Genomic DNA, 144,179 nt, shown 5'->3' on the forward strand with positions numbered 1-144,179 from the left:
CATATAATGCAGGCACACCAAAACTCTTTGTCGATTATCATAGAATGCCGCCATCGACACAGATGAAATGCCGTCAATGTTTTGGTTTTCATCCAAACAATCGCCTTTTTTAACGCATCCCGCGGGATGACTAGCGCTAATCGTTTTGATTTTCGTTTTGAATTGGAAGGAGACGCTAGCCCACACCCCCCACCCCCACGCGCCAACGGGTTTCAAGAACAATGAGGCATTCGGCAGATGCTTGACGCAGCTCCAGCGTAAACAGCGTCGATGCCATCGGTTAGCGCTGCCAAGCTAGCTCAGTTATTCAGACGTTCCTTTTCATTTCCTTAGCTGGTGCATATGCTAGCTTTTTATCACTGGCCATTTATTTGTCATGTCCCTGAGAAATGAATATGTGCTAAAGGTGAGTTATTTAACAATCAATTAAAGAAGGATACTGCTCATTATTGACAGATAACGCGTGATGAAACACAAAGGCTAGTATTTGGACATTTACTTGGTAATATATTTAGATTAGTGTAGTTAAAGAGTTAAAGCATTAAATCTAGATTCTTCCTGTAAAGGAATACGTAAGTTAAAGCAGAGTTAATTTTAATGTCAATGTAGGTTTAAGATCTGGAGTTAGAGCTTTTTTTTTTTTTAATGTGAAGGCCATATTTGCCAAAACTATGGGGTAAATCAGTTAATTTGAGAGCAAACCAGGTTTAAAATCTGTCTAAAACTAACTTTAATTGTATGTGCCGCAATTCAGGAACTGAAGTGGAGTTAATTTCCGAGTTAAAGCTGCTTCAAAACTTTAACTAGAGTTAGCACGCCTGAAATATCTGCCAAGATTTCAGAATTAGAGGTAATTTTAAGGTTTAAGGTTTGAGCTCTGAAGTTAGAGCTATGAGTTAAAGAAGGCTTCGGATTGAAATTAAATCTGCTTTAAATTTTAACTCGACTTTAGATCAATTTGAAAGTTTTTGCTATAACAAACTTAAAGCAGGTTAAAATTCTGGCGCTTAAGGCTGCTTTCTAACTTCAGCAACAGAGTTAATTTTGCTCTAATTAAACTTGCGACAATTGTGAAGTTACAAGAGAGTTAATTTTAGAGGTAAATCATTACTTTAAATGCAATTTGCCAAAATCCAGAGTTAACACAGTATTATTTTAATGTTAAATCAAATGTAATCCCTGGGGTTAAGAGTTGCTTCAAGAACTCAAGAGTTAACAGCAATTTGAATGTATTGACAAATAGTTTAAAGGGTTAAGATGCTTTAAAACTAACGGAGTTAATCGTTTTATATGACATTATTTGCCAAAACTTCAGTTAAAAAGAATCAATTTCTGGGTTAAGCAAGTTCAAGAACTGGAGTAAAAGTTACTTTGAAAATATATTTTAAAAGTTAACATCAATCTGAATGAATTTGCCATTATTTAAGAGTAAAATCAGTTATTATCAGAGATAATTAATTTTGGATCTGGAATTAAAGCTTGTTTTGAAATACATGCAAACATGTCTGGCCCCCAAAGCAGCTTTAAAAATGCTCAGGATTTACATGAGTTTATATGCATTTTGGTTTTAACGCAGCGGTTGAAGCAGAGTAAATTCTAGAGTAAACTGATTTATGATATTGATTTAAAGCTTTTTTTAAATCAATTCAAATATTTCCAGACATTAAAGCTGCTTTAGATATGTAACTTAAGAGTTCACATCAATGTGAATGTATTAACCATAGCTCTAGAGGTAAAGCAGAGTTCTTTTCCAAGTAAAGTGGTTTAAGATACTGATTTAACATCCATCTCAAATATTTCACTGCGTGAAAAGCTGCTTCATAAAGTTTTACTTGAGAGTAGACAGCAATATGAAAGTATTTGTCATAACCCTGGAGTTGAAGCTGAGTTAATTTCAGAGTCAATCTGTTTAATATTTGGACTCAAAGCTGTTTTTAAAATCCATAACAAAATATCTAGGTGTTAGAAGCTGCTTTAAAATTCTAACTAAGGAATCAACATGAATTTAATTTCGGTCATAAACTTAAAATTCAAGCTGACTTGATTCTCGAGTTACTTAAACTAAAACAAGTTTTAAAACGCATCCCAAAATACCCGGACAGAAATCGAACATGAGTCAGAAACAAGAAGCGATTCATCCCACTGGCTAGCCGCCAAACCTTCCATTAGATCTTAGCATTAGCACAACAAGGACGCTCTCTCAACGGCACAGGCGTCGCTTTTTATCCGTTAGCTAGTTCTAAATGGGCTAATTGTGTAATCGTCTCGGCGGACATGTTTTTTTTTTTCCAAGAAGGGGGATTTATTTTCTGGAGGGAGATAACGTCCCGCGTTCTCTCGTCGGGATTAGCTAGCGAAACGTAACAATGTCGTTATCTGATGGACGACAAGAGGTGTTAAGAAGGTTAATCGCCTGTTGAAGAAGCTTCTGAAACAGGTCGGAAAAAAAAAACTTTTCTCAAAGTTTGTTCAAGAAGTGTCTTTTATTTTATTTAAAAAAAACATGTTTTTTTTTTGTTTTTTTTACATGACATAATTTCCTTTTTTAGCCCTAAAGTCTCTTTTCCCCCCTATTCACAGTACCCCTTCTAACGAGATGTTTTTTCTTCAGTCCTGGGTCTTAGTGACAAAAATTGACCCCGTCCTCCCTGCAACCCCCACTCCCCCCCCAAAAAAAACACAGTATGACTGGGGAGATAAATAGATAAATACACAAGCAACAAGTCAAGAAATAAATAGAAGGATAAATAAGATTCCAATCAAAACATCTTTGGCCTAAAAGGGGCGTTGTAGATGGTATTCGGGGGGGCGGAGTTAAATAAGTTATCGGCGAAATAGGTCTCAGACTTGTGTCGCCGAATCGTCCGTTGAGGCACTTTGAAGGATGTTCACGGCGACTAAGTCCCAATTTAACTACCTTTTGGGTGGCGGTGGCTTTTGCTTGTTTTTTGCAAAAAAAAAAAAATTAAGAAAAATGAAGTGAAACCAATAGAGCAAACATTATAGGACGTCGGGTGTCAGACAGGAGAAGAAAACGTCAAGTTGATTGAATTCCGGCGTCTTTTATCGCATGTCAGATAAAACATTTCATGTTTGTCTCCTCAGACCGCTCAAGTAAACTAGGGTTTGTCAACCCAACTTTTTATTGAAAGAAATTGGAGGCACAAAAGAAGGATGCATGTTGCTCAACTGTAATTTACTGAAACATATTTCATCTCTGAAGTTTTTCGGACGCCAGGTTCAGTCTCGTCAGACCGCGTGCTCAAGTAAGCCAGGGTTTGTCGACCTTTTGTTTTTAATTGAAAGAAAAAATCTTAGGGCAAAAAAGAGAAAAAGAAAAATCTCAATTAAAAAAAAGAATGATGCCTGTCACTTGTCTGCCATTGACTTTATCTTTGAACTGTTCCTGTTGGTCTCGTCAGACCACAAGGGTCAGGCAAACCAGGGTTTGTCAATCAAATATTTATTGATAACAAAATTGGAGGCACAAAAAAAAGCTCAACAAAATTTCCATTGAAAAGCATTTGGAGGCACAAAATAAAAGGACGCCTGTTGCTTGTCTGCTATTTACTGAAATATATATTTATCTCTGAAGTCCTTTTGATGCTGGTTCTGGTCTTGTCAGACCACAAGCTCAAGTAAGCCACGATTTGTCCATATATTGTTTAATTGAAAATAATACTAGGGCACAAAAGAAATAAAATCAAATTAAAAACATATTGATATCACTTGTCTCCTATAAGTTTGATCTTTAAACGGTTCCGGTTTGTCGTGTCAGACCTCAGACTCAAGTAAACCGGGGTTTGTTTTACTGAAAAAAATTGAAGGCACGAGAAAAAAACCGATAAATCTAAAGATGACTGTCACTTGTCTTCACTTGACTAAAATACATTTTTTGTTTGACTTCAACGGCACTTCCCGTCTCATCAGACCGCAAGCTGCCAAGGTTTGTCTAAAATGTTTTTTTTTTAATTGAAAAAAAAAAGGCTCTTAGGGCGAAACAAAAAAAAAATAATAATGATGCCTGTCACTTGTTTGCCCTTCACTGACATTAATTTTGTCTTTGACTGTTCCTGTGGGTCTCATCAGACCACAGGTGCTAGTAAACCAGGGTTTATCAACCCAAGTTTTTTTTAAATAATTTCGAAGAACAAAGAATAATAACCATAATAAATATTGTGTTGGGGACCCCAAACCATTAAGGACCAGAACTTGCAGGTAATGGATCAGTCCATGTTGACCCAAAAGGGTCTACATTAGGCACACTTGGGTCTTTTTTCAGCCAGTTTTCAGAGATGGGTTGTTTCTGAACATTGATGGGCTGATCCACTAAAATTCCCCCATAAGTTGTAACAGTGGCCCAAATGTGACGGGTACCCTAAACCATTTTAGGTAAAATACACCAAAGTAATGAATCAGGCCTTTTGGACTCAAATATGATTACACTTGGTAAATTTGGGTCTTTTGGGGGACCAGGTTATTAGAAACGGTTCCTTTCTGGATCTCTACCCCAGTTTTGCCCCTTTGAAATATAATAATTTATAACACGAGCCAACATGATTTGTTGTCCCCAAATGATGTTGGGTCTAACTAACCAGAGTAATGGATCAGTCCACATGGACCAAAATTTGGTTATTTTAGACCAAACAATTTTTGGTAAGCTTTGATCTTTCTGGATCTGGATCTGACAATTGACTGGTCGACTTGAGGACTTGAATTTTGGTCAGGGAGTCTCAAGATCACTAATTCCGTGTTAAGCATTGCCTCAAAATCAATTGGGGACACTAAGCCATTTTGGGTTGATAATAAATACCCAAGTAATGGATCAGTCCATGTTTGGCAAACTTGGGTCTTTTTTGGGCTTGGTTTTCAGAAGATGGTCCTGTCTAGACCTGAAATAACGGGCTGACCCATTAAAATTGCTGCATTAAAATATAATGGCCGCCAAAATTAATTTTGGTCCCCGAACCATTCTCTGTCAAACTGGGTACAGGATAAGCAAACTAAGGTTTTTGTTTCTCCTTGTTTTCAGAAGATGGGCTTTTCTGGTCCTGAATTCATGGACTGACCCATTAAAATACAATAGTGGCCAAAAGAGTTGGAGGCCCCAAATAATTTTGGGCCAACATAACTTGGGTAATGTATCCGTCAGTGATAAGCAAACTTGGGTCTTTTTTTGGGCCTCATTTTCTGGCAAGGTTCCTTTCTGGATCTAAAATCATTGGGCAGACTTCTTAAAATATAATAGAGCCCAAAGTGAGGACCCTAAAACATTTGGTCTGAGACCCAAGCCACGACATAAATCCAAATAACCTTTGGCGTTTTGGCTTCCTATCCGACACCCAAATGCCCAAAAATATCATTTTTTCCACCTAGCAGACGCATTCTCAGATCCCCTCAATTCCCGGCGCTAAGAGAGTCCAAGCGAGCCTCGGAGGGGTCCCTGAAAATCCCCGCCAGCGTCTTGAAACGGGGCCCCCATTCGTTGAGGTAGTCGTAGTCGTCCTCGTCCTCGGCGGCCGTCGATTGGATGGAGCTGAGCGAGTCGGCCAATGAGCCGCCTCCCTCGTAGGCAAAGGTGGCTAACGAATCATACGGCGGCGCTGAGCCGTCGGCGTCGTGTTCCTGCAGCCGGCGGCGGATGAAGGCCCTCAGGTCGGCCCCGTCCTCCGAGTCGGGGGCACGAGGGGGCCCCGGCTCGGGCTTGACGTCCCGCCGGAAGAGGTTGTCCTTGATGACCTTGGGGTTTCGGAGCGTCCCCATATCGAAGGCGTGCGTGTCCTCCTCGCCGCCTCCTTCGTCGTCGTAATGGATGACGTTGTCTCGAATGTCCTCCTTGGAGGACATCAAGGTCTCCTTCTTCTTCTGGCGCTTAAGGCCCACGTAGAGGACTACCAGGACTGGGGACCAAACACAAAATTGTTAACTGCAATACCAGACACACAAACAGTCCTTGGTAAGATGGATGTTTGTTGAATAGGAAGTTCTCCATTAAGTTCATTTTTCACATTTCAAGTATCATTTTGTAGATCTTAAAGGAGCACTGTGCTATATTCCACCACTGGATGTCGCTACATTGTGTCGTGCGACCAAGTGCTAAATTCACAAGAATACAAACTATGAAAACAACCTTTTGCCCAACCATCTACAAAAAAAGGAACAAAAGAAAAATAAAATGGAAAGGAAAAAAGAAAGAAAATGCAAAAGAAAGAAAAGAAAAAAGAAAAAAAAACCGAATTAGGAAAAAACAAGAAATAAAAAAAGAAATACAAAGAAAAAAAAGAAAAAAGAAAACAGAAACTATTACGGGAGATAACAAAAAACAAGAATAAAAGAAGAAAAACAAAAGTATACAAAAAAAGAAAAGCCAATAAAAGGAAAGATAAAAGCAAAGTATTAGGAAAGATGAAAAAAAAGTAAAAAGGAAAAGAGAGAAAAATATAAGAAAAGGAAAAAAGAAAAAAGAAGCAGGAAGGCAAAAGAAAAGAAAAAGGAGAAGAAAAGAAAATGAAAAAAAAAGTAAGTTTCCTGCTTCAATATATTTTGTTTCTGTTCACCTGGAACTAGATAGTATCCCAGCATTGTCTGGCCTGTCTTACTTCATTGTTTTGTTCAGTTAGTTTGTTATTTACCTTTCCTGTGTTTGCTTACTTTCATGCATTGTTAATTTAACTGTTAGTGTATCATCATTATGTTTCATGGATGAGTAGTTGAGCCTGTGTTAGCGTAATTTTTGAATTCTGATGATCCTAGTAGACATCCTTGTTCTCTTTCTGAACATGATTCCACAGATTAATCTTAATCTTGGATTTCTTTTATTCTCCATGTTATGTTAATTTAGATGTAGTCATATTGTCGAGTTAGAGCTAGTTAATGTTTTAACATACCCTGAATAGCCCCTCTGTCATATATATATTGTTCAGTTAGTTACTGTTCATTCATAGCCATCAATGTATTTTCATGTTATGTTCCGTTAATGCTTGTTATCGTGCCTGCATTATATGTCATTATTTTGTTGGCACACTTGTTGTTTTGTCCACTTATCCCAATGTGTCTTGTCTTGTCCCTTTTCATGTTCCGTCCTCTTAGAACAGGTTGACTTTGGAACATTATCTTGTTGGTGTATTTCAGTGCGAGTATACTCACTGTGTCCTCTTTCTTCGTGTTTGTTCAGTTACAACTAGTTATTGTTGCAACATATTTCACCTCGTCTTGCATTCTTGTTTTTTTTTCTTTAGGATGCGTTCTATGTATATTTGTGTTTCATGTTTTGTTCATTTAGATCTTGATAGTGTTTGAACATGATGTACCAGGGATAAGTTATCAGCCCTGTGCAAGCGTAGCTTCGACGTGTTTGAATAGTGAAGATCTTAGTATACTTCCTTATTCTGTTTCTTTACACTGCCCGACACATTTTCTGTCAATAAATCCCTTTGGAGGGTACCGGACTAGAGTTTAGTAGATTGGTAAAAAAAAAAAATATAAAAAAGAGAATGAGAGATTAAGAGAGAGCAACAAAGAGAGAGAAACATAGAAAGTGAGACAGACCGTGGAGAGCAAGAGAGAGAGAGAGAGAAATGTTCTCTTGGGCTGGAATCAATCCCATAGCAGGCCTGATCCTACCCCCAGGTCACATGTTTGACACCCCTGTTTTAGGCAATCGTGCCATTCTTTTTTACTTTTACGGCACGTTAGCCTCGCTCGAACTCCCACGTACGCTAACATAACCCGCTCAGCAGGAATGGGCCTTCTTCGCTCCAAAAACGGAAATCATATAAAAAGCCGATGCAGCAGAATTCTTTTAGAGCATGGCTCTTCAACCTTTTTAAAGCTGAGAGCTACGTTTTGCTACTGATTAGCGCAAAGGGCACCTGGTGGTATTTGCATTTCTAAAATAACAATTTATCTTGTACTACTGTATGTTGTTACTATGCTATTTTAGGCTAATTGTTGGAAGTACAAATAGAGAGGGAGAAAGAAGAAAGAGAGAAACAAAAAAGTAAGAAAGAAAGAAAGAGAAAGAAAGAAAGTGAGAAAGATAGAAAGAAAGAAAAGCTAGATAGAAAAATGAAAGAAAGTGAGAAAGATAGAAAGAAAGAAAAGCTAGATAGAAAAATGAAAGAAAGAGAAGCTAGATAGAAAAATGAAAGTAAGAAAGAAAAAAGAAAGAGAAGCTAGATAGAAAAATGAAAGTAAGAAAGAAGAAAGAAAAAGAGAAGCTAGATAGAAAAATAAAAGTAAGAAATAAGAAAGAAAGCAAGAGAAGCTAGATAGAAAATGAAAATAAGAAAGAAAGGAAGAAAGAAAGAAAGAAAGAAAGAAAGAAAGAAAGAAAGAAAGAAAGAAAGAAAGAAAGAAAGAAAGAAAGAAAGAAAGAAAGAAAGAAAGAAAGAAAGAAAGAGAAGCTAGATAGAAAAATGATAGTAAGTAAGAAAGAAAGAAAGAAATAAAAAAGAGTGAGAAAGAATGAGAGAAAGCGAGTAAGACAGAAGAGGGAAGGGAGAGAAAGAATAGGAAACACAGTAAAAATATAGAGACAAAAATACAGATAAGGAGAGACAAAGAAATAGAGGGAGAGAGACAGAATGACAAATGAAAAGGGAGAGAGAGAAAAAGAGAGAAAAATAAAAAAGAAAGAAAGAACAAAAGAGGAGTAACAAAGAAGAAAAAGCCCGAGAAAGAGAGAAGAAAAAGTCAGAGAAAAAGAAGAAAAGGAGAGAAGAAAAAGCACGAGAGAGAGATAGAGAGAAAAGAAAAAGCACAAGAAAAAGAAGAAAAAGAGCGAGTAAGAAAAAAATAAAAGCGAAAAGTTGAAAGTGGGGTTAAATTGACTTAGTTGACCACAAAAAAAAAAAAAAATATCAGAAAATCCCAATGACCCAGCACTGGTGAGCCATATTCAGAACAGGTCCCCAGGCACCTCGGCTGCACTCATGGGGCCCGCTGGTGCCCGCGGCTACCACATTGGAGACCCCTGCTTTGCAGGTTAGGCACACAAACAGTGAGGTTGTGCATGAGTCTTTCAACGCTTTCAACGCAATTAAGCGCTAGAACAAAATGTATTGCAAGGCAGACTGCAGAGCCCACAACATTAATAATGGAGCTGGAAGGAGGTCTTTCCCTCATCACTTGCCTGCTTCGAGTTGTTATTGTGAGGTGGCAGTGCCCCCTAACGGCCCTTACGCATAAAACATATGGGTCAAATCAAGTCAACTCATGTTTATTTTCATATTTTTTTTCAATAAAACTGTATTCATCTTAATATCTTTAAATGATGTATACATTTTTTTATCTACATTTCTATTCATTTTTGTAGCAGGCAAACATGCTAGATATATCCTTTTTTAATTTGTAGTTATTTTATTTCTTCATTTACCTCTTTATTCATTATCCATTTACCTGGGTTCTCAGATTCATTTTTTAAAATCACATTTATCATCCGTTCTAATTCAACTCCACTAATACTTATTTATGAATTTACACAAGCCAACCTCGCTATCTTTGTTTTAAACAATATTTGACTTTCAATTTTTATGTTTTCATTGTATTTATATTTTATTATTTTTGGAAGGAGAAAACCTAGCTTTTCATTTTTTATTTATTACAGTTATTTTACTTTTTTATTTAGTTATTATTATGTTCATATTGATATCTGTTTGACTTGGCTTTAATATTTTCAGGTTTTTTTTTAATCACATTTACGATTTATTTGACTTAATCTTAACATTTTTAGTTTTTGTTATTTTTGGGATATTTATCCATATTATAAATTGTTATTTATTTGATTCAGCCGCAATATTTTCTGTTTGTGTTCTTTATTTTTTATACTGTCTATTTTTATTTAATTTATGATAGCTCTGACTCAGCCTTATTATTTTCATTTTCTACTACTTAGTATTTTATTTAAGTTGTTCTAAATACTTGTATTCCTTGATTGACTAAGCCGTAGTATTTCCCTTTTTAGCTTTGTCATTTTTCAAGAAAATTTTGGTTTGACCACTTCGCTGTTCTTTTTCCAAATAACCCGGCATTCGTATATTTGCAGTATGATGGAGGACATGTTACCGACCTAGAAGGATGATGACGCAGAGGAGGATGGCGACCAGGGCGCCGGTGCTGAGGCCCACCGGCAGGAAGATGGCCTCCGCGCCGCAAGCTAGTGGGCCGCCGTCTGCGCCGCATCCGCAAACTCGAATGGTTAGCGTGCCGGTGCTGCTCTTAGACGGGTAGCCGTTATCCTCCATTACCACCGGCAGTCGGTAGAGCTCCTGAAGACGGCGACGGAAACCGCCGCGTTTGGTCACGATGCCCGCCGTGTTGTCTGAAGAGGACAACGCAACATTGATCTTATCTGCCATTGACCAACAGAAACATCAAAGATGACAACTAATAGAATTGGAAATTGTGTTTTTCTGGGTCACATTTCAGGAACAGGCTCTTTTATTATTTTAGCCAAAATTGAGGACACGTAATGTTGTCTGGGAATGACAAACATTTACGTTCACTGCCATTGATGACTAAAAACATCAAAGGCGCCAACTGTTCATTTCATGAATTAAGAAATGGTGTCCAGTTTGAGCCACATTTTCAGGAATGTGCTTTTTTTTTTTTGCTCAAATCGAGGACACACTATGTTGTCTGGGAACGAAAAACATTTACATACACTGCCATTGATGACTAAAAACATCAAAGGCGCCAACTGTATTTTTCATGAATTTAGAAATGGTGTCCATTTTGGGGCCACAGGAACATCCCCTTATTTTAGTCCAAATCTAGGACACGCCATGTTGTCTGGGAATTACAAACATTTGTTTACTGCCATTGATGACTAAAAACATCAAAGGCGCCAACTGTTTTTTTTTTTTCTTCATTAATTTAGACAATGCGTCCATTTTGGGGCCAGATTTTTGCGAACCAGCTCTAATCAAATCTAGGACAATCAACATCTTCTTGAAATGACAAAAATGTACATTCGCTGCCATTGATGACTAAAAACATCAAAGGCACCAAATGTTTTTTTCGTGAATTAAGAAATGGTGTCCATTTCGAGCCTTGTTCTCAGGAACATGGTCTTAATTTCATCCCAAATTGAGGGCACCCTGTGCTGTCTGGGAATGACAAAAATTCATGTTCACTGCCATTGATCACTAAAAACATCAAAGGCGCCAAATGTTTTTTTCGTGAATTAAGAAATGGTGTCCATTTCGAGCCTTGTTCTCAGGAACATGGTCTTAATTTCATCCCAAATTGAGGACACCCTGTGCTGTCTGGGAATGACAAAAATTCATGTTCACTGCCATTGATCACTAAAAACATCAAAGGCGCCAAATGTTTTTTTGGTGAATTAAGAAACGGTGTCCATTTTGAGCCACGTTCTCAGGAACATGCTCTTAATTTCATCCCAAATTGAGGACACCCTGTGCTGTCTGGGAATGACAAAAATTCATGTTCACTGCCATTGATCACTAAAAACATCAAAGGCGCCAAATGTTTTTTTCGTGAATTAAGAAATGGTGTCCATTTCGAGCCTTGTTCTCAGGAACATGGTCTTAATTTCATCCCAAATTGAGGACACCCTGTGCTGTCTGGGAATGACAAAAATTCATGTTCACTGCCATTGATCACTAAAAACATCAAAGGCGCCAAATGTTTTTTTGGTGAATTAAGAAACGGTGTCCATTTTGAGCCACGTTCTCAGGAACATGCTCTTAATTTCATCCCAAATTGAGGACACCCTGTGCTGTCTGGGAATGACAAAAAATAGTGTTCACTGCCATTGATGACTAAAAACATCAAAGGCAACAACTATTTCTTCATTAATTTATAAAAATGTCCAATTTAGGGCCACAATTTCAGGAACCTGCCTTTTATTTAGGCCAAACCAAAGACACGCCGTGTTGTCTGGGAACGTCAAACATTTACATTCACTGCTATTGATGACTAAAAACATCAAAGGCGACAACTGTTTTTTGTCATGAATTTTGAAAGTGTCCAATTTTAAGCCACATTTTCAAGAACATGCCCTTCTTTTATGTCCAAATCAAAGACACCCCCTGCTGTGTGAGAATGACAAACATTTACATTCACTGCCATTGATGTCTAGCGACGTCAAAGATATTTTTTCAGTTTTTTACACACATCTTTGTACTTTTATGGGATGAATTTTCACAGAGATTCTAATTTGTCCAACCCAACTAAAGGATACGTTGTGTTGACAAATAAAGACATAAAAAAAAACTATGAATCATGTATTTTGTGTGTTTTAAAACCCAGAAATGTAGTCAATACTTGGGCTACATTTTCACAATCTTATTTTCAGCCCATAGCAAGGACATGCTGTGGTGACAAATATTGATGAAGAAAGGACAACCACATACCCTTTTTTGTATGTTTTCTTTTAACCCAGAAATTGAGTCCACTCTTGGGTCAAATTGTCACAAACATTCTCTTTTTATAGCCCAAATCAAGGACTCTCCGTCTTATCTAGAAACTCAGGGGTCGGAAATATTTTTGCCTTCACAGCCAATGACGCCTATAAACGTCAAAGACATCTTGCAACTATTGATGGTCTTTTTTTATACCAGATTTTGTGTCCATTTTTTGGGGGGTCCAGATTTTGACCAACATTCTCTTTCTTAACCCAAATCGACTACTCGTCATCGTGTTTGGGGGGAAATATGTTTTACATTCACTAATATTGGTGATTTTAATTGTCAAAGAAGACTATCTACTCTCTTGTGTGTGTTTTTTTGTAACCCAGAATTGTGTGTCCATTGTTGGGCCATATTTTCATCTATGTTTTCTTTCATAGCCCAAATGAAGGCCTTACTTCCAAAATCTCTGATGGTGAAGTTCTTGTTCCTCATTTCGTCTTTGGTGGCTTTGAAGGAAAACTGTTGTCCTGCGTTGGGCAAGTCCTGATCTTGGGCGCTGAACAGGTGAATCACCTGGTTTTACAACAAGAGTAAATCATGTTTTGCTGATTAACACATGTGAAAGAAAATAGGTTTGTAAATTATGTTTAGGGATCCAAATTAAAACTGGATATCTAAGGTTTGGGGATTATAATAGGGCTGGAAATTCAACGGTTTATATGAGTAGTTTTTCAAAATAAGACTTTAAACAAATATGAGGGGTTCTGATTAACAGATTTCAAATTTAGTCTGTTTTTGAATTACGATTGGGAATATGGTTGAAGCTCCAATTTAGGACGGGAAATTTAAGGTATTAGTTTAAAATGGAGTGGGTTTTTTTTCAAAATGAGAGTTCAAACAAATAGGAGGGTTTTATTTATTATTATTTTTATTTTTCAAAATATGAGCCCGGTTTAAAAACAGGGCCAGTCTTCCCAGTGGTTTTGAAATTATGGTCAGGGCTCCAAATTAGGACTGGAGATATAAAGTAGGGGTTTAAAACAAGGATAGGCATTCATTAGTAATTTTTAATTTTTCAAAATAAAAGTGAGGTTTCAAAGCAATCTTCCAAATGTTTCTGAGTTTATTGGCTGAAATATACAGTATGTAAATCAACAGGGCTTTTAAATTTCGCTATTTGTATAAAACACGGAATAGGAATTTAAAATAAGGTTTGATGTGTTTTTTTTTTAAATTTCCAAAATAAAAGTGAGGGTGTTTAAGCACAGTTCCTTGAGTTTGTGAAATTATTGGCCAATTAATGATATATGTAACGTCAAAATGTTTTGAAATTTGGAAAGGAGTTTTAATCAAGGAATAAAAAACTAAAAATAAGTTTTCATCGGTAGTTTGTTCCAAGAATAATGGAGACGCGAAGAGAGTCACGAATCGTAATGCTTTGAACCTGTTCACTAAAAATGAACTGACTGTTTCCATATTAGATAAAATACTGTAAAGCAGGAACAAGCTTCAAATTGAGGTTTTAAATTTCAGTAAAAGCTTTTGTTTTTTAAACAAACCTTGCTTTATGCTGCTATGCGATTTGTTAATAGTTGCATTCAATGACCTATAAAACAAAAACCAATACTTATATACTAACACACACCTCTCCAACTTTGGCATTTTCACACACAAAACTCTCGTAGGGACTGGCCAGTTCTGGTGGAAATTCGTTGATGTCCAAAACGTGGACCGAAACGGCGACTCGACTGGTCAGAACTGGGCTATCTGGATCGGGAAACATGAAACGAACACATCATTAAATTCGGGAAAGGAGCGTGACGAGGTGGACATAAACGCAGCAAAGATGCCGGTGACATCTTGTGGTCAGCAGAGGAAGTGCAGTTGGGTTACAGTTCTATTAATGTCTTTTTTTTTCAAACATATTTTACAATTATTGGGTATTCTTTAATCTTGTGTCTCAGGAGAAGGTAAATTGATAAAATCTGAAAGATGGAACATGACAGGTTAAATGTTTATGGTTTCTGGTTAAATAAAGCTAATTGGATGGTTTTTTTTTGCCAATGTATTTTCGGTTATTTTCTAAATAAAAACTTGGTGCCATATTATTTAGCTTCAAGGTTTTGTGTATATGTATCAGAAATACGTGCTTTACTATTTAATCCAAACAAAATAAGAAACATGCGCTGTCTTTATAGGCAAAGTCGTGTACATATATCCGCTATTATTTTTATTACATATTTACACTGACATTTTTCCGGTTGTGAGCAAAACAACATGTCGAACACCCTGGACACGTAGATTAAATTATTCGGTGTATGCGAGTGAGTTAAACTAATACCATTAAATTGTCATTCTATTTTTTATTTTAAGTCCTAAAAATAAGCACAGACATTGTATGCGTATTTCTTTTAGGTACTTTAGGCGCATGAGTGTCGATATTTCAATCTAAATATTTTGTACGTAATTTCACGTACGCAATGACGTTTACGAGCAAAATGTGGAAGTAAATTATATTTTATATTTTATTATGTTATTGAATTTTATTGTTTATTTTAATACGTGTAAATAGTTTGGTTTATTTGTGTTTTTTTAGTTGAACAAAAACGAAATAAAATAATGGATTTTCTGTAATGCAAAACAAAAAAAATATAGAAAACTGATTCAAATTAGGATTGCACATTGTCACTAAAATACAATATACTACTGAATTAAGTTAAAAGAAGGAAAGTAGTAAAGCATTATCCTTAATTGAGAGGCTAGTTTATGCCAATAAGTGTGAACAACATTGCTTTACATTTGCATCTTAAATTGTATTTCAGCATTTGGAGTCAATGGGGGGACATTAGAAACTTGTGTAATACAAAACACCAATTAATAGAAAATAAATAAAACCTTCTAAATGATAGTAAATAAAATATACAATTTATTTTGTTTAAAGCTGGAAAGGAAATTAGCTAAAATATTCCAATATGAAAATCTAAGTTATGCCAATCAGTGTAAATATATATATTTTTCTTTTTGTGTGTTATTTTTACATTTTAACAAACAAAGACATGTTAAAAATGTGGATATCCTGCAATGAAAAATACAAATTGATAGGGATAAATAAAGTATTGTCATTGAGCAAGATCACTAAAATCAAATGTACAATTTCATTATTCAGACCAAAAAATGATAAGTCGGGGGAAAACAATTCTGAATCGAGGGTCTAAGTGATGATAACAACCCTTCATTTTTCACATTTCTATTTTATTTTAATAAGTAAAGAACTGGAAAAAATGGAACTGTTGTCATGCAAAATTAAAATTAATAGGAAATACATGTTTTAATATCATGTCGGCACTTTGATAAAATATACAATTTAAGGAGATTCAGAGAAAAAAATGAAATTAGTAAAAACTAGTCCTAAATCAAGAGCTTGGTTAATACCAATATGTGTAAATAATACTATTTTATTCTTGCACATTTTAATTGGATTTGAATGAGTAAAGAACTGTAAAATATGATGAACATCTGTCATTGCAAAACACAAAAAGGAAAGAAATCAAACATTCTAAATGCAGATTAATAAAATATACAATTTATTTATTAAAACAGGAAAGTACTTTAAGAGGGTGTAAATAATAATACTTTATTTGTTGGCATTTTTAAATTTTAATAATGAAATAACCAGAAAACAAGATGGAACTACTGAAATGCAAATCACACATTAATAGGAAATTAATCAACTGTTCTAACTTGAGAGTGGTTGCTGAAATGAAAAAAAAAAAAGTTAGACTAAAAGAAGAAACAAAATTATCGGTATTTTTTCTCAAAGCTGTATAAAATAGCCTGACTGGATGGATTATTTTATCTTTTATTTATCAGCGGGAATTGGATTTTCTCAGCTTCCTTAGGTGAAAGTCAGAAGATGTTGCAGAGTGGCCTCAAGCGGATTTCAGATGCAAGACCTCACTTTACTAACCCCAACCTTGAACTTAACCTTCAAGCCCAAAGCAATCTCACTGTGCCACCAGCAATCCCGGATTTGTGGCAGAGGTACCCAAAGCTTACTTTGGAGACCTTTAAATCTTATTTTTTACCTTAAAATCCTTTAAATAAATAAATAAATAAATAAGAGTGCAGTTCATCATCATCCTTACTTGAGGATTTAGGCTACACGGAGACGCACGTGCACAATAAGTCGTTAGTGTCGTCAAACAAGCATTTTACTTTAAATCAGGCAATTTTAAGACCTTTAAAGGGTTACTGCTTATTATTGGGCCACAAGGCGTTATTTTCTCGTGCAATCAAAAGCAAATGCTAAAAGGAACAAGAAATAATACAAACTTTGGGGACTCAAAGTGACCAAACTGCAAAGAATTTCTTCTCATTTTAAGCCAAGCCTTTTGCAAGCTTTGGTTTTCCCCTCCAGATACCCTTAGTAGCAAAATGGCATAGAATCATGTGAGCTCCATCTAGGTGAGCCTCATATTATCTGAAATACATATCAATTTCTTGACCTACAAGCATTGAAAATCCTTATGTTGAGGTTTTGAGTTTTTCCTTGCCCTCATGTAGGTTTTAGATCAGGGGATCGTGTAATAATAGTCTGCCGTTTCCAATAATATGTGGTCTGTGCAGCCCTCTCAGACTCCTTGCGATAAAGTTCTATACAAATAAACTTAACTTGACTTGACTTGATAGTGTATTTTCCCTGATTCTTAAATAATTATTTAAAAAAAAAGTTTTTTTACCACTAAGGTGTGCTAAATATAACACACAGTCTCTTTGAATATACCTGTTTTAATTCAATTTTTTTTTTTAAAAATGAACATTAAAGAGTGTGGTTTATATTCATCAAGTATTTTGGCCACAAGGTGGCGGGATTGTACTACACGTGCTTAGCATCCTCCAGAGCCTACAAACACGCACTTTTATTTAATTTTTATTTATTTTTTTAAACGAAACACTAATTATCTTATAAGCATTACAGTTGACGATTTTAAGACTATTGTGTTTTTTTTACACAACACTTTTTAACGTTGCAAGTTGAAATCTTGCTTTTATGACGGATCAGATATTTTAGTAGAGACAGATGCAATTAGTATGAGAACAATTGAAATATCCATCCATTATCTGCATCGCTTATCCTCAGTAGGGTCGCAGGGGTGCTTTCTTCAGGGGACACCCTGAACTGGTTGCCAGCCAGTTGCAGGGCACAGAGACAGACAACTCACTCGCTTGTTCACACCTAGGGACAATTTGGACCGGCCAATTAACCTGACATGCATGTTTTTGGAATGTGGGAGGAAACCGGAGTGCCTGGCGGAAACCCACACAAGCACGGGGAGAACATGCAAACTCCACACAGAAAGGTTTGATCTCATGACCTCAAAACTGTGCCGCACACGCACTAACCACTGTGCTGCCCTGAAAAATCTGAGCGAAAGCAAGGGGGGAAGAGAGAAAAAGGGAGAACGTAAGGGAGGAAGAGAGAAAAAGAATGAGAAAAGCAAAGAGAAATAATAGAGAAAAAATGGGAGGACAAAAGACAGGGGGAGAAAGAGAGAACAAGAAACAATGCGGTCGAGATATATTTATCTAAAAGCAATTAAACCATTGGAAAAAATAAATAAATAATTAAACAGAAAAAAGAGGATTTTGCTCAAGAGCAGGGAACGATTGGTCATCCCTGGAGAGGCGCAGATGGCGTTCTCATTTTGCTGCATGAGTGCGACTGCAAAATCCCGCGAGAGTTGAAAAAGGATTGACGCTTCTGCGACTGAGAATTTGCAGATGGTTCCGTTATGTCATAATTTAACAAAGTTTATTTTTTGTGATGATTTATTTGTTGTTTTGTTTTTATGGATTATTTGGTCTCCAAACAACGTGTATCAAGTAGAAACTGTTTCTGTAGATTTTCTTTTTTAGATGGTGATCAAGACATCTAAGATCTATTATTTTGGGCTAAACACAGAATTTGTTTAGTTATCACCAAAGGGACAATCTTTTTTGCAAATTTGTCACGATCGAGACATCTGATATCGATTACATTTGTCTCGACACTGTACACAACTCTACACAAGTAACAATTTGTTTGTGATCTCATTATAAACCACTTGTTACAATTAAAACATCCTAGAGGTCACGGTTGCCAATTGGCCCCACCCGTTTGGCGCCAGCTGCGGCTCGTTGACTGATTGGCTTCCCTCCTAAGATTAGTGCTCTCACTCACCCTTTGTCAGCCCGTCATCGAACCTCTGCACCCACGAGATGTGTGTTTTGACTCTGTCCTGTTTCCTACTTGTGTTTCCTGTCTGGTATCGTTCTTGTCTATTTTGTCCTGTTTAATATCAATCTCCAGTGTCTGGTATCGTTTCCGTCTATTTTTTTCCTGTTTGATATTGATCTCCAGTGTCTGGTATAGTTCCCGTCTATCTCGTCCTGCTTGTTATCAGACTCCAGTCTTCAGTGTCTGATATCAATCCTGTCTGTCCCATCCTGTCTGCTCTCGACCCCATCTTTCCGGTATCTAATCGTGTACTTGATATCGATCTCGTCGGCCTCTGGCTTCCTGTCGTTCCACGCCAGACTGCTGCCTTACGTCTTCCGCCCAGCGATCGCTGAATCACTGGTGTTTGAGTAAACGTGCATGACTGCCCCATTTCCCATAAAATAAAGCTTGTGTGAGAAACATTACGCAACTGGGTCCGCCTTCTGTTCCGGTTCTTGACATTAGAACGATAATATTAGCCTCCATTCTGTATACTGTATGCTAATGTATTACACAGGCCACAATTTAGTCGCGATCTTCTTACGATCAATAAATCTGAAATTGATTACTTTGGTTTTCACGCAGAATTTATTACTATATTACAGAAGTGACACCTTATTTGCGACCTTGTCACAATCAAGACATCATTGATGCGGTCTCGTGGATAGAATGCCTTTAAGGGGAAATATCGTAAGGCGGGGTAACCGTATCCCAGGGTTTTACTGTAATTAATTTGACCAGACATTGAGATTTTGTAGCTATTCATTTACTACACGCATAAAGAAACATTGACCCCAAGTGGACAAAAGGAGACCTTCACCCGACATGCATATAGCGTATCAATCAAAAATTGAAACGGAATTTTTTTTCCCCATTTATTTTGGGGGAGTATTGGCAACTACTCACTAAGTTTGGTAGCCACCACGGAAATGTTGTGCCAGGCTAGGCTCTCCCGGTCCAGGATTTCGTTGGTGGAGATGGTTCCTTCTGCCGGATCGATGTCGAAGAAACTGTCTGGGTCGCTCCTCCAGTCGATGGAGTACCTGGGAGCAAAAACCCCATTTGGTTTCAGAAATGCTTGAAATAACAGATTTAAGGGATACTGGTTTTTAGTTCCTTATGATTAGACAGCTGATTTTGACCGACCATGCACGTTCTTAGAAGTAGTTGAGCGGCTCCTGTGAAATAACTGAGTTGATTCGGAGGCCAGGGAAGAAAGTTCTTGGGAATAGTTGAGCAGTTTTTGAGTAGGATCACATTTCAATAGTTAAACTGATTTTAAGATGCTAGTTTTAGACCTCAAATATTGACCTAACAAGCAAGTTATTTTGGTCAGATTGAGCAGTTCTTTTGAAATAACTGATTTTAGTTTTTAGACTGGTTGTAGTGATTCAGGTGGTCGACCCGTTCCTGGATCACAAACATTGATCGAGAAAGCTATTACTTTGGACTAGTTGAGCAGTTTATGTAAAAAAAAAAAAAAAGATTATTTCACTCATTCAGAAGGGTTTCAGTGTATCTTTAAATAGGAAGTTAAAAAATGTTTCGATTGCATATAGGCACTATGATAAAACATCATGTGAAAGGAGATTCACAGAAGAAAGAAAAGCGGGTAAAAAAGTTCTAAATCAAGAGCCTGGATTATACCAACAAGTGTTAAGAGTACTACAATGCTTTATGGTTGCACATTTTAATTTAATTTTGATAAGTAAAAAAACTGGAACATATAAGGAACTTCTGTCATCTAAAAGTTAACCGAGCAAGTTACTTCTTTCTAAACGGCAAATGTTGATTGAGCAAACGAGTTATTGGACCAGTTGAGCAGTTCTTGTGAAATAACTGATTATTACTGATTCAAGTTTTTAAATAAGTGGTTTCTGTGAAGAATTTGATTAGCCTGATTTAGACAGTTTTAAGTAGACTTGTTCCTGAACCACAAACGTTGACCAAGAAAGCAATTAATTGGTCTGGACTTGTTGCACAGATGTAATGCAAGAACTGATTCTAGTGATTCAGAAGGTTTTGAGTTGCCTTGTATGTAGACCACAAACGTTGACCTTGCAAGGGAGGTCTATGGACTAGCTAATGCTCCGTAAAACTAGCCCACAATCTAAGACTGCACCTGGTCTACTGTCTCTAGTCTGCACTTACAAAGTCCATGAGGGCCTTAAAAGAAGACTCACCGACATTATTGTTATTTCCAACATGTCAGCCTTGCTAGAGATAAATATTTAACGCAGGAGACAAAGTGCAGTTTTACGAACAAGAGACCTTCAATTGTTTTTTTTTCTGAGCCTATCAAATTGCTTTTGTGTTGTCGGGTAAAATATTAAATTTGAAACATCTTCGGATAGCCGTCACTCTCCCCATTTGGTCCCGAATAGGTTCATACATTTGAAGAACAAAAAGTTTCTCATACATTTTTCAAGAGTGGGTCTATTGTTGTTGCACTCAGTCGGGTTGGGGTTGGGAAGGGGGGCACGAAGTGGCGAGGGCATCCTAAGTTTAGTTCCTCTTGACGAGCGTAAACGTCTCCCCTGGTAATTACCTGAGAGACACTAAAGTACAGCACTTGAGCCTCTATTAAGATCCTATCGCTCTATTGGACAGTCTTTTACTTGTTAGCCACCCCAACCCCCCAGCCATCTCTCTCAAAAGCCATAATCCACAACCGCCCTGAGTTATTTTCATGTCTAAAAAACGTGCACCTCTGCCACAACAATAAAATACTGTTATTTGAGAAAAACGGTTTTTTTTTATATATTGAACCTGGTTTTATGTTCCTTTTCTTCTTAAAAATGATTGTAACAGAAAGGGGCACAAGGTGAATGTTGAATCAATTTGGGTATGGATGACTTAGTTGATTTTCAGTGCTCAGGGACCTAAAATATTCCATTGATTGACATTGCCTTACCCAGGGTAAACAGAGAAACCCAGATCTCTTTGCCCCCAGCCACTTCATCCAGCTCAGGGTTCTGAGTTTCCAAGCTGACTGAGGTGAAATAATCTTTCTACATTAACCTGGTTTCTTGATAGTTTTACCTGCTTTTGGTCCTTTCCCACTTGAGGAGATTATAGCAGAAAGCGAGACAATTGGCAGTTATGTGTTGAATCGATTCGGGCATGAACCACTTTTTGGTTAACAGTGATATGGTAGAAACAACTATTCATCCATTAACATTGAATCATCCAGGGTTGGCAAGGAAACTTAAAGTCTTCCTTGTCCCTAACCACTTCATCCATCAATGTTCCGAGGCATTCCCTAAACACTTTATCCAGCTCTTACAAGAGTGTTCCGAAGCGTTTCCAAGCCAGCTGAGGAGAGATAGTCACTCCAGAATAACCTTAGTCAATGTTTTATATCTGGTTCTGTTTTTTCTTTCCCACCCGACAAGTGTCTAACGGAAAATGGGACGACCTGAGTGTTAAATTGATTTGGGCATCAATTACTTGGTTGAATGTCAGTGGTCTGTGAGAAACAAAATTCCGTCAATTCACATTGGCTCAACCAGGGTCTCAGACTTCCTTGTCCCTAACCACTTCACACAAAGATGTTCCCTATCCACTTCCTTTACTATGGATTGAAGCAAATTAATATATAGAATATTGCATTGACGATTTTGTGTTTTCAACAATGGCATCACTTAATTGTTCCTCTGCTGTTTTTTCCAAGTCAAGATTTTTCTTGTTTTTAGACAATTTCGGAGGCCTATAGGTAAAACAAAACTAATGCAAATATTTTAATTGTTTTATTGTTCATTTTTTTCTATTCGCAAACTGTATGTTTACTGTGTTTTGTGTTTGCTTTCATTATTTTCTCTATAATAACTCCTTAATTTCTTGATTGTGGGAATGCTGGCTCATTTTCTCGATCACTTGTTTATAACTAGTTGATTTCTCAAATGCTGACCATTTTTTTATTATAACTGCTTCTAAATAATTGATTTCCTTATTTAGTGAATGCTCACTCGTATTCTTTACTACATACTTTTTTTCCCTTTTGAATTTGTCGATTGTGTAAATGCTGACTGATTTTCTGTATTGTAACAATTGTAGTTATGAAAAGTCAATGTTTCGATGTCTTGATTGAGCAAATGCAGGCTTATTTAATGTACGATAACAGTGTCTGAAACTCATGAGAAAAAGTTACCGGACACCAGGGTAGACAACTCTGAAAAGTTGCCTGCCTAGCCATAAAGTTGCCTGCCCCATTTTTCACAACTTGAAACACAATGAGACGACTAATCGCAAAAAAAAACATTGTTGCAAAGTATTAAGGATTGATAATCAGAATATACAAGAGAGTAACATTTTAAAATCAAGTTTATTATAAATCTACTTATAACATTCATTGCATGAATATGACATGGCTGTTTTCCATCTGCCATCAGTATGTACCTGTATTTACTCATCTTCAATCATGCAATGTTTGCGTTGCGTTGTCTGCTACAAGCCACGTGAACTCCTCTTTCCACGATGCTTTTAATGTACGTTTACGTTTTGTAGCGTCATTAATTTAGTTAGCTTTTGGATATTTCTTCTGGGGCTGAGGTTTTGGCTTGATTCCTAACCACTTCTCCATTTTTCTTGTTGACTCTGTGCGTTTATTTTGGGAAACGATGTACAGATTATTATAACGCTCGCCGGAAGTCCGGAAGCACAAAGTTATTCGATGCAGGCTTACGATTGGCTGCAGAGTATGCAAATTGCCAAACGAACCGAAATTCCAAAATTTCCAAACCAAACTAAGATTTCGAAATCGGAATAAAGCAAACGTTTTAGTTGAAAAAGTTGTCTGCCACCCGGGCGGATACGTTTTGTAAGTTGTACGCCAGACGTAAAAGATGCACACCCCGGGTGTCCGGGCAGACGTTATTTCGGACACTGATAATAGTTCAATTTCTCGATTGTGTGAATGCTGATATATTTTCTTTATCATACCTGTTTACAGAAATTCAATTATTCGACCTGCTGCTTCTCAAAAGTCAATGTTTTGATTTTGAGGAAAAGCTGGCCCATTTTCTTTACCATAACTCTTTCAATTGAGTGAATTTTGACTCTACTTTAACTGTTTACAATGATTTGATATTTTTAGAGTTTCTGCTTCTCAGAAGTCAATGTTTGATTTCTTTATTTAGTAAATGCTGACTCGCTTTCTTACAACAGTTCAATTTCTCCATTTAGTGAATTTTGAATTATTTGCTTGACTTTAACTATTTCCAATGATTCGATGTCTTAGATTTGCCACTTCTCAAAAGACAATGGTTTTATTTCTTAAATGAGTGAATCCTGACACCTTTACTTAACTATAACTCTTTATAACTGTTCAATGTCATAACAGTGTGAATTCTGTCTCATTTTTTTATGATAACTGTTAACAGTGGTTTAAATTCTTAGACATGCCGCCTAAATTCATTCCAAATTACATTCAAATCTAAAAAGTCAATGTTTCGATGTCTTGAATGAGTTAATGCTGACTATCTTTTTTGTTTTCACCTGACCGGACTGCTCCCGGCATCCAAATCTTGAGCGGTGACGGCGCCTATGACAGTTCCGGCTGGCGTGTCCTCGTAGACGTCCATCAAGTAGGCGGCTTTATTGAAGACTGGCGGCTCGTCCACGTCCAGGACGTTAATTTTCACGGTAGCCGTGTCCTTAAATGCCCCGAAGGTCCGAAATCGGGGATCCAGGTGAGTGTTGGATGCGTCCACCTTGAAGGTGTAGGCTTTCTTGCTTTCATAGTCCAGCGGCTAAAGTCCACAAAAATGAAGCAGGGTCAGGTAAATATGGCCGCAGCGGGTAGTTATTTGTCATCCGAAGCGATTTACTAGACACTTTCATTTTTTGGGTTGAGATGGATGGAGCGGATCGGAGCTTTATAAACGATAAGCGTGACCTTGGAGGTCGTAAAACCAATAAAAGCGCCCCCTTCCATTTGTACACTAGATCAAAACGACATACATATACCGTAATCTAGGTGGTGGCAACACAAAATGTTGAAAGAGCCATATTGAACCAAAAAACTAAACAAAAAACATGTTTGTAGCCACACAAAACAAATAATGGGCTCCCTTTGACCTGTAATGGGAGTATCAGTACACACTGCACTCATTGGAGGCTCGTACTTAAATAAATTACATTGAAATCAAATGGCTTCCATTCACATAATAGAAGCTGCAGTACCTACCACGCCCATAAGGGGCACTGTGCTTAGATAAATTATATTGAAGTCACACAGGAGATCTCGCTGTAAGAAACAATTCTTATGAAAGTCAAATGGGTGTAATTAAATAAGCATAAGCTTCTTCTTATTCATTTTCGGGCATGTTACATTACCACAGTTTTTATTTTTTTGACTTGTTATTTTGTTTTATTTTGTTTTCTCATATCAGAAATAAAGTTTTCTTCATTAATTTATACAAAAGTCAAACTGAATATTTTGTTTGTTTGTTTGTTTGTACATGATTCAATTGTTTGTTTGTTTGTACATGATTCAAATTAAATCTTTTCTTCCGGCGCCGTCACGAATGGCAGCCACTCCAGCAGCTCCCGTGTTATTTTCGATTGTTCTCGATTGTTCTCAGCTCAGGGATGCTGCTGGAAATGTGAATTTCCCTTCGGGGATGAACAAAGTATCTATCTATCTATCTATCTATCTATCTATCTGGCTCCCATTGACTCCTAATGGAGCTGCAGAACCCATCACGGCAATGGTAATAGCGCCCCCTGCCAGTGGTACACTGGTGATACCTATATCTTACTTCATTCACAGAAATGTAGTTAATTCTAAAGATGATTTATTTTCTCCTTTTAATAAAGTAACAAAAGAAAAACGCTCCATTAGGGCATAATTTGTTTTTTTAAATCATACTTGATAAAAAATAGAATATATGTTTTAAAAAATACCAAGCTTAAGTCCTAAATCCCAAACTCATATTTCTTTAAATTATAAATGAGCTAAAAGAAGCTTAAGCTTAATTGCTAAATATAAATGGTATTATTTGTATTCAATACAATACACTGTAAAATAAACTCTAGGTATATTGCTAAAGCTAAACTGCAGCATTTTTCAAAATAGAAAACAAGTATAAAAAAAATGATAAGACTAAATTGCAAAAGCTAATACGCTATTGCAAAATATTTCAGAATATTAATTGAAGCTAAAAAAACTAACTTATGTTAATCGTTAAGGCTAGATTGAAATAGTTTTTGTTTTCAATACGATACAAAATAAAAAAGCTAAAGCTAGATTGCCAAAGCTCATAATAGACACACGCACACACAAACACGCACATGCACGCACTTACACGCACACACACACACACATACATACATATATATATATATATATATATATATATATATATATATATATATATCTATATCTATATATATCTATATCTATATATCTATATCTATATCTATATCTATATCTATATCTATATATATATATATATATATATATATATATATATATATATATATATATATATATATATACTGTATATATGGCAGCACCCCTGCCCATTGCCCGAAGATAGCTGGGATGGGCTCCAGCACCCTCGCGACCCTAATGAGGATAAGCGGTGCAGCTAATGAGATGAGATGAGATGATATATATATATATATATATATATATATATATATATATATATATATATATATATATATATATATATATATATACAATGAAGAAAATTAGTATTTGAACACCTGTGTATCATCTAAAATTCTGACCTTGAAAGACCTGTTAATCTGTTCATTAGAAGTCTACCGCATTCAATGTATCATCCTGAATCAGATGCACCTGTTTGAGGTTGTTAGCTGCATAAAGACATCTGAATTAAAACCTTTTTTTACCTTTTCAGCTTACTTTAAGAATTGTTTCCCTAAACTGAATGTTTGGTTTATTTCATTGACACATTTTCTTAATTCCCTCTCAAAATTATATCCCAAATTTAAAAAAAAATTAACTCAAAATGAGACACATTTTCTACTATTTTTTTCCATTTCGAAATGACCCCGTTAAAATATGTATGGTGATCAAAATTGTATCTTACGTGCAGAAAAATCAAATTATTTTAAGGAACAACTATTAATTATATGAAGGTATTCCTACAATGTTTTTGACTAAAATAAATAAATAATAAATCTTCAATATGAGAAAAATGTTAGCAAATTTTAAGAAATATCTTCACTTTAGTTTGGGAAATACAATCTTTAAATTGAGCAAAATTATACGACTAGTCTATTTTTTAAGACAAACAAAAATATTTCAATAAAAAAAGTCACGAAGATATTAATATGTGACATTGAATCCCTGATGCCCTCAATAAGCATGGCTGACTCCATATAGGTGTGTGAGTGTGTGTGTGAATGGGTAATTCTGAAGCACATTGTGAAGCGCTTTATTGATTTGAAAAGCGTTATATAAATGCAGACCATTTACCATTTACTAACAGCATCGGAAAAACTGTAAATAAATAAGCTGTTTGCGCACCGGTAACCGCCGGAATGGTTCGAACTAGCGTCACCTGGCACATGTAAGACGTCAAGCGGCGCAGGTGTGAAGTGGATTTCCTGAGCGTATTTCCTCGAACAGCATCTGCCGCTCGCGACATAGTCAGAGCAATCATGCTAGCTGATGCTCACTGATTGCTTTTAGATTGGCAGCCCGAGCTAAGTCCTTCTTTCTTTTTTTCGATTTCTTTTCACGGCCACTCTAGTCCTTTAATGGACACCTGCGACCAGCAGGAAGGAGCAGACCGGGAAAAAAACACGTAATTTTGGTTCTTGTTTTTAGCTTGTATCGTATCGGGAAAAAAAAATGCAATTATGCAATTTATAGTAAAAATAATTATATATATATATATATATATATATATGAGAGAGAGAGAGAGAGAGAGAGAGAGACAGAGAGAGAGACAAAGAGAGAGATAATGGTAGGGTTTTTTTCCCTCACATGAAAAGGTTACTCCTGATTTTTAGCAGGAGGGGGAGCCTACTGGTCTGACTCAGATACAGAACCTTCATCATCTGGTCACTGTTGTGGTTCGGTGTAAAGCGTCATTCCGCCCTTCAGAGATATATGTTTAATCAAAATTCAAAAAAATGCCTGTTTAATATCAGGTAAGTTGTTTTGCTCATTTTAAGGATTTATTTTTCTAATTTAAGTAGAAAATATGTATTTCACAAATTTCATTTTTTCTTATTTTAACTTCAAATAATTTCAATAAAATATCTCAAATAGAGAAAAAAAAAGACAAAAAACAAAGTATGAACAAAATAGTTGCACGACGGTTAGCGCGCAGCCCCGTGGTGCAGAGGTGCAAGGGTTCAAGTCCAGCTACCACAACCTCCCCGTGTGGAGTTAGCATGTCCTCCTGTGCATGCGTGGGTTTCCTTTGGCCACTCCGGTTTCCTCCCACATCTCATAAAGATGCCTGCCCACTGCCTGAAGATAGCTGGGATGGGCCTCAGCAGCCCCTACTGAGGGTAAGCGGTGCAGAAAATAGAAGGATGGATGAACAAAATACCAACATAAAATTTACAACATAGTTATCAAATGTCCCTCAAAATACGATGTTGCACTAATCATGCTTATTTGCGTTTAGATCTTTCTGGACAACTTTTTCCAACATTCAAATCTGGTACTATGAATAAAAAATCGTGTGATGATGCTAAAAATACCCAATGCATTTTCAATGTCATCCATTTCACTAGTGGTCTAGTATTTAAAAATGCATTGCTCTCACGGTCGAGACCCGGGTTCTATTCCCGTTGCATTCAAAATCTTGCGATTTCGGTCAACAAAATGTTCGACAAAATTATTTCACAACTGCAGTAATAAACTACCGTCAAACCTAAATATATACAATCACAATGGATCAAATGCTTTGACTAGCTCATTGTAAAAATGGGGCGGGGCTTCCTGTGTGATCGGAATCAGTGCACAGAGTGTTTACATCTGCATATCAGGTATTTTGGAAAGTCTCCAGAATTTCAAGTGATTCCAAGGGTGGGAAACGGTGTCACCGAAAAAAACGAAAAAACAAATTGAAAAAAAAAACAAAAAAACGCAAATTTGCCCGGCGGCCAATCAGGTGAAAGTAGGTCAAGCTCTTGGAAAATGTGAGGAGAAATTTCCCTGGTGACTTCTTTAGTGCAGCGCCTCTACTTTAATTCTGAGGCTCGACGTCGCCTCTTACTGGGTGATAACGCATCAAAAATGTGCTCAAAATACATGATTTTGCCTTTTTTAGGGAGTATGTATTTCTTATTTTGTCTGATTTACTTAAATGAGAAAACATATCTTTAACGACTAATACGAATTAATTTAAAACAGGGGTCTGGTAGAAGGGCTTGTAGTTTAATATGCATTTATAAAATGCTATTAATATGTTATTACTTTGTTATTACCAAGTTGTAATTTTTAGACAATTAACACAAGTTCTTTCAATGACTAATTATGCCAGTTTGAAATATCCTACAAAATTACTCTTACCCATCTTATACACTCAGGACGTGGACTACTCAGGTGGTCTTAGAGGGCCACCTAATGTTCGCATGTACCATATTGGAGACCCCTAATTTAGAATATATTTTATATATAATAGATTTGAAAATATATAAATTTTACAGAAAAAAAAAAAATCTTTCCCAATTGGAAGTTTTTTTAGCATTCAAGTGTCTAATTTCTCGTCTTAAAAAATGTAATAAGCCAAATTTTCTGCCAATAGAATAACAATTTGTAAAGCTGAATTATTTAGCTTAATTGTCGTATTTGCTTTATGCCTGATACTACAAAATACTCATCTCATCTCATCTCATTAGCTGCACCGCTTATCCTCAGTAGGGTCGCGGGGGTGCTGGAGCCCATCCCAGCAATCATCGGGCAGTGGGCAGGGGACACCCTGAACTGGTTGCCAGCCAATCGCAGGGCACACAGGGACAGACAACTCGCTCGCTCATTCATTCACACCTAGGGACAATTTGGACCGGCCAATCCACCTGAAATGCATGTCTTTGGAATGTGGGAGGAAACCGGAGTGCCCGGAGGAAACCCACGCAAGCACGGGGAGAACATACAAACTCCGCACAGTAAGTCCGGTAGCTGGATTTGAACCCACACAGGAGGTTCCCAAGACTTTAGAACTGTGCCGCACACGCGCTAACCACTACAAAATACTAATTTGGGTAATTTTAAATATAATTTTTCTTATTTCATTACAAAACAAGATAAAATATGTTAAAAATAAGTAAAAATATAATTTTTATGAGGTACAATTTCTGTTTTTTGCTAATTTAGTTCATGTAAAGTATTATTTTTGTCTTTGAGACAATTTCCCACAACACACAAATCAAATCATTTGATAAAGCGTTAGCGTGACTCCTGTTGCCGGGACTTGCGTCGCTAAAGCGAGTTTTCCTTCACTGACGCGCGTGAAAGCCGAATATTCTCCCGAATATTGAATTTTCCTCTCCCGCCTACGCTAGCTGCCAGAATAACGATCTTAACATGTGCCTTGCCCGTGGGGGCGAGTCAGCATGGCTGAGAATCACAAGCAGGCTGATTGCATTTGTTTGCTACGCGGCGCTAAAGGTGTTAGCCGGGAGATTAAAGAGCGCTAAAAAAACTGGCAAAAATATTCAATCTGTCAGCCGTGCCGTAGCGCCGCTAAATCAGCTTAGGAAGCCTTGTTATTTGTTTACAAAGACGCTTTGGAATCAGTAACAACGCGGTTGATGTGATTCCGGGAGTGGCTATAAGCTAGCTACCGACCTAATTGAATAACATGGGATTTTGTTTTGGGATTAAAACGTTTTTTTTTTTTTGCGTGTGTTTTACAGATTTTAGGTCTGTAGTTTTGTGTTTTTTGTGACAAAGCTACGTTCTTTATGGTGTTGTCAGTTTCTGTGTCATTATATGCAGGGTTGGGTAGGGGTACTTTAACTGGATTACTTTCAACTACTTTTGGATTACTTCAATACCAACTATGCTAATAAAAGACAAAATAAACTAAATATGAATAAAATTATGACTCACAACACGTGGTAAACTTTCTCTGCTGGCTTTGATCTCTTTGATCTCAGGCAAAACTAAGATAAAATGCGACAGAAACAAAATGAAAATAAATCCAAACAGCTTGCCAACATCATTTTTGCCGTTCCATGTATTCCGTACTCCCCAAGCCTGCACAAAATTTAGTAATTTTATTTATATGTAGTTTATTTTGTCTTTTATTAGCATATTTGGTATTGGAGTAATCCAAAAGTAATTGGAAGTAATCAAGTTAAAGTAACCCTCCCCAACCCAGATTGAAATTATAAGTAAACAAAGGAGTGTGTAAAGATAGGGCTACCCAAAGTTTTAGGTTATCTGTGAAGCCCTTTGAGACTCTTCGTGATTTAGGGCTATACAAATAAAAATGACTTGACTTGACTTGACTTGTTTTGACCCAGGCAGGAAGTGCAGTAGTGCTGCCCAAAATAAGGATGGTATTGATGAGAAAAAACAGCAACAAAAGATCAAGGGGGCACAACACAAAGTACATGTTCAAACAAAATCAAACCTGACAAAGTCCAAACTAGAAACAAAGACCAAAACCGGAACTGGAAAACACAAGGAACGAAGTAGCAAACAAGCGGGCACTTAAACCCTAACTAAATATCCAAACAAGAAACCTGATACAAAATAAAACAAACGTGTCAGTGGAGTGAAAATGACCAGAGAACGTGTATTATTCAAAGTATCCCTATAAAGGAACAAGGATAATTAGGTACAGGTGTGTGGTTATTTGACACACCTGTGCCCACTTCCAAACACGTTTGGCGCCCCCTGGTGAAAGGTGGCCCACCAGACCCTAATAATGAGTGCGCCAAAATCTAGCCGGGCAATCGAGGACACAAACCAAAGAGATTGATGGCGGCACAATAAAGTGAGAAAAAACCCTCCCTTTTTCGCCGGTGGCCGGGGGCTTCTCCCAGGGCTGTGTAATCTTTTCTCTCCCCGTGACGAGCTTATTGAACGCCGAGCCTGCTCGGGGCGCTTTCTACTCAAAAGAAATCTCTCGTGTGACTCCACTCGCTAAGGTTAGCTCAAAAACACTCTCCGTTCACTTGGTTTTTCTAACCGTGTCAAGGAGTGTAACACCTCTCAGGTCTGTTTAGAAAAGCACAAGTTCAAGACTTCCTGTTTATTTGTGAGGCTGAGAACTGTCGCATGTTGAAGAGTCACTGATCTAGTGACTATGACCTTGATTGTATGGATGAATATAAATTTTGGTCAAGCCTAAATTAGGTCTGTTTGTAAAGCCGACCTTTCAGCACAAGTTCAAGGCTTCCTGTTCTTGTGTGAGGCTGAGAACTGTCCTGGGTTGAAGAGGTCATGGGTCTGTTGAATAAAACTTTGATTGTATGAATAAGTGAATATTGGACGAACCTAAATCAGGTCTGATATAAAAAAGTCGATCTTTCAGCACAAGTTCAAGCCTTTCTGTTCATTTGTGAAGCTGAGAAACGTCCCAAGCTAGAGGGTCATGGACCCGTTGAATATAACGTTGAACTTTCACACAAGATCAAGGCTTCCAGTTAATGTTAGAGGTTAAGTACCTTTCACAGGTTAAAGGATATAAGACTTTGTGAATTTGACCAAGATTGTATGAATTAGTAAAGATAGGCCAAGCTAAAATCAGTTTTGTTCAGGAAGCAGGCCTTTCACCACAAGGTTGAAGCTTTCGGTTTATTTTGAGGCAGGTTCAAGTGTCACAGCCAAGTAAATTTGACCAAGATTATATGAATGAGTGTGTGAAAACGGTATGTTTCATCAGTACTCTGAGGTCTGAAAAAGCACAAGTTCGAGGCATCCAATAATTATATCCAATCCCAAACACCCAAACAAGTTAGGCACCTCGGCACCTAAGTTGGTCATGCATATCTTCCACTTGAGGGGATTGTCATACCTTGACAATATTTCATTGTGTAAGAAGTAAGAGTGCGAATTGTCAACTACTGTTGGTTACGGCTATTTGGTATATTATTTAGCGTGGCTAACAATCTAACAATTTGTGTGCTTTGTATTTCTTGATCATCCTAAGCTTTTGTTTTTGTTTTTCTGGGGGGGTTATGCTGTTCTTGCTCCTCCCCTTAGCATCACTGCAAACTTGGGACACAAAGTTAATAAATACAGTTTACAAATTTCTGTTCCCAATGTGGAAAGCCGCAAATATAAGACCTTGAATTTTTTATCCTATTTTATAGATATTTTTTCTCTAGTCTTTGAATATTTTTTCTTGTAAGGCCTTCATGGCTCCCTGTTTCGGTTATATCACTATACCTTAACACATTTCATAAATTTAGGTGTGAAAATGCCAATTTGTAGCCGGTTTTAAAGACTGTGTTGACGTCAATGCGTCATCTATTTTTTTCTTTTAGTGCAATGTTTTATATGAAAAAAAAAAAGTTTATCAGCCTCAGTTCTCATTTCCAAAGCAAAAAGCTCTCCCCTTCTCATCCAGGGAATGATTCCTCCCTCAATCCCACCACTTATGACGTTTATGACGGACCGAGCCGGTCCGTCGGCTTTACCGAAATAAAGTCGGTAATTAACAGCGGGAGGATGAAAAGGTTTCTCGCCTCAAGGCTGTCAATTGCTCTGACTGGAGCAGCTTAAACGCAGCTCATCCCGGATCAATAGCCGTGATCCCAGAGTCATTTTTTTTTCTTAGCCGGGTCCACCCAATACTCTCATCCGAGGAAATAACTTCGGCTTGGAGTCATTTTGTTGCTGTTTTTTTGATCCCAGTAACCCCATCCTCGGATAAAAATGCCGCCCTCAGCTACTTTTCTAGCAAGAGGTTGACTGCACGGTTCTGTTTTTGCCAACATTTGCATCGTCCAGGATAAAGTTTCAGAAAAATCCGGAAATCTGAGCACAGACGACTTATCCTTTTATACCAGGAGTCTCAAACTCATGGCCAGCAAGACAATAATTCGGGGCCCCCGTCATTCAGATGCCATTTCCCTAACCTGGGGGAGTGGCTGGAGAGCGTCCACCCTTGCCTAATCTGTCTCCACACCTACAGTTCATCATTCCAGCTCTTTTAAAAATGTGTTAATAATGAGTAAATTGATATATATATATATATATATATATATATATATATATATATATATATATATATATATATATATATATATATATATATATATATATATATATATATATATATATATATATATATATATATATATATATATATATATATATATATATATATATATATGTACATATGGAACTTTTGGATATTTTAGTTTAAAAGTTCCTTTTTTAAATGAAAGAAAAAGTGTCTCAAAACTATAAAAACAAAATAAGCTACAGTTTTTGCCAACGAAGTAAAATTTTGTAGTATTTATCGACAGCACTCAAGCTACTGTTCGGAGTTGAATAGTGTGCCATCCAAGTATTATGCCAAGCATGCCGCTTTCAAACAATGCAGGTTAAACCCCCTTAGGCTGTCAGCGGAGGATTTTCTTCTCCGCGTCTGCTGGGAAAAGGTAAATAAACATGGTGCAAACAGAAGATGAAGCGGTTTGGGGTCCGGGCGACCCGAGCTTCTTGTTTGCCTGCGTGTCCTTGGCCGAACGGCGTGTCGTCGCTCCCCGGGAATTGCCCGTCGGATTTACCTATTGTCTCACCTAATCTCCTGTTTAGCAGATGGGATGCGCCGAGCTGCTTCACACCATTTTTTTTTCTTGGTGGGGGAAACAGACGATCATCCTCTGAACCCATTACTCGGCCTGATCCTCTTATCTGAGCCAACCTTGCTGGCTCTCACATTTGCCTTCTGCCAAGCAAACTCTGTGTACAATGAGGAGAGCGCTAGCGAGAAGGATTGCTCTCTGGGAGATTTTGCAGCTCTTGCTCCCTAAAAAGACAATGGAGTGGGCGGGAGGCAACACGGCGAGGAGCTCATCGAGGCTTTATCTTCGGCTCACTCGAACCTTCCTTGTCTTCATCGATTTTCTCTTCTTTACAGGGTGGATGACTCACTCACTCACTAGCTAAGTAGCTCACTCTATCACTAGCTTGATAACTAGCTCACTAAATGCAAGCTTATTTGCTCACTTGCTACCTGACTGATTCAATAGTTCACTCCTAACTCACTCGCTTGCTGGCTCACCAATACACTTGCTCGTCCATTAGCTTGCTCACTCACAAGTTCACTCACACACTAGCTGACCCACTAGCTTGACCACTTTCTAACTCACTGACTACTCCCTACCTTGAACAGTATCACGTTCAGTCAGTGACTCACTCACTGAGTCATTCACCGGGTTGCTTGCTTGATCACCAACCCCAAATGAATCAACTAACTAACTCACAAGTTCACTAACTCAAAAGTTCACTAGATCATTTGCTCACTAAATCACTTGCTCACCTACTAGTTCACCCACTATCTCACTGACTAGTTCACCCACTAGCTCACTAGCTCACAAAATCACTTGCTCACTAACCTCTTAACTAGCTCGCTCACTAAATCACAAGCTACTTACTAGGTAGTCACTTACTAGCTAGCTCACTCTACAACTAACCCACCAGATTATTTTCTCACTAACCAGCACATCAAATAGCTCACAACATTACTCACTAGGACACTCATTTACCTGCTTACAAGCTTGCTCACTGACTCGCTGGCTCATTACTTAGCTTGCTTTCTTCCTCACCAATTCACTTGTTAACTAACTCACTCGTTAGATTGCTAGCTATCTCACCCACTCACTAGCTCAGTAGATCACTCACAAGCCCACTTACTCAAGAGCTCACTCACTAACTCGGAAGCTCACTTAATTACTTGCCAACAAGTTTACTAATTAATTAGCTCATGAACTAATAAGCTAGACCACTTGCTTCATCACTAGAACACTCACCCATTCACTCTACATTTTTTAAATTCGATTTATTCTGTCCCTTTAGGGAAGTTCATTTTCATCAACTGTACGTTGGGGTACAGTTAGAGCTGTCGCAGCAGAGCGTGCAACAAATGACCTATTTGCAGGACTTGGTATTCCAAGGTGGTCTCCCATCCAATAATTTACAAGGCCCCCACCCTGCTTAGCATCCCGAGACCGGCTGTTCTCAGTGTGGTATGGCAGTGAACTAGCCCGGCCACTCACTAATTATCTTGCTTAATAACTTACTCCTTCATCAACTCACTCGCTAGCTCTTACCTACACCATCTTAGTAGCTTTTTTTGTTTCAATTTCTAGCTATGTGCACAAGAATCGAGAATTCTGAGAGTGGAGACGGCGTAGCGGAGCCTGCGGGAATGACGGCAGCCGGCATTATTGGATTTAAGTGAATTTGGACATGATGGATGCCTTGCATTGCCAACAAGGACAGTTGGGAATAGCGTTCAATAGAAGATGCACGCTAATGCGTTTTATGGCCACTAGGGGGCTCCAAATTCCATTAACGAATAAAATGCCTGGAAGCGTAAACTCATTGAGTTTGTTGCTTTGAGTTGTTCCTGAAATGTTTTTAAAGGCATGAAAATGTTTTAACTTCGTAATGTTTTAAATTCACTAGCTCACTCGCTCACTAGCTCGTTCACTCACAAGCCTAATCACCAGCTTGCTCACTCGCTCGCTGAATCACTAGATTGCTTTTCAGTCACTAACTCACTCACTCACTAGCTCACTCAGTCGTTTGCTCGCTCACTCAGTAACTCACTTATTCACTCACTGAGGACCTTATTATCTCCTTTGATCACCAGCTGTCTCATTAGCTCCTTTACTCATTAGCCTACTCACAAACTTCCTCACTAGCAAAGTTGCTCACTTGCATGCTCACGAGCTCACGAGCTCACTTGCCAGATTGTTAGCGCACTCTCTCAATTGCAAGTTTACTCACTAGCTCATTCACTCACTAGCCCAATCACCAGCTTGCTTAATCTCTCACTGACTCACTAACTTGCTTTTTCAGTCACTAACTTACTAACTCACTAGCTCACTCAATAGTTTGCTCGCTCACTCAGTAACTCATTTATTCACTTACTAAGGAACTTATTCTCTTCTATGATCACCAGCTGTCTCAATAGCTCCTTTACCCACTAGCTTACTTGCAAACAAACTCCCTCACTAGCAAAGTTGCTCACTTGCATGCTCACTAGCTCACTCACCCACTTGCCAGATTGTTAACTCGCTCTCTCAATTGCAAGTTTACTCGCTAGCTCACTTACTCTTAAGTTCAGAATTTCAATTACTAGCTCACAAGCTCACTCACTTAGCAGCTCTGTCACTCACTCACTCACTCACTCACTCACTCACTCACTCACTCACTCACTCACTCACTCACTCACTCACTCACTTACTCACTCACTCACTCACTCACTAGCCTCAAAACTAGCTCACTTGTTCACGCTCTCATTAGCTTCAATTTCCTCCAATTGAATCACTCACTCACTCACTCACTCACTCACTCACTCACTCACTCACTCACTCACTCACTCACTCACTCACTCACTCACTCACTCACTCACCCTCTTGAGGACGATGACTCCGTCCTGGTGCTGGTTGGTGGCAATGTCGAACGTTGCGCCCCCGTCGCCGGGCACTATGGTGTAGTCCACTTCTGCGTTCTTGCCCAGGTCCAGATCGTGGGCCTTGATCCGGCCCACTGCAGAGCCCACCGCTGAAGACTCGGGGACCCTCAAGTGGAAAAAACCTAAGAGCGGACAAACAAAAACTTGTGATTTTGGAAGAATATCTCGGGAAACGTCTATGGGAGCTGATATAGATTTGTTTAGCCTCCATAGAACGGACGTCAGAACCAAAGGAAAAACTCATACCTGAGGCAGGTATATATATATATATATATATATATATATATATATATATATATATATATATATATATATATATATATATATATCATCTCATTAGCTACACCGCTTATCCTCAGTAGGGTCGTGGGGTTGCTGGAGCCCATCCCAGCAATCATCAGGCAGTGGGCAGGGGACACCCTGAACTGGTTGCCAGCCAATCGCAGGGCACACGGGGACAGACAACTCACTCGCACACCTAGGGACAATTTGGACCGGCCAATTCACCCAAAATGCATGTTTTTGGAATGTGGGAGGAAACCGGAGTGCCCAGAGGAAACCCACGCAAGCACCGGGAGAACATACAAACTCCGCACAGGAAGTCTGGAGCTGGATTTGAACCCACGCAGGAGGTTCCCAACTGTGCCGCAGATGCGCTACCCACTGCGCCGCCGTGCTGCCCTATATATATATATATATATATATATATATATATATATATATATATATATATATATATATATATATATATATATATATATATATATATATATTTAGTATATAGATACAGTACATACATTACACACCTGTATGTTAGTATGGGAAATAGGGGGAAAAAAGAGAAAAAGTGGAAAAAAAAATGAACACACCATCAGATATAACCGTTACATGGTAAAACCCGGTACCAAGGGTAAAGGGAAAAAAAAAAGACCTAATGCTATCCGTTATCAGCGCTTCGGACTGGCTCCCTGGCACTTTTCCAAAAATGTCACATTAAACGATTAAGACCAAAATGTCATCATAAGCAGTTTTTTTAGCCACAAAGTAGCTGTTTTCGTTAAGCGATTTTCGATATTTGTCAGTATAGATTCTGAATGGGGGCAGCATGGCGGAGCAGTGGTTAGCGCGTGTGCGGCACAGTTCTGAGGTCGTAGGAACCTCCTGCGTGGGTTCAAATCCAGCTTACTGTGTGGAGTTTGTATGTTCTCCCAGTGCTTGCGTGGGTTTCCTCCGGGCACTCCGGTTTCCTCCCACATTCCAAAGACATGCATTTCAGGTGAATTGGCCGCTCCAAATTGTCCCTAGGTGTGACTGAGCGAGTGAGTTGTCTGTCCCCGTGTGCCCAGTTCATGGTGTCCCCTGCCCACTGCCCGATGACTGCTGGGATGGACTCCAGCACCCCCGCGACCCTACTGAGGATAAGCGGTGCAGCAGATGAGATGAGATTCTGAATGACACCTAGGTATATCATTTCTGTTTTGTTGTTCAGGCCAGACGATGGCTGCTTTTAGTATCAAAAAGAGAGAGAGAGGAGAATGCTGCTGTGTTTTACCCATCTACTGACTTGTTTGACATTTGCACAGAAATCAAACTAAAACTGCATTAATGTCATTTTTTTTACTTTAATTTATCAAAAGGCTTTTGTTTTATTTTTATGAATGAATGCTACGTTTTATTGGACTCTTTTTATTGCCCAGGGGTACGTTATGCATGTTCCATTTTTTTTTTTTTTTCAAATACTCAAAATAAATTAATTCACCACAGAATGTAACTTAGTCATTCCGATAGTAGCCCAATATAGCTAATATGGATACTTACAGTATGGTTTTCATTCATTCTAAGGCTTATATAAAGCTTGAAATTTTTCACAGCTTTAGACATTTTTTGCGGGTGTAATGTGGCTCTTTCAACATTTTGGGTTGCGACCCCTAGCATAGGGTTGACTCGTGGAAAATTCAATTATATTAGTTAGGCTTTTTCAGCATGATCGTTTGAATAAAAATCAACTAAATAGCCAAACCTATATAAACCACAGAGTTGAAAATTGACAAAAATTCTGTCATTCACGTTTTTAAACAGCTTGATATAAGGAATTAGACCACCTAGCAAACCTTGATAGCATTTGAGTTTTCTCTGGTTTTCAAGAGTAGAAAAAAATAACACCGTATAGTCCAAAAGTGAAATAAAAGTTGAACAACTGAGTCGGATCAAAACGCGGAAACCCCACAGTTATTAGTTAGCGTTAGTTATCATTAGCAACGGAATAAAAATTCCAGGAAATATGTTAACTATTGGAGAACTGAGTAAAGTTATAATGCAAATCTCCAATGTGAACCAGTAAATGCCGGGCCTCAGTGAAAGCCGACCTCAAAACCATCATAGGGTCTTGCAACGATTTGAACGGTCTACAACAGAATTTTCAACACGCGTCGGCAACCTTTGCGCCGTGACAAATTATGCTAATATCAAGTTTAGCTTTCTGCAACTCGGCCCCATTTATATTCCGGGGCGTACGTGAAGAGTCGGCTTGTCTTTGCTCTGTCAAACTGGCACAACGGTGATTCTCTAGAAATTGAATTTATTTTCCCGAGCGCTGCTGATGGATTCCGGAGGATTTAGCGGCCTATAAAAGGTTGTAAACTCGAAAGATAGCGAGTCAGACCACCACAAACTCAAATCTAAATATGGAAGGAAGCTTCGAGAGAAAAACAATACTGGGTTTTATTTACCGGAGCTAGCCAAGCGGGAAAAAGTCGACCTTTAACGTGTCGGCGTGACAAACCGTGGAATTATGTGTGGCGCTACCGCAAAAAAAATGGAAGTGGTAAACACAGGACTGTCTGACTTTGTTTTATATTCAGTAAGTGCTCAGATGCTTTCAGGCTTTGCTAGGTGGCCAAACTAGGTAATTTATAGTACATACAGTCATTTAAATAACCCTACATAGAAGTTGAATTGTTACCGCTTCTTACAGACAATACGCTGCTACCTTATCTAGGTTTTTAACCAACTGGTTCATACAAAGATTCAGCTATTTAGTTATTGTTATTCGGATTCAGATTTACTTTATTGTCATTCGTGTACACGTGTATACAGAACGAAATGTCGATACATCTGACCCGCACAGTTTCTTTGAACGTCAACCAGGATAGATAAGATTAACCATGTCTTCGTCAGAATTTTAGCGCAGCAGTTCGTCATCTCGCGGTTCGATGCCACTTCCAGTTGTTAAATGGTCCAGTTTATTGTCCAGAGAGTGAACGTTGGAGAGGAAAATGGATGGGAGAGGCGTTTTGCAGGGTTTAGCCTTTAGCCTAGCTGTTAGCCCGGCCCGACAACCTCGCTTCCTCGTCCGGCGGTCACGCCGCTGTCTTGCCACTCTGCTTCGCTGCTTTGTAGGCCGCTGGGTCTTGTTGACATAGCAGTCCGTGGCTAATAAACACTCCCGAGTGGTCGTAGCACCGAGCGCTTGATGTCTGGATGATCGCATATCCAGCAAAAAAAACTGCGATCGTATCTTAATCTGCAGTTCGAGCCGACTTTGTGCGCCGTCAAAACTGAGTCGAAGACTGGGTCTTATGGCCGACGTGTAAAAAACTGTTGTGAGCCGATGTAGCCGCAGCCGAACAGGGGCGCAGCCATATTATTCCAACCCTAATGCTAATTAACGCTAACTAATAACATTGGTGTTTCCGTGTTAAAAACATACGTGTTCAGTGATTACTAAATTTTCCGGATTATACGCCAATATTGGTTAAACTCTGATTTTTTTAAAACCAATGACAGCTCAGATGCTTTCAAGGTCTGTCGGCAGTTCAATCCCTGACATAAAGTGATTTAAAAGCTAGCAAATATCATCAGTATTATAACCCTGCAATGTAGAAATCACAAACAGTGAACTGCTAATGTGCTGTATTTGATAACTAGATGACAGCGTGGCTCTACAAATGCAAAGAACTAAATACAGTTTCCCGTGATCTACCAGTACTACTTATTGGTTCCATCATTAGATCGCGATAGACGTAATGAGCTCCCCTGCCCTACATAGTTGTTCAACCAAATATTCTTACTATAAGCCACTATTTACAGTATTTTCTCTGTTTTAAACCACTATAAAAAATATGTTTTTATTCTCTGGATTTTTCTTTCACACCTTAAGGTAACTAACCTTAACTAAGAGCATCGGAGTTTCGTGTTATACTCTACCCTGCAGTTCAATTACCGTAAATTCCGGACAATAAGCCGCTACTTTTTCCCCAAATTTTCAACCCTGCGGCTTATTCAGAGATGCGGCCAATTTATGTAATTTTTCTAACGGGCCGCCAGCGGCGCTCGAGTATGAGAGGTAAGATTTAAACCGGTGAAATATACGTGCCGAGGAAGATCACAACTTGTGAGCGTTAACATATCCTCATCGTGCTATTTGCACAAAAATGGCCTTATAACGCAGCCACTATGTTAAAAGCAAACGGGCATATAACTAGGATGTATTGAAGTAAGGGAGCGTGGAACGACGTCATCATGATAAACTTTCTTTACAATATTGAAAAAAACAATTTAGATGCCTTTACCAACAAGTAAGAAGCGGATGGTTTGTCGTGATTCTTACGATTACGGCTTTTATTTCCTTAACACACTGATTAGCAGGTATGCGAGTGGCTTTTTAGTAGCGTGAGGCTACCTCCCAAAGGCACGGTTTAGGATGAAAGTTATATTATTATTATTAAAGCTTTGAAAACTCTCTCGATGTACCGTCTTATTTTGTAAATATGTGTAATATGTATTTGCAACTGTATATTTTTGTAATGTATTTATTTGTATTTATGTGAGACACTTATTCTGAAATTAAAAAAGAGGGGCGGCGCAAACGCCAACGCTGATGGGAAAGTGGGGACCGGTAAAAGTGAGTTTTTGTGGACACGGCGGACAATCATGGATATATATTTTTCCCACCCTTACCTTTGGAAATATACACTTTTTTTCCTTGGATTACTATCAACAGGCACCTAGAATCTGCAGGTCTGCAACAGATTTTAAGTACCTATATCATTTTGCGTTTATTTTGGCGGCTGTGATTTTTGGACTGTGTGCTTCAATGAAGGACATTTAGTCTCAATCGCGGGACTTGAAGTTCGGCTTTGATTAATCTCGTGTTTGTTTGATGTGGGTTCATGCGGCTTATATACAAGTACGGCTTGTGTATGGACAAAATCGGTTTTCCCCTTAAAATGTGATGGGTGCGGCTTATAATCAGGTGAGCTCTATAGTCCGGAATTTACGGTATTAATGTTTTCTGGACTATACACCGCTACTTATATTCTTTGTTTTTAACCAAGCAGCTTACACAAAATATGTGATAATTCTTTGAATTTCTACTGCACTGCTAATGCTAACCAACATTTATGAATTGCAATGAAACATGAACGTTTGTAATGGTTTTGTACGTGCGGTAAATGTCAAATGTTTTTATATAGACACCTGCGATTTTTAATATTGTTTGGTTAGTATATTCCCTTTTTATTTTTATTTGTTTTAAACGGATGAGGTTTGGATAGACCCTTTCTTAGCCTACGTCATGCTTGACATCCCAGTCGAAACTCGAAGCAAAATAATGCTCCGCTCTGGTCAACACACTGAAGAAACCAAGCTCTCATTTCTGCTAGTTCGGTGTGAAAATGTTGCCATTTTGTTGTGTTTGTGTTCCAGAATCTAAAAAAAAAATGTAAGTGATCGTTCAACTGGATCCCAGTGGACTCTCCTGACTAATGACAAAGAAGAATGGTGGACGCATTAAAGCGAAAAGATTGGACTGAGGCACTCATCAAAAATGTGCACACTTAATATCAGGTAAGATAAATTAAGCATTTATGATAGTTGTTATTGACCTCCATATTACTTATTAAATTGATAAAATATATTTGTATTTTCTTAGCTTCAGCTAACTGTTAGCGTGTAGCCTAAATGCCAACGGTAGCTTTGTAACCACTGCGTGGATCGAAAATAAAAGCAGGCAGACATTGCAAACAATTGTGGGCATGCAAGCCAAGTAATTTATTATATCCATTTTATTATTCATGTATTTATTGTTTTTTTAGACACGCATCTCTTGTTTAGGCTACACGCTGACAGTTAACTGAAGGTAAAAAAAAACATAATTTTCCAGTATAATAAGTAATATAGACTCGATATAAAATATCAAAAACGTATCTCACTTGAGATGAAGCATACGCTGCAAACCCAAGCCTCTTTGATGAGTGCCTAGGTCCAATCTTTCGGCCTTATTACACGACGGAAAGACTTTTTTTTTGATCAGGCGTGTCTGCTGGGATCCTGTAAAACTTCAATTTACGATCAATATTTTTTCTCCGATTCTGGCACACAAACACACTTGATGACTTTGTAAAACTAGGAAGTAAATGTTGGATTCTTCTGTGTTTTGACCAGCGCGCAGATTATTTTTCCTTCATGCTAAGCCACGCTCACCGCATATGTCACAACGTTTAGAAACGAATGAAAGGGGCTATAATCTGGACCTACTTTTGGCAAATCGTGGCGGGTTGTCGTTGACATCGCTGAGAGTAATGTTGACCAGAGTGGTCCCGGCCAGTCCTCCCAGTTGTCCTCCCATGTCTTTGGCCTGGATCAGGACCTGGTACTCCTCCTTAACCTCTCGGTCCATGTTGGGCAGGGCCGTCTTGATTACGCCTGGATGGAGCACATTAGCAAAATATGTTCATTTAGAAATACAGCCATGAACAAACATACTTCACTTCGTATGATGCAAAAAAATTGTATATTGTACAGTCCATTTCATTGAAATATTTGGCCAAGGCATGTTTGGCGAGAGTGGAATTGTGTGAGACTTTAGGATTTTGAATTTTAAAAAAACATAAAAAAACATCAACAATCCCTTAAATACCTTGAATGATTGACATTTAGTTTAATTACATTTTATTTAACCCTCCTGTCGTCTTAGGTCAAAAACAATAAATTCTGTTTTTATTTTAATTTCCATACAAGCAGGGTGAAACAGTACTAAGATAAGTAAAACACCAGGGTTGAATTAGTACTTATTTTTATTGGAACTAAGGCAACATCTTAAATTAATTTAATTATATTTATTTAATCAAAATATATTTTAGAACTCAAGTCATATCGATTTATTTAATTTGATGTATATAATTTAATTTGTAAAATTAAATGTATTCATTTTTGTTTTTATTTTCATAAATTAATCAATTATATTTTATGTTACTCCCCAAATGATTAAAATGTAGTGAAATTACATTTCATTTATATTTAGATAAAAATAATTCACATTTAATATTTCTAAATATATTTGTCATTCGGGCCACATGGTGACTGAGTGGTCAGCGTGTCCGCGGCACAGTTCTGAGCTCATGGGATCAAATCCAGCTACCAGCCTTCCTGTGCGGAGTTTGAATGTTCTCCCTGTGCTTCTGTGGGTTTCCTCCAGGCACTCTGGATTCCTCCCACATTCCAAAAACATGCATGTGTGCCCTGCGACTGGATGGCAACCGGTTCAGGTTCTGCTATGTATGTGTATATATATATATATATGTATATATATATATATATATATATATATATATATATATATATATATATATATATATATATATATATATTTTTTTTTTTATTTTTTTTAAATTTAATGCAATATTCAATAATTTTATTCAAATTTTAAATGTCAATTAGTTTCATTTGTTTGGTCCTCGTTTGGTGATGTATTCAATTTAAGTAAGTTGATTTATGTTATTGTCTTTAAAAAGGTGATTCTATCTATTCTACTAAAAAAGTCAGTTTGTGAGCTATCAGGCAGAAGTTATCCAGCAGTTAGCTAGCTAGTTGATAGCACATTTCTTTAAATAAAATGGACGAATTATTATACAAACATGAGCACAAACTAGCATCAAATCCGTATAATAAACCACTCCATTTATTGAGGTTTATTTACACAACAACGCAAACAATTTCAGGATGCTTCCGCGACATGCATGGAGCTTTTTAAGTCCTGCCGCCGGCACAAAGTGACACATTATGGAAATTTCTTTGATAGCTTGTATACAAACAGCGTTTATGCGCCTGTGAAGTGTGAAATTAAATAAAAGTCACGTTTTTTATTGGCTTATTTGAGCAAAATGTTTCTGTCATGATTTTTGCTGAGTCTTCGTTTTGCTGTTGAGCTCATTTGCATAGTCATTTCATAGAGGACATCAATCATATAATTAATGTCTACTGCCAGATTTTGATGGTTAGATTGCGTTTTTTGTGCAATAATCATGTTAAAAAATTATATTGTTGTTGTATGTTGTTGTCAGATGTGTTTATATCTAAAATGATACATGTTGGTTCGTTGGGTGGTTGGTTGGTTGGTTGGATTTAACCGCTCGGGTCGTAGGAGTACCATTTCTTGTGGTGTGTCTTGGGCAAGTACAGCCTGGTGGCACCCATCCTTCTCCAGGCTGTGGCCAGAACAATTGTAGTGTAACCGTGCCACCACTTGAGAGAGCTAGTTGTTACGCTACTCCATAGAAAATCTGCAGATTTAACCAACTATCACATTGAAATGCTATCAAAAAACACCTAAAAAATATTTGCATATGGCTGCTAACATTAATTATTAACTTTTTGGTCTTAAAAAAACTTTTAATTTAATTTTAGGTGTGGTTTTCGAAATATTATCATTTCAACAAAAAAACAAAATATGTCATAATAATACATACATATTGTCATACAATCATACACAATTAGCTCATTCAAGTTTGATTTTTATTTTGATAATTTAAAAACAACATGAGAGTTTCTATTTTTGGTCGTTAAACTTCTGCTTACAAATTGATTTAAATCAAAACTTAATTATAGAGAGGCAACATTTTTAAATAATTTAAAACGATAAATTTATTACACACAAACACACACACACACACACATATGTATATATATATATATATATATATATGTATATATATATATATCTCATCTCATCTCATCAGCCGTACCGCTTATCCTCAGTAGGGTCGCGGGGGGCTGGAGCCCATCCCAGCAATCATCGGGCAGTGGGCAGGGGACACCCTGAACTGGTTGCCAGCCAATCGCAGGGCACACAGGGACAGACAACTCATTCGCTCATTCACACCTAGGGACAATTTGGACCGGCCAATTCACCTGAAATGCATGTCTTTGGAATGTGGGAGGAAACCGGAGTGCCCGGAGGAAACCCAAGCAAGCACGGGGAGAACATACAAACTCCACACAGAAAGTCTGGAGCTGGATTTGAACCCACGACAGGTTCCCATGACATTAACTGTGCCGCACAAGCGCTAACCACTGCGCCGCCGTGCTGCCCATATATATATATATATATATATATATATATATATATATATATATATCGTTATCATACATTGTTTATTGAATACACAAAAACATCTGCCATTTGCAAAAACGTCAACAATTTAGAGGACTGTAATTTCGTATGTAGTTTTTTTGGGGGGGCATGAACTGTTACCCGTTTTGGGGTCCACCGAGAAGTATGGCTGCCCGTGCAGGATGCTGTAGACTACCCTGGCGCTGTTCCCGTACGTCGGGTCGTCCGCGTCTGTTGCCGTTACCTGTGTCACGTACGTACCTGCCAAAAAGCGACAATGTTGGAACTAGGGCTACAACATCTAATCGATAAAATAGATAAAACTTGATTATTAAAACCGTTGGCAACTCATTATATCATAGATGCGTTGTTATCACTTGATAAGTCAACCACTAAGCTTGCTAAATCAATGCAAATAAGACTGCAGACAATTCTGTTGTGACGCTGACACTTGTAGTGCAACTCTTAGCCTGCAGAGAGCCAAACCGTTTTTTTGCAAACAAAACATTCAAACTTGAGCATTTTTAAGAATTTCAAGCACTCGTACGACCCCTGGCGAGCACAGGAAAAACCCATTTGTGGAATCAAGGAAAAAAAAAAAAATATATATATATATATATATATATATATATATATTACAAAGGGAGAAACTAAATCAATATAAGTGACATTATACATAAGCGCAGGGAAACGTTTACGTGAGAACCAGAGATATAATTTCAAACCTGTGAAAAATGCCATTTCCTGGTCACCGGGATTTCATCCAAAGAGAGAAAAATAAACGCCCTGTGTTGCCAACGCCGTTAGCAAGGCATTCTTCCAAGCCGCTTAATTACACGTTGGATCCACCTTAGCTAACGGCATTAGCTATTTCGCGCAGATTTTCAATTATAAACACGCGACTTCCTAATCGTGTTATCGTCTTTAACAATGCCGAATTCCTCTGGCCGATTGTCAAGCACCAATACAACAACCGTGAAATGCCGCTCGTCTTTTGTGGAAAACCAATGCTATCAATATGCTAATTCTAATCACGTTAAAAAAAATTAATTGCTTGCGATTACTGAAAGAATGGAAAAAATGATAAACAATTGTAATGGTTGGATTTTATGAAGGGGAACAATATTTAAATAAAAACACAGTATTTGTTTTAAAAATAGATAAGCGTGATTCAAAAAAGACATAATTAAAAACATTGCGATAAGTGCACCTAATAAATCAGCAAGAAAGTGAAAATAGAAAACGTTTTGAATCAAACTAAACCAACTCCTCTGCTAATGCAAACTAACACTAATCAATTAGAACAAGACATGAAAGACATGGAAAATACATTTATACATAAGACATTTATAAATATTAGTTTTAACCGTTTTAAATCAGCAGACCATTTTGCACATTCAGAAAAATTATTTAATTAAAATAAAAACAGTCAAATATGTAAAATTATTTGCTGTCATTGATAACATTAACATTTTAAATTACAAAAACAATTTCAATTTTTAAAAAGAAAATAATCACAATAAAATACTTTGCTTATTTATAAAATATTCATCATTGTATTTATATGAATATATATTTAATTAATTGAGCAATATTATATGTTTTTAAGAAAAAAACATAAAGATCTAAAATATAAATTCATCTTTTAATATCAAATTTCTGAATGAAAAAATGAAACTAAAAAAAAGATTCTCGTTTAAAAAATGTATCTTCATTTATGTTTCATAATTTATAAAAAAAAAAATCTAAATGATCTGCTGTTTATAAATCTCTCTCTCTCTCTCTCTCTCTCTCTCTCTCTCTCTCTCTCTCTCTCTCTCTCTCTCTCTCTCTCTCTCTCTCTCTCTCTCTCTCTCTCTATATATATATATATATATATATATATGTATATGTATATCCCTATTTGTATAGACTTCCTGTGCGGAGTTGGTATGTTCTCCCCGTGCTTGCTTGGGTTTCCTCCGGGCACTCCAGTTTCCTCCCACGTTCCAAAAACATGCATTTCAGGTGAATTGACCGGTCCAAATTGTCCCTAGGTGTGAATGAGCGAGTGAGTTGTCTGTCCCTGTGTGCCCTGCGATTGGCTGGCAACCACTTCAGGGTGTCCCCTGCCCACTGCCTGGAGATGGCTGGGATGGGCTCCAGCCCCCCCGTGACCCTAATGAGGATAAGTGGTACGGCTAATGAGATGAGATGAGATATATATATATATATATATATATATATATATATATATATATATATATATATATATAGCCAATTGTATATTAATCCTTTTTTAAAACCAAGATCAATTGAAAACAAATATTTGGTCATTGAAAACAAGAAAGATGTTTTTTTTTAATTATTTAATGGTTGCCGGGTCTCGTTGGAGGCCTGTTGGGAACCTTTGAGAGAGAATATGATTCATATGTTTTCTATTAAAAAATTACATTCATACAACGTTTTTTGCCAATTATTATCATTCTTAAACTAGTGTCAAGAAACTGAAAAAAAAATCAAGGACACATGAACAGAACATAAAATCAGGAAAGAATACTCAACAGTGGGCTCAAGATATCGTAAATAAACGACATGCTGGAGCGTACGATAATGCGCTCATCAATTAGCGACTCATTATCCTTCATCACCGTCGTTCATAATCATCTTTTATATGCTTAAATCTCGTTTATAGCAAAAAAAAAATCCATTCGACGTGTTTGCCATGCTAATCGCTTTCACATAATTAGCCGTCTGCCAATTGGCTCATCATCAGGACCTGTGTTGCCGTGGCGACCGCGCGTCTAGCTAGCCGTCATGACTCTCGTAAAAGCTCACGTAAACAATCTCGGGTCGTCTCGCTCTCTCTGGATTTATTTATTTGATTTGTTCCTCGCTCTCAGGGAAATAGCGGCTTGTCGTTCTCGCGCACAAATGTCAAGAGGCGCTAGCAGCAAACTTACTACTCCCTAAGCCAACCCGCACTCACTTTTCGTCTTCAGCTAGGCATTATTTGATCAAGTGGAGAGCAACGCCCATGACAGTTAAGCATATCTGATTTTTATTTTCTTAAAATGTTTAATACTTCCTTGAAACCATGACTTGAAAGCCACAGACCTGGTCTGGATGCAAACCGCAACTAGGAACTCAATCCCAGACATGAAACCCTTATAGACAGTGAAAGATCAGTCTTTAAGTCCTTACTTGAAGCTTTGAATATCTATCAAAACCATGACTTGAAAGCCAGAAACCTGGTATTAATCTTAACAACAACAGGAAAACCTCAACCCAAACATGAAACCTGAAAACAAAGTCTAAAACCAGTCTTTTAAGTCCTAGCTTTAAGGCTTAAACTTCCCATGAAATGATTACTTGAAGGCCAGAAACCTGGTCCGAATCTTTACCAAAACAGGAAAAAAACACGTCCAAAACATTAAACCTGGACACAAAGTCTAAAACCAGTCCTCAAGTGCTACAGATCCTTACCCTCCCTTGAAACCATGACTTGAAAGCAAAAACATGGTCTGCATCCCAGTCGCGACTTGAAACTCAATCCCAGACACGAAACCATAATAAACATCGAAGCTTAAACTGTTCTTTGAAACTCTCACATAAATCAACCCTAACCAGGACATAAAACATTAAAAAACAGCCCAAACAAATGTTAAAGTAATACCAAGAATGACTAACTATCTAACTATAACTAACTATTTCTAACTATATATCAAAACCTCGACTTGAAATCTTAACCTCAACAGGAAAACCTCAACCAGGAAAACCTCAACCAATCCATGAAACCTGGACACAAAGTCTAAAATCATTCTTCAAATTCTACCTAGAAGGACTCGACACTCGATTAACGGAGAGCCAAAACCTGTTCTGAATCCTACCCAAAGCTCAAACCCAGACTCTAATAAAGAGTCCAAAACCAGTCTTCATATCCTACATTGAAGCCTTGACCCTCCCTTGTAACCATGTCTTTAAATCCATTAACCAGGTTTTATCCTAACGCCAACAGGAAATCTAAACCTAAGCACGAAACCTAGACACAAAGTCCAAAACAGATGTTTAAGTTCTAACTTGAACGCTCATCATTACCTTAAAACCATTACCTGTAGGCCAAAAACCTGGTCTGGATTCTTGCCCACCCAAAAAAAAAAAACCTAACATGGCAATAGAAATTACCCAAAAACCAGGTACAGGTCAGACAAAGAGCTTGAATAATCAAGTGCTGGTGTGGGGACGGATTAGGGACAGGCGGGCACCCTTAAGCCACTCCTCCCAGTTTGTCGCCCTCTAAGGGGTAAATGGCCAGATTCTAATAAAGACTCCAAGAACAGCCAATACACCGAGGGAAACACACTTGCTGGTGCGATATGGAAGTAATCAACACTCCTGGAGCAAACAACATCGGTTAGCAATGTCGTGCTAATTATGCACGTCAGTCATCTGCTAGCTTGGTTGCTTTGTCTTGTTTGTCAACACCATTTTGTGTGGAGCGTGAAGGTGTCTTGCAACCGAGGTGAACATGACTCACGGTCATCCTTTGTGCAAGCCCATACTTGAGATGCATTCGAGAACATCCGAGATCCTCCCGCTGCAGCCTTGACAAAAACAACTATTGGTATTAAGAGGAGGCTGGTAACCAAAATTTGGAACCGATATTCATTTGCTGTAAAAGCCTAAAATTGGCATAAGACATTTTTCATCTCATCTCATCTCATTAGCCGTACCGCTTATCCTCAGTAGGGTCGCGGGGGGGCTGGAGCCCATCCCAGCAATCATCGGGCAGTGGGCAGGGGACACCCTGAACTGGTTGCCAGCCAATCGCAGGGCACACAGGGACAGACAACTCAATCGCTCATTCACACCTAGGGACAATTTGGACCGGCCAATTCACCTGAAATGCATGTCTTTGGAATGTGGGAGGAAACCGGAGTGCCCGGAGGAAACCCACGCAAGCACGGGGAGAACATACAAACTCCGCACAGAAAGTCTGGAGCTGGATTTGAACCCACGACAGGTTCCCATGACATGAACTGTGCCGCACAAGCGCTAACCACTGCGCCGCCGTGCTGCCCATAAGACATTTTTAATAATGCAAAAACACAACAAATATTTATAATGAATTCAAATAACACTTTAATAGCTCTCAACACAAACTAACATGACTGATATTTCACTAAAACCAGGGGTCTGAAACATCTTGACCCAAGGAGCCATTAAAACAAAAAATACTGATTTTTTTTTTGGGGGGGGGAGTAAGCATCACCTTGAATTTTAAGATAAATTATAACAAAATCGCCAAACCCACTCTCAAGACAAAAGCTAATTCTTCAGCACATTTTATTTCACTGTGTGATGTTTGATGACTCGATAAAGTCTATGAAATAATAATAAAACCATATCAATATAAATATACCACTTGAAATGTGTCTCCCTCTCGCAGTTACTTTAGAGTGTTGATGCTCATTTTAACTGTCCTAAATAATAGTTTCAAAAAAAAGAAGCGAGTGAAGTTCTTTTGTAAAGATGTCCCCCAAAAAAATAAAAGAGGACACCAACGTATTTACCTTCAGTACAGATGACGCTGGGTAAGGAGAAGGAGCGTGCCCTCTGTAAAGCTCTGCCCATTACTACCGCTCACCCAATCAAATTGCTCTCAGTGCTTTGCTACAGCGTCTGGGTCGTTGAGATGTGTTGAGTGGCATTTTATCATAAAGTGCCTGAATAATAAACATAGATTGTTTAATGAGCTTCCTAAAAAAAAGGCATATTTAACGATTTACAGGCAAACAGGGTCTGTTGGTGAGACACATTAACTGTATACTGTAGTTAAAAGTTTGTCCTATATATACACTGGACAGAACCCATGTCATGAATGTCCTGTATTTGCCAATGTGACAATTGAATCTGCATTAAACAATACATTGAATATTTGTGTAAAATCTATTTTATCTCTGAGCCATATGTACTCATGAAAATAGCAATGTATGGCTCGCGAGGCATAGGTTCCCAATCCATGGCTTGAACCCAAAACTAACCATGCAGGAAATAAAATAAGGCTTAGTAGCAACTCATATAAAGATACAAAACCATTTAAACATATCCCTGACTTTTAAAAAAAATAAATAATCCAATACAACCAACATAACTTGAATCAAATTAAAACAGAAAGGGCAAAACAATGGGAATTCCAACAGTGCTCGCAAATTGAAAAGTGTGGGCAGACCTCTTTCAGAGCCAGATTGACGAACTGAAGTCATGGTAACCGCTAATCGCTCAGCCTTCCACTTTGACATGCTTTTCATGCTCTCCCTCATTCACAAACACTCATACTTGATTGACAAACTAATGGTATGATAAGAGCTAATATATAGGTCTCAACCTGAGCGTGCTTCTCTAAAACAAGTAAGCAACACTTTCTCTCAATAACACACATACTTTTCCACCACGGCATGGACTTTTAAACACATTATTGTTATCAGCAGCTTGATTCACACTGAGCTATGTCGGGGACTTTGCAGAACTGTGATGTTTGCAGTCTGCAGTGTATGGCGTGGGAAAAGCTTTTGCTTCAGTGGCTCCGCCCTGATTGCTCAACCAATCAGAAGGCATGGGGTGGGTAGCGATGAGGGAGGATGAGGTGAGGAGTAGAATCGACAGAGAGAGAGGACTCAGTTGCACAAGGAAGCCTAAATAATCAGCTCGTCAAATTAATAAAAATGCAGATACCGATATCTGTCAAATCCCCAAATATCAGTGCCAATATTCGGCCTGCCCAATAATCGTTGTCCTGTGCTCTGAATGGATTGGTTTTGTCTTGGTTTGTCATGCTCATCTGAGCTCCCAGATACCTTAACTGTTTCACTTCCAAGAAGTGTGTGCTTTTTACGCTCCCGTTCCTGCAGAGCTTCAAAAACCACTGGTCCCAAGACTTGCGTTGAACTAAACAAATATGAGCCATCGGAACAAAAATTGAGATGATACAGAAATAGGAAGAAGCCCTTCCAATCTACAAATACACTTTCACTGACTTGAATGCGATTCGGTAATAGTCACCCAGTTTGACAATGTTTTCTAAAGAAGCTACTAGATAAAATAAAAACCGAGGTCGGGTCATTTATGGTTTTTTTTCCATTTATTTTATTAGCATAATCCCAGTTTCAGCTAGCTTTCTTCCTTTTACTCATCAGCCTTATTTAACTCAATTACATTGTTTTATAGGCAGCACGGCGGCGCAGTGGTTAGCGCTTGTGCGGCACAGTTCATGTCATGGGAACCTGTCGTGGGTTCAAATCCAGCTCCAGACTTCCTGTGCGGAGTTTGTATGTTCTCCCCGTGCTTGCATGGGTTTCCTCCGGGCACTCCGGTTTCCTCCCATGTTCCAAAAACATACATTTCAGGTGAATTGGCCGGTCCAAATTGTCCATAGGTGTGAATGGGCGAATGAGTTGTCTGTCCCTGTGTGCCCTGCGATTGGCTGGCAACCAGTTCAGGGTGTCCCCTGCCCACTGCCCGGAGATGGCTGGGATGGGCTCCAGCCCCCCCGCGACCCTAATGAGGATAAGCGGTGTTGCTGATGAGATGAGATGAGATGAGACATTGTTTTATAGCCAAACTTCCCATTAGAGCATGATAACAAGGTTTTTCATCCTTTCTCCTGGTAAAATCAAACAAAAACTGGGACCTGTTTAATAGTAATGTTAAATTCATATCTTCAGATTAATTATAAACGCACTATTCATCTAAGTAATTACAGTACTTATTTGCAACATTTGGTATTGCCAACTGTTGTTCAAAACCCATTTAGACAAAAAAAAATCTGAAATTAAGGATGAAAGCCGGATTTTGCATTTAAACAAATGCCTAAACACTTCCCTTAAATTCATGACTTGAATGCTTAAACTACTCTGGATCCTAACACTATAGGAAACTCAGTCCCAGACATGTAACCCTAATAGACAGTCCAAAATCAGTCTTTTAGTCCTAACCTCAAGCCCTAACTCTTCCTTGAAACTCTAACAGAAATAAACCACCCCCTGGACTTGAAACCTAAATAAAGTCCTACCTTGAAGCCTTAGCTATCAATTTAAACTACGACTTTACTGGTCTGATTCCTAACCCTAACAGGAAAACCAAAACCCATACTTGGACACAAGGATTAAAATCAGTTTTGGAGTCCTCAACCCTCTCTCAAAATCATAACTTAAAAGCAAGAAACCTGGTCTGAATCTGAAGCCCAAAAGGAAACAAAACCCCAGACATTAAACCCTAATAAACAGTCCATAACTTAGCCTCAAGTCCTACCTTGAAGCCCTACTTATCCATCGAAACCATGACTTGAAAGCCAGAAAAATGGTCTGAATTATAAACTGAACAGTATATAAAAAACAGTCTTCAACTACTGCTTTAAAGCCTTATCTCCCCTATGAAACCATGACTTAAAAGGCCAGGTCTGAATCTTAACGCCAACATGAAAAACCAAACCCAGGCATGACATGCTAATACAGTCCAAAACCAGTCCTCACATCTTTCTTTGAAATGTTATTTCAAGCTTGAAATGAAAAATGAAACCGTTATATAGAGACAGTAACTATAACATAAAAACCTGAATTTATCACAACCCAAACTGTTGGTAGACCCAAACGCGTACCGTTTTACACCAAGCTTTATTTACGGAAGCGGAGCAGTCAGGCGCGGGAACACAAACACCAGCGATTCGGCGATTGCTGGTCAGGAGAAGTAGAACAGAGAAGTCAGGCGCGGTAAAACAAAAGCTAGCAAGTCAGCGATCTTTGGGCAGGACAAGCGGGGCGGAGAAGTCAGGCGCGGGAAAGCAAACGCTAGCAAGTCGGCAAGGAGTGAATTTAAATAGGAGGGGAACCAATCAGGAAACGAGCAGCAGCTGAAATACTGAAATCCAGTCTAAAGCCGTTATCACTTGGATGAAACCCTTCACCCATGAGTTGGCAACCCAGAATTTTGAAAGAGCCATAACGGACCAAAAAACAAAACACAAATATACCCGGAGCCATAAAAAAATTAAATGCCTCATTTAAACCTTTTTTTTTTTATATAAAATAAAAGGGGTTAGTGCATCAAAGTGAGTCATTAACAATTTAACAATAATTCTAAATATATTGCTTTGGAAAGCAATAAGAACTATTAGACTTCAGTATTGTGCCATCCACCTGGGGCGCCATTAGGCCGAAGAAGTTAGTTGTTCTTCATTACCTACATCTGACTCTAATCAGGAAACCAGTGTTTAAGGATAGTGCTGTCAGCAAAAGCTGTCAGATTGATGTTTGCCATTGATGTTCTTGATCTTCTTCCTGACTATACCTGTATTTCAATTCTGGACTTCCTAAACTTCTCCGTAAAGATGCTCTGAGAGTGTTTCATGTTTAATTTTTTGTTACTCAAAACCCCCAATATGGTGCCTGCAGGTGCCAGGGTGCCCCTTTAGGACAGCTGAGGGGGTCTGCAAACCTGCCCTATACTTGTTAAATTAGCATGTACAAGCTTGGAGTCGTATTCAATTTACAGTCTTATAATCACAGTGATTTTTAATGAAAAAATAAAGTGTCCAAAATTTGTTTTTGGAGATGAAGTAAAACAATATATTATAGTTTTTATATAGTTATCCAGCCTAAAATACTTGATGTTGATGCTGTCATTTCTGTATTTCACTGCTCGAAACAGTTATACTATTGCATACGAGTAATTAAGCATTTTAGGAGGAGATCAAGGTTCTGACAGACAAGCTGAAAGAGGGTGTCGCCATATGCAGGCAATACACAAAGAGGTAAGTATTAGTTTCAGGAGCGAGCAGCAGCAAGTCAACTGCAGGAGAGAGAGTGGGAAAGGTGAGATGGCACAACATTCATTTGGACAGGTAACTTAAAATTAGTTTTATCTGGTTATATCAGTATCAGAAATATTTTATTAACACTCCACTTATTGAAACATGAATATTTTGTTTGTTTGTTTGTACATGATTCAATTGTTTGTTTGTTTGTAAATGATTCAAATTGAATCTTTTCTTCCGGCGCCGTCACGAATGGCAGCCACTCCAGCAGCTCCCGTGTTATTTTCGATTGTTCTCGATTGTTCTCAGCTCAGGGATGCTGCTGGAAATGTGAATTTCCCTTCGGGGATGAACAAAGTATCTATCTATCTATCTATCTATCTATCTATCTATCTATCTATCTATCTAAACAAAGCTCACAAGTGCTGGGTAATTGTGATTTTCTATTAAAATGAATTTTTTAATGGTTGCCTGAGTCTATTTAACCCTAATTACAACCGTTAACCTGCTAATAGCATAGTACCAACATAATCATATTATTTGTTATTTTAGGAATGCATATCGCGCTAATTAGCCCAAAAAGTGACCCTCAGTTTGAAAAAGTTTGGGGACCCCTACTCTAGTCAGTCAGCTCGTCTGTCTGCGCTTGGGTCTGACTCACCAAAACATAACAAATAATATCTGTGTCATGTTTGTTATCCTTCAGTAAACCATGAAATAATAATATACCCATTATTCATTCCTTCCATTTCTTTCCCAATTTTTAAACATTTCTGAAAAAGCTCCAGTGAGTCACTTGAATGGCGCTAAAGAGTTACAAGTTGCTGACCCCCTGCCTTAACCTGTCCAACACCGTACTACGGACCAGAAACTCATTCTTGGAACGAAAACCCACTCATTTGAAACCCCAATTGGCTTACCGACGGGCGACATCTCAGGTACGGTGGCCCGGTAGGGGCCTTCCAAAAACTTGGGCTCGTTGTCGTTGATGTCCTGCACTTTGATGACGAACTGGGACTCTGGCTCCAGGGGCCGGTTGCTGTTGAGGTCCACGGCTTGGGCCCTCAACGTGTAGAACGGTTTTTCCTCCCGGTCTAAACTTTTCAAGGCGTGGATGTCTCCCGTGGTTTGGTCGATGGTGAAGATGGAGCCGGCACCTTCGCCCGAAAGTGTGTACTTGACGGCGCTGTCCCCTTGGTCCAGGTCCGTGTGGAGCTGAAATACAAAAAACAGAAAAACGATCTAATCGTCTGAAAAACCCATAGATGCATATAAAAACATCAATGACGGCGATATCACACTGTCCATGTGACTGAGGAGGAGAAAACCGCATATATATAATTCATCCCGACCGACGAGATTAAGAAAGATGTTCCACTGACACTTCTGGGTGTGAAGCTGATTTGTAACAAAGGCCTTGTACGGTACACCCCGAGGATACAGCGACCCTGCCTTTTGACATTTTAAAATTATTTTATTTATTATTATTTATTATACAAATATACCCGGTTATTTATTATTTATTTTATTTTATTTTATTTCATAAGAGGTTCTTTGGACCCTCTTTACAGTATTTTCCCCAGTGTTCGATATAAACAACAAATAGCATTAACAAAAGTTTATTTATTTTTATTTTCTACAATGGAGCCCAGGATATGGATATGGGTTTTCAGCCCCTCTTTACAGCATTTTCAGCAATGTACAACAGCAACAACAAACTATTTGGGGCGCCCAAAAACTTTATGTCCTGCCGTTCATGTCTTGGATATGGCAAAGACATCTTACAATGTTTCCACATTTTTTGGGTCCCTCTTCACCACTATACCAGGTCAACAAAAAATATTTTGCACACCTACAAACTTTATTTATTCTTTGTTGGGGGGGTTCAACAATGGACACCAGCATAAAGTGACTCCGTCTTATAACATTTTGACTTCATAGTGTAGAACAAGAGGTATTATTTAGCTCTGGCTTTTCATATTTTTCGGCACTTTACCACCTCAACAATATATTACTTTGCAGAACCAAAAACATATTTTTCATGTTCTCCAGTAGAGCCCAGAATACAGTGACTCCACATTATGACATTTTCACTTTAAAGTGGGGGAATAAGATGTTTATGTAATTTTTTTCCCAGTATACAGCTTTAACAAAACATTTTGCGCACCCAAAAAACGTATTGATTTTATGTTCAACAATAGCCCCCTAGGATACGGCGACCCCGCCTCACAGCATGTCCACTTTACAGTGTGAAAAAATAGTGTATTGTACCCTTCGCTTTTCAGCAATTTCTCCGCTATTCGATATGAACAAATGCTTTTGCGAGAATTTTTCACCCTGGCCCAGGTCATTGTGGAGCTGAACAAAATGAAAAAAAGTAAATAAAAAAAAAAACTAAAAAAAACGATTTGATTGGTCAAAAAACTCAAGGACGTGTGAGAAAAAAACCCCATTGATGACGGTGATGTCACACTGTCACCTTGACTAATGAGAAAAAACCTTCATAAATAATGCATGCTGACCACCAAGATTAAGACCTGGTTTGATTCAAGTGACACTTTTGGGGGTAAAGCGGATTTTTCTCACAGGCCAAATGACAAGAATAACTTAGCAGCTAGCAGACCTTTACTTGTACAGTAGAGCCCCAGGATACTGCAACCCCACTTTATGACATTTTTACTTTATGATGTAAAATTAAATACTTTTCTGCTCCTCTTTACAGCATTTTGCCCACTACAGCACGTCAATGGGAAATTATTTTGCATGACCAAATCTGTATTATCATTTTTCATAATGTTCAACAGTAGACCTCAGGATGCAACAACTCCGCCTTAGATGTTTTCACTTAACAGTGTGGAATACAATGGTTTTCAGCCCATCTTTTGCAACATTGTCCTAACCATACCACTACAACGACAAATTAGTTTGCATGCTTAAATCATTATTATCTTTTTTTAAACAGTGTTCTTCAGTCGACCCCGGGATATGGCGACACCGCCATACAACATTTTCATTATACAGTGTCAATTGTGTGCCCCTTTCTAGCATTTCCCCCCACTGTACCACCTCGATTACAAGTTGCTTTGCCTCTCTATATCATTTTATCCTTTTTTTTTTTAATTTTACACAGCAGACCCAGGCCTGCAGCAACCCCACTGTGAGGTGTTTTCACTCAACTTTGTGGAATAATATGGTTTCCAGCCCTTCTCTACGCATTATAGGACGTCAGGACGAAACATTGTGTGTGTGCCAAAACATCATTTATTTCAGTAGAACCCCAAGATATGACAACCATGCCTTACGACATTTTCACTCACGGTGTGGAATTTTTTTTTTTCAGTCCCTCTTTACAGTCTGTTCCCGATGGTAAAATGTACAATTTAATAAAATGTTCACTTCACGGCATGAAATAAGAGGTTTTTCGGCCCCCACTTTACAGCATTTTCCCCACTTGACCACATCAACAACTAATTATTTTACGCACCCAAAAACACATTTGTCATGTTCTACAAAGTAGAGCTGCAGAATGCAGTGACTCCAGCTTACGACATACGCACTTTACCATGTGGAATAAGATGTTGATTAACCTCTCTTTATGGCATTGTTTCCCTACTATACCGCTGTAACAAAATATTTTGCACAGCTTTATGTTTTGCAATAGACTGCCTGGGATATGGTGAGTCTGCCTTACAATGTCTCCCCTTTAGTGTGGAATAAGAGTTTTAGGCCCCCACCTTGCAGCAATTTCCCCATAATATTAAGTCCCCAAAAAAATTTCCACACCCCAAATCTTTAATTACCTAATTATTAAAATCGTATTATTAAACCTCCAGGATTCAGCAACTCCGCATTACATCTTCACTGCATTTCCCCCAAAATATTTCCAACTTTGCGTTGTTAGTGCATACAATGAGATACATATTGTCTGCTATTGGCCGATGTCGTATTAGATGCTGGTCTGCTATTGGTTGATATTAAAATGCTGATACAGTGGCTTGTGAAACTATTTGGCCCCCTTGAACTTTGTGACCTTTTGCCACATTTCAGACATTAAACATTAAGATATAAAACTGTAATTTCTTGTGAAGCATCAACAATAAGTGGTACAAATTCATAAAATGGAACACACTTTATTGGATAGTATACACTTTTTTTAACAAATAAAAAACGAAAAAAGTAGGTGTGCAAATTATTCAGCCCCATTGAGTTAATACTTTGTAGCGCCATTTTTTGCTGCGATGACAGCTGCAAGTCGCTTGGGATATATGTCAATCAGTTTTGCACATCAAGCAACTGATATTTTTGACCATTCCTCCTTGCAAAACAAATCGAGCTCAGTGAGGTTGGATGGAAAGCGTTTGTGAACAGCAGACTTCAGTTCTTTTCACAGATTCTCAATTGGATTGAGGTCTGGACTTTGATGATGAACTGGGACTCTGGCTGGTTCTTCGAGTCAGACCCAAGCGCATACAGACGAGCTGACTGACGAGAGAAGGGTTCCCAAAACTTTTTTTAAGCTGAGAAGCACTTTTTTTGCTAATTAGCGTGATATGCATTCCTTGTGAATCGCGTCAAATTTTTGGGTGCTACACTAGCGCATTCTCAGCTACATGTCAGACAGTATCGGTCTATCTACATTCAATTTGGCACTGCTGGGGGACAGCACACACGCCATTTTATGCTAAAAAAAATGTCGGCGCTAACTGCCGAGATAGCGAGACGAGAAATATCCCCCTCGTTCGATATCCATCAGCTATTTTAACCTCCTCTGATCCACAGGCTTTTTCACCACCGTAGTGGGTTCATGCTTGCGCTGGCTATATGGACAAACAAGGGCATTTCTGCGGTAGCTTTATCTCAATCAATTTATTTAGGTAGTTAATTGTATCCCAGCGTGAAATAAGACAAAACAATTGCAGGATTTGACAAGCTTACTAGCACATAAACGATATGATTGGTAAAGTCGAGCTAATATGCTAATTATTTATGCTCTTGATTGCAGGAAATAGGTTTATAATTTGTAATTCAAGCTATACACTATACACATGCCCATGAACATAATTTTAAACCAATTTTAACATTTATCTCTGATTATCATTTTCAAGTTGTTTTCTAATTGTTTAAGACGTCATTTCACTATTCCTTTAACTCTCTATCTCCTTTTTGCTTTCTTTTTCTTGTTTTTTTGTATCATTTCATTGTTCCTCATCTTTTCTATCTCATTCCCTTGCTTTCTCTCTTCCGTCTCATTTTTTCTTGTTTCTCTCTTCTCTCTCTCTCTCTCTCTCTCTCTCTCTCTTTCTCTATCTCTCTCTCTCTCTCTCTCTCTCTCTCGCCCTCCCTATTTTTCTCTTTCTTTCTCTTTATTTAAAATCTTCCATTGACAAGTAGAATACCAACTGATGATTTTCGTTCACTTGATTTTCACTTCATGTTTTTTGTTGACTTTTTCCAAGCATTGACAATAGCCTGTCTCAGTGGGCAATTAGCATGCCAGCTAAGATAGCCACCAAAGCAAGCCACCGAAGCGATGAAACCCACTAATTGTTAAATACATTTGAAACAAATTGCTTGCCTACGTCCAGTCACTAGCAAGTATTAGCAAGTAGAAGAAAACATGATCGGTGTGTCCATTCCCAAGCAGAGTTCACTATTATAAACTCGATGTGATTGTTAAATCATGTTTGATTGAAAATAGATTAAAATGATCAAGGTAATTTCAAGTACTTTAATAACGAATAAGATAATATTAGTAAAACTGAAGAAATAAACTAAGCAAAAGTAGCACGATTAAAGCTCCAGTACTTTTCCTAATAGGCTCTGGAAGAAAAACAACAAGCTAGCCAAGGGTCGGCAACCCAAAATGTTAAAGGGCCATTTTGGATCCCCCAAAATTGAACAAATTTTTCAGTAGCTGAAAATATAAGGCCTTACATAAATCTTATCTTGAATGCAACACATGTTGTATGTATCTATATTTGCCTACAATCAAACTGACCAAGTTGGATGCAGCACATCCTGTGAAGAATGACGAGACTAATCTGTTGTAGGATACCGCCTTAAGTTTTACTTGTTTACTATATTAATGAATTACAGAACGTTTAATTGCTTTGATATAATTGAAGAAATGCAATTAAGAAATCAAATTTTTGACAACAAAGATGCATAATGTGCCCTTTGTCTGGATACAAAAGAGTGCAATAAAATGCAGCATACATTTATAAAAATAATACAGAAACCATTTGAAAATGTAAATTAAATAGAATCACATTAACTTAGTTTAAGCATGATTTCTGTGCAGTTTGTTTTTTTCTTTTTACCTGTGGGGTCCATAGTGGATTACACACTCACTGGTTTGTTTTGGCATGTGGGGTGGGGGCTTGGGATGCACAGCAGCTCTCACACAGGGGGCACGGGAGAGAAGAAACCAAGCAAGGAGGTGAGGTGCCTCCTGGACGTGTTCCGGGCATGTTCCACCGGCAGGAGGCCCCGGGGGCGACCCAGGACACGTTGGAGAGACTATGTCTCTCGGCTGGCTTGGGAACGGCTCGGGGTCCCGTCGGATGAGCTGGAGGAGGTGGCTGGGGATAGGGACGTATGGGCTTCCCTTTTAAGGCTACTGCCCCCGCGAACCGACCTCAGATAAGCGGAAGACAATGGATGGATGGATGGAAAATATAAAGACAAAACATTAAGTGCGGAGGGTAAACGTAGCAAAACAGCTTGGCCAATTTGTTTTCCCCTTGTGACTGCACCTGACCAACAATCTGTTTCTCACTTGTCTTATTAAAAACGTTTGCGGTGCAAAGACGATCAAAGTCAAGAGCGAAAACAAAAGAAGACACATCTGTCGGGAGATTTTTTTGGGGGGGGTTGTTTTGGATTGAACAGGAGTGCAGATGTCAGATCAGACTGTGCAGTTTACTCCAAATGGGATTGAGTTATAGCTAGTCACTTAACTCAAATTGTTATTCCGATTCAGACTACAAAATAAGCTTACTTCATACATAATAACAGGTTTCGTAAACCTTTTTAATTGGCAAATTCAAGCAATTTTCAAGCATTTCAGGCCAATTTTTTGATTTCTCAAGTACTCTATAAAGAAAGAACTCCAACGCCTATCAAAATAGCGCTTATGTTGTTGTTGACTTAGATGACTAAAATAAAGTCGATATTTTGCTCCTAGCACATACTTTGTGCTATTTCAAGCTGTTCCTATCTATGATCGAGGATTTTTTTGGTGTCAATGGGTTGCTATAAACTGACATGAATTCTGCTATTCTGCTCAACAATGCACGCACAGCTTGGCTTGGACATGGAAAGAGCTCTATAGGTGTCAGATAATAATGTATTCCAATACTGAAAACAAAAGAAAGTACTGTATGTATAAAAAGTAGATGATTGAGCCAAATTTGGACTTGTTTTAATATTGATTGCAGTCCTCCAATCCTCCAATCTTAGAGACTGCTTTAGTTTATATTTTTTGCATGTTTTTCATAGGATCCATGTCTAAATTGGTTAAAACAGAATTTTAAATAATTATTTAATTTTGCTGTATTTGATTTATTTATTTTTGTAGATATGTGAATATTTTAATGTATATAGCATGTGTTTTTCAGGGATCCCCTGCAAAACATATGACATTACTTATTACCAAATATCAAAAATAATATAAATAATAATATTTTATTATTACTCATAATATATTATTGAGAAAAAAGAAAATATACGGAGGCAATTTCCAAATAGAGCTGTCCTATTGGGTTACGCTTCATATGACTACGCCATAATGACAAGCAACCAGAGCAGGCATGTCGGTTTCATTTTTAGGCACTTTTTTTAAAATGTTCTTTATTTATTGCGAGTCCTATAGAGTCAGAATGTCAAGAATAGCAAAAATGTCAAGCACTTTTAAGCATTTTCCTGACCTTGACACACACAATATTAAAATGTAGGTATTTCTAAGGATTTTAAGCACCCGTAAAAACCTTGATTAAAGCACTGCTTCTCAATAATCTTCTGTCACAGGCCTCATCCAATGAAGAAATAATATCGCCACTGCTCCCTAGTGTAGTAGAGGCGCAATTGCACTTGATTCTTTGGAATAGTTGAAAAAAAAGGACCCCGTCAGATGCCTCCGCACCCCCCTTGACAGGGGGGCAGCCCCACTATTTGAAAACCACTGAATTGAAGGAAGGATAAATCAATAAAGTCCATGTGAGGTTGCACATCATCCACATCATCGCATATTAACGGCGGAATCGGTGCGTTGGTCATCGAGTTAATCTGCCAATTAGCGCTAGCTAGCGTAACGGCGTCGACGTGCCATCTAGCGTAGCCGGCGCTTGGGCAGAGCGAGCGCACCGTCCGAAATCTCTCGTTTCGCTCCTATGGGTCGGACGTCGCTTCGGATGGCAAGGTTAATTTGATTGGCTCTAGCTTAATTATATTCCAATAACAATCGAAGAACTGAACAACGTGAAATATTCCAAGGACTAACGATTCTGTCTTTTACCCCTTTCTGAATTTGCGATACCTCAAAGTAGCAAAAAAAAACTTTGGACGATTTTGTGAGGAAATAACACAAAAACAAGGTGGGGTGCATAGTTTGAGGAGTTCTTAAAAAGTCTAGAATTAAATATTCTCTCCATTAAGTACTGCGATACCTCTATTTACGAATTTAATTTGTTCTAGTTGTAGCTTTGTATAATGAAACATTTGTAAATAGAGACGCCTTTTGAATGTTAATGCGCCAATCTGTTCCAAGCCCGCAAAAGTATAATATCTTTCTAATAAATCATAAAAAAACATCAGAATACAGAACAAATGCATATTAAATTAGATTACTGCACAATAAACCTAAAACGAGAGGCAAAAGAATGATGATAATAAAGGAAAAAATAAAAATATTAATTTACCTTTGACCTGGCCTCTTTGTTTATTGGTCCTCAGCAGTGTTTTTTGCCCTACGTTTCCTGAAAAACTGATCCAATAACGTCTGGTCTTGTTTAATTATTGTGGTGATCGTGGACATATCACGGTCATATTCTTATGTGAGATTGTTATTTGCACTAAAATGTGCGTTTGTATGATATTTTTGTCAGTTTCCAGTTTGCCTGAGTCTCCAAGAATTACATTAATGGGACAGTGTGTAATATTTGACCACTCAATGTCACTGTGTTGTGTAGTGCAAGCACATTCCCACACATGAAACAGATGTACTGGTTTTGATGCTTACCAGGAGTAAGTAAAGCCTGCCTCGGATACAACACCTTCATTATTTGTTCACAAATTGTTTTTTGGTGTCCAGCGTCATACTGCTCTTCAGAGGTCAGCCATGTTGAGATTTTGGGCACAGAAAATAATTTGATGTTGATGTGGTATAATTAGGCAAACGTCATAACAAGGTGCTGGAAAAACAGTTTATCCACACATAAAATGGAAATGTCTTAAGGCAGGGTATGCTGTATCCTAGGGTTCTACTGTATATCTAATAAGCATGATGACATTTTGGTCACGCAAAATAATTTGTTGTTGATGTTCTATATTGGGAAAAATTCCATTAAGAGGCGGAGAAAAACATCTTATCCTACATTGAAAATGGAAGATGTCATAAAACAGGGTCGCTAAATCCCGGGGGTGCACCAGAATATGTTATGTTATGATTGTATTGCTCCATCCAAATTACCGTTGCACTACAGTGGGCAAAAAATACAATACAAAGACTAATATACAGAAATATCTAAAGTGAATAAATGTGAATAAAGTATTCACATCTAAAATAAAAACTATACACACATACTGCACTTAAAACCAGGATATTGCATTTAAAACTGTTACAAGCCAACATGAAAAATGAGAATACCTTCCATTTGCACAATTAAATTAAGTAAACAGTACAATGTAAAAACATTTGACAGTACAAAAATAAAATAAAGTAAAAATACTAGTGCAATAAAATACTTTGGTGTCAATGGATTGCTATAAACTGACAGGCAAATGAGATACTTTTACTGCACAACTGTTTTAGAACCATAGAAATAGTCATGAAAGTATAAAACAAAAACTCACTGCACGGCCGGATATTGCACATAACCAGGGTATTGCACTTTAAAAACGGTGTACTGCACTTGAAAACAGGGATTTCTACTGCAGTAATATAAGAAAGTTCACTACAGCCCCTTTTTATCCTCCAAAAACGTGCAATTAGAACCATACACAGGGTTCGATGTCGAGATCATACTAATATTTTATTCCTGCAGTCCAAATTATTAAAATTAGATGATTCAGTAAAATATTTCACTGCACAACTGCTATTTAAGGTCAACAAAAACATAGTGCCAGAAAACATCCGTAAATTATTCATTCGGAAAGAGGGAAATTATAACTTAAGGGGATGTAGTGAATTTATAATCCCAAAGGTGAAAACCACCAGGAAAAGTATGTGTGTGTCTGTGTGTGGAGTCAAGCTTCGGAACGGATTGCAAGACGAGATCAAACGGTGTCCAACTATTCACTTGTTCAGGTTTAGATACAAAGGAACATTCCTGGCGGAACACAGAGATGAGGAGGGTGGGGTATGAGTGGTGCGGGAGATTGGGAATAGTGCGTCTAGTTAACTTTGTGTTATTGTTGCTATTCTTATATCAAAACTGTTATCATTAATATCATTACAATTGTTGTTATATCATTGGTATATTTGGTGGGGAAGATAAAGGGGAAGGTAATATAAGCATTTGCTTCTTACTACCCCTTTTCGAACATATTATGTAACGTTATTTTGTTGTTGGGTTATTGTTTTTGTTCTGTTTTTATTTTGATGTTCGAATAAAGTTTTCTTTCATCCATTCATTCATTCTTCAAGCAAATATGATACTTTTACTGTGCAACCGTCTTAGAACCAAAATACAATGTTTTTAGAAGCATGGAAATAGTCATGAAAGTATAAAATAAAAACTGCACAACCAGATATTGCACATAACCATGATATTGCACTTAAAAAACAATGTATTGCACTTGGAAACAGGGACATTTCACTTTAAAGCTGTGTTCCGTGACTGCAGTTTAGTGTGCTGGTAGCTTTGGGGAAGAAACTATCCCTCAGTCTGTTTGTTCAGGCCTTGTGGGATCTCAGTCATCCCAACGGTAGGAGTCCAGTACCAGTACCGGTCTCAATACTTGGGTACAGAAAACAAAACCACTGCAAACGCCAAGGCAGCGTCATTTTTTCTACGACCCGACAAACAAAGTTCCGACTTTCGCAAACCAAATCGAGGAAATCGATCACGTAACGATTCCCGTGCTCCCACTGACCACACAACAAGCGCGACCAAGCGGCAAATAACCGAAGCGATCCAGCGGACTTGACTGGCGGACCGGAGCGGTTGACTTTTATGGGACGGCCCGAAGGCTTCGTGAATCCTGATTTAATGCGAGACGAGCGAGGAGCCTGACGCCGCCATTGTTCCCACGCACGCACAGTTTATTTTTGCGTCGTCACAAAATAAAAACAAAATCTTGCCGTCACTGAACCGGCTGAGAGTGAAGATCCTATCGGCTCATTAAACCTGCATAAGAAGTGCATGGGCCTGGAACTGTTTTAATACAATAAGCCATTAAAGCAAAATATTTTTATTATTTTTTTAAGACAACATTTTAGGACAAAATTCAACAAAACTGCCAAATCTGCTCTACAGACAAAAGCTTTTTCTCCAGCTCATTTTGTTTCACTGCATGATAGTTAATGATTTGATCAAATGTATGAATTGATTAAATAAGTGCGCTGAGGTTCATTTTGACTGTCAGTCTTGTCCTAAATCAGTGGTCTCCAACCTGGGTCCCACGGGCACCAGGGTGTCGCCTATGAACAGCTAAGGTGCCCGCAGACCGGTTCTGAAAGTACCCACCAGTGCTGGGTCATTATAATTTTCTAGTAGAATGATTTATTTGTAGTTGACTGAGTTCATTAAACCCTACTTCCTGTTTTTCTTCTGTTCTTCCCTCCCCTTCCTCCTAAAATCTTTCCCCAAATTTACAATATTTTAAATCATGTAAAAACATTCAACACTCAATGTTCTATTACACAAGGCCCCCAGGATACAGCAAACTTGTTATTTGACATTTTTACTTTATAGTGTTTTCACCCCCTCTTCAGAGCATTTCCCCAACGGTAAGACCTCAACAAATGATTTTGAGGGACCATAAGATTTACAAGATTCAAACTTTGTATGTAATAATTAGTAGTGTATGCCTATCTGCTAATGGTCGACTTCATATCAAATCTAGTCTGTTATTTGTTTGCGTCACAGTATCAGGAAAATGCTTATATGCTATTGGCTCAACTACCTCCCACAATGTATTTTTGTTATTTCAGTTCAGACTCTCATGTGTTTCAAAAAGTGTCTTCAAGACGAGACTGTATTTTTCTGTACTTTGTTAATAAGCTATGGGTCCTAAGGCTTGCAGTAATGCTAAAAGGGGAAGCCAAAACGTGATAACTTTGGAAATTACGTTGTTGATAATCAAGGAATATGAATAAGGCACACATATAGCTACCTTCACAAAGTTCTATGGCTGTAACAATTGATGATCACAACTATTTTTAAAAATAAGGTGGCAATTTAACCAAGGACATCTTTTAAGGGCATGAGAATCATCTGCATCCACCCACTAACCCCACTATACCAGCTCTAGTAACATCACACTAAAGGTAAATAAAATATAATGTTTCCTTTATGAGTATATCTATCAATAATATTTTGTGATCTGATACACGTATATAACACATTTTAATCCGAGGTACAGGCGATTCAGAATGTGTTAGCTGATTCGCATAGCTCTCCATCATTCGCTATACAGCGTTGTCACTTTGTGATCCCCATCCCAGAACAGATTCACGTCCTATCCGGGGCTCTACTGTAAATTTGGAAACATATTTCAAACAGTGCTGCCAAATGTTTCGGGATGAGGCGAGCCATCGATGCTATATCTAAACTTAAATAAACAACTAAATAACTCGTTTTGCGTGTGTGTGTGTGTGTGTGTGTGTGTGTGTTTGTATGTGGCTTACAGGCTCCAAAACGGCTGAAATATTTTTCCTGAAAATGTACACAGTTGTACTTTAGGCTTCCGGGAGTGTTTTTAGCTAGGTTTGGTGTCAAGGCACCCCCATTAAATACAAACAAAAGTGATAGTCATCAGCTTTCCTGTACAAGCGGGTCTGGAGCTGAATGCGGCCATGTGGCTCTTTGGCACTCCCTAGAGGCTCCCTGGCGCTTTTTCCACAAACCACAGCCGCAAAAAAACCTAGCCCAAGTAGAATGCCCGGCAAGAACAAGCTTGGTAACGCCAGGCCATTATGCTTGTATGTTTAATCAACGTGTGTCCGATGCCACCGATGGTGCATCTGCACACCTATGTTTTCGATCCACAAGAACAAGTACCAGTGGTTTCCCTTCTCGTTTCCAGCGTATTAAAAATTACCGGCGTGCAGAACCAATATAGAAATGTCACCGGGCTTGTTGCCGCTTTGAGTACGATAAAACTGTTCAGTCGGACTATTTTCTTGCTCAAAAAATTGCTTTGCTCATGTTTGCACGTTCGGAGCCGAGCTGCTGATTTATCTCCGGTGTTGGAGAGCATCAGCAAAAAAAGATTTCTATGTGGAAACTGCACTTATTCCTCCCAGGATTACTGTACTTTTTACCGTCTTTAGATCAGAAGCGTGATAGCGCTCATATGCTATACAATGTTATCCTGATGCGAGTATTAGGGCTCCCAAATCCGGTTTAAAACAGGGATCTGGGCTTAAATTAATGTTTTTAATTGAGTTTCAAGACAAGGGTTGGGGCTAAATTAGGGTTTCAAACTGAATTCAGGCCTTCCAGTTGGGGTTTAAAACTAGGGTTCTGGCCTCACATTAGAGCCTCAAACTGGATTTCAAGACTAGAGTTCAGGCCATTTATTGGGGTTTCAAAGCGGATTTCAAGGCTAAGGTTTGGGCCTTAAATACGGGTTTCAAACAAAATTTCGAGACTAAGGTTTGGGCCTTGAATTAGTGTTTCAAACTGAATTCAGGGTTTCTAGTTAGGGTTAAAAACTGGGGTTTTCGTCCCAAATTAGGGTTTTTGAACGGAATTTTAAGGCTAGGATTTTGATCTTGAATTAGGGTTTCAAGCAGAATTTAAGCTTTCCAGATGGGGTTTAAAACTAGGGTTCTGGCCTGACATTAAAGTTTTGAACTGAATTTCAAGACTAGGGTTTTGGCCTTGAATTGGGGTTTCCAACTTAATTTCAAGACTAGCGTTTGGGCCTTGAATTCAAGTTTCAAACTGAATTTCAAGACTAAAGTTTGGGCCTAGAATAAGGGTTTGAAATTGAATTAAGGCTTTAGAGTTGCGGTTTGAAACGAGGTTTCTGACTTTAAATTAAGGTTTTGAACTGAATTTAAAGACTAGGGTTTGGGTCTTGAATTGGGGTTTCGAACTGAATTTCAAGACTAGGGTTCGGGCCTTAAATTTCAGTTTCATACTGAATTTAAAGACTAGGGTTTGGGCCCAACCAGTTCAGGGTGTCCCTGGCCCACTGCCCCAAGATAGCTGGGATGGGCTCCAGCACCCCCGCGACCCTACTGAGGATAAGCGGTGCAGATAATGGATGGATGGATGGATGGGTTTGGGCCTTGAATTAGGGTTTCAAATAAAATTTAGGCTTTCCAGTTGGAGTTTAAAACTAGGATTTGTGCCTGAAATTTAGGTTTTGAACTGAATTTCAAGACTAGGGTTTAGGCCTTGAATCGGGGTTTCAAACTTAATTTCAAAACTAAGGTTTAGGCCTTGAAAAAGGGTTTCAAGCTGAATTAAGGGTTTCCAGTTAGGTTTTAAAACTAGGATTCAAGCCTCAAATTAAACTTTTAACCTGAATTTCAAGACTATGGTTTGGGCTTTGAATTGGGGTTTAAAAATTCAAATTCAAGCTTTCCAATTACGGTTTAAAACTAGGGGTCTGGCCTCGAATAGGGCTTCACACTAGGGTTTGGGCCTTAAATAAGGTGTTTCAAACTGAATTTCAAGACTACGGTTTGGACAGTTTCGGGCCAGGTAAAAGGTCACATACTAACAATGCTGTATATGCAGGGTTGGGTAGGGTTATTTTAACTTGATTACTTTCACTTAATTTTGGATTACTCCAATACCAAATATGCTAATAAAAGACAAAAGAAACTAAATATGAATAAAATTATGACTCACAACACGTGGTAAGCTTTCTCTCCTGGCTTTGATCTCTTTGATCTCCGGCAAAACTAACATAAAATGCGACAGAAACAAAATGAAAATAAATCCAAACAGCTTGCCAACATCATTTTTGCCATTCCATGTATTCCGTTACTCCGCAAGCCTGCACAAAATTTAGTAATTGTATTCATATTTAGTTTATTTTGTCTTTTATTAGCATATTTGATATTGTAGTAATCCAAAAATAATTGAAAATAATCAAGTTAAAGTAACCCTACCCAACCCTGCGTATATGGTTAATAAACATGTGTGACCGATAAAGACGCCGCTGGTTTTCTGGCAACGAGAACAATTACCAGCAGGACCTAGTTGTTTTCCTTCCCGTTTTCAACGCATCATTAATTACCGGCGTGCGGAGTCAATATAAAAATGTCACTGGGCTTGTTGCCACTTTGAGTACGATAAAACTCGTCCACTCAGACGATTTTCCTGCTAAAATAATTGCTTTTCTCACGTTTGGATGTTCAAGGCTGCTCTGCTGATTTGTCTTTGGTGTTAGAGAGCATCTGCAAAAAAATAATTCACTTATTCCTCCCTGGATTATTGCGCTTTTTACCGCGTTTCAGTAGCATTAAATTTTTACTGTTACTCGTATAACCATAATAGTCTTGGTTTTTCTGTTATTGATACCTACTCTATTTATTGTCCAAACTCACAGTTCACTGAAAAAAGAAATCAAAGTGGCAGTGAAAGCCCCGAATTCCAACCACTACCACCTCTAGATGAGATATGAAAAGGCTTTACATTTTATTTCATATCCCCTTAATTTTACTCTTAGTACCAGGGACATATGTTAGAGAATGGATAAAACAGAAAGTTGTCCTGAAAGACGAGGGAAAAATCTCGTTGGCGTATCCGATTAAGAATTTAATTAATACCTTGTAAACGTTATATTTGGTATTGTGTTCACAGTTCATGCTGTTGAGAAATGTTTTTAATCATGGCCGCACGTATTAAACACTCACAATGCCTGGAATAAAATAGAATAACAGAAAATATGTTACTGACATTGTAACATGCGAAATCCACAACTAAATTAAAATTCATTTTTGGCAACGTGTAAACAAATGGTGTGGTGATGAGAGAATATGTAATGTTTTTTTGTATCTTGTTATCTGTGCAGTGGTCAGAAGTAGGCTCTCTCAATGCCGCAACACGGGATCATTTTTTGTTCCTTTGAACTGCGAAGCTTGAGTTAAGAAAAGTTGAACAAAGTTCGATACTGACTTTTTGGTTTCAAACCCACAACCTCAGCAAGCTGTGGACGCGCAAACCACTCAGCTGCTGTGACGCCCTCAGGAATCTATTTTAAGTGAAACAATGCAAAGTACACGGATCCAAAGTGACCTTAGCATGTTTATGGAAAGAGAAAAACAAGTGAAATGTTGTCAACAACCTCCCCTAAGAGCTGAAAGGACAAAGCCAATAGTATCGCTAGCTGATCCGTGACACCTTTGTTGACTCCCCAGCCGCCTCACTCACCTTCTCCTGACACTGAATTTTGCATTTTGCAGCTAGCTTTATTTGAATAAACTTATATCACCTGATGCAATGGGAGTAAATAATTAAAGATAGCTTGAGGCTAACTAGCTTACAGTAAGATAAGTAAAATCATTATGTTAGTGTATATTATTATATGGATAAGTATACTATACAAGTCTGGCATATAAAGTTAATCTGTTCTGATGTTGGAATTGCTCTTCAGGTTGTTTTTGCTTCTTTATTCCCAACATGACCAAATATTATGTAAAACTATGCACAAAATGACTTAAAAGAAGGAGGGAATAGAACAAAAAAGAAAAAAAATACCAAAATGAAAAAGTAGTGAAACGCTGGGAAAAAAAGAAACAAAAGGAAGAGAAAAAAAAAGGAAAAATTTAGAAAAAAACAGAATAAAAGAAAAGAAAGAAACGTAGGAAGAAAGTAAATGGAGAACATAAAGAAAAAAGTAACAGGTCGGAAAAAATAAACATAATGAGACTTTTTTTAAAGGAATTAAAAAAAAAGAAAAAGTTTGTGTTGCATTCAAATAATTTCCAATTGTATCAAGTGAATCTTGTTGCCAACATTGTACTTCCACTAAAAAATGTGACTAAGTACAGTTCTGTATCTTGCAACCGACTAAATAAGCCCCCCAAAATGTTAATATTATGCGACAAAATATCTCAGGAAAAAAAAAGAAATGGATACCTTGTGAAAGAATTGTAAGAACAAATGACGTTTGTAGGCCGTACAACCTTTGCAATAGTACATGAGTCAATTCATTCAAAAGAGAAATATAATTTTGCATTGCCGAAAACTCAGCAAAATGTAACTTGATGTCAAGTCTTGGACATGTTTGATAATTATTTATCTTGCCACACTTGGGATTATGGTTGCTCACTGTTGTTTCAAGCGTTGGTCACCGACTTTGTGTGAACGCTCAGACCCGTGGAAAATTAGAGGGAACATTGGTCACAATCATAGATTATGATGGCATTGGTTTTATTCCTTAATGAGGGTAACGAAGCATTTGCCTCCTTTATATCTGATTATAACCAAAACTTTGTTCCCACGGTTAGCATGTTTTTGCTTCTTACTTTAGCATCACTGCAAGCATTGAACCAAAAGGCAATAAAGACGATAATAAAATACAGGATTGTAATGCTGACTCGCAAATTCTTTACAAAGCACACAAAAGTGAAAGAGAAATGCATTGCGGGAGGTAGATCAGCAAATGGCATATTGCCATTTTCAAAAACATATAGCAGGCCAGTATCTCATTTGAAGTTGGGCAATAGCAGACAGGCATCTCAAATTTTGGGGGGGGAAATGACGTAAAGTGAGGGCTGAAGAAACATTATGTTTCCCACCATAAACTCAAAAAGTCTTAAGGTGGGGTCGCTGTATCCCAAGGGTCTACTGTAGAATATACATAAATAAATAAATAAGGTTTTTGTACGTGCAAAAAAAATGTTAAACTAGAACAGAGGGGAAAATACAATGGTGTGAGGGCCGTGAAAACACCTTATTCCATATCATAAAATGAAGAAGCTGTAAGAAGTAGTCACCATATCTTTGGTTGTCTACCGTACAACATGAAATTAAAATAGATACCGTATATTCCGGACTATAGAGCGTAGCTGATTAAAAGCCACACCCACCACATTTTAAGAGGAAAACCGATTTTGTACTTACACAAGCCGCACCTGTATATAAGCCGCATGCGCCCACATTGAAAAAATGTAACACAAACACAAAATTAACCCAAACCCGACATTAAGTCCCGCGATTGAAACTGAATTTTTTTTTTTGGGTTTGAAAAATGTTATTAACACTTAACAGCAATTAAACACATTCACAATTTCATTATACCATATTCTAACAATATGAGGTTTGAACAATTTTTATCAACACTTTTAACAGCAATTAAACACATTCACAATTTCACCATATCATATTCTAACAAGGTTTCTGGAGGTGAAATGCTAACCTAAACTGAATGTCCTTATTAAAGTACACAGTCCAAAAGTCACAGCCGGCAAAATGAACGGAAAATGATACCAGTACTTAAGGTTTGATGCAGACCTGCAGAGTCTGGGTCCCGTTGAAAGTAATCCAAGGAAAAAAGTGTATATTTACAAAGGTCAGGGTGGGGAAAAATATATATCCACTATTGTCCGCCGCGTCCTCAAACAGGTCTCACCTTTACCCCACTTCCAGTCACCCCGCGTTTGTTCCGCCCTTTCTTTCTCATTTGCCCGTGCAAAACATATCAGAATAAGTGTATAAAAAAATACATTACAAAAATATACAGTTGCAAAAACATATTATACATGGTTACACATATTTACAAAGAAATACGGTACACCGAGAGAGTTTTCAAAGCTTTAATAATAATAATATAACTTTCATCCCAACTGGTGCCTGTGACAGGGCAGTTAATGGTAGCAACACGCTAGCAACACGCTCGCAACACAGTAAACGGGTTTGTTAAAAAAACATACCGTCCTTGTAAAAATCACGGTAAACCGTCTTCATCTTCCTCCTTAGAACTGAAGCCATCAAAGTCGTCTTTCTCAGTGTCGGAAAGAAACTTTGTCATATGGATGTCGTCCCACGCTCCCGCAGCCTCATTCGCGCTGTCACTGTCGCTGGAACTCTCATACACTCCTGATTCTTTGCCCTCCTCTCCGTCACGCAGCAGACCGGCTTTTCGGAACCCGTTGGTGATGGTGGATATTTTGATGTGCCTTTCTTTTTGCATTTTGCATGATGAGGGGATGTTTACGCTAATTGAATTTATGCACAAGCCAAGAAGTTGCAGTCTTCCTCGGCGCATATATTCCACCGGTCTAAATCTTACCTTTTATACTCGAGCGCTGCTGGCGGCCGTTAGAAAAATTACATAAATTGGCCGCATCACTGAATAAGCCGCAGGGTTGAGAGTTTGGGAAAAAAGTAGCGGCTTATAGTCCGTAATTTACGGTAAACAAAGTTTTTGGGTGTGCAAAATGATTTGTGGTTAATGCGGCATAGTGGGTGAAATACTATAAAGTGGAGCTGTAGAAACTTATTATTCCACACCGTTAAGTGAAAATGTTGTACGGAGGGGAAGTTGTATCCCAAGCTTGTACTGTAAAAGCGATACAAATTTGAGAAAAACGTACTTACCTTTCCTACGTACTGAGGATCAGATCCCATGTACTCCTCCAGCACGAAGAACTGGTTCCACACCCAGCCCCTCTTCACCCGTTGGAACCTGGCCGGTCCGTTCCTGACGGTACCCAGCATGCTCCTGGGCCGCGCCCTCCCCGCGATCTTGCCCAAAGGTGAGAAGGGTGCCCCACCAGAGGGCGGCGGCCAGGCCGAACCTTCTCGAAGGTGGTACCAAAAGAACAGCACCAGGCAGTTCCTCGCTAGCATTGGCGCTCCGGGTGGGTTAGCTCCGAGAGCAGAGCCACGGTGTAAGCACTTTGATGAGGATGGATAAGGGAAGATGCTGGCCGAGGAACGATGTTGGCCGAGGGACAACGCTGGCCAAGGGACAACGCTGGCTGAGGGACGTCTTCAGTAGGTCATCACCTGTAACACAAGAATTGTCAGTGAAATCAATCAATCAACATTGTTTGCAACAAGATTAGACATGGCACTCCAGGGTAAAACATGTAATATAGAGACTTTTAATATAGTGACATTGAAGCAAAAAGGTAAAAAAAGGCCTAAAAGATATAATAGCAAAACAATATTATTCCCTTTGAGACTCTTTGTGATTAACGGCTATACAAGTAAACATGACTCGACTTGACTTGATGAGGTATATATATATATATATATATATATATATATATATATATATATATATATATATATATATATATATATATATATATACATATATATATATATGCATTTATTTATTTATTCACGCAATAGTATTTAAAGAGAAACAACCCTATAACTGTGGCAATTTATGTTTTCACAGTTTTGTGAGTTCGTTTGGGGTTTCAATGGTCCAGGGAAAGATGCTGTCTGTGAGCCTGTTGGATCTCCATTTGAGAGACCTGTAACACCTACTAAAGGGGAACAAGTCAAAGAGGTGGTGGTCTGTGTTAAAAAAAGTTTTTTTTAATGTTACTGGCTATGGTACAGTATTACAAGGATGCATTGTCATCTAGACTGGGCAGAGAGCAGCCAATAGTCTTTTGGCTCAGTCGATTACTCTCTTCAGGTTTCTCCTGTCTGCTGCTGTGCTCCCAGCATACTATGCCAGAATACTTTCCACTGTGGCTTTGTAGAAGGACACCGGCAACTTCACTTGCAGATTATTCCTCATGAGGACCCTCAGGAAGTGGAGTTGCTAAATTCACTGAAACAGACAAAGGACCTTTGCCGCCAGAACAAGAAACCTAGGAAAATGAGGGTCCTTTGCCGCCAGAACCAGGGACACAAGTGACCAACGGTCTTTTGCCCCTGGAACATGTCCCAGAGCCGGGGACAGAAGCGACTGAAAGACCTTTGCCACCTTAACCAGTCAATATAAAAAGCTGGAATTGCAGGTGGGGGGACTGATAAGGTGCAGATGGGCCCTATGAAGCCAATCCCCCCTTATTGGCGCCCTCTAGGGGTTTCAGATCCTGACAAAAACCTAATCAGGAAACTTGAAGTGTAATTCTGTTGACCAAACTTCCTGCCAGGCCTAAAATCACATGGGGCTTCGGAATTAGACACACACATGTTGACTGTTTTTTTCCACTTGATGGACCTCTGTAATCTGGAGATCTGCTCTTTATAGATTCAATCGTTCACTACATAGTATAATGACCAATTACGAACAAAGCCAGATCAGTGATTGGCCTTTTCCGATCCTTTGTAAAGCTGCTTGTATTTTTTTTTTGGTCCTGGAACTACATTCTAAAAGAGAAAACAAAGCATCCCAGCGTCTATTTAGAAATTAGAGCATATTTTGGTTTTGTTAAGTCCTGGTTTATTATTATTTATTATTATTATTATTATTATTATATTATTATTATTATTATTATTATTATTATTATTATTATTTCTAACCACCTAATCCGATTTCCAGTAAGATGATCATGTGATTTCATAAGCAGAACACTCGTTGATTTGATTATTGTTGATTAACTACCAGCAGATGAGGTTAAGCCGCCATCAAACATTCATCTTCACACCTTCTGCAAAAGTTCTGTTTGCAAGGTCTTGCTTGACTGGGGTCAGCCTCCATTCTCCTGCAGGTCACTACTCATTTAATGGTGCCTTAATGAAAAACGAGCGTTTCTGCAATTTCTGCAAAACGTCTGTTCCCCCAAAGGGTTCGATTCTTATTTGACATACTAAGTTTATTAGCATGTGTCGGGCTGGCATCAGCAGCAGTTCTGCAGTGTAGCTTTCAGTTCTCAGGGGACAACATAAAAAAATTAGAGACAATAATCAAGATAGAGTTGTTAATTTTAATTATATATGAGACAATTCTAACCTTTGCGGTGGAATTGATTGCTGGGGTTTTGGGGTTTTTAAGGGTTATTGATCTATCTTCGTTATTCATTATCCATTATCCGTAATCGGTCAGTTCATAATACGCTACAAAGCCAAGGAGCCGGGACTCTTACTCTCAGCCAAAAGGCCAAGCTAAGGTCCTAGCCCTAAAGCCTTGCCGCGATCATTGCGAATGCACCGTTCCCGGAGGTACTGCAATACCGGGCCGATGCGTGGAGTGGACAGAGCAAGCTCTTACTGAGCAAGCTCAAACCCATATTTGATCCTTAATTGCCGTTTATCTGGGATCGTTCGTGATAAAGTATTTTTCTTTACAGTCGTTCCAATTTATTGTCTTAACACGTAGAGTAAACTCCAGGATACGACGACCCTACCTAATGACATTATCAAATTACGGTGTGGACTAAATGTTATTTGGGACTCTCCTTATGGCATGTTTCCATGATACTACATCAGCAAAAAATTATTGTGCATGTACAAAAACGTCAAAGGTTGTCCTGGCTGCTATTAGTCGATGTCATATCAAATGCTGGTCTGCCATAGGCTTGCAACCCAGCATTAGAAAAATGCTTGTATGCTACTGGCTGAACTCCCTCTCACAATAAGTTCCTCTTATTCAATTGTATTTTTCGTCCAGTAGTTATTAGCTATAGTGCCAAAGCTTGCAGTGATGCTAAAGTTAGAAGCAAAAACATGATAACAATGGAAAAAAAGGTTGCAATGATCAATAAATAAGAAAATGGCCTTACTGAGAATTAAGGTCATAACCAATCAAAAAAAGGAGGCAATTAAAGCAAGGGAATCATCTAAGGGCTTGACACACAAATCGATGTTTTTAAATGTGTTTTAATTTGAAAAACTCACACAGTGTATTTGTCCTTCTTTAGAATTGATTGTGCTTTGTATTCATTGTACTTTACATATTTGGCATGGGTCCCAAAACGTGTGATGCTAAAAAGAGAAGCAAGAAGATGATAACCATGGAAACAAAGCTTGTGATTGTCAACAAATACAAATAAGTATCCTGAATGGCTACCTCTCAAAAATGCCCGTCTACTATTGGTCAACATCACAGTAAATTCTGGTCTGCTATTGGCTAAACTCCTTCCCACGATGCCTTTCTTTTATTTCAGTTCAGAATCTTGTGTGCTTCTTAAACACTTTCTGATACAATACAGTATTGTTTTGCTGTTAAGTTGGAAAGACCCTAATGGGATAAGGAGAACATGATAACAATGGAATTGGAGCTTGATGATCAGGAAATGTTAAAATGGCACACAAATCCTGACTAAGGAACATGGTTATAACCAATAAAGGATTGGGACTATTATAAAAATTAAAAAAGCAATTACAGCAAGGAATTTTTTTCAAAGTCTCCAGTCACAAGCTTTCTAAACCAATCAGGCTTCACATTGCAGGACTAGGAACTACAACACGGACCTCGAAATTTGTGATCCGAAACAAATGCTTCGACATTTCCTGATGAGATGACTCTCCATGCTATTTAGGTTCCTCGCTAGCCGGCGGGCAACACGCACGAGAGCGGCGCTAACTCCGCTAACACCTCAGAACGTGCAAAGAGTTTTGCTAACGTGGCTACTTTTCATTAGCTCCTTGTTCTTCCTCCCACTCTTTGCCCCGGAGGCCTCGCGGATATTAAAGTATCCGACGCTGCCGAAGCGTTTTTAGAAACAAACTTTTGGACATAATTTTGAAAGACGGAAATTTATGAACGTGCTTACCAAGAGCAAAACGTTTTCCTGAGCTGAGTCATCCGGATGGAGTCATAAAATCAGTGGAGCAGATTAGCAAATGAAGGCTAAATGCTTTTTACATCATTAGCTAAGGTCACATTATTGCATGAGTATATCAGGGACATAAAAGGAATGTTTTCAGGATTTGCATGTCTTTTCAGCATAGAAGACCCTCGGGATATGTCATTAATCCCTTCTGAGGTGGGGATTGCAAAGCAACATTTCCGTATGGTGGAGAAAGAATTCTATTATAATTAGCATAGGTCGGATTGGTACAATATAATATTAGAGACAACATGGTTCCCGCAGATCCTGTCTTAAAAGGCTTTGAATTCATTATTCTAAGAATAAGGCCTTAATTGTCACTAAAATATTTTCAATCATATTTTTAAAAGTCTTAAATGTGAAGACAGAAGGAAGATTTGTATTTGTTGGTGCGGATAATGGATGGATGGATAAACAAAATAGATTTAGTATAGTTTATCAATTGTCTTTTATCATAATTTCCCGATTTACTTTCCTGACAACATCGCGAAACCACAATATCGAAACTATCAAAACAGTGATGTGGATTAAGTCGCGTCTTTCAGACCAGACGCATGTCTTAGGTATACCCACAATGCACATAGCAAGCAGCTTTGTACATGCTTGTTTACTTTGATTAGAGGTAAGATCAGGCCTAAAAAAATTTAGCCCGAATCGACCCGAGTCTTGGGTGTATAAACTCCGAACCAGCCGAAACCTGACGAATTACCTTGATTTGATAACCAACCCAGAAATAAAACCGTAGCTCTAATTTGCCGGCAGAGTAAACACGAAGCTTTACTTCGGCATGCATACTTCAGCGTTTAACTGTGCGTTTTGGCTGAACTACACAGCTTGGGGTTTACTCGGGGCCGAATCCCTCAAATAGAATCTGGACTTCAAGTGCAGCACCAAAATGAACGGTTCTGCGCTGAGGTGCGTATTTTGGCAACATGCAGCGAACAAAAGTGAAACCGAACAAAATGTCACCGAAAAGAAAACTATATTCTGCAGATTAAAAGCTGCAAATAATTAATAAATAATAAAATAAGAAAGAAAGTTTGTAAACTATTGGCAAAAAACGGGAATGACGTCTGACGTGAGGGAGGTGGAAGGAGGAAGTGGCGCGTCTTTTACACCCAGGATGAAAATGTTTTTGGATTTAGTGATTTGGAGTTGAACTGATAGTTTGGTAAGCATTTTCTTTATCTAATCAATTACTAGAGTAAAATTACAGTAATTGCATGCTGTGCAGATCCACCAACAAGGAAAACAAAAAGAAAACAAATACAGCGAGACAGAAGCCCGGCCAGCCTGACTTAATGATTGACAGTTTAAGCCCAAATTTTGGGCCTGGTTCGAGTCGGGTTCATACCCCTATTTTGAAACGTGGCGAAGTGCACATTTAAAATAGGAACTTACTATATTTTCTTGCTTTAATTGCGAGTGATTCAAATTCAATTTGATTTGCCTAATCTTATTGTAAAGCAAAGATTAAAACAAATATAACATTTTTGTGCGTATGTGTCCCCCTTATTAGACTGTTAAACGGTCAATCCCACATAAGGTGAGCCTACCCAGCTGCTTTCGCACATCTGTTTTTAAGTTATTTTCATTAAAATTGTGTATTTTTATTTATTTATGTATTTATTCATTTTTCTTAAATGTTCTTACTTTTAAAATTCTATTAATTGTTACTGTACAGTGAACATGTTTATTTGACTGCCCATTTTGCATATCTGCTGTAGAGTACTCTGGCTATGCTATTCCCCAACTTCTAGATAGATAGATAGATAGATAGATAGATAGATAGATAGATAGATAGATAGATAGATAGATAGATAGATAGATAGATAGATAGATAGATAGATAGATAGATAGATAGATAGATAGATAGATAGATAGATAGATAGATAGATAGATAGATAGATAGATAGATAGATAGATAGATAGATAGATACTTTATTCATCCCCGTAGGGAAATTCACACTTCCAGCATTCTCCCCCGTTGTTTATTAACAGATTAGCATGATGCCCTAGGGGTGCTTGTAGCGGAGTGGATGACGTCACGCCAGTCCAAAAGTTCGACATCCCTGCGGCAGATGGAAAACTTTTCTTTGTGAAAATCCAGGGATACACCACCTCGTGTTAGCAAGTCCGCCTCCTCTCCGATTCTCCCCGGCTTTCGTGTATCTGTTTAGCGGCGTTTAAGCCGGATAGCTCCGGGTGGCTACACGTTAGCGTCCGGAATGCTAAACGTGAGCCACGTTTCCGCAAAACACAGCAACTGCGCTCCCTGTGCGCTTCGATGTTTTCCACCAGCACTCGATGATCTTATTTGGTCGTGAGTTCGCATTTACCATGATTACGGATGGTACCGAAGACTTATAACGACGCTAGCCGCTTCGCTAGCTCCGGCTCTTCTTCCACGATAGGCCTCTTCATCACGCCGGCACGAGAATTCTACTGCACATTCATACATTTTGTCCTACATATGATCCCCTTACTGGCTTGTTTTGCTCTACAAGTACTTTGCACTATTGTACAAGACCTTTTTTCAGATACTCAAACTCATTACTATATACTAATATTTATATATTTACTGAAACTGCACAGGTCAGATGTATTGATATTGTGTTCAGTATACATGTGAACGAGATTGACGAATAAAATAGATACATCTATAGTTTTTCATAAATGAGGAAAAATAGGATGGGTATACGGGACCAGCCCCTTGGCCACATTTTTTTAGCCCTGTACAGAAGTTTGCCAAAACCTGCTATAGAGGAATCTCAGTTTGAGAAAATGAATTTCCAGGAATAGTCTGTCCATACATCCATTGTTTCTGCATGTGCCACTCATATAGCACAAATGTTTTGTACACATGACCTGTTATTTTACCGGGAAGATGGCATCCTGAGAGCATTGAATCGATCTCAACTGCTCTAGTTATTTGCCATCATCGCTCGTCTGGAGAGCCATCGTGTGAAATTGACCACAATCTGCAAAAATCGAGCCCGACTCCATGAATGAACGATAGACACTCAACATCATTTTTGCAGATAAACAATTTAAAGCATATGAAGCACTCTCAGAACTGGAAAAAATATGTATCAAGAATTGTATGACCTAGAGTATTTATTTTTGTATAACGCATTTTTTTACCTACTAAAAAAAAATCAAAGTGTTGTTGAGCGTTGTACGCAAGGTTTTATAGTATTTGTATAAAAATTAATCAGTCAAAAAATATTGCTGACCAGTATCGCAAAACATTAGATTCAACGGGAATTGAACCTGGATCGTGAAAGTAAGAGTGCCAAATCCTATCCTCAAGACCACCAGTGAAATGAAATGAAATGATCTGCATTTATATAGCGCTTTTCAAGTCAACGACTTCCCAAAGTGCTTTACATTGTGCTTCACATTTCCCAATAGCGGCTGTGATCTGTGCAGCCATGTGGGGCTCTAACCTGCTTATTGGGGGTATTGGGGGTTCAGTGTCTTACCCAAGGACACTTTGGCATGTAACACGGACAAGCCAGGATTCTAACTGGGATCCCTTAATCCTAAAACGTTCGCTCTACCTCCTGAGCTACTGCCACCCCGAAGTGGTATAGGTGACATTATTAAAAGCATTACACTCTCTCATTATCGAAATATTTTATTCACAGTACCAGAGACAAATATGAGAGGATGGAGGAAACAGAAAGGTTTCCTGAAAGATATAAATAAAGGCAAAAAAGGATGAGGGAAGCAAGTCTTTGTTGTATCTGATGATGAATCAGACTTTGAAGGATATTAAATAATACTTTCTAAATGTTATTCTGGTATTGATTTTTATCATGGCCACAGGTATTCAACGTTTTACGATGCTAATTTTGAGCTGAGAAAGAGTGAAAAAAATGTGTACCAATTTTTAATGAAAAATTATCAGTGTGTGTAATACACCAATACAATAAATCATTTTAATAGAGTCAGGCTTCGATATGGACACCTAAATTAAGTATTTGAGTTACTTTTGCATAGATATCTACAAAATAGTTTCAAGGCTTAGCTGCTAATCAAAAAAAAAAAAAGACTTTTGTTGACTTAAAAAAAGGATTGCATTTACAAGGACCGATGTTAAACTTTATTTTTCAAAATTGTCCTTATCAGGTTTATCCACGAAAACGATTTTTCAGTTGAAGTGAAATAGCAAAGCTATAGACTAGCTAAATCATATTTCCCTCATGTTGACAGGTGATTGTGTGGATAAATGTCACTTTTTTAACGTATGCTAATAAATAAAACAGTTTTGAAAAGCTGTGGACTCGACAACTTTACAATTAGCATACATCGTCGACCGAAGCATAGCCTTGACTTTAAAAAGATTTGTTAGCATTACTCGATGTTGCAATTACTTTGTATTGCCAGGTTATTGTGTAGACAAATGTCACTTTTTATGAATTCATGATAGTAAATAAACATTTTGGAAAAGCCGAAGCTTTAAGAACTTAGCAAACATCGTCAACTGTAGCATTTCCTGCTATCGAAAAGCTTTGTTAAAAGGTTGATATTGCAGTTCCTCTGCATCGTCTTGTTATTGTGTGGAGAAATGTCAGTTTTTATAAATGTACGGTGGTAAAAAAAACACATTTTTGAAAAGCTGTGTCCTCGAGAACATTCCAGTTAGCATCTGTCGTCAACCGTGGAATTGGCTTGACCTTGAAAAGCTTTGTTTGCAAAAGTTGATAATGCCGTTGCTCTGTATTGTCAGGTTATCGTGTAGACAAAAGTCACGTTTTAAATGTTTTTTTTTAAATATATAAACACAGTTAAAAAGTCTTGTCCCTAAGAACTTTGCAGTTAGCATACCTCATCAACCATAGTATTGCTTTGACTTTGAAAGCTTTGTTAGAAATGTGACCTTTTAGAAATGTATGACAATAAACAAGATTTCCAAAAACCATGGCTTTGAAAGCTTAGCAGCTAGCGTACGTCCTCAACCGTAGATTTGCCTTGTTTCTGAAAACTCTTGTTTGCAAAGTTTTACACGCACAAATGTCACTTTTTTCAAATGTATGGTAATAAATAAACACATTACTGTCCTCGGTAACTTAGCAGTAAGCGTACGTCGTCAACCCTTGACCTTGAAAAGCTTTATTATCAAAACATTGATGTAGCCTCGTTTGCGTAATGACGGCTATTGTGGCCTCCCGTTAGCGCCGTTGAATTATAACATGCAAACATCGTACATCATCATCGTTATGAGAGCTGTTACGCTTCTGACTTTTCTCTTAATTAGACGTCGCTAATTGTAAGCAGATAAAAAGCTAGCGCCCCGTTCCGCGTTGGATTTAGAGCCCGGTTGAGCAGATGGCCATAAATAATATGGAATTAGGGATAAGGAGACGTGTGATATATCCCAGACTTAATTTAGCGGCGGAAAAAAATCTGGCGGAGTGTCATGTTCGTTTTTTGTCAAATGTCGACTACTTCATTGTAATTCTCTATTGTAATGCTGACTTTTTAAATAACAAAACACTCTCATAATTCAGCTTTAAATCCTAAATTAGTAAAGAATTATATTGTCATAAAACAGGGTTATGAAACAGGGTTTTAACGTGTGTTAAAAAAATTGGCCAAGGGTCATTCTCCGATTGTTCTCATTTACTGTTTGTATAAATATACAGTACATGTTATGTTTCTTTTTTTATTTGTTTTGAAATGGATTTGTCTTAAATTGGTCTCAAAATACTCACAATTAAAACAAAATAAGAAAGATGACTCGGCATCGAGTAATTGTTCCTGGCCCCTTGCCTGCGAGAGGCAATGATGAGAGGTTTAGCAAACTAGTCTCGCTAAACCGGTGGCTGGCAAGTTTCTGTAGTCACCAGGGATTTAGATATGTGGATAACTGGCCTGCTTTCTGGGGCCGACCTGACCTGCTGAGGATAGACGGCCTTCACCCTAACTGGGAAGGTTAGATTTTAATGTTCACATAAACTCCCCATCAAATTCACTTGCAATTGCTTTTAAGTCACTGATTGATACATTTGGTTTCAATCAAATAGTTGATGTGCCCACTCATGAAGATGGGAACACTCTAGATCTTGTTCTGACCCGTGGCGTAGTAGCCTCAAATGTTACAGTGTTACCGTATCCTAATGCCATCTCTGATCACTATCCTGTTAAGTGTGAAGTGCTGTTAAATGTTTACTGTGATAACGAAAATTTAGGCTTTAGAAGTCGCAATATCCGCCCTACAATGGCATTAGCTTTAAAAGAACTATTACCTACGGTAACGGCAGCCTTCCCTTCGTACACTGGGTCTGTTGACTCACTTACAAACAACTTAAATACTGCTCTGGTTAATGTTCTTGATTCTGTGGCGCCCCTAAGGCATAAATTTTGACCTAAGAAGCATACACCTTGGTTCACTGAAGAAACCAGGTCACTCAAACAAGGTTGCAGAAAACGGCGCACTACAAAGCTGGAGGTCTTCCGACTGGCCTGGTGTGACAGCTTGCTGAAATATAAAGTAGCTCTTGCCTTAGCTAAAGCATAATTTTTCTCTAAGATTATTGTTAAACATAAGAATTTTTTGTTTTGTTTGACACAATGGTGAAACTTACCAGACAACAACTTAACCCAAATAGTTCTACTTATTCTGCTAATGACTTTATGGAATTTTTTAATAAAAAGATTAGGGGCGGCAGTGGCTCAGGAGGTAGAGCGCTCGTCTTGGGATCAAGAGATCGCAGTTCGCATCCCGGCTCCTCTGTGTTACATGTTGAAGTGTCCTTGGGTAAGGCACTGAACCCCTAATACCCCCAATAAGCAGGTTAGCGCCTTACCTGGCTGCACGGCCGCTATTGGGAAATGTGAAGCACACTGTAAAGCGCTTTGGGAAGTCTTGACTTGAAAAGCGCAATACAAATGCAGATCATTTCACTGGGCGGCAGTAGCTCAGGTGGTAGAGCGCTCGTATTGGGAACAAGGGATCCCAGTTCGAATCATGGCACGTCCGTGTTACATGTCGAAGTGTCCTTGGTTAAGACACTGAACCCCTAATACCCCCAATAAGCAGGTTAGCGCCTTACATGGCTGCAAGGCCGTTATTGGGAAATGTGGAGCACATTGTAGACCGCTTTGGGAAGTCATTGACTTGAAAAGCGCTATATGAAATGCAGATAATTTCATTTTCATTTCATTCAACTAAACAGGAATGAAATTTTAAATGAACGCTCTGTAACTTCCTCCTACCTCAAAGATGTGGAGGTGTTGGGTAAGAACCGTGTCGGCGGTTGTTCAGAAACATTCTCCAGTTTCAATGATTTGTCCCTTGATAGTCTAACACAGATGGTCAGTAGGGCCAAACAAACTACTTGCCTGCTTGATCCGTTTCCAGCTTCACTGGTGAAGGATCTGTATGGGATCTTAGGACCATCAGTTTTAAATATTATTAATATATCGGTATCCTCGGGTATTGTTCCTGTAGCCTTCAAGTCTGCCGTCAATAAACCCACACTTAAGCGACCTAACCTTGACCCAGAAAGCCTAGGTAATTATAGGCCAGTGTCAAATCTGCCATTTTTGGCAAAATAACTTGAAAAGGTTGTTGCACAGTAGCTAAATGACTTCATGTCAGAAAATAACCTCTTTAAGACTGTCAGCACTTAGGGCAAATCACTCTACTGAGACAGTCCTGGCTAAAGTAACCAATGATTTCCTTTTAGCAATAGATTCCGGTGCGTCATCAATGTTACTGCTGCTGGATCTCAGTGCTGCTTTTGAGAATGTCGAGCACAACATATTACTTGTTCGTATGGAATGCATTGGTATCTCAGGAACTGAACTCTCGTGGTTTAGGTCCTACCTGTCAAACAGGATGCAATGTGTTAATTATGGCAATCTGACCTCTAAACACTCCAATGTCTCACTGGAGACAACTAGACAGTTAAGTTGCAGAAATCTGGAGGCTTGCCTTACTGAGATTCAAAGATGGATGTCACTTAATTTTTTGCGCCTTAAACCAGAAAAAAAATGAAATGTTGATTATTGGTCCAGCTCACTGTCGTGAGTTGTTTTCAAACACTGCCCTGAACCTAGACAAATGTAATATCACCCACGGTGACTCAAAAATCTAGGCGTTATATTTTATCCTAATCCGTCGTTTCAGTCACACGTGAAAAATATTACTAGACTAGCTTTCTACCACCTCCATAATATTGCGAAGATTCGTTCGATGAGGTTTTAATTCATGCGTTTATTACTTCTCGGCTAGATTACTGTAATGTATTGCTTTCTGGTCTCCCGATGTCTAGCATCAAAAGTTTGTGGCTGGATCAGAATGCGGCAGCTAGACTTTTGACTAAGACCAAAAAGTTTGAACATATTACTCCTGTAAGATGTAACTCTAAGGTTCTCTTATTAACATACAAATGTTTGCATGGACTTGCACCCTCTTATTTCTCTGATTTGATTTCCCCCTATGTTCCTGCACGGAGTCTGCGCTCGGAAAATGCCGGTCTACTTGTGACTCCGAGAGCCAAGAAGTCTGCAGGCTTGAGAGCGTTCTCCATCCGGGCCCCGGTGCTATGGAATGCCCTGCCTCCGGAGATAAGATCTGCAACCTGAATGGAAGTTTTTAAATCAAGGCTTAAGACAAACTTCTATTCCAAAGCTTATGATTGATGCCCACCTCATATTCTGTATTGTCCTGTCTTTTTCCGACTGCCTGCCTGGTAGTGATACGAAGGAGAAAGACAATTTGAGATGAGTCAGCGGACCAGCGTTTTAACTGAAGCATGTCAACACGTGCATTGACCAGCTGGCAGAGATGGGAAGCTGCGTCGTGGCCGTCATAGACTTTCTGGACTAGTTTACAGGCTGGGGGCGGCGTTGCACTTTCCGGACAAATTTTCAACATGTTACCTAGTGTTTACTATGTTTGTGTACTGTAATGCTAAATGTAATTCACCCTGGTCATCCTGAAAGGGGGATTACCACTTGTGAGGTCCCTTCTCAAGGTTTCTCCTTTTCCTCACGCTCAGGTTTTGAGTTGTTCCTTGCCCGCATGTTGGTTTAAGATCAGGTAATTGTGTCATTGTAATCCTGTGCAGTCCTTTGCGACATTTTATGTGATTAAGGGCTATATAAATAAATGTGACTTGACTTGACATGTATTGTGAAGTATATCTATTGTAACATTTTTTTGTAGTAGTATTTCTGTCACGCTTTTGTAGTAATGCTGTGTGATTTATGTAGTGGTATTTTTTATGTATATCTGTATGGTTTCTCTGGTAGAATTTTCCTAGTATTTCTGTAGTATTTTTGTAGTAATTTTGAGTATCTCTGTGTAATTTATGTAGTGTTATTTTTATGTATGTTTGTATAATTTCTTTAGTATTATTTTTGTAAAATGTCTTAATATTTCTGTAGTAGTTTTATTTTAGTATCTTGGCAGTATTACCAAATTTGAACCGATTCACTTGTTATGAACCTCTTAAGAAATCACCTTCAATTTATCTCACTAAACTTGACAAACTGAAGAGATGGTGAAATACGAGTTGCAGACGGATTCCAGATCTCTCACTCGTGCGCTTTTGTTCCAAAAACAAGCACATTAGCTCGACTCGTCTGGGGCGCCAGATTCATCAGCGCTAGTTTTCTATTACTGTTCTCATCTAAATGCAAATGGGAAATGTCCTTTTTTTCCGCGGCGGAATTGGGACTCCGTCCCGGCGTTTTCAGGGTTTTTTTCTCACGCTCGGCAGGAACACCGTGCTAGCTTAGTGCTTTGACTTATTGGCGGCGAGAAAAATTGAAGATGGGCGCAGAATGGCAACCTCGTCGCTTTTAAGTATGTTTACGAACTCTACACCTGGCAATGGAAAAGGAAATATGATTCGGCTTCCTGATTTGTGTCTGGATGAAGGATGAAAAAATCCATCTCGGTGGGATATTGACTCCACAGCGTAACAACGAGAGAAAAAAATGAATAATGAATTGCTTAGTCTCATGTCATGTACACTCCTTACATATACACAATGACCACTTGGGAAAGTATACATGTGTTTTAGACTTTTTTTTGTTAACTATGAGATTGAAAGTTGAAAGATTATATAATTTGCAGATGTGTTCCATGTTTTGGACCAGAGATTATATTCATTGCGTGTCTGAATGAATTATCAACAATTACTATAATTAAACAATTGGAGAACCTTATTATAAAAAGCATCAAGAGGAACTCCCACCAGTCACAGAACACGCCTCAGGTGACAGTGACATAATCTTAAAAGGGGAAGTGCGAACAGCTTTTACATCTCTTCTACCAGTCCTCTTTCTGTCCCTGTCGATTAAAAGAGAACAGCCGTAAGATCAACTACCAAAAGGGAGGGGAAGCTGGTTTTCTTCAACTGTGAGGCCATGTTCCACCATACACACCCTTTTTCACAACAGACTGTTTTGGGAAAATATTTAATGTTGACACCCTACGAAGTAACTCCTGATCCTTAAAACAAATTGATTACCTTCATAATCAGCCTTATTAATCAGTAATGGCAATTGCGACAGAAGTCGGTTCCCTGCACTCCCTTTTTTCTCCTTACCACGGGTTCTATTGTCTCTTGCCAACAATGTTTTACTTTGTTTATTGATTTGATTTTCTTGTTTTTGTAAATAAACCTTAGTTGTTAAAAACAACTATGTGGTCTTTTCCCCAGTGTCTCTCAATTTTACTTTGTAACTGATCAATTATATATCCATATCAATGAACAACAACAAGTTTAGAGTATCGCTTCCCTAATGATAAATACTGCAGATACAAAGAGGCTGTTTTGGTGACCAACCCATGTGGAAAAATTGTGAGTACCACCTGCTGGCAGATTTGGTTACCACCAAACTAGATTCTGAAACAAATAAATATAACATAAAGCAGTTTTTTAAATTTTACTTATTACTTATTTTTACGTACTGATTTGCTTTACCTACGTATTATAATATTTAATTACTTCATGTACTTCATAACTTTACCTGCCCACTTACTCTATTTGCATGTATTACTTAAATGCTTTAAATATTTATTTTACTTTTAACTTAATGTTGATGCTTACTTTTCTAACTTTTCCCATTTAATTATTTTACATACTTATTATTACTTAATTGCTTTACTTAGTTTCCCTTTTATTTACGTTGTGCTTTTATTTAAATATCTTTACTTACTTTTCTTATTTTAATCTAATTAATAAACCATGTAAGTAGTTATTTTGTACGTACTTACTTATGTGCATACTTTATTCTCTCCTGTATTCACTCAATGGATTTACTTCGTTTTTATTGTTTGCTTATTTACATGAATTATTGCTTTGTTAACTGATTATTTGATTGCTTAATCAATTACTTCACTTACTGCTGTCACAATTTGTCAATTGCCCTCACCTGCTCTCACTCTTTCAGCCCTACCCACTCTTTCCCTAAGGAGCCCTACTTCTATTAAGCACGTCATTCTCGTTCACTCCTGGTCAGACCGTCAGCGAACCTCAGCGCATGCAAGGCAAGCACTTTCAACTCTGTCTCCCGTTTTGATCCCGACCTGTTTCCTGCATCGATCCCCGATCCAAGCTCCATTCTCCTGTCCCGTATTTTGCCTGATTCCGTTTCCTGTTGCGAGCCCTGATCCAAACTCCTTTTTCCTGTCCCGGCTACCCGTATCCTGCCTGAGTCAGTTTCCTGTATCGATCCCCGATCCCTGGCTTTTCGCCCGTCCCGGCTGCCTGACTTGTTTCCGATCCCTGACCACGCTCCGTTCTCCCGTCCCGGCTGCCTGAGTTGTTCCGATCTCAAACCACGCTCCGTTCTCCCGTCCCGGCTGCCTGACTTGTTCCGATCTCCGACCACACTACGTCTCTCATCCCGGCTGCCCAACTGCTTCCGATCTTTGACCATGCTCCGCTCTCCCGTCCCGGCTGCTCGACTTGTTCCGATATCCGACCTTGCTTCGTTCGCGAGGGCTTGCCGCTCCTCGTGCCCAGCGACCACCATTTTTATTACTTGACTTTTTACTCACTTTATTGCTTGACCTATTGTACTTAATTAATCTACTTCATTAATTTATTACTTTACTTCCTTTACCCACTTAATTACGTCACCTCCCTAATGTATTACTTACTTATTCACGTATGAACTTGCTTACTTCATTTACTTACTTTACTAACTTGGCATTCATTTGACTTACTTTTACTTTATTTTACATAACGTACTTTACGTATTTTCAATGCATCTTCAATTCTCCAGACTAACAAAAATAAAATGAGTTTTTTTCCCCCATACTGAAGTTAGCACATAGACCAAACACTCCTAATCATCCCAGTCCCAAATAAATCAAGACCTGAGGAACTCAACGACTTCAGGCCGGTCGCCCAGACATCACATGTGATGAAAACCATGGAGCAGTTGCTGCTGCACAACCTGAGGCTACAGGTCCGTCACGCCATCGACCCTCTGCAATTTGCCTACCAGGAGAAGGTGGGAGTGGAGGATGCTATAGTCTACATGCTACACCGATCCCTCTCTCACCTGGATAGGGCTAAGGGGGCTGTGAGGATCACATTTTTGGACTTCTCCAGTGCCTTCAATACCATACAGCCTCTGCTACTGAGTAGGAAACTGACAGAGATGGGAGTTAGCTCACACCTTGTAGAATGGATTACGGACTACCTGACAGGCAGACCCCAGTATGTGGAACAGGGGAGCTGTACATCGGACACTGTGGTTAGCAGCACAGGATCTCCACAGGGGACCGTGCTCTCTCCGTTCCTATTCACTCTGTATACATCGGACTTTCAGTACAACTCTGAGTCCTGCCACGTGCAAAAGTTTGCTGATGACACTGCGATCGTGGGATGTATCAGGAGGAGGCAGGAGGAGTACAGGAAATTGATTCAGGACGTTGTCCAATGGAGCGACGCAAACCACCTGCACCTGAACACCACCAAGACCAGGGAGATGGTGGTGGACTTCAGGAGAACTAGAACTCACCCGGTTCCTGTAACCATCAAAGGAGAATGTGTAGAATTTGTCCAGACCTACAAATACCTGGGTGTGCAGCTGGACAACAAATTGGACTGGACTGCCAACACAGAAGCTCTATGTAGGAAAGGTCAAAGCCGACTTTACTTCCTCGGAAGGCTGGCGTCCTTCAACATCGGCAAAAAGCTCCTGAAAATATTCTATGTGACTGTTGTGGCAAGCGCCCTCTTCTATGCAGCAACGTGTTGGAGAAGCAGCGTCAAGAAGAAGGATGCCTCTCGTCTCAATAAACTGGTGAGGAAAGCGAGCTCTGTTGTGGGCACAGAGCTGGACAGCCTGACAACAGTAGCTGAGAGACGGGCACTGGAAAAGCTGCGGTCAATCATGAACAATTCATCACATCCACTACACAGCATTATATCCAGACAGAAGAGCAGCTTCAGCAACAGACTGCTGTCACTGTCTTGTACCACGGACAGACTGAAGAGATATTTTCTTCCTCATGCCATGAGGCTCTTTAACTCCACCCGGCAGAGTAAAGGACCACATTAAACCACACCCCCTACATTGCATATTACCGAATTTTATTGCAATATGTATTCTGTGTAGCACTATCTAGATACTCTATAGAACACGCTACAGTAGGTATTAGCACGTCACATTGGGTATTTGTATATTGTATTATTTTTGCTTTATTATTGTATTGTTTCTCAGCACAGGGATGCTGCTGGAAATGTGAATTTCCCTGCTGGGATGAATAAAGTATCTATCTATCTATCTATCTATCTATCTATCTATCTATCTATCTATCTATCTATCTATCTATCTATCTATCTATCTATCTATCTATCTATCTATCTATCTACCTATCTATCTATCTATCTATCTATCTATCTATCTATCTATCTATCTATCTATCTATCTATCTATCTATCTATCTATCTATCTATCTATCTAATTATTGTGTCACTTCCCTGTGTTGAAATATTTTCTTTCAGTGCATGTATGTGACATTAATACTCAAAATGTTCTTCTTTTTTTTCTGCAGAATTCAAGTGCATTGTTGACACTGATGTCAACGTCCAATAAGCATGCAGAATTAATCATGAGTTGCCCGAAGGCGCTGCTTAATTATTTAAGGGCTCAAATAGCAGAAATAGTGGACATTAATAGAATATTCCCACTTCTATATTGTTGCAAATTCACTCGGAGTCCGTTTATATTCCCAGATTTTTTTGGAGCACATTTTTTTAGTTTCCCTGACAAAAATATAAGGCGCACCTCCAAAAACAGTCTTATGTAATCCATTTTTCATATACAAGGCAATTAACAATTAAAATGTAAACCACGAGAGGGCACTCCAAGACCATTCCATTTGTTTATCAAGTGCAGAACAGTTACTATATGCAGTAAAGATCAAAGCCTACCTGTCAAACAGGATGCAATGTGTTAATTATGGCAATCTGACCTCTAAACACTCCAATGTCTCACTGGAGACAACTAGACAGTTAAGTTGCAGAAATCTGGAGGCTTGCCTTACTGAGATTCAAAGATGGATGTCACTTAATTTTTTGCGCCTTAAACCAGAAAAAAAATGAAATGTTGATTATTGGTCCAGCTCACTGTCGTGAGTTGTTTTCAAACACTGCCCTGAACCTAGACAAATGTAATATCACCCACGGTGACTCAAAAATCTAGGCGTTATATTTTATCCTAATCCGTCGTTTCAGTCACACGTGAAAAATATTACTAGACTAGCTTTCTACCACCTCCATAATATTGCGAAGATTCGTTCGATGAGGTTTTAATTCATGCGTTTATTACTTCTCGGCTAGATTACTGTAATGTATTGCTTTCTGGTCTCCCGATGTCTAGCATCAAAAGTTTGTGGCTGGATCAGAATGCGGCAGCTAGACTTTTGACTAAGACCAAAAAGTTTGAACATATTACTCCTGTAAGATGTAACTCTAAGGTTCTCTTATTAACATACAAATGTTTGCATGGACTTGCACCCTCTTATTTCTCTGATTTGATTTCCCCCTATGTTCCTGCACGGAGTCTGCGCTCGGAAAATGCCGGTCTACTTGTGACTCCGAGAGCCAAGAAGTCTGCAGGCTTGAGAGCGTTCTCCATCCGGGCCCCGGTGCTATGGAATGCCCTGCCTCCGGAGATAAGATCTGCAACCTGAATGGAAGTTTTTAAATCAAGGCTTAAGACAAACTTCTATTCCAAAGCTTATGATTGATGCCCACCTCATATTCTGTATTGTCCTGTCTTTTTCCGACTGCCTGCCTGGTAGTGATACGAAGGAGAAAGACAATTTGAGATGAGTCAGCGGACCAGCGTTTTAACTGAAGCATGTCAACACGTGCATTGACCAGCTGGCAGAGATGGGAAGCTGCGTCGTGGCCGTCATAGACTTTCTGGACTAGTTTACAGGCTGGGGGCGGCGTTGCACTTTCCGGACAAATTTTCAACATGTTACCTAGTGTTTACTATGTTTGTGTACTGTAATGCTAAATGTAATTCACCCTGGTCATCCTGAAAGGGGGATTACCACTTGTGAGGTCCCTTCTCAAGGTTTCTCCTTTTCCTCACGCTCAGGTTTTGAGTTGTTCCTTGCCCGCATGTTGGTTTAAGATCAGGTAATTGTGTCATTGTAATCCTGTGCAGTCCTTTGCGACATTTTATGTGATTAAGGGCTATATAAATAAATGTGACTTGACTTGACATGTATTGTGAAGTATATCTATTGTAACATTTTTTTGTAGTAGTATTTCTGTCACGCTTTTGTAGTAATGCTGTGTGATTTATGTAGTGGTATTTTTTATGTATATCTGTATGGTTTCTCTGGTAGAATTTTCCTAGTATTTCTGTAGTATTTTTGTAGTAATTTTGAGTATCTCTGTGTAATTTATGTAGTGTTATTTTTATGTATGTTTGTATAATTTCTTTAGTATTATTTTTGTAAAATGTCTTAATATTTCTGTAGTAGTTTTATTTTAGTATCTTGGCAGTATTACCAAATTTGAACCGATTCACTTGTTATGAACCTCTTAAGAAATCACCTTCAATTTATCTCACTAAACTTGACAAACTGAAGAGATGGTGAAATACGAGTTGCAGAATTCAAGTGCATTGTTGACACTGATGTCAACGTCCAATAAGCATGCAGAATTAATCATGAGTTGCCCGAAGGCGCTGCTTAATTATTTAAGGGCTCAAATAGCAGAAATAGTGGACATTAATAGAATATTCCCACTTCTATATTGTTGCAAATTCACTCGGAGTCCGTTTATATTCCCAGATTTTTTTGGAGCACATTTTTTTAGTTTCCCTGACAAAAATATAAGGCGCACCTCCAAAAACAGTCTTATGTAATCCATTTTTCATATACAAGGCAATTAACAATTAAAATGTAAACCACGAGAGGGCACTCCAAGACCATTCCATTTGTTTATCAAGTGCAGAACAGTTACTATATGCAGTAAAGATCAAAGCGGCGGCGCCGCGAGCGGCAGCCTTTCCAGCAGCTCCGCGTTATTTTGCACTTTTTGTGATTTATTGTTTTAAGTGTCTGCTTCTATCTTCTGTGTTTTTCTTCCCGTTTGACAACTACACTTTGGATTACTTTCTATCCTATTTTTTTTTTTAACAAAAATGTGTTGCCGTCATTGCCCTGAAGAAATCATGGATGGAGAGCCGGAGCTAGCTAAGCGGCTAGCGGCGTTATAAGCCTTCGGTACCTCCTGTAATCATGGTAAATGTTAACTCGCTACCAAATAAGACCAACGAACTAGCTGTGCTGGTGAAAAACATCAAAGCGCACAGGAAGTGCAGTTTGCTGTATTTTACGGAAACTTGGCTCAAGTCTAGCATCCGGGACGCTAACGTGTAGCTACCCGGAGCTATCCGGAGCTGCCGGAGCTATCCGGAGCTACCCGGCCTCAGCGCTGTTAGACAGAGACACGAAAGCCTGTGGAAAGCGGAGAGGAGGTGGACTCGCTAACACGAGTTGGTGTATCCCTGGGCACAAAGATTTCCATCTGCTGCAGGGACGTCGAACTTTTGGACTAGCGTGTGACGTCATCCACTCCGCTGAGGCTGAACTACAACAAAGCAGCCCGCGGGTATCCTATTAATCTGGTAATAAACAACAAAGGAGACTGCTGGAAGTGTGAATTTCCCTACAGGGATGAATAAAGTCTCTATCTATCTATCTATCTATCTATCTAGTATAATTTAATTGTAACTATGCATTTCTAATTTTATTCCCCATATTTTTTACACTAAGAAAACGTACTGTATAATAAGATGCACCCCTCCTTTTTAATCTCTTTTCTATATATAAAGAGTTTAACAATTAACATGTTAACCACAGGAGGGCACTCCAAGTCAACTCTAAATGTTCCTCAAAGGTAACGGCAAAACAGTTACTGCATGCAGTGTCGTTTAATTGGACCGATGCATCTCCAATCGTATTTTCCGGTAAATAAAAGTCAAATCTCTGTCCAATTCAAGGTTTAAATGTCCCGTTATAGGCCAGAAAAAAAGTGTACTTTTCACAAAAATGCACGCTCATGACTTATTCTAGTTATTCATTATTTAATTTTTATGTGAAACACGACTAATGAATGAGTATATTGACTATGTGATTACAATAACTACAAGACATTTAAATAGGGTTAAGGACGTATAGCATTTGTTTTTTTTTAGCCTACAAACATGTTTTGTCTTAATTTATAGCTTTCTGAAGTTCTTCACAGGATGCTTTGATATCAATTTGTTGGAGTAAGGGTTTGCAGGGTTAATTGTTCAGTTTATTATTAATCATTTTAGATACTATTTCATTTACTATTTTTTTCATATTTGTCCATACAATTGTTAGTATTTCTTAATATATTTTAACTGGGAAAAAACAATTATATATGTACTGTGTTTTACATGTATTTTTAATGTAGCAAATGTTATTTTCCAGAATTATTCCACAATGTTTGGCTCTACTGTAGAATAATGTTCATAAAAGATATGTTTTTGGTAAAGTTTGTTTGATTTTGTTTAAAATGTAAATTTTTTAAAATGAAAATGTGTTTGATCTTATATTTTATTCTTATATTATATATATATATTTGGTTTGAGATTTTAAATACATATTTTTATTGATTTTCTTTGTTTTTATTTTTATTTAATTAAAATGAAATTGATGTTTTTTCCTTTTTTAATGTATTTTTTTTATATCTACTTTTGTACTAATATGTTATTTTCTATGTATTTTATCGACATGTATTTCTTATTTTCCATATAATATTTTATTGTTATTATTTATCATGTTTCTTTGTTTTATTATTCTTCTTTTACTTTGTTTTTAGAAAACCTAATAGATTTGCACAATTTTAATATTACTCTGGGTTATTTTATTTCACGGGGGGAAAGTATTTTTATTTTTTATTTTTAGAACATTTCATATTTTATTTGTACAATTGGCCCAAATTAATGATCCCCACTTTGAGCGAGCGAGTTGTCTGTCCCTGTGTGCCCTGCGATTGGCTGGCAACCAGTTCAGGGTGTCCCATTCCCACTGCCCGATGATTGCTGGGATGGGCTCCAGCACCCCCGCGACCCTACTGAGGATAAGCGGTGCAGCTGATGAGATGAGATGAGACTTTAGCATGTCGCCGCTGGCGCGTTATTATTAGCCTGGAGCAACGACGCAGCCATCGCTCATCCGGCCAGTATTAAAAGGGCCCGCAGCTCGGGGGCCCCCGTCGACATAAGTGCCCTGATAAAGCGCTTATCGGGCCTTCCTGGGGCCACGGGGGGCCCGAGTAACAAGAAAGCAATATCCAAGATTAGGAATTGCTCTTTTGGCTAATGGCGCTGTCTGGCCGGGTCGATAGCGCTCCGTGCCGCGATAACGACATCATCATCTGAGAATCGATGAGGCGCTTTTGTGCGTTCGCCGATGGCCAATTTGCACGGAAACAAAACCCAGACCTAAAAAAATCGTGCATGTCCACTGTTGGATAATTTTTCAGAGCTTTAAGATGTTACTTCTAATGCAGCTAGCTATATGCTATACGAGATGTGATATAAGTGTCATGATTACCTATTTGGATCACCTGTGCCCGCTCATTAGGCTCCCTGTCCCTTTTTAAACCCAGTCCTGTCGCTCACCTGTTGTCAGTCCGTCTGCGAACCCTGCGAACCTTTGCTGTTACAAGGCAAGCCTTTTAGACCCTGACTCCCTCCTATCCCGTTTTTGCACCCGTTTTTCCACCTGTCCGTTCCTGATTCCCCCGTTTGTTTCCGGCTACAAGGTGTTTTGATCCAGACTACGTCTGCTTGCCTGTCACGGCTTACAACCCGTGTGATCTCATAAAGCATTTGTGCTTAGGGAACCCAAACGGCTAGCTACAGCCCTGATTTTAACCACAATAGGACATCAAGAACAAATTATTTCGCGTTCCCAACTTACAAACAAGCCAAAAAACGTATACTTTTATATAAAGTAGACCAAGGTTTCTCTTTTTCCTCACGCTGAGGTTTTGAGTTGTTCCTTGCCCGCATGTTGGTTTAAGATCAGGTATTTGTGTCATTGTAATCCTGTGCAGTCCTTTGAGACATTTTTGTGATTAAGGGCTATATAAATAAATGTGACTTGACTTGACTTGACACATAAAGCAACCATTAAGTAAAGTTAGCATAGCATAGCATAAAAGAAACATTGTTTAATTAAACACTAATGTCACGGTTGCTATGGCGCCCATTTGACCCCGCCCGTGTGGCGCCAGCTGAGGCTCATAGACAGATCGGCTTTCCGTCTATTTAAGCTCAGTGCTCTAACTCTTTCTTTGTCAGTCGTCAACAAACCTCTGCCCCGCAAAACGTGGGTTTTGACTCGGTCCTGTTTCCTGTTGGTATTTCCTGTCCGGCATTGTTCCCGTTTATAATATATTATTTTCCATGCATTTTACCGCCATATATTTCAAGTTTCGTTCCCGTCTAGTTTGTCCTGTTTAATTTCGATATCCTATTTTGATATCAATGCTGTCCGTCCCGTTGTTCAATTTCGGTTTCCTGTTTCGTTCCCGTGTAGTTTGTCCTGTTTAAATTCGATATCCAGTTTTGGCTCGTGTGAGAAACGTCCCGCATTTGGGTCCTGATCCTGTTCCAGTTCGTGACAACTAAAACCTACGATAATATTTTTACAACAAATGCAAGCTAGCCTAAAACCATTTTTTAAAAAATTGACCAGCATGTCTCCACTAAAAACTAAACGTCGGTTTTACACATCAAACGTATCTGGCTAAATATGTTTTGTTTCAATTAATGATGGCTTACAGTATAATAAGGCTATAACAGAGCATTAACTGTCAGGACCAGAACTGAGACAGGACCCACTTACGTTACCTTTCTCTCAGTTTTATTAGAAGAAAGGAAAGGGTTGCACCCACGATCCGGTGATCCCTGGACACGGGAAGCAGGTCGCTCTGAACGCGGAAGTGAGACTTCCATGGCAACCGATGGCCGTGTCAGGAATGGGAAAAAAACGGGTCAGTAGCCAGGTCAGGAGGGCAAAAAACTTGGTCGGGATCAGAAAGGCAGGAGAGGAGAGTAGACTTGGTCAGGATCAAAAAACGGGTCGAAGCCAGGAAACAGGCGGGAGCAAAGCAGGTGGGAGTCAGGGTCGAAAAAGCTTGCCTAGAGTACAGTGAGGTTCGCAGACGGACTGACAACAGGTGTCAGAAAGACGTGGGTTTAAAGAGTGACAGGGAGCCAATCAGAGTCCGAGGCAGTTGGCGCCAAAGGAGCAGGCACAGGTGCATCACATCGGTAATCATGACAATAACCTATACAGTGGGACCTCGCTACTTTACGGTTCGCGGGTTCAGAGCTTCGCGGGTCTAAAAAATAATAATAATAAAATAAAATAATTGTATATATATATATATATAAATTTTTTTTAAGCATTTTGGAAGGGGCGTCGCTACTTCGCAGATTTTCACTTTTCGCAGGTGGTTTTGGTCCCCATTAACCGCGATAACCGAGGGATTACTGTATTGCCAAACACCACGATAAATATTGTTTATTTAAACAGTAAAATGTACCTATATTATTTGTACAAAAATGCTAGCTAGCTTGAAACTTACTTTACAGAGCAAGATTTATTAAGAAAAAAAAATAGGAATAAATGCCGGTTTTAAATATTACTTACTGAAACAAAGACAGTATTTTCCTAGTTTATAATATGGCTAATGGAAAGTAGCATTGTTGAACTCATGCAAAATTATTGTACAACAAATCCTACCTAGGGGCAGCACGGCGGCGCAGTGGTTAGCGCATGTGCGGCACAGTTCATGTCATGGGCACTCCGGTTCCCTCCCACATTCCAAAAACATGCATTTCAGGTGAATTGGCCGGTCCAAATTGTCCCTAGGTGTGAATGAGCGAGTGAGTTGTCTGTCCCCGTGTGCCCTGCGATTGGCTGGCAACCAGTTCAGGGTGTCCCCTGCCCACTGCCCGATGATTGCTGAGATGGGCTCCAGCACCCCGCGACCCTACTGAGGATAAGCGGTGCAGCTGATGAGATGAGATGAAATCCTACCTGGCTTGATTTTTTCCATGGAACATTATTTCTTTTCTAAAAACTTATTAAAAAAAGGAGCTCACCCATTGCGTAGAACTTTTGTTCAATCTGCTCTTTTTAACCTTTACAGTCAAGTGGACGTTTTATACCTACCTCAAAATCATACTGTTCCCACATCGGGGGCCGGGGGCCAATTAGCCTTAGGTATTGTCTCACTTGTCAGGAACATTTCATCAGAAAACTTTTGGTACCGGAATTTCAATTTAATCCACTGACATATGGAGCAAAAAAATGAAAATATATATAATAAATCGCCCTAGAAGCAGGATAATAGTGGTTAGTTTGTAATAGTTTTTTTCAAACGAACTTCCTGAAGTGCTCATAACTCGACGATGGCATCACGTGTTCCCCCAGACGCTGATTTCCCCTGAGTGGGGGTTAATTATGTAATTCACGTTTGCCACACAGGCTTTTCCTCTCTCTGAGTCGCACAGAGATTCGTCACTTCTGATAAAAACGCAGCAAGAAGCTCGTATGTTGCTCTTAGTCATCATGAGAAACCTCACTAGCATCTCAAACAAGACAGCAGAGTGAGCTAAAGATAACCAGCTATGATCGTTTTGTTAGGGAACAGACATTTTCCACAAAACTGGGCTAGCAAAAAATGGTTGAAATGAAGTAAGTAATTTGTATGTTGCTCGACCTCATCATAAAAAATCTCATGAAACACAAAGTGAGCTAACGCTGAGCAACTATGATTGTTTTTGATGGGAACAGAACAGACCTCTGGGAACCCTAGCTAGCAAAAGATGTTTAAATGCTGAAAGTAGCTTGATTGTTGCCCGTTGTCATCATGACAAATCTTACGAGGCAACAAAATGAGCTAACGCTAATCAACTATGATCATTTTCATAGGGAACCGACCTCAGGGAAACCTTGCTAGCAAAAGATGGTTAATGCAGCAAGTACGTTGTATGTTGCTTGTCGTCATCACGAGAAATCTTATGAGCCAACAAAATGAGCTAAGGCTAATCAACTATGATCGTTTTTTGTTTTTTTTAGGAATTAAACTTTTCGGTAAACCAATCCAACAAAAACTAGGTGAAAAGACGTTGAACTGCAGTAAGTAGCCCGCATGATGCTTGTCCTCATCATAAAAAATATGAACCACAAAGTCAGCTAACGCTAAGCAACTGTGATTGTTTCTTTAGGGAACACACCTAGCTAGCAAATGATGGTTGAAATGCAGAAGTAACTCGTTGCTCGTCCTCATCATGAGAAATCTTATGAACCACAAAGTGAGCTAACACTAAGACACTATCATTGTCATCTTAGGGAACGGACCTCAGGGAATCCTCGCTAGCAAAAGATGGTTAAATGCAGCAAGTAGCTTGTATTTTGCCCATCGTCATCATGAGAAATTTAACAAGGCAACAGAGTGAGCTAACGCTAATCAACTATGATCGTTTTGTTTTTTTAGGAAGTAAAACTTTTCGGTAAACGTAGCCAAAAAAAACTGGGTAAAAAGACATTGAACTTCAGCAAGAAGCTCGTACGTCACTCGTCGTCTTCATTAGAAATCTTGTGAGCCAACAAAGTGAGCTAACGCTAATCAACTATGATTGTTTTTTTAGGGAACAAGCCTCGGGGAACCCTAGCTAGCAAAAGATGGTTAAACGCAGCAAGTAGGTTGTATGTTGCATGTCCTCATCATGAGAAATCGTATGAGGCAACAAAGTGAGTTAACCTCAAATAACTATGATCGTTTCTTTTAAGAATTTAACCTTTTCGGTAAACCTATCCAACAAAAACTGGGTAAAAATACGTAGCTTGTCAGTGTTCTAGTTTGCCCGCGTCCCAGATGCATAATATTTGCTGGGGACGCATATTGTCAAATCAACGTGCGTCCCCGGGACGCAACTTTTTTTTGACACAAAATTGTCATTATTACCCGATTAGGATTTACCGCACTCCAAACATTTCGTCAGGCAGATCCGACATTGTTGTTTTGGTCTCGCGGTTCGAGTTTTCGTCTGCACGCCGATCTCGGCAAACGAGATCTCGTTGCTTCGAGATTACGTCATTGTTGTGGTGCTTGTCGTTGAGTGAAGGTTAAGTATGCATACCTGTCAACCTGTACGTTTTTGCCGTACAAAGTACATTTATTATGCATTTTAAGACGTGTATGACGTACAATAAAATCCGTACAAAAAAAGGCAAATTTGTCAATTATGGGTACCATCCGGTATACACCGACTATCACGAAACGGCAAATCATCAAGTCACACAAGTTCGAGTTGTGTAGTGAAAGTCCGTCTCTATTTAGAGAACCGGCTTTTTCGGCTCAACAAACGGCTCACTTGCTTTGATGCATTATTACGAATTATTATGTTGTATAGAGAAGTTAAGAAAAAGTATAAAAGGAGAAAATGAAAAAAGACGGTTTGCGGTTATCCCTTTAATCGGTATATTATATATATATATATATATATATATATATATATATATATATATATATATATATATATATATATATATATATATATATATATATATATATATATATATATATATATATATATATATATATATACCACAGCCATATCCCCTAGTGGGAGGTGGCTAGAGTCATTTCTGACTCTTTTTGGGAGATTGATTCAGAGGAGGGTTTTTCCAGCCCCCTCACTCAACCCAACTGAGGTGTTGGGAGTCATTAGGTGACCAAACCCCCTGATTCCAACCTCTAATGCTGAACGCCAAGCAGGGAGGCAACGGGTACCAATGTTTAAGTCTTAGGTATGACTCGGCCGAGGCTTGAACCACAACCTCCCAGTCTCGGAGCGGGCGCCATACCCCCAAGGCCACCGAGCTGGTATGTTACCAAAAATAATTTAATGCAGAAAATGAATTAATATTTGAATAAGAAAATGTATCATTCCACTTAATTATATTTGCATGTATTTTTTCCTTCTACGGTGAACGTCCATGCTACTTAATTTTTGAACTTATTTTTTATAATAAACCTCAATTATGTCGAGCAAGACTGTTAGTATTAGGTGAAAATCAACACAAAATTGGTCATTTCTTCAGTGTCAGTAATAAATCAAAACGTAATGCAGAAAGTGATAAAAACGGCAATAATTCCGGCACGAAAAAATGTAGGAAAAATTCTTCGGAAGATCGCGGAGGCAAGGAAAACACGTGTGTTGAAGCGAACGATTCGACGAAAGATAATAAACAAAAGAATACTCCTAGCAAGAAAAGGACTTTTCTGCCAAAATGGACTAAATTATATTCCTGGTGATGCTATGAGGAGGATGATAATGGATTGGACCTTGAGAAGGCATTACAACTGTGGCGGGACAGCAAACCACTAAGAATATATGAACTGAAAAATCTGAAGAAATAACTGCTTTGTATTACCAATTAACTGATGATTAAAAGTGCATGAATATATAGACTAATATTTCAGCAAAATTATTTTGTATAATGTAAAATATTTTTGTGAACTGAAAAATCTGAAGATATAACTGCTTTGTATTTCAAATTAACTGTGATGATTAAAACTGTATGAAAATATGGATTAATATAATTATTTCAGCAAGATTATTTTGTATACTGTACAATATTGTTGTGAACTGAAAAATCTTGAAGTGATAACTGATTTGTGTTCCCAATAATTGTGATGATTAAAACTGAATTAATATATAGATTTATATTACATATTTGTCGCCGATTTATAATTTCAACCTCGATAACACTAAATTTTGGGGACCCATAGATCTCTGTTGGGACCCATAGATTTTTGAACATGCGAGTCCCCGGGACCCATCACTTTTCACAGGTAAAATGAAAACTGGCTTGTATGTTTCTCAACATGAGAAAACTTAACAGCAAGTATGAAAACGTGAGCTAATGCTAACTATGGTCTTTTTTCTTTGTTAAGGGAGCCGACAATTTTTAGAGACGCAACCCACTCGACAAAAACTTTTTGAAAGGACATCAAGTTTCCTTCAGCTCAAGATAAGTTAAATTCAGGACTTTTCAAGACTTTCAAGGCCTTTTGAAATCAAATCTAAGACCAAGTCGACAAAAAACACAATTAAAACAAGTAAAACAAAACTTAATATAGCACTCTTCAAAGTTATAGACATGGAAAATTGTCATGGTTGCCATGGCGCCCAATTGGCCACGCCTGTATGGTGCCAGCTGTGGCTCGTTGAGAGATTGGCTTTCTTTCTAGATTAAGCTCAGCGCTGTCTTGCTTTTTTGTCAGCCCGTCAAACGAACTTCTGCCCCACAACTGTCCTGGTTTCCTATTGATATCTTCAGTCCGGTATTGTTCCCGTTTATTTTTGTCCTGTTTAATTTCGGGTTCCAGTTTTTTTTCCGTCTCTTTTGGTCCTGTTTATTATTTTCTCCCTCTTTCGTTCCCGTCTAGTTTCTCCTGTTAGTTATCGATATCCTGATTTGCTGTCAATCCTGTCTGTCCCTTTCTTTCCGGTATCGACCCCATCTGTCCGATATCAACTCGGGTAATTGGAATCGGTCTCGTCGGTCCTTCCACGCAAGACCGGCTTCCTAACGTGCATGACTCCCCATTTCCCGTAAAATAAAAGGCTTGTGTGAGAACGTCACGCGATTTGGTCCTGTTTCTGTTCTGGTTCTGACAGAAAACAGTAAATAAAACGGACGTATAGAGCACATTATGGATCCTTAGTGAATACTGGAAGACAACCACTAATGCCAAAAACTCCTTTGCAACATTTGTAAAGCATTTTTATCAAGATCCATGAAAAATGCATTTTTAACTTAATATTTATAGTTAAAACAAATATAAATCTTATTGTATTCACATGTTAAAAGCTTTCGAAAATTGCATTTAAGACATTTTAATGTCACTTAAACCCTAACTTTAGAATATTGAACTCAATGTGTTTTACGACTTTTCAAGGATCCACGGGAACCTTTGAAGCTAAAATGCAAAAAATAACTTGCGTGTTACACTTCATTATGATCAACCTCATGAGCAGTGTAAACAAACAATCACCAAACATTTGTTTAGGGCACACACTTTTTTGAGTCTTCCCTAAAACAAGTACTGTAGTTGAAAAGGACAATGGAATGCAATAAGTAGCTCGTATGTTGCTAACCATTATGACAAACCGCATCAGCCAACAAAGTCAGATAATAATAAACTCTGATTGTTTTGGGGGATTTAGGTAACCTTTTTAGCGCGACACACTTGTCAAAAAGTGGTACAAATACAGCAGGTAGCTTGTATGTTTCTTTTCTTCGTTATGACAATGTCATTCGCCAATGAAGTTAGGTAATGCCTGTCAGGACCAGAACGGAAATAGGACCCAATTGTGTTACGTTTCTCACAAGTTTTATTAAAGGAAAGAGGAAAGGCTGCGCCCACAATCCGGTATTCGCTAGGCTCGGGAAGCAAATCGCTCTCGTACTCGGATTGTCTGTAGCCGGCACTGGGAGAGCAAGGCGTGGTCGGGGTCAGAAGCGAGTCGTAAGCCAGAACAGGAGAGTAGACGTAGTCGGGGACAAAAAGGGGTCGTAAGCCGGGACGGGAGAGCAGACGTGGTCAGGATCAAAACGGGTCAAAGTTGGGGACAGACGGGAGCAAAGAACGGGACAGGTGGGAGTCAGGGTCGAAAAAGGCTTGCATAGTGTTCACTGAGGTTCGCAGACGGACTGAAAAAAGGGGACAGACAGGACTGGGTTGGAATACTGATCGGGAGCCAATCAGAACCCGCGGCGCCAAATGAGCGGGCACAGCTGAGTCACATCAGTAATTATGACAATGGCAACAGATTGTTGCCCTTTTTCTTAGTTTAGGACAGGGGCCGACAACCCAAAGTGTTAAAAGAGCCATCCGTATTGGACCAAAAAAAACAAAAAGCAATTTTTCTGGAGCTGCAAAAAATTCAAAGCTTTATAAAAAACTTACAGTGAATGCAAATCGTGCTGTGTTTATTCATATAAGCTGTTTTAGCCTACTATGAAAATCCTGTTGAGAATGATGCACTTTTCTATTGTAGGATACCTCAAGTTTAACATCATAAAAGCCTTAATAAATTAAATATGTTTTATCATTGGAAAAATGAAATAAAGACATTTGTAATGCTTTTTTTATTTTGCGGATTCGAAAAAACAATAAAACGGAACGTGCGATAGCGTGCTCTTTATCTGGGAAAGTAAAATGGTGCAATAAAACGTAGCATGCATTTATACAAATAAAATGGCAGCCTTTTGATAAGGTAAAGTAAATAAAATCACATTAATGCAGTTTCATTTCTGTGCAAATGTCAAACAAGTCAGTGCATGGGTAATAAACAGCAGTCGCATCTTCTCCTCTCTCTGTCTTTTGAAAAAAAAGCAGCGGTTTCAGGCCTGAGCAACAAAACATAAATAATATCCCCAAGTGTCATTCAAAATGTATACTGACAAATACCCAAAATTACTTACAAAAAACAGCAGTTTGTTACTAAAACAGTGCTTATGCCAGCATTGTGCTCCAACCTGTTTAATGTGACTTCTGTGTTGAAAAGAGCGTATCATTAAATTGTGACTCTGCCGCTTTAAAAGGGGCAGACCTTGCCCTCCACTTGACTCAAACAGGATAGACAAGAGAGAGGATTCAAACGAAGGAGCTGATTTCCCTCTGTTTGTTAGGTAATAACACCCGGAGTTGAAACTAAATATTTATTTTACACATTTTTACAGCTTTGGAAAGTCTTAATTTGTGTCATGTTTTTCCTCTTAAAGAGATCATATTAAAAGAAAAATAGATTTCCCTACATTCATCTCATCTCATCAGCTGCACCGCTTATCCTCAGTAGGGTCGCGGCTTCTGAGCCATGTGTTGCTAAACCCTGGGTTTAGGAGGACAAACCTTTTCGGTGCAACTTACCGGCAAAAAATTGGTTGAAAAAAATCGCAAAAAGCTTGTTTGTTGTTCTTTGTCATCACTATAAACCATGTTGGCGTCTTGAAAAAACCAACAAAGTGAGATAGCAACTAACCAGCTCTGATGTGTTTTTTTTTAGGGGAAAGATCTTTTTAGCAAAAAACACAAACAAAACTAGTTGAAAAATAGAAAGTAACTCGTATGTTGCTAACCTCAGTAGCTTCTTGAACAGGCAAAATAAAGCGACCTCATGCTAACCAACAGCATCTTCTCCCTCTGTCTTTTATTACTATGTTGTCTTTATTTTAGAGAGCAAACCTTTTCAGGAAAACCTAGCTAACAAAAAGAGATTTAAATGCAGCAAGCTCGTGTGTAGCTCTTCGTCACCATTAGAGATCTTATCAGCCAATAAAGTGAGCTAACGCTCATAAACATTTTTTGGGGGGGGAGAAAACCTTGTCGGTGAAAACCAGCCAACCTAAAACTGGTGGATAGGTCATTGAACAGTAGTTAGTACCTCATATATTGGTTTTAGTCATTATGATAAACCTCGCTAGCGCCTGGAACAAGCGGCATTAGCTCACGAGGTACAGCGCTTGTCTTGGGATCAAGAAGTCCAGGTTCGAAGTGTCCTTGGGCAAGACACTGAATCCCTAATTCCCCAAATTATTATTGAACGTGATGACTGCAAGACGACTTTGGTGAGCTAACCCGGCTTTATATTTTCACAGTATCTTGTTTCAGATTGATCTTGATCTGTCTGTGATTAGTCTATTTCTAAATTAAATTCAATTCAATTCAACGTGTTTATTGTCATATGCGCAGTAAAGAACCATGTTTCCCTGCACAATGAAATTCTTACTTTGCTGTCCACACAGTTGTCAGCGAAAAAGAAAATACAAATTAAGAAATGGTTGGCATTTCTTGAATCCCAAGAGTTTATCCTTCCTAATAAAATGTGGAATGACTTATTTGATTTGTAACATTGTTCAGACACCGTGTCTGTACGTGTCTGAGACGTATTTGCTTCTTAGTCATCATGAGAAATCTCATTGGCAAACAATTTAAGCTAATGCTAACCAACTAGGCTTGTTTTTGTAGTTTAGAGGACAAAACTTTTTCTCTCTAGCAAGAACTGCTAGAAAGGACAATGAAATGCTGCAAGTAACTTGTATGTTGCATGACAAACTTAATCAGTGTGTTTAAAAAATGTGAGCTAACACTAACCAGGAACATTTACTGTTCAATTAGAGGACAGACGTTTTACGTAACCCACCTAGCAAAAAATAATTTTAAAAAATGGTCAAAAGGCAAGAAGCTTGTATGGCTCTATTCGTCATCATGACAACCTTACAAAGCTAGCTAACATCAACTAATTCTATTTTATTTTTTTCCTAGTTTATATGCCGATGTAGGCACAACCCACGTTGCTAAAACTAGTTGAAAGGACATGGATAAGTTGTCTTTATCATCATGACAAACATCATTAGCTAAGAAAGTGAGCTAACGCTAACTGATTTGTGTCTTTTTTGTTAGTTTAGAGACTATGGCTCTTCTGTTCAACCTACCTTAAAAATACAAAAAGATGATGATATCGCAGCAAGTAGCTTGTATGTTTCTTTTTGTCGTCATGACGAACTATCAAGTGAGCAAAAACTAACCAACCAAAGTCATTGGATTTGTTTTTTGGGGAAGACCTTTTTGTCACAACCACTAAGCAAAAACGGTTGAAAAGACGTTTATAAAAAGCAAGTACCTTTTGTGCTTATTTTCGTCATCATGACAAACCATCAAAGTGTGCTAACGCTAACCAACTACAGTCATCTTGTTGGTTTGTTTACATACCTTTTTGGCGTAATAACCTAGCAATGGCTATAGCTGAAAGGACCTTAATAAGAAGTAAGTAGCTTGTCTGTTTTTTTTTTCATGGCCAACCTCATCACCCAACAAAGTTAGCTAATGCTAACCAACTATGGTTGTTCTTTTATTTGTTTTTAGAACATACCTTTTAGGGCACAACACACCTAGCAAAAACTGTTTGAAAAGCAGCAAGTAATGCAAACTAAAAAAAAATGTTTTTTTTTTCTATCCAGAACAAGCAAACAAAAGCTGCCTTTGAAGTGGCCACACAGGAGGCATCACAATCCAGTAAAATCCGCATTTATGCCAATGAATTGTGGGGCTCACAAAAAACCCCGTCCCTAACGGGTCCTTAGCCTCGGCTTTTTTCCGTTTTCAAGGGGGAAAAAAGGAAACGCTGCGTCTCCAGGTAACTGCAATCTTCCCATGTCTATTTTCAAACCAAAGCTCAGTGAAGTCTCGACAGGGGGGGCAGGGGGAAGGGGCGGTCGCTTTCCGAGCCGAAAGGGTGACTGCTAAAACCCTTACCTCAATTGAGCACCCAGTCTCGTTAAGGGCCAAAAAAAAACAGCTGTGGGCCAAACACGGGGTATTTTTTCTCAAGATTCCTCGAATTTTTTTGGGATAGTTTGACTCCCAAAACAGTCAAAAATAACTTTCAATTGCTACAAACAAGTGGATGCTGAAAGCCTTACCTCGATCATGCACTGAGCCTCGATAAGACCCCCAAAAACCATCTGTGGCTCAAAGATAGGGCGCTTTTTGGGAGAATCTTCGCTTTTTCAAAGTGTTTGACACCAAAACTTGTCAAAGATAACCCAAAATTGGGTCAAGAAGAGTGAATGCTGAAAGTCTTCTGTCAAGCAAAGAACAGTCTCATTGAGAGCCCAAAAACAACCATGATTCAAAGCTAGGATGCTTCGTGGAGCTTCTCGACTTTTCAAGACTGATAGTCAACAACAAAAATAACTTAATGAAGGAACAAAAGGTTTGAATGCTGAACGCTTACCCTCAAAGAGACCACATTGAGCACCAAGAGTCCCTGAAACATCTGAGGCCCAAACCTAAGAGCTTTTTGTCAATATTCTTGACTTTTTGGGACATTTTGACCCCAAAAAAGCCACAAATAAACCAATATTGGGTCAAAAGGTGTGAATGCTAAAAGTCTTATTTCAATCAAGCACTGAGCCAAGTTAATAGCCCCTAAAAATATGTGGCCCAAAGCTAGGATTCTTTTTTACAGCATTTTCACTTTTTCAAAAGGTTTGTCACGAAACCTATTCAAATAACCAAAAATGGGGTAATGGTGAGAGAATACTAAAAGCCTTCCCTCAATCAAGCACAAAGTCTGGTTTATAGCCCAAATACATCCATGATTCTAGGGAGCTTTGTAGAATTTTCCACTTTTTCAGACTGTTAGACAAAAAAATTTTGATCATTGAATCCTACTTCTTGTGTTTTTATGTATAAAACAACCCAATCATTTGAGATGTTCTGGGCAAAATGACCCTTTTTTGGTTCGCTTTCTTCAGTTCAACCCAGATTGTTTTTTTTTGTAATAAAAATAGTCCAAAATATGGTAAAACATAAAACATTTGATTTCTTCTGAATTTATTTGTTTTTCCTTTATTTGTTTTAATAGCTGACCATGCAGGTTATAATACAGTGCGCCATATATATGAATCGATATTGAGTCGTAAGGTACAGCGACTAAAGCAAGCAGCCGCTGACTAGATTTTTCCCCGAAGGCGAAGTAGTCCATGGTGTATGCTTGGATATACATACCGGCGTTTCATTTCCTAACCAATGTTTCTATCATCATTTGAATTGGTCACTATTAGCTGAATTTATTCAGAGGTAAAGGAGGCAGGTCCTTTTAAGCAGTCACAGGCTCGCATAAGCTAAAGCGGAGCAAAACAAAGCCTGCAATTGGCCGAAAAAGAGTATGTAAAACACACGTTGCTCTACGGCATGGAGAAAACATTTTTTACTAGTTTGTATTGTAAACAGGAACTATGGGGCTAAACAGACAGCGAGCAACAAGAAACATCCATCGATGTAGAGATGCTTCTCGGTGGATTTTTTCTTTTATTTGTCAGCATGATTGGGGTTTTTGGAGTGTGTGAATATTGTACACGGTTGGATTTACTACACTCACAGATGTAAGAGGACCATGGTTGCGTATTATTATTGAATGTGATGGCTGCAAGACGACATTGGTGAGCTAACCCGGCTTTATATTTTCCCAGTATCTTGTTTCAGACTGATCTTGATGTTGCTGAGTCTATTTTAAAATTCAATTCAATTCAAAGTATTTACTGTCATATGCACAGTAAAGAAGCACGTTTCCCTGCACAGTGAAATTCTTACTTTGCTGTCCAAACAGTTGCCAGCGAAAAAGAAAATAGAAACGAAGAAATGGTTAGCATTTCTGGAATCCCAAGAGTCTATCCTTCCTAACTAAATGTGGAATGACTCCTTTGAGTGATTGGTGACATCGTACAAACAATAAAATTCCAATTGTTTGGTGAATTTGACATTTTATTGGCTTTCTTTCTTGTTTTGTTCTGTTCTGTTTGAACTGGCTTTAACACTTTGACTTCTTCCTAGTATCTTTGGTAACTGAAGACTCAGAGAAACCATTTTGGTTTTGTCCTGTTACCGAACAGTTAAACACAGTTATCTGTTCACAGCAGTACTAGACAACACTGGCTTTAAATATTTATTTTGTTCTGACTAAATGGAGTTTTTTTTAGATGATTTATGGATGCTTCATTTTTTTACTCTCAACTTCTCCGGATCGCTATTAATAATGACGCTGAATTGGTTCTGCTCAGCGCTTAGTAGCTTTTACAATAGAATTCACTGTCCAACCCCTGGGGTCCTGTTTAATCTCATTAGACTGGCAAGAGGATGGAAAATCCAGACAGTGTTTGAACTGAAGTGAAGACAGACAGAGATGGGAAAAAAGTAAAAAAAGATGATGGAACAAAAGTGAAGAGGATGCTTGAATCGAAAACAGCGATGGAACACAATTTGTAATGGAACTGTTGTCAAGACAGTGATTGAACTGAAAATAAATCAGTCTAGCAACAGAATTGAAGATAATGATTGAACTGAAGTGAAGAAAGTTATGTGATAGCACAAAAGTGAAGAACATTCTTTGAACTGAAGCAAAAAGACTGATGGAATAAAAGCAAAAAGGACGTTTGAATTGAAGACAGTGGTGGAATACAAATTGTAACTGAACTGAAGTGAAAGCAGGAAATGAACTGAGGATAAACTAGCGTTGCAACAGAATTGAAGATAATGATTGAACTAGGTGAAGAAAATGATTGTACAAAAGTGAAATTTGTGATGGTACAAAAGTGAAAAAAAAATGGTTTCAGTGATTAAACTGAAATGAATGTTGTGACCGAGCTGAAGTTAAAATATGTATTGAAATGAAGTTAAAAAAGTAATTAGATGAACTGAAAATCATGAACGATCTGAAATGTACATTAAAGTTAAGACAATGATTTGACTGATTTGAACATTGTTGTGGAACTGACATGAAAATAGTGATTGAAATGAATTGAAAACAGTGATGGCAGAAAAGTTAAGACACTGCTCGAACTGAAGATTTAAATTACGTAAAGACGTGATTGAACTCAAGTGAAATTTGTGAATGAACCAAGGTGGAAATCTAGATTGAAATGTAATGAAGGCGGTGTTAGAATTGACATTAAACTCGTGACTGAACTTAAGTGAAAATATTGATTAAAATAAAGTGAAAATATTGATTAATATAAAGTGAAAATATTGATTAATATTAAGTGAAAATATTGATTGAAATGAAGTGAAACTCATGACTAAGAGAGTAATTGAACTGAAGTGAAACTCATGACTAAGAGAGTAATTGAACTGAAGTGAAAATTATGGTGCTTAATCATTTTAAGCACCATAAATAATAGTGATTAAAATGTACTGAAGACAGTGATGGAACAAAAGTGAAGCCAGTGATTGAAAATTAAGTGGAGACAATGATTGAACTGAAGTGAACATCCTAATGTAACTAAAGTGAACATTGCCATTGAATTGAAGTGAAGACAATGCTGAAATAAAAGTGAAAATAGTGATGGAACTGAAGTACAGGCAGTGATGGAACTGAGGTGAAGACCGCGATGGAACAAAGTTAAAATGGTGATCGAACTGAAGGCAAAATTGTGATGTAACTGAAGACAGTTAATGACACAAAAGTGAAGACAGTGATTAAACTGAAGTGACACTTCTGATGTAACTGAAGTAGAAATTGTCAAACGTGAAAATAGTGATGGAACCGAGGGGTAGACAGTGATGAAACAACGATTGAACTGAGATGAGGACTGTGATGGAACAAAGTGAAAACGGTGATGGAACTGAAGTGATCCTGATCTAACAGAAGATAGTGATGGAACAACGGAAGTTGAAGCATCCTGAGGAAATGTGACACGCTGCTCATCCAAATAAGCATCTGCTTGCTGCAGAAGCAAGAGTAGACTATGTAGTAGTGGTGTGTGATGTGCTGTGAGGGTTGGTGGGGGGGGGCAGAGTGTTTGCGCTCAGCATGTGTGAGCCCTTGTTTTTCTGCAAATCAGATTGCGGCAAACCTCAGGGATTGTTGCCCTCTAATCCCGCTCGGCCAGCACTCGGACACCGTGCCGCGTGCAAACAAACCGGCTCGATGTGCACTTGTGGCATGCACGACACGAAAAGCTGCGCTTTCAACGTGCTAAACAACCTGCGCTTTCGGCGTGCCCAACAACCTACAATTACAGTAACGGTGAGTGGTTTGATCAAAATATCAATTTTAGAGATACTAATTAAGTAATTACATTGGATCAATACTACTGTCCTGGGATCGATACCTTGCTCCTCTACCAATTTCTTCACAGTGTTTATTTAGATAGCGCAGCCCTGTTTTCTCTCACCAAGCACCATCCCCATTCTACGTTTATCCCTGAGTTTTGACTGACAGGCATATTTTTAGCACTTCACCCTACCTGACCAAACAGAGGAAAGTGCCAAACCCACAACACCCGCCCCTAAAGAAGAAAGTGAGGCAAACAGGAAGCGTAAAGTGGTATGGCATTTGTTATTTAACTACAGAAAACAATAATGGCAGGTGTAATTTGTATGGTAAAGTGGTCTGCTACAGTGACAGCACCACCAATTTTCATTAACACATGAAAACAGCTCAACGCGCCGAGAGCAATACGCTGCAAACACAATTGTAAAATGTTGCTGTTCCAGAACAAAAAACTGGAAATCTGTTATCACTGTGGCATCATGGCCAATAAGAGTCAATTGACGCTGTATTGGTATTACTGACTCTTCAAAAAATTGTACAATGAAAGGTATTTTAGTTATATAGTTCAAATTGTTATTTTTGGTTGGTTGGCCCCCTTAACCAAAAGGATAGTATGGGCACCATGCCCTGTAGTGTGTCTTGGGGAAGTACAGCTTGGTGCCGCACATCTCTCTCCAGGCCAAAATATGTTTCCACTCAGTCTTGAACCAGGGACTTTTCGTGTATTAGGCAAATGTGCTAATCACTGCACTACGGAAACAGTGCAGTATATTGCTAATTTTTGGTTCGACTCTCTTGGCTTTGGTCCTGAAACAGATGTAATAGAGATATTTTTATTCATATTTTCATAGTATTAAAGTTTGCAATGTAAATTGAGGGAAAGGTACAATTTTTCGATGATTACGTCATTTCCCAGCAAAAAGTATCGGCGCCGGGTCGGTATCAATTGATACTGCCATGTATTTATTTGGATCGCATCAAAACCAAATGTCTTTAGTATCGCCAACCCTAGATTTGAGTGTCTACAAAAACCTGCGCTTTCAATGTGTACAACCTCCTCTTTTAGCATGGATCACAACCTGAACATGTGGCTTGCAGAACAACCTGGGTTTTTTTGTCTGTGTACAACAACCTGCGCAAAGGGCAGGTGCACAACAACCCACTTGTTTAGCTTGCACAACCGTGTTCAAAGTGCCTGTGGTACTTCCATCACAAACGGGGTCAAGCCAATTAGATCAATTAATGAGTGAGTCATTCACAAACGAAATGGCTGTGTGAACAGGCTCTTTGAAGTGAACAACCAACTAGGGGTCAGGTCCCTCCTAGGCTCTCTCTTAATCTCTCTCTCTCTCTTTCTCTCTCTCTCTCAACGCCTGCATCGACCAGCCGGCAAAGATGGGAAGCTGCATCGTTGCTGTCATGCACTTTCCGGACAAATTTCAACATGTTACCTAGTGTTCTCTTTTATTGATGTTTACTATGTTTGTGTACTGTTACCCAATGCATGTTGGTTTAAGATCAGGTGATGGTGTAATTGTAATCCTGTGCAGTCCTTTGAGACGGTTTTGTGATTAAGGGCTGTACAAATAAATGTGACTTGATTTGACTTGAATCTCTCTCTCTCTCTCTCTCTCTCTCTCTCTCTCTCTCTTACTCTCTTTCTCTCACCCTTCCTCATCTTTTCCACTCTCTCTTTTGCTGTCTTTTGTTTTCTCTCTTTCATTTCCTCTCTTTCATATGCTCTCACTTTCTCTTTTTAAACTCTCTCTCTCTCTCTCTCTCTCTCTATTTCTCTTTCTTGAAAGTTCTCATTACTAGTAGCGTCATGTCTGTGTTATTTTCTTAGTACAAAAATTGAAAGTTTAAATAAGACATATTGTTACTGTATGCTAAAACTATAAAGGCAATGACAGTGTTTGTAATATGGTATATTCCATTTTCAAAATGAATAAATAGTTTGGTCCATAATCTGTCACGATTATTGGTAACACATCTTTAAAAACAAAACATTTGAAAAAGCGCTTGTGAGCCGAAAGAGTCGGCTCTTTTCAGCAAGCCGAGCTGAAAAAGCCGGCTCTCCGAAAAGAGAGCCGGAATTCCTATCACGTTCATCACAAACGGGGTCAAGCCAATCAGATCAATTAAAGACAAGAAGAAGATAGTATCATTTCTCCCGGTTTTTGTCTCACAGGCTCTGACTCACCCGCAGAGGGACGCTGGACAAGCACGTAAAATCCAAACCGAGATGCAAAGTGTCCTCAAAATTTAATTCCCAAGTCCCGCCGCTTGGCTCTCATGCTCGCTTCTTTGGTGGGGGGACGCGCTCCATGCAAAGTGGGTGCGATCGACGCTTACGGTCGCGTTTTAGACGTCTTAGAGGGGTATAAAATAAAAGTGCTGTGCTGCATTCGCGCTCTGCAGACTAATAATGACTGAGCCGAAGAGCTTGAGAGCGAGATGGGGGAGAAGGAGGGTGAACGGGAAAGTGAGGCAGAGAGAGGGAGGGAGGAAAGAGGGAGAGCGTCTGAGATAAATACACGTGGAAGGAAAGAGAGGGCAGAGAAAGATAGGGAGAAAAAGAAAGGGAGAGTGAGTTGCAAAAGTAAAAGGAGGGTGGGTAGAGAGAGAAGGGGGATGTGGCAGGGAAAAATATATAAAGAAAGTGAGGAAAGGGACAGAGGTAAATATAAGAGAAATGAGGGTGAGAAGGCAGGAGTGAGTGAGGATTATATAGATTGAGAGATAAAGTGGGAAAGGTAAAGGAGAGAGAGAGAAAGTGTTGGAGGGAGAAAAAGAATAATAGAAAAAGAGAGAGAAATGGAGGAAAGAGGAAGGGAGTTAGAGTGCAGAGAGTAAGTGACAGAGGTAAAAGGAAGGCGAGAGTGGAGCGAGGTAGAGAAAAAGTAGGAAGAGAAAGAAAGATAAATAGAAAGGGAGTGAGAAGAGAAGAAAAGAAAGATTGAGAGGGATAAAAAGAGTAGAGAGGTCAGATTATCAGTAAAAGCCCTCCTAATCTCCCTCTCTCGAGACTGGCAGCGGTCATCTGGAAGATTGTCTTTTTTTTTGCACACAATAAGATTAAAAAACAGTCAAAAGAATCACATGGCTTTTTATTTTATCGTATCAAATAATTCCTGTATGGGGTCAATGCTGCTCGCATAACGTTAAGATATTATTTTTCAGGCCTTAGTTTGAATGTGATCTAAACCTACGTAGGACAAAAAAAGGATATATCTACAAGCATGATGGCCTGGGATTACCAGACTTGGGGTTGCTGGGCATTCTACTTGTGCAAGGTTGTTGGGGAAGTGATTGGGTGAAAAAGTGCCAGGGAGCCACTTGGGAGTGCTAGAGAGCAGTTCCAGAGCCACTTGTATACGAAAGCAGATGTTTAACAATTTTGTTTGTATTCATTGGGCATGCATTGACAACAAAACTAGCTAAAAACAGTCCAAGAGGCCTAAAGTACAACTGAGTAGGTTTTTTCAGAGACTATAAGCAGCATACAAACACACACACACGCAAATCGGCATTCATAAATAAGTTTAGATAGATGGATTAGATAGATATATAATAGTTCCGGAAGCTCAATTTTGTATCCATTTCTGATTCAAAACAAGTGTCAATGACGAGTGAGCTCGGCACTCATATGGTTCTGTTCTAAAGGGAAGCGACTCATTGGGTCTAGCGGCGAGATCATTCAGCTTTCGTTTGCGGAACCAGCCGAGAGTTGCATCATTTCAAACATCAAAACCTGACTCCGGTCTCTGAAGTCTGCCACCTGGAATCCCTTTAGGATTTTTTTTTTTTTTTACATATTTTTGCATCTCATCGAGTTGCTGCGGCAACCAAATGACTTTTAAACCTTTGGAATATGAATTAAATAATAATGTTTTCCCTTAAACACTAGGGTCATAGGGGCACCATTTCCTATGGTTTGTCTTGGGAAAGTACAGCCTGGTGGCACCTATCCCTCTCCAGGCCAACAATGAATAACATTCCAAGAGGAATCAAGAACTATGGGAGCGGCAGTAGCTCAGGAGGTAGAGCGCTCGTCTTGGGATCAATGAATCCCAGTTCGAATCCTGGCTTGTCCGTGTTACATGTCGAAGTGTCCTTGGGTAAGACACTGAACCCCTAATACCTCCAATAAGCAGGTTAGCGCCTTACATGGCTGCAAGACCGCTATTGGGAAATGTGGAGCACATTGTAAAGCACTTTGGGAAGTCATTGACTTGAAAAGCGCTATATAAATGCAGATCATTTCATTTCATTTCATTTCATAACCTGAAGTTCTCAGGGTGACAGATAGAATTTCTAGAGAAGAGATGTCAATCGCATAGTGATTGGCCGTAGCTTACATTTCTGTAACGGAAGTCGCTCCAATTTTTTTTCTCCGTCTTATTTTTGATAAGAGAAACTTGTTTCACAATCTTTTGCCAACCGAGCTCAGTTTACTCCTTCCGAGTTCTCTATTAGAAGCTCAAAAACTGAACAGCCTCGCCTGCAGACTCAGGTCTTTCGATGGTGCTTGGTGTGGTAGCTCCAATAGATTTCCATTTAGAACCATTTACAGGGTATGTTCCCCTTTTTTTAATGGCTAAATTCAAGCACTTTTTAGGGACCTTCGAAGCCAATTTTTCTTATTACCCAGTACCATTAACATAATAAATACCATATTATAATATTGTTAATAATATAAATTAAACAATAGTCATATTTTCTTTATTATTACTATCATTAATCCCACCAATACTAACAACATATTTGAGTTTGGGTGCAAGACATGGGCAATTTTAAGAGCTGCACACCCAGAGTGTTTGGCTGGTTAAAAAAACAAATAATTTCACTTAAGTCGATTCAGTGTCATGATTACTGATGTGATTCACCTGTGCCCGCTCATTTGGTGCCAATCGCTGGCGCGGGTTCTCATGGGCTCCCTGTCACCAGGTGAACCCAGTCCTCTGAGTCCCCTGTTGTCAGTCTGTCTGCGAACCTCAGTGTATACTAGGCAAGCCTTTTTCGACCCTGACTCCCACCTGTCCCGTTTTTGCTTCCGTCTGTCTCTGGCTACGACCTGTTTTGGTCCTGACCACGTCTGCTCTCCCGTCCCGGCTTACGACCACTTTTTGTCCCCGACTACGTCTCCTCTCCCGTTCTGGCTAATGACTCGTTTCCAACCCCGACCACGCCTGCTCTCCCAGTCCTGGCTACCGACCAGTTTTTCCGTCCCTGACACCGCCATCGCATGATATAGAAGATCCACGTCCGTGTTCCGATCACAATCCGGGTACAAGAGCGACTTGCTTCCCGCGTCCAGCGAACACCGGATCATGGGCGCAGCCCTTCCTCCTTCCTTCAATAAAACTTGTGGTACACTACGCAATTGGGTCCTTCAATGTATTAGGCTGATCATTATTGCATTAGATTTAATGCAGCTAAAATAAGAACTAATATCTGTTGATGATTAAAAAAAGTCATGTTTTTTCAACATAACTACTGTGTAACATACTCTCACCGTAATGCACTGGAGCCTCCACAGACTCCGCCGCGATGCTGCAAGAGACACTAGCTGAGGAGCGGTGAGGGGAAGGAGAGCAGTGCTAGAAATCAAATGCACTGAACCATTTTAAGGCAGTGGAGTTGTTCACTTTTTTGTTTTAGTTTCCTTTATTTTTTTAATCTAGCGGTTCGTCCCCATATTTAAGATTATCCTTTTTTTAATGCTATAATTTTTGGGGTGTTTGGGTTGCTTTTGAAGGTCCTTGATTACCCGCAAAAACGGGCTGGTTATACCTATGGTGCAAGCCATCCATCCATCCATTATCTGCACCGCTTATCCTCAGTAGGGTCGCGGGGGTTCTGGAGCCCATCCCAGCCATCTTCGGGCTAGGGACAATTTGGACCGGCCAAAACATGCATGTTTTTGGAATGTGGGAGGAAACCAGAGTGCCCGGAGGAAACCCACGCACGCACGGAGAGAACATGCAAACTCCACACAGGAAGGTTCGATCTCATGCTGCCCTGGTGCAAGCCAAGAAAAGTCAAATCATCCAATATTAAACAAATGGATGTTTGAATTAAGCGACTGTAAATATAACCTGGCCATCTGAGCCTCTGTTTTCATAATTCACTCATTACTTTTTACAGTGTCTTCATCATTTTGTGACATGTTTGACGTTTCTCCATTAAATGTGTTTTCTATTAAGTCAGACTGCCAAAAAACATGGCAACAATTTCGATCATTTACAGGCACTTCACCCCAAATTCAAGCGTTTTTCAAACTTTGAAAAAGCAACATTGAATTTCAAGCAATTTATGGTATGAGCCCTGGATTGAGAAACCAAACACTTTTTTTAACATTCATGACCTAATTTCTTGTAACAGGTATCATAGTTAACACAGAACAACAACAATCACCAAAGGTTCATTTCTCTTGAGTGATTAATCCGATTGATTCAGAATGCAATATCCGACCTTAAATTTCACTTTTAAGGTCCATTGACCTGTATAATCAAAAATAAGATATTGTGGTGGTCAGTCTCTTTCGCATAGGTAGTCCGTCATGCGGTTTGGTGACGGAAAAAAAACCTTAGCTCAAGTCATCCCTCGGTGCATCACAGTTTACTTTCAGTGGTTTTGCTACTGTGCAAATGTTTCTCCTGCATTGTGTTCTACATTCTGATTGGCTAAACAATTTCTCAGGTTTATAGATCTTTGCACTTTCTTATATTTCAATCCATTTCGAATTAAAATATATTTTTCGGTTCTAATAATGAAAGAAAATTACTTATTTTCTTGAAAGTTAATCAAGCCCACTTTTGCTAAAATAGAAACTAAAGGCTATTGAAAGTAGCCAGCTCGCTTAAAATATACACTACAAAAATAATCCAGTCTTTCTTTAGTAGTGAGCCCAGATTTAGCTTCAGCGTTTGTTACTTTCGTATCTGTGTTGTCAACATAGCTTTAGGGACACGTTCGCAACTAGCGATACTTGAGCAACTGACGTCTCCGACAGTCTCACTAGCTTTAGGGGTCATTAGTTGTAACTGGCCCAATATTAGCAACAAGTGTTAACATCTTGTTTTGTTTAATGTTCATCCATAGGGATTTTCATATCAAGTAAAGGTACTTTTAATGCCTGTCGAGATTACTGACACAGCCATAAGAAAGTAATGCTTTTTTTTATCTAATTGTATTTCAATATATCTATTTTCAGTAGTATGGTTCACGGCTGTATATTGCCCAATGATGGATTTTAGACATTTGACTATAAAGGATTTAATACGATTGAATACAAGTTACATTTATTGAGTTTAATGCAATATATTCACTGACTGGGCTTTAGTTCAATGACATGTCACGCTGTTCCAAATGCAGAATATTTTGACTAGGTAATTTTGATAACAGGACTCTGACGGAGGACGGCCGGCAATGTTTTGAGAACAAGGCCCTGATGGCGTAGAAACGCTCGGTGTTGTTTTCCAGACATCGCGACGCCCAGGGGGGCCTACCTTGGCACGCCCATGGGAGGACTCGAGACGCCATCTTGCGGGGAGACATGGGCCAAGAGAAAAAAGCAAGAGGACTTCAAAAGAGGCTTCACAGAGACTCAACCGACACTAATTTGGCCGTTTTCGATGGAGTACACTTAGTTAAATTGCTAATGAAATTAAACCTGACCCCGTGTGAAAATGTCGGCTTTCTTGTTCAATTTTCCGAGAAACGAACGCACATAAATTGTTGCGTTAATGTAGGTTGTGTTTGGTTAATGGAGTCAGATAACTAATTCGAACAATTTGGTAAACGATAAATTTTGATATTTAATTCCCAACACCAAACTAGGTCAGATGGCATGCTCGTTTGAGAAAAATGAAACAGCCTTCATCTGGCTATACAGCGCTCTGCAACCTCAGAAATCCCAAAACTTCAAAAATATATACATACAATTTTTCAATGAAAACAAACTTTATGAGTGACCTGTTAAAGACCATGCCACCCTGAGAAAACCCTTTCCTCTGTTTGGTCAGGTAGGGTGAAGTGCTAAAAATGTGCCTGTCAGTCAAAATTGCTGCGATAGCACTGACTGTACCCTTCTGGAAAAAAAATCCCTAAATTGAATCATATTTGATTGTGTTTTTTTGTGCTAGTTCTTTAATTAACTAAAAACACGGAACCTTTGTATACGGTTCATACTTGGTGGAGGTCTGCCTCCACCAAGCACCATCCAGCGTCCTCTCAGATGGGAAATATCAATACATACGAGTTAAGCTTAGAAGCGACACGATTAGCGAGCAAAAACATTTGTGTTGTTCCAAAAAAGCGCCTTTGAAAGCGGTATTTAAAGGTGAGCGTGCAGCTTTTAAATGCCTTGGCGGGCGTGCGAGATCAGGCCGGTCCAGATGGCGAACTCGCTTGGTGCTACCCGGGAGGGAAGGCGACCACGTTGTTTTAATCCTCTTGGCACCAGACCGGCTAAGCCAGAGGTGGAACCCATGCTCGTATAGTCGGCCGCTCACTTGTTTGCACGCCGAATCGCGTTTTTGGCATGCAGCCACCTTGGAGATTGAGTGACGTTAGGCTGAAGGGCGTCAAATACGGTGGAACTGTGCCGGGAAAATCATGTCAACAAGCAATGTTTAGCTTCTGTGGTTCAACTCATATGTTTTATATTAAATATTTATTGATGTTCACTATGTTTTGTGAATTGTTATCAAATGCAAAATCTATTGCAGTCTGGTCATACTGGATAGGGGATAACCACTTGTGAGGCCCCTTCTCAAGGTTTCTTATTTTACTCATATTGAGATTTTGAGTTTTTCCTTGCCTGTATGTTGGTTTCATATCAGGGGATGGTTTAATTGTGTCCTGAGCATTCCTTTGAGACATTTTGTAATTAAGGGCAATACAAGTAAATAATAATAATAATAATAATAATAATAATGCATTTTATTTAAAAGCGCCTTTCAGGCCACCCAAGGACACTGTACAGACAATGGAAAAAAAATACAATTTAAAAAGTTGTAAGCGAAATAATAAATAAAAACAAGACATAAAATCATAAAAACATAGGAAATGGAGAAGCTATGTGTATTAAGCAGTCCTGAACAGGTGTGTTTTTAGACGGGACTTAAAAGTGGAGAGAGGTGTGCAGTTTTGGAGGTCCGGAGGTAGATTGTTCCAAAGCTTGGGAGCAGCGCGACTGAAGGCTCTGGCTCCCATGGTGCTCAGATGGGCAGGGGGCACTGACAGTCGGAGGGAGGACGAGGATCTGAGGGAGCGAGTGGGGACGTGCACCTGGAGAAGGTCGGACAGGTAAGGAGGAGCCAGGTTGTGAATGGCCATATATGTATATAAGATGAGTTTGTAGCTGATGCGATGCTGAACAGGAAGCCAGTGTAGCTGTTGGAGAACGGGGGTGATGTGCTGCTGGGAAGATGTTTTTGTGATGATGCGAGCAGAGGCGTTTTGAACCAGCTGAATTTTATGGAGGGACTTTTGGGGAAGGCCGAAGAGGAGAGCATTGCAGTAGTCAAGGCGGGATGTGACAAGACTGTGGACGAGAATAGCAGTAGTGCGGGGGGTGAGGTAAGGGCGGAGTCTGGTAATATTGCGGAGGTGGAAATAAGCAGTGCGGGTGATGGTGTTGATATGTGAGTGGAAGGTAAACATGCTATCCAGGATGACACCCAGACTCTTGACCTGGGGGGAGGGGGACACTAAGGAGCTGTCGATGTTGAGAGAGAAGTTGTTTACTTTGGATAAAGTGGATTTGGTGCCAAGAAGGAGGAATTCTGTTTTATTGGCATTTAATTTAAGAAAGTTTGTTGTGAACCATGTTTTGAGTTCGGAAAGGCAAGAGGTGAGGGAGGGAGGTGGGAGTATGGAGTTTGGTTTGCAGGAGAGGTAGAGTTGGGTGTCATCAGCAAAGCAGTGAAAGTGGATATTAAATTTGCGGAGGATATGACCAAGAGGCAAGAGGTAGACGATGAAGAGAAGAGGACCTAAGACAGATCCCTGGGGTACACCTGAGGTGACTAGGGAGGGCTTTGAGGTGAAGGATTTCAGCTGGACAAACTGAGTGCGGCCAGTGAGATAGGAATGGAACCAACTGAGGGGAGTATGGGTGAGACCAATGGAGGAGAGTCTATTGAGGAGGATAGGGTGAGAGATTGTGTCGAAGGCGGCGCTCAAGTCTAGGAGGATGAGGATGGAGACTAAACCGGAGTCGGATGCTATGAGGAGATCATTTACAATACGGATTAGGGCAGTCTCTGTGCTGTGGCGGGGGCGGAAACCAGACTGAAAGGGCTCATAGAGAGAGTGGAGGGACAGGTGCGAGTGGAGTTGAGCAGCAACAGTTTTTTCAAGGATTGTTGAAATAAATGGAAGGTTGGAGATGGGGCGGAGGTTGTCGAAGTTGTTGGGGTCAGCACCATGTTTTTTAAGTGTAGGAGTAACAGCAGCGGTTTTGAAAAGTGATGGGACAATACCAGAAGAGAGTGAGGAGTGAATAATGGCAGATATGAGAGGAAGCAGGGAAGGGAGGCAGGATTTAACAAGGGATGAAGGGAGGGGATCGAGCTGGCAAGTGGTGGGCTTGGATTTGAGTATGAGGTTGGATAATTCAGCAGTCGTGGGTGGAGCAAAACTGGAGAAGAAGTGACAAGGAGAAGGAAATTCAGATGGGGAGGGAGCAGACAGGTTTTGATGGAGTTGGTGATGAATCTTAAGGATTTTGTGATTGAAGTACTCCATTATGGAGTTGCAGGTTGCTGTGGAGTACAGGTGGAGGGGGAGAGAATTTGGTGGCTGGAGGATTTTGTTCATGACAGAGAAGAGAGTTCTTGAATTTCCTTCGTTGGAAAGGATGAGGCCGGAGTAGTAGCTGGATTTGGTTTGTGCAATTTGGTCCTTGTATTTAGCAGTATGGGTAGTGTACATGTCCTTATGGATGGTGAGGCCGGTTTTCTTATAGAGTCGCTCAAGTTGGCGGTTCTTTGATTTCATTGACCGAAGAGCGGGTGTAAACCAGGGGGCAGATGTGGAGAATGAGGCAGTCCTGGTTTTCAGGGGGGCAAGAGAATTTAGAATATTTGTGAGGCAGGTATTGTAGTGAGTGGTAAGCTCATCCGGGCTTGAAAGAGCTTCTGGGGGTGGGGAACGGTCAATAATGGAGCAGAGGGTGTCAATGTTGATATTTTTGGTATTACGAAAAGAAATGAGACGGGAGGTTTTGACAGTAGAGAGACAGAGTACGGTGTTAAAAGTGAGGAGGACATGATCAGATTCAGGAAAAACGTTGGAAGTGGGCTTGGAAGTAGAGAGGCCAGAGCAGCAAACCAAGTCCAATGTGTGGCCTTTAATGTGGGTGGGGAAGTCAATAAGGCTGTGTATCCTGAGACTCTCCAGGCAGGATGTGAAGTCTCTGGTGAGTGGCAGGTTGGGGTTGTCCATGTGAATATTGAAATCTCCTAATAAAATTAAATTTGGCGAGAGAGTGGATAGATGTGTAATTAAGCTGGAGAATTCATTGATAAAATCACTATGTGGCTTTGGGGGGCGATAAATTGAAGCAATAATGGTTGGCGTGGGTCCGGGGAGCTTAAACACCAGGCATTCAAAGGAAGTCGATGAAGTGACGGAGACAGGCAAGACTTTCCACTTCTCGCGGTGAATTACCGCGAGACCTCCTCCACGGCCGTTGCCACGGGGACGGCAGATGTAAACAAAGCCGGGAGGAGTGGAGTCATTCAGAGCAGCGAAGTCGTTTGTTTGTTGCCAAGTTTCTGTTAAAACGAGGAAGTCGAGTTTTCGTTCGGCGAGGACGTCTTGGATGAGGTGGCCCTTGTTCCTGAGTGAGCGGACGTTCAGCAATCCAAAGTTGACGGCGGAGGTGTCTTGTTTGACGGCGGCAGTGCTGTTAGCCGACCTAGCTAGGCGGGCTAATGTATGGCAGTTAGCCCTACGGCCGCAGTTTATGGGAGGGCGTCGAGATGTGGACCAGGTCGAGGTGATTGAACCAGGGTTTTTATACTCGACGTGCCTGCGCGATCCGCGGTGAATGTAGCGGCGTCGAGGCAGGCGAGGTATGTCAGGATGGTGGAGCAGCTCCGGTGGCGGAGGCCCCCGCGCAATCCACCGGATCCGGAGAAGATCCGCGATAGAATACTGGAGCAATCCTGTCGCTGGATGGTGGCAGAACGTCAGGAGTATCAGGAATAATCCAAAAGCGGCGAGGTTTTGGCACGCCATGACGAGGGAGAGAGGCCGGTGCTGTGACAGCTGGTATGTTTAAGTTAGCCCGAGGGCTAAGTTACGAGGGTTTGATTGATAAAGTGAAATGTTGGTTCAGGTTACATCAACCAAAGTACCCACAGTCCAAAACAGAAGGGCAAAAGAAAAATCAGAAAAAGTATCTGAGCTTCGAAAAAGTTTGGAAAAGTTTTTGGAGTGAGAAGCGGCGACATACACGCCAGCGTCCTCTCACCCCGGAAGTCGTCAAATGTGACTTGACTTGATTAAGTACTGAATTTTCGTTGAGCTCATACAACGACAGATTTACATAAAACTGGCCTTGATGTTTCCACTAAAGTCACCAAACACAGTAGCCTCCTGCCAGTCCAGTCGATTAAAAAAGCTGCATGTATCTACTGTGAATTGACTCGAAGTGTTCATATTGATTGCTGATTTATAGGTGAGGATGTACAACAGCAGACCTTGACGTTTCCACTCTGGTCACTAAACACGGTGACTTCGTAACAATCCAATCCTGTCAACAAGCTACTTTTAGGTTCCTTGTTCTGACTCATATATTTCATATTTCTCGCAGATACATAGGTGAGCTCGTACAGCGTCAGATTTAACACACCAGAGAACTTTCTGTTGTCTAACATTGTGTAAATGTATCAGTCTAATTGTGTCAACAAGCTATATTTAGCTTCTGTGTTTTGACTCGTATGTTTCTTATTAATTGCTGATTTCTAGGTGAGCACCTACAACGGCAGAAGTACAGAAAAATGTTCTTGACTTTACCAATAATTTACCAATCCAATCGTTTCAAAATGCTACATCTACCTTTGGCTAGTATGTTTCTTATTATTCGCTTACTTCCAGGTTGAGGTGGTACAACAGAAAACTAATCTTGACATTTTGAGTAAAGTCATCAACATTAAGGCCTTGCGTCAGTCAAACCGTGTCAACACTCTACTTTTAGGTTCCTGTTCTGACTCTGTGTTTGTTATTAATTGCTGATTCATAAGGTAGCTTGTAAAACATCAGATTTAGCACAACAGAAAACTGACCCTGAGGTTTCTACTAAGGTCATCTTTCCATCCATCCATCCATTATCTGCACTGCTTATCCCAAGCTATCTTCGGGCAGTGGGCAGGGGACACCCTGAACTGGTTGCACGGCAGTCGCAGGGCACACAGAAACAGACAACTCCCTTGCACATTCATACCTATGGACAATTTGGACCTGCCAATTAACATGCGTGTTTTTTGAATGTGGGAGGAACCGGAGTGCCCGCAGGAAACCCACTCGAGCACGGTGAGAACATGCAAACTCCACACAGGAAGGTTCGTTCTCATGACCTCAGAACTGTGCCGCACACATGCTAACCACTCCGCTGCCGTGCTGCAAGGTCATCTAACATTTTGAAATTGTACCAATCTTATCAGGCAACAGGTCACCTTTAGCATTTGTGTTTCAACTAGTATGTTTTATGTTAATCACTGATTTATTGGTGAGTTTGTACAACGGCAGATTCACAGAAAACTGACTCTTAACGTTTCCACTAAGGTAACCTAACCCGGTAGCCTTGTGCCAGGCAAATTGTGTCAACAGGCTACATTTAGCTCCGTGATTTCACTCATGTTTCATATTAATTGCTTGTAGGTGTGCTTCTACAACAACAGATTTAGCTAAATAAGAAAACGCACCTTAACACTGAAGTTGTCAAACATGAAGGAATTTTGCCGGGCAAAACAACAAGCTGCGTTTAGCTTCCCTCCTCTGACTTGAATGTTTCATATCAAGTGATTTGTATCTGAGTTCCTACTACATTTAATATATTACAACAAACAGAATAGAACCATGACAGGCAAATCATGTCAACAAGCTATGGCTAGCTTTTGTGTTCCGACTTTCATGTTTCATATAAATCACTGATTTTTATGTGAGCTTATACTACAGCAAATACAGCAAAACAACATAAAAAATAACATTCCACAGGGGTCATCAAACAAGGAAGAACCTTCTGTGCCAGTCTGATTGTGTCAACAAGGTACGTTTAGCTTCCGCATTTTGACTCGTATATTTCTTATTCATTACTGATTTATAGGTAAGGTCATACAACAGCAAATTTATGGAAAACTGACCTTGATGTTTCCACTCAGGTCAACAAACACGATAGCCTCATGGCCAGGCAAATCATGTCAACAAGCTACATTTAGATTCTGTGTTTTTATTTACAAGTTTTATATTGCTTGCTGAGATATAGGTGAGCTCGTACCACGGTTCTTCCAAATATCGCCAGATTTAGCACAAGAAAACACTGACCTTGAATTCTTGCTAAGATCATCACAATTTGTGCCAGTCAAATCGCGTCAACAGTCAAGTCAAGTCATGTTTATTTGTATAGTCCTTAATCACAAAGGAGTCACAAAGTGCTGCAAGCACCACAGATTGCAAACTACACACTGTTATCACACATACCCTGATCTCAAACCTAGATGAGGGCAAAAAAATACCTCAAAACCTCTCAGAAACAGCATGGCTACGTTTAGGGTTAGTATTGTGTTGCTCGCTAGGTTGTAGGTGAACTCTCTCACATCTTGGCACATTTAGCACAACAAAATACTGACATTTAATTTAGTCTATATTGACATTTTTTTCAAGGTCTTTAAACATTGTGCCAGTCCAATCATGTCTACACGCTTGGTTAATTTTCCCTGCTATGTTGCTAGCTGAATTTTAGGCGAACTTGTACATTAACATTCTCACATATTGGGATTTTTAGCAAGCAACAGCCCTTGATATTTTTGCCAAGGTCATCAAACATCACGCCCGTCGGATCATGTCAACAAGCTAGGTTTAGTTCTGTGTTTTGACTCGTACGTTTCACAGTAATCTCTGATTCATAGCTCGTACAATGGCTCTTTCAAATTTCAGCGGTTTTAGCACAACAAAAAACTGATCTTGACATTCAAGCCAAGGTCAGCATACATTGTGGAAGTCAAACCTCGTCAAAAAGCTATGTTCAGCTTCTCTGTTTTATATTATTCCTGATTCAACGGTGAGCTCGTACAGAGTTTGTTTAACATCTCAACTGATCTAGCACAACAAAACACTGACCTTGTCATTTTTATCAAGGTCATCATACATCGTGTCAGTCAAATCAGATTCAGATTCAGATTCAGATCTACTTTATTGTCATTCTAGTACACGTGTATACAGAACGAAATGTCGATGGATCTGACTCCCACAGTTTCCCTCAGTGTCCTTCAGTGTACAGATATAAATAAAGCTGTATTGTGTTATTTACCATAGTGCCGATAGTGCAAGAAGAGACGCTAACCAGATGTGCAAGATGGGCAGTCAGGTTAACAAGTCAGGTACACAGTACCATTATATTGTAAACAATAACACTGTAAGTAATAACACTGTAAGTAACAATAGTGCAGAGATCAAATGTGCAAGGAGTGGCAAGCTATAAAAAAAACTGCCACTAGTGCAAAAGTCAAATTAGCAGCCGTTTAGATTTTAGTTAACTATATGTTAGATTGACCATTTAACAGTCTAATGGCCAGGGGGACTAGACTATTGCGGAGCCTGGTGGTCCTGCACCGCACACTGCAGTACCTCTTCCCAGAGGCTAGCAGAGTGAATAGTCCATGATGGGGGTGAGAGGGGTCCCCGGTAATGTTCTTAGCATGGGATAAGCAGCGCTTCTGGCCAATGTCCTGAATGGAGGGAAGTGTAGTCCCGATTATTTTCTCCGCTGTCCTCGTTACCCTCCTCACACTACCCCAGTCGGTAGCGCTGCAGCCTCCACACCACCTTGAAATCATGTCAACAAGGTACATTTGCTTGTTTGTTTTGACTCATATGTTTCAAATCGATCAATTCCAGTGTATTTCAAGGTGAGATCGTACAAGGGCAAATTCAGCACAACAAAACACTGACCTTGACATTTCAACTTGACAAATTTAGCTACAGTGTTTCGCTACTTCTTTATTTTCACTTTTTCTTTGGTTTTCAACTGGACTCGTTTTCAATTCAGACATTTCCATTTCAAACGTCGGCTATTGATTCTTTGTTGGGGGTTTTAGGTGGGGGCCAGTGTTTTTTGGGGGGCTCAGGTGTTAGCTTTTCTAGCGCTAATGCAATCAGCAGGGTGCCTGCTTTCCTATCCTGCATTTTGGAGCTCTAGTCAAGCTCAGCAACTCTCCAGGGATGCTTTTAGGGCCAGGGGGAAGACTTGGGGGCCCCACTCCCTGATTGAAACCATCAGTGTGCATCACATTAGAGGGGTGGGGCGGTTGGAGGGCAGGGGTCTGATTCTCCTTTGTTTTTACCCTATGGTTGAATCAATATAAGCAATAAGAGTTGGGTTTTATTTTTTGGGGGGTTGTTTTTTTCTGACTTATACCTGTAAAAGTGTTAGACTCTTCAGTCGTACCCATACCGATTCAATTTTTTGGAAACGCTTAAAAATCCCAACAAATCTGTTTTCGCACTTGAATAAAACAAATTGATTTTTTAAACTTTTTTTAACAAAAGGTGTTTTATTAGTTGCTGAAAAGAACGAGTACTTGACTCTTGAATTGTACCCATACCACTTTCATTCATATAATAGATACCCCCGGAAATCAACATTTTCTTTCAAACTGAATAGGATAAATGGTAATTTGCTACTCTTCCAGATTTATATTTCAAATTCCTGATCATGAACAAGTACAATTACGTGAATCTTGCTTTTTTTGCCGTGCCACTAGCATTCCGATTTTAGATACCCCAAACAATATTTTTTTTTTCTAGATGAATAAGCTAAACAAAATGTTTTAACTTTTTTTCATTTCAAGTTCCTGATCATGGACAAGTGAAAGTACTGGGCTCTTATATTGTTCCCATGGAAGATATGTCACTTGTCATGCTGACTTGTTACACTTTTAAGTAAAATATCCCGGTTGGGCAGTTTTTATTTCAGTTGTGAATACTTCATATTAGTGGTTAACACTTAATATTTTGCTATTTATTAGTAAATATATTTTTTATTTTTGCCAACAATAATCCCGTTGTGGCAAAACAATGCTAATAAAGGTGATTTTGATTCTTTATTCTTGTAAAGAAATTACAATTTTCTACTCTTCCAAATGTAAATTTCTAGTCCCTAAACAAATCGAGTCAAGTGAAGTCATGTTTATTTCTATAACCCTCAATCACAAGAAGTCTCAAAGGACTGCACAGACTACAGACTAGTATTACACCATCCCTTGATATAAGTCCTACATAAAGGGCAAGGAAAAACTCAAAACCTCAGCATGAGGAAAAGCAAGAAAGCTTGAGAAGGGGACGCACATGAGGTGATCCCCTTCCAAGAGGACCAGCCTGAAATCAATGTTTTACTTGGTAACAATACACAAAATCTATTTAATATCAACGCGATAAAAAAAGAAAATTACTCTTGAATTATCCAAATACTGCTTCCATTCATCGTGTGGATACCCAAACAAACTACAACAAAAAAATAACTTTTTTTTTTTGTTGGCATGAAGAGGGATGGGCTCCACCAGGCTGTAATTGCCCAAGACACACCACACAAAATGGTTATCCTATGATCCTAGTGATGTCATGATTACTGATTCAGGGCACCTGCGGCTGCCCCGTTGGCGCCAACAGCCGTGAGACCTGATTGGCTGTTGGACTCTTTTGAAACTCCCATCTTCCGAAAGGAAGCCGTCAGACCGTCTGCGAACCTATGCTCTCAGCTAGGCAAGCTTTTGTACCCTAGGACGTTATCCTGCCCTGTTTTCCTGCCTGATACCTGTTGCCGACATTTTTCTGGACCCGTTTCTGCTTTTGCTCCTCCGTCCCCGCCATCGACATGTTTTGCCCTGTTTCCTGTCTGATACCTGTTGCCGACCTCTTTTCTGGACCCGTTTATAGTTTGCTCCCAGGTCCTGGCCATTGACCTGTTTTCTTGCTGTCAACGACTACCCTCGCTCGACACGGAAGTGCCACTTCTGCGTTCCTGCCATCTGCTACCCGTGACCGATGATCATCGGATCGTGGATGCAAGCACTGCTCTCTTTCTTAATAAAAACTGAGTAAAACGAACACTATTGGGTCCTGTCTCCTTTCCTGGCTTGTGACAAGTGATTAAGGGATCAATCCACCTGTCCATGGCAGTATTTATGTTTCCATAGTGCAGTAAAGATAAAGGTCCTCGGCTCAAGACTGGGTGGCAACATTTGTTGGCCTAGAGAGGGATGGGTGCCAACAGGCTGTACTTGCCCCAAAAACACCACAGAAAATGGTATCCCTACAATCTACAACTATAGTGGTTAAGGGATCCACCCCAGTTGAATAAAATATTAGTTTTTTTTTTACTCTTAAAACTGTTTATTTCTAGTTCATGATGAAGACTGATTTTCTCAGGACCTGGACACCAGCCTGAATTCTTTTTTTCCACTGTGACACGTAAAGTGCATTTGATATCCCGAGCTGGGTCGGACATTTGGCGCATCAATAAAAAATGGTGTGACTTTCACAATGAAAACTGGAAGCCATTCCCGTCACGTTTGGAAAGGCCGAGGCCGTTGACGACTCAGAACGCCTTTTATCTCCCTTTAACTTTCGCATGCGACGTTTGCATGCCAGCATATGTTTGTTTTTTTCCATTAAATATACACATTCAATGGCAGATGTTTCTCTCAAGTGGGAAGTGCCACTGCCAGCCAGTTTTGGCCATTTTGACATAACTTTTAAGGCCTGCAGGAAATTGGTTCCTGTAATTGTATAGGCATAGGACATATCAGAAGAAAGCTTCAATCCTTATCTTTAAGGAGAAAAAAAAATATGTTTCTACAGGGTTGCCTCAGGATTTTTTTTATTTGAATACAAGACTTTTTTAGACCTTTCCTAGACCACATCCAATGAGATTTAAGACCAATTTCGCACCTATTCCGGCATACAGACGTGTGAGTCGGGCACCGAGTCATCAACTTGGCCACGACTGGCACCGAAAAAGCAGCAAAGGTAAAGCGTACCCGACGGTGAGGTTAGGTATTTATGGGCGGCTGGACGGTGGGGCACCAAAAGGGGACTGGCCCCAAACCCGGCTGCGGCCAAGCCTAGAATGAGGGTGGGACTGAGCCAGCCGTGAGCAAGACCGCCCGGGGGCTGGGTACGGACTGACACAGGTGCTGAGGCGACTCGGGAGACTTTCCCATTGAAATGACTGGACTAAGTATAGGACGGTGTACGGGGCCCTGGTGACCATGCGTTGGACCTGAATCCTGCCAGCAACAACCTGGCTGCTCCAGTGCTTCAAGGTGACCGCTCGCCCTCTCAAATTATATATTAGAGATGGTTGAAGCTAAAGCAAAGCTAGCCACCAATATTCTCTAATGCAGCTAGTGGCTGTGTTGGCCAAAACAAACTCATTTTAGGAGAAAGATTTCCAGAAAAGTTTTAAGAACATTTAAAATAAATATTCTCAAATCATTTGATTCTGTGTCCAAACTTCAAAAGTAAACTTTGCTTTCTAGATATTTCCAAACCGTATCCAGGGGAGAAGAAAATAGCCCCTCGCTACATCCTGTATATATTCTATTACAAATATATTTTTTTGTGGTTTCTGTAAAATTCTCATCGAGTCGGTCAGCTTGAAAGTGAACCGCGGGTGTCGTATAAATTTGCGGTCCGGTGCCGGAAAATCCGGGCCACGCTGGGTTAGCTAGCGCCGCTGGCCGCTAGCTTAGTCCTTCTTCTTGAATAGATGAATTTCAAGTGCTCGCCGGAGAGAAACATGATGGAGGTTGCCCAGAAAAAAGCTTTATTTACAGCAAGAGGAGAGGATTATATTAGTTCAAAAGGGCTCAGAATTTGTGACAAGTATAATGGTGAAAGATTCACAAGTTAAAAAGAAGATTGGTTCTGCATTTTCATGCATTCAGGTCCGATAATCTGGTCTCACAAATATACATATTTTTAAACGGTATTAAGTTGAATATAGTCTATAAACCTAAGGTTTATGTTCAAAAACCACCAGGGGGACATGGGACTAACATTTAAAAAGGTTACCCTAGATGTGAAAACTCCCATAAAAAGCTGGGCCAGGATCACAAACTTTTGCAAGCAAACATACTAACGTGCACCCCTAATTTTTTAAATCAAAAATCATGATAACGGAAATCAAACCCAGGTCCGGGCAGTAAGTGCCTCAAATTCTGCAGACTAGATCACCAGTGATACAGATCTCATCTCATCTCATCTCATTATCTACACCGCTTATCCTCAGTAGGGTCGCGGGGTGCTGGAGCCCATCCCAGCAATCATCGGGCAGTGGGCAGGGGACACCCTGAACTGGTTGCCAGCCAATCGCAGGGCACACGGGGACAGACAACTCACTCGCTCATTTACACCTAGGGACAATTTGGACCGACCAATTCACCTGAAATGCATGTTTTTGGAATGTGGGAGGAAACCGGAGTGCCCGGAGGAAACCCACGCAAGCACGGGGAGAACATACAAACTCCGCACAGGAATACTGGAGCTGGATTTGAACCAATGCAGGAGGTTCCCAAGGCATGAACTGTGCCGCACATGCGCTAACCACTGCGCTGCCGTGCTGCCCAGTGATACAGATGACATACAAAAAGGCATTCAATTTTATCTCTACATCACACTACATTTATGGTGCCAGAGACGAATGTTAATTTAATTGTGCATTTCACATATACAATTACAATTACCGTATTTTTTTTTTCTTTTCTATTTTAAGTTGTTTCCCTTGTTGTCATTTTGTATGTTGATTTATATCTTTCAGGACGACTTTCTGTTTACTGCATTGTTCGTGGAAAAAAATTGTGATTGAGCTAAAAAAAAAAAAAAAAAAAAAAAAAAGAATGCCCTTTCATACGTCATTTATATCATGTTGCTTCCAATGCTTTGTGGTTGTGGTCAGGGTTATTTTTCGACTAATTGGTCATGGCACAAATACAGTAAAACATGCACCAAAACCTTTTTTTTTTTCAGGTACAAAAAGAAAATGCAGTATGCATGTATACATACAGCAAACCCAACTTGAAATAAAAATAAATTGTCTAAAAACCTGTAATTGATGTAGAAAGCCACCAAGTTGACATATAACATTGACATAAACGCAAGTGGATACTTGAAAAACCAAAAATATATAGTTCATAAACCTGTAGTCCAATATCAAACCCTGACCCAACTTGAAAAATGTGCCTATAAACCTGGAGTTCAATTTCAAACCCTAGTCCTATTTGAAACCTGAAAATCTGGGCTAGAAATGTCAAATCCAAATATTCAAAGCCAACTTGGAAAAACTTATATATAAACCTGAAGCAAAATTTCAACATGAACCCAACTTAAAACTTGAAATAAGTCGTTCATATACCTGAAGTCTAATTTTGAACCTCTACCCAACCTGAACAACGTGAATCTAAACATACTGTTCAATTTCAAACCCTAACCAAAATAGAAATCTGAAAACCAAGTCTAAACACTTGCGTCCAAATTCAAACCCAAACACAGCTTGAAACTTGAAAAACAACCCAACTTCAAATCTTCTTTTCTAGTCTACAGTATAAACCTGAATTTCAATTTCAAACCTAAACCCAGGTTGAACCTGTTAATCCAATCAATAAACCTGAAGTTTAATTTCAAACCTAAACTAAATTTGAAACCCCAAAACAAGTCTATAAACCTGAAGTCATGTTTAAAACCGGGCAGCACGGCGGCGCAGTAGTTAGCGCGTGTGCGGCACAGTTCTAAGGTCTTGGGAACCTCCTGTGTGGGTTCAAATCCAGCTACCAGACTTCCTGTGCGGAGTTTGTATAATCTCCCCGTGCTTGCGTGGGTTTCCTCCGGGCACTCCGGTTTCCTCCCACATTCCAAAGACATGCATTTCAGATGGATTGGCCGGTCCAAATTGTCCCTAGGTGTGAATGAGCGAGCGAGTTGTCTGTCCCGGTGTGCCCTGCGATTGGCTGGCAACCAGTTCAGGGTGTCCCCTGCCCACTGCCCGATGATTGCTGGGATGCACCCCTGCGACCCTACTGAGGATAAGCGGTGCAACGAATGAGATGAGATGAGATATGTAAAACCCTGACCTAGCTTCAAAACTGATAATCTAGTCTATAAACCTAAATTCAATTTCAAATCCAAACCCAACATGAAACCTGAGAATTTAATCTATAAATTGGAAGTCTAATTTCAAACCTAAACCCAAATTGAAATTTAAAATAGTTTATGTTTGAAAGCCACCAACGGGTGTCGGGACTGGTGTTTACAGCGCTGACACCTCACCTAAGTTAATACAAGTCCCGGTTCCATTTGATTTATGTTAGGTGCATAATCCCTTTTTAGAGAAATGAATCTGCACACCGTGAGCCGGACTCTTTGGACAAATAAGCATTATGCACGCCCGCTGGAGTCCAGGTAACTCGACAGGGGGCCCGCCATTAAAAGCAGTAGGGGGGGCCGCGAAAAGCAGAAGCTGACGGCGTGAACGTTCCATCCTGTTAGCTTAATTATGGGCCGACAAAACGCAGCCGGTAGCGACAACAAAGCCACGGTCCCCGACCAAGCCGACGGTTATTAGGCAGAACCCAATGGAGCTCGTTAAGAGGACGGAGGCCGGCACGGTAAATAAGCCTAATTGGAAGATTCATCACTCCCAGGAACCTTGGTACACTGCTCTGATATCAATTGTCATAGCCGCCCCTCACTACTGTTTAAATACAGTAGATACGACCACCATCTTTTACAGGCAGTCAGGTTGGTTACCCCAGATTTGTAAAATGCCAAAAATGTGACTCAGCACTTTCGGTTTTGTTAACTAAGCATTTTTCCAAGAAAAAACATTAAACTGTCCAAGGCTAGAACAACATTGATTATCCACACTATATTTAAAAAGGTTACCCTAGATGTGAAAACTCCCATAAATAGGTAACCCAGCACTTTTGCTTTTGTTCACTCAGCAGATTTCCCATATAGACATTTTAATCTCCCAGGATATAACAAGTTGGGCCAGGATCACAAACTTTCACAAGATTTCAGGTAGGTCACACTAGAGGTAAATGTCCCTCCCAAAAAGAGAAATGCCACACACAAATGCTTAGTGTCTCCACGCAGATCATCCTCCCATAGCCCACAGCCATTTTACTTTGGGTTTTTGCTATGAGTCCAAAAACTTGCAGTGATGCTAAAGGGAGAAGCAAGAACCTGATAATTATGGTAACATCGCTGCAATGATTAAGACATATAACAAAGGCTCACCATCACTTAGGAATATGATCGGAACCGACAATCTTACCAACTCAAGAATATTATTAAAAACAAGAAGTCAATTAAAGAGGAAAAGTGACAACCCTTGTATGTTAAAGTTTCAAAATCAGTTTTGATTATAATCCAGCGTCCTTTCCTCTCATCTGCATTCACCCGCTACTCCTCTTTACCAACTAATTTTACGTCACACATGATATCATTTTTCCTTGGTGTGTAGTTATAATTTAATCATATTTACATATATAACACAATACTAGCTGTATAATATTTGGTTATTTCTTTGTTTCTATATGGGGTAGCGTTGGGTTGGAGCTAATTGCCATATGTTTCACTCCCCCACTATACAGCCATTTAAATGCAACCCCCTACCTCAGAACTGATAATTGTGGTATCTCATGTCAGAAAGTACTCATTAGAGTCCGGCGAACTCCTCAGCCCTCCCTCCAGAAAGTACATGAATATCGTTTCGGGATGGCCAGCATGAGAAAAGCTTATGATCCGCTGATCCCCTGCAGGGATTCCTAAACTAGTGTTGCCCTCCGGGGGGGCGGATTAAAAGTGTCATTTCATGTTAAAAATAAACATTTCTCGCCTGAGAAACTCTGCGGGGAACGTACGAGGACTTCAAAAGTTTGCTGACCGACCGGAACAAACAACCGTTTGTTCAGTTTTGCCTGTTTTGTTTAAGCTATCATTAAGTTTAGCGGGGGACGCTAATTTAACATCCTGCTGGTTATTTTTTTTTTTTGCTGACACGACCCCCGTTGATAACACCTCCCAAATCGACTCCCTGCGCATTTGTGTCATTTGTGCTACGGAATAATGCTAAAGTTGAGAAAAGTTGGACTTAAAGAAGGATGGCCTCATTTGGCATGGTAGGTGTGTTTTCTAACACGCCGTCTCTTGTGATTTGGCCAGGCTTTAAATCTAAACTACGTTATTTTATAAAAACAATACACAAGTCATTGTAGTGACTATGTGTCATCGATTTTCCACCTCAAACTATTTGTCCGTAGAATGAGATAAACCCAGCAAAAAACTCCAAAATAATTGGTCTATAAACCCGGAACAATTAGATAATCCGGAATTCCTATATTAAACCAATACCCAACTTGAAACTGGAAAAACTATAAACCTGCAGTGTTTGTACACTGTATTTATTGGCAAATTTGTGTCATGTGATGTTGGACGGACCAAAATGCAGGATACAAGGAGATGTAAAACGGGATGTGATCAAACCCCAATAAGGGGTGTTTATTCAAGAAACCAAAAACAGGGACTTGACAAATGATAAGAGAAAATGGAACTGGGACTGCTGAGGATGGACACTTGAGAGGGACACTTGAAAGGGAAAACTTGAGAGGGGGTCTGTGGGTGGCGTGAATCTTGAAAGGGTGATTTGGGAGTAGCTTTAAAAAAATGCCTGGAGTGGAAGATCTTGGGACGAGAAGGAAACTGACGAAGAAGGTCTGGGAGAAGAAGCTTGAATTCTTGAAAGGGAGATTTGGAAGTACTTGTAAGAAGGTGGTTGGAGTGACAGGTTTTGGAATGAAAAAACTTGGAACATGTAGGGAACTGATGAAGATAGTCATGGGAAGAAAAGCTTGTTGTCTTGGCGTTTGAATGTTTTAAGGAATACAAACATTTTAGCAACATGAGGTGGGAGCCCAGCATATTCATGGTAGAGGTGGCTAATTGTCTGATTGGAAGCACCTGGGGAACACCTGGGAAGAGGGATCGTGAGAGGGACTGGAAAATGGGGTAATGCTGCCATCTCTTAGAAAAGGAGGAGAACTGCAGGCGCTAAACCATGACGATTCAAGGACTTTTTAAGGACTTTCAAAGCAAATTTTCCAATTCCTCCAGTAGCACTGGGAAACACTTTTTTTGCTTGGCCCATAACAAATGTCCATAAATGATACGTAAACGTAATAATACACATTTCATAGTGCCCTGTTTAGGTGTAGCATGTAGCTGTCATTTTGGGGCGATGTCGCTTGATAGGACAATGCCATGTAAGCACTGCTTGAAAACACATTTCCATTTAAGGATTTCAAGAACCCATACAAACCGTGAGTTTAAGTTCCAATCCAAACCTAACTTAAACTTCAAAAAACAGTCTTGAAACTAGGAGTGTGAAAATTAACTCAACTGGAAAAAACAAGTCTAAAAACCCAAAGTCCACTTGCATACTCCCACCCGAATTAAAAGTTGAAAAATGAGTAAAGAAAACTAAAACAAAAATATATCATTAAGTCCTAAACAGTAGTTGGCACTATACATATTTTAACAGATCGTCATCATGTTGGCAATGTGATAAAACCTTTAAGTACAATTTTTTTAAAACTTAAAAAAAACTAGTCTATAAACCTGAAATAATAATATATTAAGAGGTCCTCATTAACATTAGTTTGTTCTACATTAAATAATTTATCTTTAAAAATGAAACATATTGTCATGATTCTGTCATTGCCAGTTAATTGCCCTCTCCTGCGCTCACTCTTTCAACCCCAGCTGCCACTTGTTTCCTGATTATATCCCTCCCTATTTAAGCACTTCATCCCCGGTCACTCTTTGTCAGTCCGTCCGAACCCCCGCACATGCAAGGGAAGCACTCTTTGACTCTGGCTCCCGTTTTGATTCCGACCTGTTCCAGCATTCTGCCTGATTCCGTCCCCTGTTTCCTGTATCAATCCCCTGTCCCTGGCTTCCCGATCACCTCTGGCTACCTGACTTGCTTCCGATCCCCCGACCACGCTTCATTCTCCTGTCCCGGCTACTCGACTTGCTTCCGATCCACAACCATGCTTCGTTGTCCTGTCCTGGCTACCCGACTTGCACCCTGTCATCGCCCACGCAGGCTTCCTGCTCCTCCTGCCCAGCAAGCACAAAATCACTGTCTTGTCCTCTCACCCTGACTTCCCCAATCCCTTAATAAAGCATTGTGTGAAACATTACGCATTTCGGTCCACTGGTTGTTCCGGTCGTGACACATATTTAATACTCAAAAAGATTGTCACAGGCTTGGGAGATTTCTTTGTTTTAATAGCCTCCTTATTTGCAATATCAGTCCAGTTAGTTGATTGGTTTCAGCTTATCGATATTAGTGATTTGTCTGCCTTCCTTGTAGAAATTGATCAGCACAAGCTTTGTTTTCAGGGTTATCATGTTTTCTTCTTCTCCCTTTAGCATTAAGGCAAGCCTTGAGACCCGTAGCAAATAAGTACAGTATAAAAAACTAAATGTATTGTATTACATTCACTTGCACATTATTTATGAATTAGATGAAGAGAAAAGCATTGTGGGAGGGAGTTCAGCCAATGGCAGACCAGCACTTAATGTGATCTCAACCAATAACAGAGCAACATTTTGTATGGCGTGGACCAATAACAGCTAGACATATTATAGACAGGACTAAGTTTTAATTTTACACAAAATTGTTTTGTTGTTGCTGTTATATAGTAGGGGGAATGCTTTAAAGAGGGTCTGAAAAAAATCCCACACCGTCATAACTGGACCGGATGCTCAAGAAACATCATCGGGCTACCATAAAGGGGGAGCATACACATTGTGTTCAAAAAAACAGATAAAAGTATGCCATATTGACAAGGTATTGCTCTGTTCGGGTCTTGTACTAGGTCCTCCATGTTATCTGGATATATGCAGCAATTACCACAAAGACATGAGACCCACATAACAGCCAGAAGCAGGGTTTCCTTTGCGAAGGAAAGTCTGATTGGACAAGTGGGAGACCGGGGCCCCAGTGTGTCCCCGGACGTTGTGCGGCTTTGTCTAATTGCAAAAGACAGCTCATTAAAAGGTCTAGTCTTGCGGGAAACGTATCCGTCTTCTTGTGCTCACTCAACCGAAGGCAGGAATTTCAAAATCAGAGATGTGATGTGTTCAGTATTGCCGTGATGCTTCATTTTCTATGGTTCTTATAGACGGAAATGACTGAGACAGGTAACCCCTTCGAAGTATAGTCTCTCGACGCAATTTTTAGATGTGGCAAATGATGCTGCTGTGACTACTTTGTTTTGTATTTGCCTTGAGGTTGGCAGGATCTGGCACACCTAGACGCACCAACCTGACGGCAAGGGGGCGCACGCCTGTGCCTAATCATTGCGCTTCGTTGGTGTCATTGCTATAGCTTCGTCAGGTATGTTTTTTGTGTTTTGTTTCTAGTTTGGACATTTGTACCTGCTTTTTTAATTAAACATTAGCTGGATAATAAATGAATGGATAAACCTTGCACCCACGCTTTGGGTCCACCCAAGATTTGGGACATAATTTCCATCTATTTGGATAGTCAAGTCAAGTTTTGGTCATTTGTATAACCCTTCATCATAAAACGTGTGAAATGGCTGTACAGACTGTCAAAGTTAAAACTTGAGTTTATTTTTGGATGAAGAGAAGAACGCACCCTGAGTCGGATATTTTGTAATGATTGCTGATTCAAGGCATCTGCGACTGCCCCATTGGCGCCAACAGCGCTGGTCGCTGATTGGTTCCCTGACTCCTTTTAAACCCCCGGCTTCCAAGAGGAAGCTGTCAGACCGACCTGCGAACCTACGCTTTCAGCTAGGCAAGCTCTGTACCTTCCGACATTCTCCTGCCCTGTTTTCTCCTGCCTGATACCTGTTGCCGACCTGTTTCTGGACCCGGTTCTTCCCTGCTCTTCCGTCCCGGCCATCAACCTGTTTTGCCCTGTTTCCTTCCTGATACCTGTTGCCAACCTCTTTTCTGGACTCGTTACCGCCCTTGCTCCCCCGTCCCGGATATCGACCACTTTTCCCGCCACCTACGACTATCCTCGCTCGACACGGAAGTGCCACTTACGCGTTCCTGCCGTCAGCTATCCGTGTCCGACGATCATCGGATCGTGAAAGCAAGCACTGCTCTCTCTTTTTGCATAAAGCTGAGTAAAACTAATGCTATTCAGTT

General features: G+C 39.3%; 1 protein-coding gene across 1 annotated transcript; it reads right to left on the reverse strand.

Annotated features, from left to right (window-relative positions):
- Window positions 1-2,466: 2,466 nt before the first annotated feature.
- LOC148348253 (cadherin-12-like) lies at window positions 2,467-118,094 on the reverse strand. Its single transcript, XM_088322258.1, has 12 exons — window positions 117,898-118,094; window positions 76,363-76,773; window positions 57,337-57,631; window positions 46,768-46,887; window positions 43,773-43,940; window positions 37,173-37,357; window positions 24,130-24,383; window positions 19,540-19,676; window positions 14,020-14,141; window positions 12,830-12,947; window positions 10,070-10,321; window positions 2,467-5,900 (listed from the first exon to the last, which is right to left on the reverse strand). The coding sequence occupies exons 2-12, from the start codon at window positions 76,612-76,614 to the stop codon at window positions 5,398-5,400; spliced, it is 2,406 nt and encodes an 801-aa protein (XP_088178384.1). The 5' UTR covers window positions 76,615-76,773; window positions 117,898-118,094; the 3' UTR covers window positions 2,467-5,397.
- Between the last annotated feature and the right edge of the window lie 26,085 nt (window positions 118,095-144,179).

The sequence above is a fragment of the Urocampus carinirostris genome, chromosome 18 (assembly GCF_059441175.1).
Source record: "Urocampus carinirostris isolate Australia breed hairy pipefish chromosome 18, RoL_Ucar_1.0, whole genome shotgun sequence".
Classification (NCBI taxonomy): Eukaryota; Metazoa; Chordata; class Actinopteri; order Syngnathiformes; family Syngnathidae; genus Urocampus; species Urocampus carinirostris.

Excerpts from the sequence above, each read along its gene's own strand:
- LOC148348253 (XM_088322258.1), bottom strand. The coding sequence starts at position 76,614 with ATGCTAGCGAGGAACTGCCTGGTGCTGTTCTTTTGGTACCACCTTCGA. Across the intron at positions 57,632-76,362 it reads ATCCTCAGTACGTAGGAAAG|CTCCACACGGACCTGGACCA; the intron begins GTAAGTACGTTT and ends TTTGTATTTCAG. Across the intron at positions 37,358-43,772 it reads CCCGCCACGATTTGCCAAAA|GTTTTTTCCACTTGAGGGTC; the intron begins GTAGGTCCAGAT and ends GTCCGCTCTTAG.